Here is a 144,179-nt window from a genome sequence, read left to right on the forward strand (position 1 = left end):
TCTGGAAAGAATGGTAAAAACTGAGACATGACTTATAGGGAAAATAAGAGAAGAATTGTAGTTCCGCTGAGAACATTGTCTTGCTACCTCTGTTGCCTTCTGTCTTCCTAGATCTCCCGTATACAAATCAGATTTGGGTCACTTTTCGAAATTTCTCATGGCTTGTGGTCAGGCTAGCCCCTCTATTTTGTAATCCCAAATTGATTTTTAGATTGACCCTCTCTGGAGTCATTGATAATCCTGCTGCAATTTCAAATCTGAAATTTTTTCACTTACATCATCACTCACTCATACAAAATGCTGTAAAGTTTAAAGACAAATAAATGGTAACACTTGGAGCAAGTAGGGTAGAAAAGAAGTAAGATATACAGAAAAATTGGTCTTTATTGAAATTCCAACTATAACACTTCCTAGGTTTTTGAGTTGTCCTGTGACCAGCTTCTCGGAGCTCAGGTTTAATCACATGCAAAATGGGAAGGATGGTGTGTGTAAAGGGTGCATTTTTAGCTTAATAATGCCTCTTTCATGGTTAGGTTGCATGCTTGAGTTTAAATATTTCCACTGTTTTATTTCACTTGCCATTAAAAGTAGCCAAACATATCACGGCAGCTCCTCCCAGAAGAGGCCTGGTGGATGTCGTTTTTGCATTTCTATGACACATTACTTCCTTGGCCCACAGATTCAGAAGGTTCATTCTATAGCCACTTGACTCTATGCTTTTGAGACTATGAAAAGCAAAGTTTTACAATGGGAAAACATGTAGAGGATGAGGTTGGTCACAAGAAGCAGAAAACAGGAAATTGGGGAGCAGGTGTAAACCTTCAAAGTCAGCATTGGCTTGTCAGTGCCCTTTAGCTAGGCCACACCTCTTAAAGTACCTCACACAATAGGGAAACCAGCGCCCAGTACATGAGCCTGTCCAGAACTGTCCACAGTCTGTAACAATGTCATCTGAGGAGCCTGCTACCGTACCATAATGATAAAACATGCATTGTACATGAATTTCGTTAGAATAGCTTAATTTTCTTGGTTAATTAAGTGAATGGAGTAGGATTTTTTTCTTTGAATCTCTTAATGTTTTGTTCACAGGGAGGTACTGAATTTTTCACATGTAATTTGGACGCTAAATCAGCCACAAAAATGAAACGGGCACAGCCCCTATCAACCATTAATAAGAAATTGACAAGTGTTCCAGAATTACCTTATAAAAAAGGACTACTCAACTCATCGCCTAAGCCAAAAGAAAAACGTAATGCCAAGTCACAATATGATAAGATCGAACCAATGGTCCTAAGGTCTCCACCCACAGGAGAATCAGTTGTACGTTATGCCTTGCCAATACCATCAAGTAAGACAAAGGAATTAATAGCAGAAGATGAAATGGTCAGGAGGATTACCAAACACCTGAAGATGGTAAGATTTGTTGTGTGTCCTATTGAGGTAATTCCCAAGATGGTCACTAGTGGGGGGATTGCTGTTGTGTAAGAATAGAATCAGTTATGATGGACTCTGTATATCATTATATCAATGATAAGATTTATTACATTCAGCATGTGGGAGGGAGATTAGAAAGAACAGGGCCAGGGCTATGAGTGTTCTCTGTCTGAAGTCATGTGAGACATGCTTAGTTCCTCTGGAAATGAATCGTGATGAGTTTAGTAGATGGGGACCAGAAGATATCATCAGAAACAGTACGCAGAGGGTTGAGGATATCATTAGAAACACAGTACGCAGAGGGTTGAGGATATCATTAGAAACACAATACGCAGAGGGTTGAGGATATCATTAGAAACACAGTACGCAGAGAGTTGAGGATATCATTAGAAACACAGTACGCAGAGGGTTGAGGATATCATTAGAAACACAGTAGCAGAGGGTTGAGGATATCATTAGAAACACAGTACACAGAGGGTTGAGGACCTAAAGTATTCTCTATCGAGCATGTATCAGATTCAAGGAAAGCAGTTTAGCATGGAACACACTGTCTTCCTAAAAGCAAAATTCCTAGCTAACCTGCTAACACTCTTCACAAGCAGGGCTTTGTCGGCATAGGCATTTTGAGATCTCATGCCAGCTGCGGTCATTCTTGTCTGCACCTCAGAAATCATAGTACTTAATGTTTCTCTAAGTTCCTTTTTACATAATGATTGTCAGTCAGATTGTAAATCCTCTTTTAAATGAGAACAAGGAAGACACCAATGTAAAAATTAGAGTTCATCATGCTTCCAAGATACCTGGTCAGTGTGTCATCTTGGAGAATGTCTTTTAAAGTTTATTGCTTTCTGCTCTTTATATTTCTTTTTCTTTAAATGCAATATTCAAAAGATAATCAGACTTTGAGGAAAACTCTGCTTTCTTCAGCTATTCACAGGTATGTGAATAATTTTTTTTCTTTTTGCTACTTTTTCACATAGAGAAGGAAGAATTTTGAGTTGCCCCATGGCTAGGGAGTAGGATTAAGCACTGTTGAGCAGGCATCGTCTTAATGATACGTGATGAGTCAAAAGGTAGAAAGTGGAGCCTCCTGCCACTGGCTGTCAAGTGACATCTATACAATCATGGTGTGATGACTTTAGCATTTTTGACAACAACAAATTCAACTTGATTTGCATTTCTCTAAGGTTGTTACTGCTTTGGAAAATACATATGGAACTGTGGATGAAGATGGAGAAAAAACACTGACAAAACCTAAAGAGGAAGGCGTATCTTTATCTGTACGTGTTACATAAGCTAAGGAAATAAATTCAATGTTGAAAGGGTTAACCCTTGCCTTTGGAATAAACACACGCTGTCCGAATGGACTCCTATCCATGCAGAGATCCTCTTGCCACACTTGATAGACATGTGTTAGTGTTTCCAGCCTCTGCCAACTCCTGTCTTCACTGTCTGTCTATAGTCTGCTTTTTACAATCTTCCCTCTGTGGTGAGTTTTAAATATGAGCTTGGTTACTTTGCTTGTATTGAATATAAGACAGTATTCTTGCACCAGCCAAATGGGGCAGTGACTAAAGGTGCCTACCACCAAGCCTGACAAACTTGAGTTTAATCCTTGAGACCTATGTGGCTGAGGGGGAGGGCCAACTCTTGCTGAGGGGGAGGGCCAACTCCTGCAGGTTGTACTCTGACCTCCACAGGTTTTCTGTGGCAGGCAAACATGAGTCACTCCTAACCCCCTCCCCTCGCAGATAAATAATAAAATGAAATTAAAAATACCTTCTTTGCTAGTTTTTAAAGTGGAAAAAACCCCAAAGTTTTTGAGACCTAGAAAATATCTTTGTTGTACATTTTGTTATAATGTAGGTATTAACGTAACAGCATGGTTCTCATTTCAGTGGGTTGTTTTGTTTTGGTTTAGTTTCATTTTTTGCTTGTTTTAACTTTTTAAGGTCTCTTCTAAATTGTATTTATGTGCACGTGTGCCTATCTGTATGTGTGAATGAGCACATGCAGTGGTAGTGCCTCTGGAGTCGAGAAAAGTGGCAGGGCTTTGTGAGCCCTGAATTCTGCTCTTTTGCAAGAGCACCGGAAACTCTTTACTGCAGAGCTGTCTTGCCGGTCACATTTGTTTGACTCAACCATATGTTTGCACCTGCATTTTTTAATTGTTATTTATCAATTGTTATTCCGTGTGGGCTGTGCTGTGGATGTGTTTACTGGGGATGAGCACACCATGGTCAATTGTTTTTGCATTCTGGACAGTTGTGAGTTTCTATGGTGGTCTCCTATCAGCTACAAAAAGAAGCTTCCTTGATGTTGTCGTGGGATATTTGATCGCATTGTGAAACTATGTTAATGAAATTTACCTTGGATCAGAAGGTGGAGTCAATGACTAGTTGATAAGAATTAGCCATCGAAAGTACAGAGAACCCAGGAAGGGGGAGGGGGCACAGGAAGGAGTAGGGAGGGCCTTAGAGAGTCACAATCTTTTTGATTGGGATGAATGGAGAGACACTTCTCTTGCTGAGTCTCCAGCTAAGGAGGAAAGTCAGCTGGTTGGTTCTTGGCTTCTCTGATCTAGCAGGTTTTCACCCCAACATCTGACTCCCATGTCTTTTTTGGTAAATAGAACAATAAAAACTTAGTTAAAACCTAGGTTTGGCAGCCTCAACTGCAGCCCAGCAGGTGTTAACTGGGGCCAATGGGACCAGAAATCCCACGAGACCACGGTCTAAGCCGCCAATACTGACTGCTGTGAGTAGGGATGTGAATGGGGGCTGTTGCCCTCAGATGATAGTGAAAATATCAGTAGATTCAGGTGCAGCTACTAAGCCAACAGAAAAACAAGCGCTTGTTGTGTTTCATCACTCCCTAGGATGTACTTTCTTTCATGTTTTATTTCTAGGAGGGTTTTTCTGGGCTAACATTTGAAACATAGATTTTTGCCACCCATGTTTGAAGGGATGGAAATTAAAATGCTTTCAAAACACATTAAGAAGCAAGTGGGTATACAAGTGGTTTCTAAAACTGACAGTAACCCTCTTTTGTGGTTGTTTTTGGAAGGTTGGTGATGACATGAATGCATTCTTGCAGTACTGTTCACAGTTTGCAGCTCAGATGGAGGAAGCAGTTCAGGAAGAACGTAACGTATGTATTCCAAGTCGGTGTCCAGTGTAAACTATGGGAACTTGCTTTGGTGGTAGAAACTGTGATGTGATTTACAGTCAGCCATATTAGTCTGGAATCAATCTTTTGGAGGATGAAGAGGGTCATTAGAGAATCTTTTTTATATTTGTTTATTCTCAATGTAGGCCGTGTATATCTGTGCATTTTTCTTTAAATAAAGTAGCAATATGGTCATATGTGCTTTTAAATGTGATCTCTATATTTTATTCTCATTTAAAAAATAAGTTTGCATTATCAAAATCATGTTCTAATTAATGTTAATTTCAAACCAAAGACAGGTTTGAAAAGAACGAAAACCAAGTATCACCGTGGGGATTCTTTCCCCATATGTAAAGAATACTATGAAAAAAAATACTATTATCACAACTTTGCCTGACTCCCTGATTTTCTTTATATATTATTATTTCTCCTTATATATTATCTTTATTTCATATATATATATTATATTTCAAAAATGAAATAATGTGTGGCTAGATAGACATCTCAGTGGTGAAGAACACTTGTTGCTCTTGCGAATTACCTGTATTTGGTTCCTAATACTACCTGGTGGCTCACAACCCTGTGCAACTCTAGTTCCAGGAGACCCAACACCCACGGGTTCTGGCCTCTGCGGGTACAAGGCACACATGTAATGTTTATGAGTGAACTTGCAGACAAAACACCTACTGAAAATAAAAATATTGTTTTAAATCCTAAGTGAAATGATGTTTTGCTCACTGTGAGTTTTAAAACACACCATGATCATGATTACATTTGCAAGACACTGGGGCAGGCTAAAGCTGATTATTTTATGATGTTTTCTTCTGTTGCTTGAAAAATAGACTCAGTATTTATAGGTGAGGGTCAATATTTAGTTTTTTTCTATATACATTATATAGTTAATAATATATAATATCGTGTATTTTATATTCCTTACTATACTATATATGTATGTCCAACTTGATTTGTAATGTATAACTGAAACCATTTGTCTTTGCTGTTTATCCATCTTCCCTTTCCTCCCTCTCTGTCTGTCTGTTTATAATTCCTTACGACTATTTTATTTTGATGGTTAATTCTTCCACGTTGTGCTCCTCTTTTGCACGTTGCTTTATCTTGTACAAATGTTCTTACTACTTTTTGTTTGTGTTTTCCAATTAAATATTTCCCCTTTTAAATGTTTCTAGCATTATTTTTACATTCAGTTCTCATTTCAGAGAAGAATATTTCAAAATCTTTCTCAAAGTGTTCAGTAATCCAAACAATATTTTATTAGATGAAGGTGGACCTATAGACATGTAAAACAGTAGAGAACCCAGAGGGTAGAGAGACAGCTCCATTGGTAAAGCGCCTGCCTGATGTCCAAGCATGAGAACCTGAGATAGACCCCAGCATCCACATAAAAGCTGGCTGATATACATCTGTAACCCTTATACTGGCATGAGGGATAAAGATGGATGGATCCATGGAGCTCGCTGATCAGCCAGTTTAAACCATCACTAAGCTCCAGGTTCATCAAAATATAAATCATAATTAGAAGGAAATGCAAGTCATGTTAGGAATGACTGATAAACTCAACGATATTAAAATTAGACCCTGAATCTCTTATATTAAAAAAAAATCCACAAAGAGAAAAGGACAGGAAAAAGTCATACAAGCAAAACATTTGGATTATGTCCAGGTGACAAGAGACTATCATGATTATTATGAATATGGATCAAAAAGTGAAAGATAGGTCACTGACATACAAAGGTATTTCAAAGATGAAAAAAACACAAATAGCTCATAAATATATCAGAAAAACTCCCACATTGTATTCTTTTAGTAGTTTGTAGAAGCCAAGAAATGTGGCTGAACCATGTCACATTACTAGACAAGAATGAAATGTTGGTTGTCTTAAAGCCAACTTTTGTATTAAATCCCTCCATTGACGGCACATTTGCTTCAGGTGGTGCCCTATATCTCTCTGGCTCTGCAAGCATTGCTGTTGAAACACACAGTGTTTACAGTCACTGTGCTTGCCTAGATCATGACCTTCTGAAGGTCATTTTTGAAAATTCAGCTCTAAACATTGTGGATTTTTGAATGAAAGTTGTTCATATAGACCGTGGTTAAATACTTGGTTCCCAGTGAGTGGAACTGTTTGGGAAGTTGTGTAGCCTTGTTAGCGAAAGTGTGTCATGGGCTAAACTTTGGGGCTTCAAAAGGCCCCACCATGTCCAGTGTGCTTTCCCTGCCTTCTGCTTTTGGGTCAATATATGAGCCCCCAGCTTTCTTTTTTTTTAATTGATTTTATTGAGCTCTAAATTTTTCTCTGCTCTCCTCCTTGTCTCACCCCTCCCCTTCTGCCCTCTCCCATGGTCCCCATGCTCTCAATTTACTCCAGAGATCTTGTCTATTTCTACTTCCCATGTAGATTAGATTCATGTGTGTCTCTCTTAGGGTCCTCAGTGTTGTCTAGGCTCTCTGGGATTGTTATTTGTAGGCTGGTTTTCTTTGCTTTATGTTTAAAACCCACTTATTATTGAGTACATATGATCATTGTCTTTTGTGTCTGGGTTACCTCACTCAATATGATGTTTCTAGCTCCATCCATTTGCTAGCAAATTTCAAGATGCCGTTATCTTTTTCTGCTGTGTAGTGCTCCATTGTGTATTCAGTCAAGGGGCATTTAGGTTGTTTGCAAGTTCTGGTTATGACAAACAATGCTGCTATGATATAGTTGAGCACATGTTCCTGTGGTGTGATTGAGCATCCTTTGGATAGATACCCAAAAAATGGTATTGCTGGGTCTTGAGGAAGATTGTTTCCTAATTTTCTGAGAAATTGCCATACTGATATCCAAAGGGGCTGTAGCAGCTTATTTATTCATTAACCAATAAATACAGAAGGACTTCCCATACCACATGGGAGCCCTTACCCATTGGGAGGAATAGATGGGGGGTGGGTGGGCTGGAAGAGGTGAGGGGAGACAGAACGAGGGGTGGGAGGGTAAACTGTACTTGGAATGTAAAATGTAAATAAAATTTTCAAAAATTATGTTTCCTAAAATTAAAAAAAATAAAAGTAATTAAATTTTTTTCTTTGGTGAGAGAGATTTCAAGGCACCCTATAAATGACTTTGCCCCATAGTTACTAATAATCATTCTTATGCAGGTCTACAATGAAAAAGAGCAGAAAGCAATACAAATGTACAGTTTCAAGAGAAAAGATGCTTCAGAAAATTTAATGCTGGAACCAAAGTCTCTACTAAAAGTGATATGGACATTGAAGAAAGGCCTGAGGTGCAAACTTTCCTGCCTGAAGGCCTTGAGAGGGCAAAAGGCCCTGAGAGGCCTTGTGTGAAGCTGTGACAAGGAAGCCTGGGTTGTGTTGGGGCACAACCCCTCCATCAAGATGTTAGAGGTGCCATAGCCCTAGGATATTGGCCAAGGGGACTGTATTGGGGTGGTGGAACAGTCCAAGAGAGAAGATGTATCTTGCATGAAGCAGAGGTAGAATGCTGGAGCACAACAAACACAGAGCTTGGCTACGGGATTTGGACTTGGCCCAGCTATGTGTCTGCCTTGCTTTGGTCCAGTGACTGGGTTCCTTCCTTTTTGTAATAGTAATGTATGTTCTGTGCCATTGGGTGTTGAAAGTATGTCTTGTGCATCTTGATTTTAACAGTTAAATGAATGACTTGAGACTGACAACAGATTCTGAACGTTGGACTTTGAAACAGTGTGGAGACTGAAAAATGACAGAGCCTTTTGAAGTTGGACTCAGTATATTTTGCGTTATGATATGGTCACACATCTTTAGGGTAGCCATAGGGTAGAATGTGGGCATTTGAATGAGAGAGAGTAGCCTGCATAGATCATATTTGAAAAACTGGTCCCCAGTTGGTGGAACTGTTTGGGAGGTATGGCCTTGTTGGAGGAAGTGTGTCACAGGGGTGGCTTTGAAACTTTAAAAGCTCAGGCCATCCCCAGTGTGCTTTCTCTGCCTGATCCTTCAGATCAAGGTGTGAGCTCCAGCCTGTTCCTGCCACGGCGCCTTTGCTCCATCGTCATGGACTCTAACACTTTCTTTTATAAGTTACTTTGCCATTATGTTTTGCCACAGCAGTTTTAATAGTAATCAAGACAAGCATGCAATCCTCTCATCAGGAAGCATTTAATATACTTGCTTTACACTCCAGCTTCATTAATCACAATTTAGTTCACCTCAGACTTCAGCATGAAAAGTAGTCGTGTGCTGGGCGGTGGTGCATGCACCTTTAATCCCAGCACTCAGGAGACAGAGGCAGGTGGATGGATCTCTGTGAGTCCGAGACCAGCCTGGTCTACAAGAGCTAATTCCAGAACAGCTAGGGCTGTTACACAGAGAAACCCTGTCTCAAAACAACAACAACAACAACAAAAAGTTGTCACTTAAAGTCAGCAGCTGATTGCTGGCCCCACTAATTACCTGATTCAGTCACCTAGGGTGGAAAGGAAGAAGTCAAAATATCCTTATTTGCAGATGATATGATTCTCTATATAAAAGACCCTAACAATTCCACCAAACAAAAAACTCTACTCATAAATATATTCAGTAAAATAAGTGGACACAAAATTTAGGCACAAAACGCAGTAGCCTAGCTGTTGACAAATGACAAGCAAACAGAGAAAGAAAACAGGAAAGCAATATTAACAATCTCCTCAAAAAATAAACTGTCTTGGCATAAATTATGAGAACAAAAACAATTATAAATCAAGCATTTTTTTAAAATACTTTTTTAGGAACAGCAGGTAGGCAGGTTGTGCAACAGTCCTTGCTATGGGACTCGGTTGCCAGCTCGTGCATTCCTAGCCATTCAGCTGAGGGAACTTGTGGATCTGTCTGGACACTGGAAACTAATTGGTCTAGAAGTCACAAGAGTACTAGGTCATACACAGAGGTAGACAATAAATGGCTATTAGGAACTAAGATAGCCCAAGGTGATTTCCCTCTGAAGTTGCACATCTCCGTAACCATTTGTGTTAAAATAAGTTAATCACCCCTTGTAGAACATATAACACAGATATGACTCTCTTCTGGATACTCTATTTCACAAACAAAATATTAGATGTGAATAATTGACTCCAAAATTATATGGAGTAATAAAAGTAATAGTTATGTGTGCAATGGACTACACGCCATATCTACAAAATTATTATAGCTTTGAAACTGTAGATTTGTAGTTATTTTAGCAAATTTAAAATTTAAGATTTTAAGAGTTGCATGATACTTACTTTATCTTTAAATATACTAACAAAAACTTTGTTTTCCAGATTTTGGAGTCTCTTTTCAAGGTATGTGTTTCAATTCATTACAGCTTAAACTACAAAGAATGCATAGGAAGCAAAGACGATCTAGGTTTTGCAGTTGCAGGCTTCCATGGTTGGTGCTAGATATTTCTAAGTCTCTATTTGCATTTGTACGTTGCTCTAACCCCATTCTGAACCCTGTATGATGTGTGTGTGTGAGTGTCAACAATGGTGCTTGGCAGATTCAGGCTCATAGACACATGTATTAATTCTCTCCTTTTTATTCCTTTTTTATGAAGTGGTTTCAGCAACAAGTCAACCAAATAGAGGAGGTAAAATATAAAATTTCTTAACTATTGGTTACATTAGTAAGTATTTGAGCCATTTGAAAATCTGTCTAAAGTAACATATACATCAAATATTTCAATAACCATTAATTCTAAAGTAATATTTTAATTTATGCTGAAAAATAATGGCTAGTGAAGATGTTTGTCAGTAATTTGCATATGACTTTTCTGCATGAGTCCAGGACAGAACAGGATTTATTGGATCATTCTTTCTCCTAAAGAGCAATGAAAATTTCACTCTCTTTTCCTTTTTGATTTACATCAAAGTGATAGGAATTTATCAACTTAAAATCTCTCCTCTGCTTAAAAAATTATGCATAATATACACATGTTGACTTTTTAAATGTTTTAAAATGATATCCTTTGCATTTTAGATTTTCAAATACTTTAACCACTAGATTGAGAGCAACTGGTCTCTGTCTTCAAGGACTTTTAATTCTCTTTTGGAAGAGATTATGTGTATTCCCCTAGCATGAAAGAATTACTTCCCAGGTAGCTTCAGGGATTGTTCAGAATTTTTCTGCACCCATTTGCTATGCTTATCATCCTCTCTAGTTCAACACTCTTTTAAAGAGAGATGGAGGCTGGTTATTTGGGATATAAAATTAAAGGGTGAAGACAGAAAATGTCATCATCACCAGAAACGTCTCTTTGTTTTTATTTCTCACAAGCTTGAGACATCCAAAGGTTTCTAAATGTTTTCCCATGCAAAATGAAAGAACAGTGACATCTGGGATTTGGTAGTGGAGGGTCATGGCTTTATCATTGTCTATAATTTATTACAGCAGAGTATTCTTAGAAAAAATAGGTGTATTTTAAATATTCTTTTAAATTGTTCTTTTAAATATTCTTGAGTTGCATTTGTTATTGGATATATATATATATATATATATATATATATATATATATCCTGAGTGAGCTGTAGTTCTACTGATGGTGAAGGGCCCCTTCATTGCATTTGTAGCTACTCTACTAGTGTTTGGATATGGCCAACGATGAGATTAAATGCAAGTTATTCAGATTGATGAAGGAAATAACGAAATGCTTTTGAAATATGAGATTAAGCGGGTCTTTAGTAACTGGCCGATTTTGTTACTTCAGATAGGTAAAGACCAAAGCATTTTAGAAGGAGATCTCCCAGCAGATGAAAAAACGTTCAACTTGAACATCACACAAATAGTAAAACTGGCACATAGATTTGAAGATCTGAAAACTTGCTTGAAAGGGCGCAAGGGATCCCTGCTGTCTAAACTTGCGTAAGTGAAATATAAGGATTAATTGAATTAAACTCAGTCTCAGTAATTAGCATTGGATGTAGACTAACTCAATGTTCCTGCTTTAAAAAAAAAACCTTCTAAATGATATATGAATATTTAGTTACATTTTCTGATTTTGAAAGGTTTTATTTTGTTTTGTTTGTTTTTTCAAGACAGGGTTTCTCTGTGCAATTTTGGTGCTTGTCCTGGAACTAGCTCTTGTAGACCAGGCTAGCCTCGAACTCATAGAAATCCACCTGCCTCTGCCTCCCAAATGCTGGGATTAAAAATGTGTGCCACCACCACCCGGCATCTGACTTGGAATTTTAATAGTCTGAGATGGTGTTATTCAGTGCAGTAGACATTAGTCACATGTGGCTATTCAAATTTGATTTAGTATTGGCTTCTGGGTCATACGAAACATGCTTTAACTACTCAACAGCCATGTATAACTATTATTTAAAACTTCTTCTGGGTAGTAGTCTCTTTAAGACATCTGGATTGTAAACATGTTTCTGAATGCTTTTAAAATATATTCTAGTTGAGCCGGGCGGTGGTGGCGCACGCCTTTAATCCCAGCACTCGGGAGGCAGAGGCAGGCGGATCTCTGTGAGTTCGAGACCAGCCTGGTCTACAAGAGCTAGTTCCAGGACAGGCTCCAAAACCACAGAGAAACCCTGTCTCGAAAAACCAAAAAAAAAAAAAATGTATTCTAGTTGAACTAGAATCACATCATACCCCCCTTTCCTCCCTCCAGCCCTTCCCAGGTGCCCTCCCATGATCCCTCAAATTGATAACCCCTTTTCTTTATTATCATTGCATACACCTATGTATATATGCATTATAGGTATGCACAAATACATAATTACAACTTGCCGAGTTTGTTGCTTGTGTATGATGGTTTCAGGCCTGACCATTTTGCATTGGACAGCGCATAAAGAGGGATCATCTCGGAGACAGGCTTATTCCTTTCCCAGTAGTCAATAACTGTCTGTAATTCTTTGTCTAGGGGTGGGACTCTGCAAAAACTTTCACCTTCTACACTTGCATGTTCATCAACACTGCCAGTGTTCTCTTGTCTTGTTTGCACGGGCATTTCTAGGAGAGACTGTTTCACACCAGACTTCCTGGTCTTTTTGCTCTTACAACCTTTCCATCCCCTTTTCTGAAATGTTCTCTGAAAAGTCAATGCAGGTGCTATGATGTAGAAATATCTGTTGGGGCTAGGTTCCGCATGCTTTGTTGGCCTGTGTATTCTGTCCACTTGAGGATTTCTAGGACGGCCTGCATTTTCTATAAAGAGAGGCCTATTTGATGAGAAGCGTAGTTATACTTAACTATGAAATTAAGGATAAGACTTAGAGTATAGTTAGGTATTATGCAGGCTTAGCAAGTTGGTGATGGTAGATTCTTTTTTGAGGTCCATGATCTCACTAGCTATGTTTCCAGTACTAGACATGATTTCCTTCCTGTTGAGTGGGCCTTATGTTAAGTTAGACAGCGGCTGGTTACCAACAACATGGGAATGCCACTATTTCACCATACGGAGATCTTGCCACGTTGTTCATCGTCACAGTTCAACTGGGCCAGACTGTTTAATTTCTTCCCTTGTTTGGCAGCCTGCAAAGTATCTTTTGGCACTGTAGAAACTAGACTGCAGGAAGGAAGCTGTCAGGTCAGATACAGCTCAAATCATCTGACTGCATGTCCAAAGTATACAGTTTCTTCAGGGTTCTACCCTCAACTCCTAAGAAGCAACCAAGGTTTATAGATAGTCTGTAGTATTTTAGGAGCCACTCAAGATACCCTGATCAACCATTCAGTAGACAGTTTCTCACTCCTGGTACTGGTGTCTCTGTTAGTTTTGGGGTTTTGTGGGGATCATTGTCATCCAATTGGTGTAACTTCCTTGGTGTTAGGTAGATTGGTAGGTAGGTAAGAAGATAGATAGACAGGTAGATAGATAGATAGATAGATAGATAGATAGATAGATAGATAGATAGATAGATGATACGTAAATAAACAGACATACCAACAGAGAGATAGATATGTGTGTGTGTGTGTGTGTGTGTGTGTGTGTGTAGATAGGCACATGTATCTATGAGATACATAGATAGGTAGATAGATAGACACTAATATGTATTGTGTATAATTTAAGTAAATATAAGCAATGGGGTTTCTTGAGGCTTTATCCAGCAATCTTGGTGTTATTTGTTCCCCCTCTGTCTTTCTCTTTCTGTATTGACCTTCCAGCCCTCCTCTCTAGTTGAACCCCTCCATGCTTTTTTTTTATTTCCCATTTCATATCACCCATACACTGCTATCCTTTCTCATGCTCCTCCCCCATGCCTATAGTCCCTTTATACTTTGCTACTCTTAGTCATGACTCCATGTCATATGCTCACATCTGAGTATTTGGAGCCAGAAATTACAGGTGAGATCGAACATTGTGTTTCTGGGTCTCACATGTCTGAATTTGATTGAGTGAGTCCTAGTAGCAAACCCAACTTTTTTTTTTTATTATAAAACCAGGTTTAGAATTGTACTTTCACCCACTGGTTTTCAAGTATATACAAAGCAGTTTCATATTGCTAAAAGAAAAACTTCTCATAGTTGGAAGAGACCAATACTCCATATGCGGTCTCTCCATGTGCTTTCTGTGTGACCTGTTATTACCCTGGTATTGTAAGGAGGCTTCTGTACATTCCTGAGCTGTTTGCTGTCAGGAATGCTTCTGAATGTGTTTATGTTTGACCTTTAAATGTCTTCTGTGCACAAGGTGCTTTTCTAGTTTCTCCTGGAAGCCTCATAACTACTTTATGAGAAAGGAATTAGCATATGTAAGTTTTAACAGATAAAGAATCTAAGGAGAGAGGCAGAGCAACCGGCTCCAGGCCACATAGAGGCTTGGAGAAGATTGTCTCACTCTCAGCCTTGTGCTCTTAGCATGGCACCAAGTGAGCATTAGCAAAGAGAGAGCTCCAGTTTCTACAGACTGAGTTTTGTTACTTTAGTTCTAAATGTTACTAGTGTATATAACTATATCCTGGAATGCACAATTCACAGAATTTGGCCATTATAGCATAGGATGGCTTTATAATTTATTTATCTTAGTAACTATGAATGAAGGATAAATGATAGGTTAGCTTGACATCATATGTCTAATCTGTTAAATATAGTTCCTTGGGCGGTGTAACAACTCTTGATGTGTATAACAAGTTTTATTTATTGGTACTCTTGGCAGGGAAAAAGACACGCTACCAGGTTCAATGAGAAGTTACGAAGCTATAGAGAAGCAAATCGAAGGTAATATTTATGAATGCTTTAAATTTATTCAGTTTCCCAACTATATTAGCACTTTGATACTAGAAGCTTAATTTTTGCAATTAAAAAATTACACAATGGCAAACGGAATACACTGTTCAGTAGGGAGTTTTCTATTTCAATACAACTCTTATTACAGTTTGGATTTTGGAAATGTAAATGATTAATGCCAAGTTAAAAGATGGCTCATTAAGAGCACTGGCTGCTCTTGCAGAGAAACCAAGTTTGATTGACACCCACGTAGCAGCTCACACCTTTCTGTAACTCCAGTTCCAGTGAATTTGCTTGTCTCTTCTGGTGTCTGCGCGCATTGTACACACATGATGCAGATACACATTATGAGGCAAAACACTTGAAGCACATAAAGTAAAAATAAATATTCTTAAAAGATGAATGTTATGATTTTGCTGTTGTTCCCATGGAGTTGTTCAGTCTTCCCCTTGGGCAAATCATTAAAATTAAACATATAGACTGTCATCCCAATGGATGCATAGGATGGCTATATGAAATGAATAATGCCAGATACGTATATCTCTTTCAGAATTCATAAAATCTCACTCAGCTTACGAATCTCAAGTTGCTTCTGAAACTGAGCCAGGTAAGTGGCCGTTCATCTGAGCACCATCATGCTAACATCTCCAAAAGACTGCATAGCCTTCCCAGTTATCCTCACCTACTGGGACCAAGCGTTTTTGTGCATGAGCCTGTGGGGGACATTCTCATTCATACTATCATAGTAAGAAACCTCTGTATTATTGCTGCTTTCAAGATTTCATCAGATTTTGTTTGTTTGTTTGTTTAAGGAAGGGTCTGATGTATCCCAGGTTGGCTTCAAACAGCAGCTCAGAATCCTTGAAGCTCTTTCTGTTGTCTGTGCAAAAGTGACCAGCATAGGAGTCTTCATATACTATACACAAGCACCTTAACGGGCACCTGTGGAGAATTTTAGCATTAAAGACTGTTTAGGATTCTCGTGTGTGTGTGTGTGTGTGTGTGTGTGTGTGTGTGTGCTTATATGTGGAGAATTGTGTTGGAATTTTGATGGGGATTGCATTGAATCTGTAGATTGCTTTTGGTAAGATTGCCATTTTACTACGTTGATCCTACTTATCCAAGAGCATGGAGGATCTTTCCGTTCTCTGATATCTTCTTCAATTTCTTTCTTCAAAGACTTAAAGTTGTTGCTGTACAGACCTTTTACTTCTTTGGTTAGTGTTACCCCAACATATTTTATGTCATTTGTGGCTATTATAAATGGTGACATTTCTCTGATTTCTTTCTCAGCCCTTTCATCATTTGTATATAGGGGGCTACTGATTTTTTTGAGTTGATCTTATATCCAGCCACATTACTGAAGGTGTTTATCAACTGTAGGAGTTCCCTGGTAGAATTTTGGGAGTCAGTTATGTATACTATCATATTATCTGCAAACAGCAAAATATGACTTCTTCCTTTCCAATTTGTATCTCTTGATCTCCTTTTGTTGCCTTATTGCTCTAGTCAGAACTTGAAGCACTATATTGCACAGATATGGAGAGAGTGAACAGCCTTGTCCTGTTCCTAATTTTAGTGGAATCACTTTGAGTTTCTCTCCATTTAATTTATTGTTGGTTGTCAGATTGCTGTATAATGCTGTTATTATGTTTAGATATGTTCCTTGCATCCCTGATCTCTCCAAGACCTTTATCATGAATAGGTGTTGGATTTTGTCGAATGCTTTTTCAGCATCTAATGAGATGATCATATGGTTTTTTTTCTTTCAGTTTGTTTATTTATTTATTTATTTATTTTGGTTTTTCAAGACAGGGTTTCTCTGTGGCTTTGGAGCTTGTCCTGGAACTAGCTCTTGTAGACCAGGCTGGTCTCGAACTCACAGAGATCCGCCTGCCTCTGCCTCCCGAGTGCTGGAATTAAAGGCATGTGCCACCACCACCTGGCTTTCAGTTTATTTTTATGGCGGATTTCATGGTATGAAGCCTACTTCATGATGAATGATTTTTTTGATGTGTTCTTGGATTTGATTTGCCAGAATTATGTTGAGTATTTTTGCATCAATGTTCATGAGGGAGATCGAGCTATAATTCTCTTTCTTAGTTGTGTCCTTCTGTGGTTTGGGTATCAGGGTAAGTGTATCCTTGTAAAAAGAGCTTGGCAATGTTCTTTCTGTTTCTATTGTGTGGAACAATTGGAAGAGTACAGGTATTAGCACTTCTTTGAGCTAATTCTGGTAGAATTCTAAGCTGAAACCATATGGCCCTGTGCTATTTTTGGTTGGGAGACTTTTGATGACTGCTTCTATTTTCTTAGGGGTTATAGGTCTATTTAAATTTTTTATCTGGTCTTGATTTAATTTTGATATGTAGTACATTACCAGAGAAATGATCATTTCTTCTAGATTTTCCAATTTTGTAGAGTACAGGTTTTTGAAGTATGACCTAATGATTCTCTGGATTTCCTCAGTTTCTGTTGTTATGTCCCCCTTTTCATTTATGGTTTTTTAAATTTGGATATTCTATTTCTACCTTTTGGTTAGTTTGGATAAGGGTTTATCTATCTTGTTGATTTTTTCAAAGAACCAGCTCTTTGTTTCATAGATCCTTTGTTTGTTTTCTTTGTTTCCATTTTATTGATTTCAGCCCTCAATTTGATTATTTCCCTTCATCTACTCCTCCTGGATGAGTCTGCTACTTTTTGTTCTAGAGCTTTCAGGTGTGCTGTTAAATCACTAGTGAGATTTTTCTCCATTTTTTTTATGCAGGCACTTAGTGCTATGAACTTCCCCTTAGCACTGCTTTCATAGTGTCCCATAGGTTTGGATATGTTGTGTATTCATTTGTGTTGAATTCTAGGAAGTCTTTAATTGCTTTCTTATTTCTTCTTTGACTCAGGGATGATTCAGTTGAGCGTTGTTCAATTTTCATGAGTTTGTAGGCTTCCTACAATTAGTTGTTGTTGTTAAATTCTAACTTCAAGCCATGATGATTCAATAAGACACAGTGGGTTACTCCAATTTTTTGTGTCTGTTGAAGTTTGCTTTGTTATTGAATATGTCGTCAATTTCAGAAAAGGTTCCATGAGGTGCTGAGAAGGTATATTCTTTTGTGTTTGGTAAAAATGTTCAATAGATGTCTGTTAAGTCTGTTTGAGTCATGACATCTGTTAGTTCTCTTATTTCTGTTAAGTTTCTTTCTGGTAGACCTGTTTACTGTCAAGAGTGGGGTGTTGAAGTCTCTACTCTTAGTGTGTGGGGTTTGATATATGATTTAAGCTTTAGTAATGTTTCTATTACAAATGTGCGTGCTCTTGTACTTGGGGCATAGATGTTAAGAATTGAGTCTTCATCTTGATGAGTTTTTCCTGGTATGAGTTTAAAGTGTCCTTCTCCATATCTTTTGATTGATTTTAGTTTGAAGTTGATTTTGTTAGATATTAGGATAGTTTTCTTAGGTCTATTTGATTGGAAAAATTTCCACCCCTTTGAGATGTATTTCTTGTATGCAGCAGAAGGATGGATACTGTTTTCATATCAATTCTGTTAGCCTATGTCTTTTTATAAGTGGATTGAGTCCATTGATATTAAGAGATATTAATGACCAGTGATTGTTTATTCCTATATTTTTCGGTAGTAGTGTTTGTGTGTTTCCCTTCTCTGAGGTTTGCTGGTGTGAGCTTATCTGTTGCCTGTGTGTTTTTTTTTTTTTTTGAGTGCACTAGCTTCCTTTAATTGAAGTTTTCCTTCTAGGACTTTCTGTAAGGCTGGATTTGTGGATAGGTATGTTTAAATGTGCTTTTGTCATGAAATGTCTTGTTTTCTCCATCTATGCTGATTGAAAGCTATGCTGGGTATAATAATTGGGGCTTGCATCTGTGATCTCGTAGTGTCTGTAGTACATCTGCTCAGAACCTTCTGACTTTCAGTGTTTTCATTGAAAAGCTGGGTATAATTCTGATAGATCTGCCTTTAAATGTTACTTGGCCTTTTTCTTTTGCAGCTCTTAATATTCTTTCTTTGTTCTGTATGGTTAGTGGTTTGATTAATATGTGACAAGGGGACTTCTTTGGTCCAGTTTATTTACTGTTCTGTAAGCTTCTTTTACCTTCAGAGACATAACCTTCTGCAGGTTGGGAATGTTTTCTTGTATGATTTTGTTGATATATTTTCAGTGCCTTTGAGCTGGAGTTCTTCTCCTTCTTCTACCCTATTATTCTTAGGTTTGTCTCTTCATATTGTCCCAGATTTCCTGAATGTTTTGTATTAAGAACTTGTTGGATTTCACATTTTCTTTGACAGATGAATCTATTTCCTCTATTATATCTTTAACTCCCAAGATTCTCTCTTCCGTCTCTTATATTCTGTTATGCTTGCATCTGTAGTTCCTGTTTATTTACCTAGCTTTTCCATTTCCGGAATTCCTTCTGTTTGTGTTTTCTTTATTGCCTCTATTTTAATTTTCAAGCCTTGAACTGTTTGAATCATTTGCTTCACCTGTTTGATTGTTTTCTTTGCTTTCTTTAAGAGATTTATTGATTTCTTCCATTTTTTTTGGTTTGGCCTTTTCTCCATTTCTTTAAGGAGGTTTTTCATTTCCTCTTTAAGGGTCTCTATCGTCTTCATAAAGTTATATTTAAGGTCATTTTCTTCAGCTTCTTCTGGGTTCAGGTCTTCCTGTTGTAGGACCACTGGATTCAGGTGTTGCCATATTGCTCTTTAGTTTGTTAAATGTGTTCTTGCATTGGCACCTGCTCATTTCTTCCTCCAGTTGGTACAAGCAGTGTCTTTGCCTCTTGGTCCAATCCTTGCAGTCTCTGTCTGTGTCTCAGTGAGTCAGTTCTCAGGGGATGGGTGGGTTTGGTGGTGAGTAGGACTTGTAGATTACAGGATGCAGAAGATGAGGGGTGATGGAAGCTTGCCTGCTGACTTAGTCACTGAAGCTGAGGTGGGTGGGGGAGGAGCCTGTTGTTTTGCCCTGGGGCCTACAGCCTATAGACTGGGCTGTCCAGGTGGGAGGCTAGTCTCTCATCTCTTGGTCAGCTCTATGGCTGTTACAATCTGTGTCTCAGTTAGCTGTTGAGGTTGTGGAGATGGGGAAGGGAGCGTGGGACTTGAAGATTACAGATCTGGTGTGGGGTTGTGGAGCAGCCAACCTACAGGAGGCTTGCCTGCTAACCAGCTTGTACAGCTGAGGTGCGGGGGGGGGGGGGGAAACTCAGGATTTTTCCCTGGGTTCTAGGGCCTAGAGACTGGGTTGTGCAGCTGAAGAACTGGTCACTCACCTCTTGGTCAGGTCTGTGCAGTTGTAGTCTACGTCTTAGTGAGGCACTGAGACACAGGGAATGGGTGTAGTTGGTGGCAGAGTGGACCTTGTGGTTTACAGGGTCCACCCACTTGGCATATGTTAGTTAGAACAGCCTGCCTGTAAGAGGCTTGCCTGATGGTCAGCTAGTGATAGTGGGGGAAGGGCCCAGGGCCTAGAGACTGATCATCCAACTGAGGGGCTGGTCACTCACCTCTTGGTTCTCTCTGTGCAGTCACCATCTTGAAATCTCGCTAACTTTTCAAGAGAGTTGCTCTAGTGGTTTGCAAAACACCCTTAATAATTATCTAAAAATGTGAAGATTGTTTTCCAAAGTATTCCAAGTATTTAATCACTTTTTTTCCTGACAGTAGCCATATAGATTAGGCATATTTATTAGACAACAGTAGAATATTTCTTGGTTATTATCATGATTAAAGGAGCCCTCACAGATTAAAGGACATTGTAAGTGGAGACTGTTTTTTGTTGTTGTTGTGTGTTTTTGGCCACCCAGACCCGAATTATCACAAAAAAAAAACTATATTAATTATAACACTGTTTGGCCAATGTCTCAGACATATCCCTAGGTAGCTCTTACATCTTAAATTAACCCATTTCTATTAGTCTATGTAGCACCACGAGGCTGTGGCTTACCAGTAAGGTTCTGGTGTCTTTCTCCTTTGGCAGCTACATGGTGTCTCTTTGACTCTGCCTTCTTTCCTCCTCTATCTCTGATTGGATTTCCCACCTTGCTGTATTCTGTCCTGCCAAAGGCCAAAGCAGCTGCTTTATTAACCACTAGTAATGAAACATATTCACAGCATACAGAGGGAAATCCCACAACAACATTGGTGTGATTGGCACAATGCAAGTGCTCCTAGAAGAGTATCAGAGATTTTCCTGTGTTGTTTGTTTTTATTTACTGCCCGAATCAGTCACAAGGCACTCTTTGTTTCATTGTTGTAGAACTTGAAGACTTCTTTGTACTTATTAGAGTTTCTGCTTATATTGCCATCTGCTCTTGTATGTTGCCAATTTTTCCCTAGGTAATAAATACTGCTAATTAGTTGTTTGAAATTCTTGCCCTATAACTTAAAAATGCCCACTGTATCTGAATTCTGTGCTCATAATTGCTTATCTTCAGGTCGTGTGTGTGTGTTTTGCCTCTGAGTATGTCCTGTAATATAACTATTTCCCTTTGGAAGCCAGAGATGATGTGTAGGATGAAATAAGGTAAATGCAGCTGGAAGTATCATGTCACCTCCTTATGCTGGTTTAGTTTCCCATCTGTATCACTGAATTGGTTGATTGTATAACTTCAGCCGCTACAACACCTTTATGTTTTTTTGTAATAGAAGCTTCTTATTCAGTGACTAAACGGATGAACGTGATGATGAAAATATTTGAAAATCAGACAAATATGTTAGAGAGGTAAGTTTTGAGAATAATCTTTTTTCCTTATAAAATTGAGTTCATAGAATAGAAGCATTGGGAGCATAGATAAGAAATAAAGTCTTCATCAAAAGCTGCCTCTTAAATGTATGTATGTATCTATATATGTATATATATGTATACATGCATGCATATAGTTTTAATCATGCATATGTAGAATTTTATATTTTCAGATTACAAACACACAGGTTATAAAAATATGCTATGGAAAAAAACAATATGCTGAATCCTCAAAAAATGAAGAGTGAGTATAAATGAAACATTATCTAACAATTCCATTCCTGGGAATACATTAAAAAATGCCACTGAGGTCTTGAAGAGACACATATACATGTTTTTGCTTCAGCACTGTTAATAGCATCCAAACAAAAATTTCCAACAATGGGTGACTGGAAAAACAAAATGTGTCACAATGGATCATTGGTCTTTAAAGAAGTATGAACAGGTGTCACATGTGACTAAAACATGGGCACATTTTGCTGAATCAAACAAGCCAGCCACAAAGAGACAAAAAGCATATGGTTCCCCTACAGAAGCTACCTAGGGTGGTCACATTTATAGCGTGTGAAATAATGATTTTCAAGGAATGAGGAGCAGAGTAAGCAGCAATTACTCTTTAATACATACAGAGCTTCGTGGCTTTTCCCCAACCAGTTTGACCTGTTCATTGGTGTCCTCCTTGTTCACTTCATGTCTGGCTGTCCTGTTGGTGAGACTTCACAGGTGTAGCTTCTGATGTTATTGAGAAGTATGATCTCACAGAAAACTCCCTGACCCTCTGGCTCTTACGATCTTTCCACATCTTCCCAAATGGTCCCTGAGTCATAACTTTTAGAGTGCTATGTACATGAAGCCTTTGGGACAGGAACTCCACAACTCTGCATTTTGATTGGCTGTGGTTTTCTGTCATAGTCTCTGTTGGTTGCAAAGAGAAATTTCCTCGATGATGGGTGAAGAGTACACTTATCTGTGGTATAAATACAAATGTTTATAGCTTGTTGTTAGGGATAATGCTGGGTTAGTAAGTTAGTGATTGTAAATTCTCTTCCAATAACCATGATTTCACTAGAACTGAGTATTTTTGTTGTTGTTTTGTTTTTCAAGACAGGCTTTTTCTGTGGCTTTGGAGCCTGTCCTGGAACTAGCTCTTGTAGACCAGGTTGGCCTTGAACTCACAGAGATCAGCCTGCCTCTACCTCCCAAGTGCTGGGATTAAAGTCGTGCGCCACCACTGCCTCACTTAGCACTGAGTATTTAGTTTTCCAGTACCAGGCATGGTTTCTCTCATCCTGAGTGGGTCTTAAGTCCAGTTAGAAAACCATTGGTAACCAACTAGATACCTATGTGACCACTTCATCATGCTATGCTGGTCATTAATGTGGTTATTGGACATCATAACTGGGTGGAATTGTTGGTTGCTTCTCACCTTTGTAAGCACACGGTGCCTTTTGTTACCATGAAAGGTACTCCTCAGGGAGGGGTTATTCAGGTCAGTCCCATCTCAGGGGTCTCTGAGCCTTGTTTCTAAAGTACATGGTATCCTCAGCAACGGAAACTTACATTGTCCCTCTGAGAAGTGACAAGGGCAACAAGAGTAGGTCATATGCTTGGGGAGTCCCTTAGTCCTGGCCAACAACTCCAAAATAAGTCTTCTCATGTCTGGTATCGGGGTTAATTGTTAGATGGTCTTTGACTCTTGGAGGAAGTGCCATCTGCCCCATGAGAAAAGTTTATGGAAATGACATATGTATATTTATACACTGTGTTATATGCACTACGGTTTTTAAGGTAAGCAGTTAATAGTGTGTTTCCTTGTGGCTCTTTTCAACATCAGCATTGTTATTTTACATAACTACATTTATCCCCTATATTCGCCTGCCTCCCTCTTCCATAAAAGAGCCTGATCTTATTGCTTTTCTCTATCAGATCAACTATATCTGACCATTCACCCTTTACCTTCCTCCCATGTTCTTCTGTATTTACTTCCCTCTTCCTCCCTAAGGAACTCCCTTTTCCCATTTCCACGATCAGATCCCTTGTATCCTATATTCCCCTTTACCCCACCCCACCTTCTCCTGTATATACCATTCATCAGGTGTAGGACACTAAAGTTTTTTATTTCTCCTAGCTATTGTGAGTAGAGAAGCAATGACCACGGCTGAGCAAGTATCTGTGAAATATGACATAGCATCCTTTGACCACGGGCCAAGGGGTGCTGTAGCTGGGTCACACCGATTTCCATGGGGGCCGCACTAGTTTGCAGTCGTACTAACAGTGAATGAGGGTTGCCCCTTGCCCTTGGCATCCCCTCCAGCATTTGTGGTCTGTTGTTCCATTGATCTTTGTCATTCTGACTCAGGTAAAATAAAATATCAATGTTGTTTATTTGCATTCCCTTAATTGCTAGGGATTATGAGAATTTTTTGATGTGTTCGTAGCCGTTTTAGTAATTATGGCTTTGTTCTTCTTGTCATATGCTGCATTCACTCTTCTCTTCAGCCCAAAATAATGTTTCCTGTATTTTCCTTAGGATTGTTGGGTTGTTTATAATTATTGTAGATTGCTTATCTCCTGAAAATTTTTATTTATCCTTTAGTCATATCATATATTTTGGCTGGATGTATTATTTTAGGTTGGCTATCAGAGTCTTTTAGTACATGAAATACATTGCTCCAGGCTGTCCATGTTTTCAAAGTTTCCATTGAGAAATCAATTGTCATTCTGATAGTTTTCCTGATAGATATATGATTTGTGTTTTTCTCTTGTAGCTTTTGTTATGTTATCCTTAGTGTTTTTTTTAAAACTAGAGTTTATTTTAATGGTTCAGCAAATATATACACACATATGTACATGTACATACATGTCATATATACATACATGGAGATTAAGACACAAAGGAAACATCAAAACACTAAAATGTAGGAATTTAAGTGAAGTGTGGAAAAGTTCAGTGTAGCTCCTGGCTGCTTTTCTGTAGCCTTGGAGTTTTAAACACAATGACGCAGATTTCAGTAATCACATGACGCTAACCTACACTGTGTATAAGTAGAAACACTAGCAATAAGTATAAATCAGGACGATGGAATTCTGGGAAGAATAAGCTTTTGAGAAGACCCTCACAGAAGCTTCTGATACTGTAAGTCTCTCCACTCGAGTATAAATGTTGGATTTCCCTTCCTTGGTATTATATAGTGCACACATTTCTGTTCTGATTAAATTTTTCCAAACTAGGAAAAGGTAAAAACAGGGGGACAAAGTAAATAAAAACCTTTTTTGAGTGTAAATTACTAGCCATGGTTGTGTGTTTGTGTGCAGGTGTGTGTACAGATAAACATTTTTTTTTTTTGGTTTTTCGAAACAGGGTTTCTCTGTGGCTTTGGAGCCTGTCCTGGAACTCGCTCTGTAGACCAGGCTGGTCTCGAACTCACAGAGATCCGCCTGCCTCTGCCTCCCGAGTGCTGGGATTAAAGGCGTGCGCCACCATCGCCCGGCACAGATAAACATTTTGCATTGTATGATGCAAGGGGGCTTTTGAGAAAAAAAATCACACTCCCGGGGTCAGGGTGCAGAAATGGACTGGCTGAGTGAGTCATCTTAGTTACTGTGAGATAGTTCTGATACAATCACCAATTTTCAACATGGGTTAGTTTGACATTAGGTGATACGTTTTTCTAAACAATTTCCTTGGTTTATACAGCATGCCACAGTAAGTATTTTCAGAATATAATTAGTGTTTTAGCTATGATATGCCATTGGGATTTTCTTTTCTGGTCTGTTTGGTGTTCTGTGTGCTTCTTATATCTGTATGGGTGAGACATTCTTGAGTTGAGGGGAGTTTTCTGTGACTTTGGTTTCTATGTCACTGATTTGAAATTCTTTCCCCCTCTTGTATAACTATATTTTAGAGGCAGTTTTTTTCCATAGTGTTCAACATTTCCTGTGTGTTCATTTCCTATATTTTATTTTATTTTTGTTTAATTTTTCAGGTTCCTCTTTTGTGCACCAACCTCTGACTCTTTCATCCTCTGTACTTCACTCTTGGTCAAGACCCTCTATTTTGTCTCTGAAACCTGATATTCTGTCTTCCACTTGATCTGTTCTACTTGTACAGCTTTCCTCTCAGTTTCGTAGTTCCAAGGCTGGCCAGACTAGGCCAGAGCGCTGGGATCCATGTGAGGTCCGGTGGGATGGGGAAGATACTCATCAGTCTGACTCAGAAAGAGGATGTGGGATTTTGGGGTGTGGTGTGGTGACAGCTGCCCAAAGGGTTGTGTGTGTGGATGCGTGAAGGGAAGATCCTGGCAGGAGTCTAGATGTTGGCTACAGCACGAGAAGAGGTTGTGAGAAAGACAAGGGAGTCTGTTAAAAATCTACTGTGCTTCATAACTAAAACATTTGTACGTATTTATTATAGCATAGTTACTTTTGTTTTTCAGAGCTTTAAATGATCAGAGTATAGCTGAGACTGTAAGTATAACATTTTTAATTTAATATTGTACTTTGTCCTTGATTTTTGAAGAGACTCCACAAACAACCATTTTCTGTTGTAATTAGAGGTTAGCGCTCGCTCAGTTCCCCCAGCTTCTCTGAGCTCCTGAACTAGAAGGCATTGCATGCTCTTTTTAGTTGTTATTCATCATTGCCGCTCAGAAGCATTCCTGAAACACTAACCTGGAGTCTCCTGTTTCTCTAGGCAGATCAGTCACAAGGGCAACTTAGAAATTAATGCTAGTGGCTCCTTTTCTTTCTTGCTTCAATAAAGTTAGGATTACATTAATAACTAGGTATTGAAATAAGTCTTACTGAGATGCTTGATTTTAATTAGATCTATTTCATTTATCTTTAGAAATATAAACAGATGGAAACTGATTTTCAGATGCTATTGTTGGAGAAAAACCTACTGGAGAGTGAAGTACAGAGGATGAAAGAGTCAGAGGTTGGTGCACAAGTGATAAAAATGCCATGCCCAAGAAGACCTAGTCCCATAGAAATGGGACTCAAAGTGACATTTACTTGTTTTATGACGTGTTTCTAATAGTCATAATTTTTAGAAGCTGATTTAAAAACCTAAATTAATACTCTAAATTTCAGTATTAGCTATCAGATCCATAAGGATGCTACGAAAACAGAAACAGCTCAGTTATTGTGAAAGACATTTTTTTCATTTTAACCATTTTTTTCTTTTTAAATATTCTTCTCTAATACAATACATCCCCACTGCTGCCTCCTTTCCCTCTCCCCACTCCACTTCCCACCACTGCCTCTTCTCTCCCCCAGATCCAGTGCCCCTCCATTTCCCTCTAGAAAACAGCAGGCCTCCCAGGGATATCAACCAAGCATAGCTTAACAAGATGCAATAAGACTAGGCACAAGTCCTCATCTCAAGGTTGGATGAGGCAGCCTAGTGGGAGGAAAAGGTCCCGAGAACATGCAAACAGAGTCAGAACCCCCCCCCACAAGCACCCCAAACTACAAGTATATATTCAGAGGACCTAGTGCAGACTCATGCAGCTCCAAGATTGCTGCTTCAGTCTCTGTGATCACCTACTTCACGATTCTGTGAGCTGTTTTCTCATGGTGTCCTTGACCCCATAAGCTCCGAGAAGCCTTCCTATCCCTTTTCTGTGGGTTTCCCTGAGTTCTGCCTAATGTTAGGCTGTGGGACTCTGCATCTGCCCCTGTCAGCTACAGGAAGAAGCCTCTCTGATGACAATTGGGCTAGCTAGGCACCTACCTATGTGTATAGCAGAATATCATTAGGAATCATTTCATTGACTTTTTTTGGTTCTACCCTAGGAATCTGGGCTATCCTGCTTCTAGTTCCTGGCCATCCAGGCTGTCTGGCATGGGCTCCCAAATTAAACCAATCACTGATTGGTCACTCCTGCAAGCTCTGAGCCACCATTGTCCCAGCATGTCTTTCAGGCAGGTTGTAGGTCGTAAGTTTTGTGACTGCATTGGTGTTCCAGTCTCAACACTGGAAGCCTCGCCTGGTTGCAGATGACTGATCAGGCTCAATACCCTCCATTACTAGGACCCTTCATTAGGATCACCCTCATTGTTTGCAGGAAACTTCCACTGCCCGTAGTTTCCACGTTGTCCCCTAAATATCCTCCTATTCCCGTCTCTCATCATACTCCCTCCTTCAGTCCTTTCTTCTCCCACCTGATCCCCTCCTGTTCCAATCCCCACTCACTCCCAGTCTGCTCACAAAAGTATTCTATTTCCACTTACCAGGGAGATGCATGTATTCCTGCTAGAGCCCTCCTTGTTTCTTGGCCTCTCTGAATCTGTGGATTGTAGCATGATTATCCTTTATTTAACAGTTAATATCCACTTATGAGTGTGCACATCTCTTGTTTGTCTTTCTGGGTCTGGGTTGCCTTGTTCCAGATGATTTTCTTTTTAGTTGCATCCATTTGCCTGCAAATTTCATGATGTCGTTTCATTGAACGGCTGAGTAATACTCCGTTGTGTAAATGTACTACATTTTCTTTTTCCATTCTTTAGTTGAAGTACATCTAGGTTGTTTCCAGATTCTGGTTATGATGATAAAAGCTATTGTAAGCATAACTGAATGAGTGTCCTTGTGGTAGGATGGAGTATCTTTTGGGTACATACCCAAAAGTGGTATATCTGGATCTCGGGGTACCTAGATTTCCAATTTTCTGAGGAACCACCATATTGACTTCTGTAGTAGCTGGATGAGTCTACACTCCTACCAGCAGTGGAGGAGTGTTCCCCCTTGATCTACATCTTCTCCAGGATGAGCTCTCACTTATGTTACTGATCTTAGCCATTCTGACAGGTGTAAGATGAAATCTCAAAATAGTTTTGATTTGCATTTCACTGGTGGCTAAGGGTGTTGAACATTTCTTTAAGTGGTTCTCGGCCATCTGAGAGTCTTCTACTGAGAATTCTGTTTAGTTCTATATCCCATATTTAATTGGATTATTTGGTTTGTCAATGTCTAGTTTCTTCAGTTGTTTATAAAGTATGGAGTGTTAGCCCTCTCTCAAATGTGGAGTTGGTGAAATGTTTCCCATTCTGTGGGCTGTCATTTCATCCTATTGGCAGTGTCCATTGCCTTGCAAAAGCTGTTCAGTTTCATGAGTTCCTATTTACTAATTGTTGATCTTAGTGCCTGTACTATAAGTGTTGTTTAGGAAGTTGTCTGCTGTTCCAGTGAGTTCAAGGATATTCCCTACTCTCTTTTCTACCAGGTTCATTGTATTTGGTTGTATGTTGAGGTCTTTGATCTACTTGGACTTGAGTGTTGTGCAGCGTGTTAAATATGATTCTATTTGCATTCTTCTATACACAGACATCCAGTTAGATCAGTACTGTTTGTTGAAGATTATTTTTTCTTTTATGTATTTCTGGCTTCTTTATCAACAATCAAGTGTCCATAGGTGTGTGGGTTTAGTCTGGGAATTCAATCCAATTCCATTAATCAATGTGTCTGTTTTTATGCCAATATCATACAGTTTTTATTACTATAGCTCTGTAGTACAGCTTTCAATCAGGGATGATGATACCTGATAGTTTTAGCTATCTTGGGTTTTTTGTTTTTCCATATGAAGTCAAGTATTGTTCTTTCTAGGTCTGTAAAGAATTGTGTTGGAATTTTGAAGGGAATTGTGTTGTATCTGTAGACCGCTTTTGGTAGGATGGCCACTTTTACTATGTTAATTCTACCAATCCGTGAATGTGGGAGTTCTTTCTTTCTGATATCCTCTTCAATTTCATGAAGGACATGTCTATGGAAAATATTTAACTTCATAAATTTGTTAGTGATTTTCAGAATTTTTTGAGGCAAGGTTTCTCTGTGTAACCCTAGCTGGACTCGAACTCACAGCGATCTGCCTGCCTCTGATATTGAATAATGAAATTAAAGGTGTATACCACTACTTCCTGGCTGTAACTTTTTATTTATGAAGAATTATTTCACTTATGTTTATCTTATGACAAGTTTACCATGATAGTATATTTGTATACATTGGAATTTTTAATATAACCATATGCTGTTTTCATTTGTCTTTATTATATATAATTTTAATACTTGATAAAAATTCTTTCTCTACACCCATATATAAAGTAGTCTGGTCCTTCAGAGTAGTTCAAGAATATTTTGCCCAGGCATGCTGATGTTCACTTGCAATTTTATCATTTGAAAGCTGAGGCAGGAGGATCATGGGCCCATGTCCAGTCTAGAAAACTTAGATCCTGTCTCGGAAATGCTTTAACACATGTTCAGATATGATATACTGATGGTTTTAAGACACAAATTTGTACCAAGTATGTTGCACAATTTAGTATAATTTGAATTTCACTTCTGCGTGTGTGTCATTTCGTCAGACTAAACACCAGTTGAAGGCAGCTTTGCCAGCTCAATGATTCTAAAGATACAAAGTCTTACATAGACTATGCCTGGTTTTTCATGTTTCTTTGCAGTTTCAGATAACCTTGTTTCCCTTCAGGTTCAACTTCTAAATATTCAGGACATGGGACAGTGTCTTCTCAATAAACTTGTGTATTCTGAGTCATTTACCTTAGTTTTTAAATGTATCACTAATGGTCTTTTTGTATGATATCCTCCTAACGTTTCTCCATGTCCTGTTGGCTCTACTGCAAGTATGGCAGATGAGGTGACTTTCAGGAGCCGTAGGCCACACCATAGCAGAACTGGAAAACTCAAATGTATGGATCCAAAGGGTACTGGGATTGGTAGTGAGCTTACTGTGCAGGCATGATGAGCTGAATGTGGATCCCCAGCACCCACGTCAAAGACTGGGCGCAGTGGTGTGTATCTGTAGCCCCAGCACTGGGGCATAGAAATGGCCAGATTCCAGGAGCTTACTGTCCAGCCAGTCGAGCTGAAATGGTGAACTCCATGTTCAATGAGAGACTGCATCTCAAAAGCGAAGCTAGAGAGCAGTACCTGCACACGTGTGGGCATGCACAAATAGCCCCGCCTTATCTCTTCTGCTAAGTACAAATACGAACAGTAGGTATATCATTAACTTTGCTCTGTTTCTGTTCAGATGGTTTCACTCAGGGTGAAGGGGAAAGCTCAGCAGCATATACTCCCATGCACTATTTTAATTTTGACTTGTTCAAAACTGTGCAGAAAGCAAAGCCATCAGGTAAAGAAGATCGAACCAAGAGATCCACAAGGTCAGAAAAGAAAAAAGAGAAAGATTCAGAAAGGTGAGGCATCGAGATGTGTGATCGGTTCTTTCTTGGAACTTGTTCTCTTCCGTGGCAGGTTTTAATTATGTTCAGTTTCATAAAAAAAAATTAGCTATTTTTATGAGTGGATTATTGTAACATGGTTCTTCTAAGTGAATGTATTTCTAAATTGGTGATTGTAATTTAAATTTTCTTGGTATACCTTATTTGCAATAAAGATTTTTAATGAATTCAGTGTTTGCAGAGAGTGTTAGTTTCTGGAAAGAAACTATTAGACACAAAATTTGCCCTTGGAAGAATCGTGGTCAGGGAAGATAAATATTTAGTGCACTTTCTAAATCTTAGCCACGTCATGTTCTGATCGTATCATTGAAAAGTTGGCTTCAGGAGAGTTATTACTTTATTTACTACTTGAGTCTCATGGATTTAATGATTAGTTTAATGTGTGAGGGGTTGAGGAGATGGCTCAGCGGGTAAGAGCACTTGCTACATAGGCCCGACAACCTGAGTTTGATTCCTGGGGCCCACATAAAAAGCTGCATGGCTCATGTCTATAATCCCAGCGCTCTCATGGGGGAGATGGGAGACAGGAGCAGGTCGTATATGCGGTGCAAAGGAAGAAACAAGAGACCCTGACCCAAACACAAGGTAAAAGTGAAGAACTGACTCTTTAGAAATAAAAGAAACTCTTACTTTCTTTAAAAAAATGTTGATCCCCAAGCATACACTGTGATATGAACATGTGTATTCTCCCTCTCTCTGCGTGTGTGTGTATGTGTGTGTGTGTGTCTGTTAAAGGCATGTATTTCTTTTAAGATTTTAAATGGTCTAAAGTCCTAGGGAAAGCAAAGCAGTGGTGTGTTTTCAAATATCTTGATACATTTTTTTAAATATTTTTAATTACAGGAAGTCTCCAAGCAGAGAACTTGATCTGGTTCAAATCCAAGTAAGATACACCCTCTCTGAGTTTATATATTTAAGTCATATAAAATTATCTTCTGCCTGTCACTTCTGTTTTGCCTCTTAAGAACCCCACTTTGGAGGCTCACTTGCCTTTTTGGAGCTCTGGTCTCCTCTGAGGGTGTCTGAGTCACATTAAAAGCCTGACTTGATTTCTGGCCTCTTTGCCATACGTTTCTAGTCTCCATTTCCTTGTGATCCCTGATTGGTGGTGGGAGGTTTGTTTGCTCTGTGTCTCCATTGCTACATGGTTTTGTTTTAGTAGATGTTATTTCCGCTCAGATTTCAATAAGAATAATAATACAGATTTCAAACTTTTTATTAAAGCAATTGCTTTATTAAAGGAGATTTACAGGTATTTGTTTTACCCTTTTAAGATGTTTTTATTTATTTTTTTAAAGTTTATTTATTTTATGTGCATTTGTATTTTGTTGTGGGTGTCGAGCATGTGGGTGCTGTGAACTGAACCCAGGACCTCATGGAGAGCAGTCAGTGCTCTTAACCACTGAGCCATCTCTCCAGCCCCAGTCTTTTATTTTTATTTGATGTTAGTGTTTCTGTCAAAAGGCAGCCTTCACATTGTCTATTTCCTGCCTTGGGTTTGTTTGTGTTTTCCTTTCTTGTTGTCGCTGTTTTATTGTTTTCAGCAGCTTAGTTTTGTTGCATGGGGCCATGACTGTTATTATCACACTAAGTGGGAGTGTGCACACCATCTTGAGTATGTAACATTTGCCAAGGGTTCAAACCCATTTCTACCTCTTTCTGTCCCTGTACAAAGATACAGTTGGGTGACAGAAATCCGACATCACTCTATATGCTCCTCAAACATTTGTTAAAGGGTTATCTCTGTATTTACATATTTCACAGTGGTGTGTCTACACGGTTTCACTCTTTCAATGTCGTAGCCAACTTGCTGTTCTGTCCACACATTCAGTTTTTAAACCATGATTAATTGGGAATGCTACCATTGCTGCCATTTGGCCATTTATTGTGTTTGACGAGATCTCCGTCAATTCCTTCATAGACATATTGGGCACTGTCATGATGGCTGCTTTAAAAGTGTTCTGTAATAATCCTAAAGTCAGGACTGTCCTGGGGTCTCTTTTTGGTTTCTTTTCTCTTAATAGTGAGTCCACTATTGATTGTGAGTAATGTGTGTTGAAACTCTGAGATCTGCTATGTCCTTTTGATGAACATGATTCAGTGTGAGTAAAAATTATATGTCTATCCAGACATATAATTCTTTGGGTTTTTTTCAGGTTGTTTTGAGTCTTTTTTGTGTGTGTGTGGTTGAGAGGTTAGAAAAAGGGGTGGACAGATTGTATGCAAAATTATTGGACCCTTGTCTTCAGTTTTCTCCTTTGTATGACGTCCACTGAGTCTTTCACAGTTGGGATTGTCCCAAACTTTGCGCTTGTTTTTAAGCTGTAAAGACAAAGGCTTTCTCTAAGTCCTGGAGTACCTTATACAACTCAAGTAGGGCCTTACTCCCATACCAAAGGCCATGAAGGCATGAATCCTACCCAGGCCTCCTTTCCCTCCATGGACCACTTACTCTTGTTCACACATCGGTGTTGGTGATTCTCTTTTGTGCAGAGTGCACAGTGGTTAGATGCCGCCTAGATTGTCCTCAAGGAGCTTGACGTGACACACAAGAGGCACACACAGGGCTTTATTTAGATACAGTTCTCAACAATATCCACCGTAGGTTTTCTGAATGTGTGATGTACTTATTTCTGCTAAACCTGGACTATAATTTAAAACTGGAGATTCTTGGTCTAGTCACATTTCAAACATTTCCATTGAAATATGCCAGACCTGGAGAAAATGGGAAATGTTTCAACTGCAGTAGTTATAATCTACAGATTTGAGGTTAGCATGCATTTGAGAAATCAACAGGAAGATATGGCGTCAGGTGGTATCCACCACTGCATAGGAGAGCTTTCTAGCGAGATGTGTTCAAACCATCCTACTGGCAATCAGTGAACTTGAGACATGTCATAACCACAGAAAGTAAATCTGAAAAGCACCAGAGTAAATGTCGTTCTTTCTACTTCCTAGAAAGAAGCAGAAGAGCTGAAGATGGAGAAGAAAGCCCTTCAGGAGCAACTGAAATGGGCTTTGCAGGTGAGGGGAGTACCTCTGAGTGACAGTGAGCCCAGAGGATGCGCAGCAGGAGCTTTCTAAACGTGGGTCTTCAAAACCAAGTGTGCATCCTGTATACATGCATATGCATATATACGCATGCTGAGTTTATATTTACACACTACACACGCACATACACATATGCACAATACATCGGTGCACACAGTCATTTATGCATGCAATATATTTAGGGCACAATGTTCATTCTTATCTAAAGCAGCAATTCAGAAGGAAAATAAGCCCTTTCCCATGAAGAAAAAAGTCTCTTTCAAACTGCCAATACACAACTTACTTGTAAGTTCTTGTCAGAAGAGGAGAGAGGGCTCACAATTAAAAGTGTATGCTGCTCTTGCTGAGTACTGGAGGCTGGTTCCCAGCCCATGTCTGATGGCTCACAACAGCCTTTAGCCAGCCCCAGCAGATCTGATACCCTCTACTGGGCTGCATAGGAAATTGCACACAAACATGCACATACCCACACTCAGATGCCCATACACACGGACAAGAATGGAATGAAGAACTGACTCCTGGTTCCAATTAAAGCTAATGAGATGAGTATATTGTCTGTTTCTGCTCTTTCTCGATTCTAGCCAAGGGAAAATTGAAATTATGTATAAACAGCTATAAGTGGACATAGAAAGAATATAAATAGCTACACACATAACTATATTCTATATAACTTTTTAATCAAAATACAAAATTCATTTATTGTATAATTTTAATGGTAGCTAATAACAAAGAGACTAGGTTTTATAATGAAATAATAAAAAAATCAATAGATTTTTATCTAAAATATTTATTGAACTACATCATTCAGAAAATGTAATACAAAAAATTAGTATGATTTAGAACAACATTTAATAAAAGTACAGATAGTTGGTTTTTTTTTATGAAGGATCATAGATGAAGAGAGAAAAAACATAAGTTTCCCAGCTTGAAAGTTTCATGCTACCATTATTTCTGTGCATCATGTTTCTCACATTGATACATAAGCATAAAGAAATGTGCTGGTGTGTGCAGATGTGGTTATTGCTGAGCATAAGACAGCTACTGTAGGATGTAAAGTTAGGTGCTAATCATTGAATCTCACTTTACCAAGCGGCGCTACTCACCTGCAGTTCTGTTAGGAAGTAAGGAACAGATATACCTAATATTTGCCAAAAGAAATAATCTTTCCCGTGTTTCTGTTGTATCAGCATGAATTACTTCTTTTTTTTAATTTATTTATTTATTAAGGATTTCTGCCTCCTCCCTGCCACCGCCTCCCATTTCCCTCCCCCTCCCCCTACCAAGTTCCCCTCCCTCATCAGCTCGAAGAGCAATCAGGGTTCCCTGACCTGTGGGAAGTCCAAGGACCGCCCACCTCCATCCAGGTCTAGTAAGGTGAGCGTCCAAACTGCCTAGGCTCCCCCAAAGCCAGTATGTGCAGTAGGATCAAAAACCCATTGCCATTGTTCTTGAGTTCTCAGTAGTCCTCATTGTCCGCTATGTTCAGCAAGTCCGGTTTTATCCCATGCTTTTTCAGACCCAGGCCAGCTGGCCTTGGTGAGTTCCCGATAGAACATTCCCATTGTCTCAGTGTGTGGGTGCACCCCTCGCGGTCCTGAGTTCCTTGCTCGTGCTCGCTCTCCTTCTGCTCCTGATTTGGACCTTGGGATTTCAGTCCGGTGCCCCAATGTGGGTCTCTGTCTCTGTCTCCTTTCATCGCCTGATGAAGGTTAATATTCAGGAGGATGCCTATATGTTTGCCTTTGGATTCACCTTCTTATTTAGCTTCTCTAGGATCATGAATTATAGGCTCAATGTCCTTTATTTATGGCTAGAAACCAAATATGAGTGAGTACATCCCATGTTCCTCTTTTTGGGTCTGGCTTACCTCAATCAGGATAGTGTTTTCTATTTCCATCCATTTGTATGCAAAATTCAAGAAGTCCTTGTTTTTTACTGCTGAGTAATACTCTAATATGTATATATTCAATACTTTCTTCATCCATTCTTCCATTGAGGGGCATCTAGGTTGTTTCCAGGTTCTGGCTATTACAAACAATGCTGCTATGAACATAGTTGAGCATATACTTTTGTTGTATGTTAGGCCTCTCTTGGGTATATTCCCAAGAGTGGTATTGCTGGGTCCAGGGGTAGGTTGATCCCGAATTTCCTGAGAAACCGAAACACTGCTTTCCAGAGTGGTTGCACAAGTTTGCATTCCCACCAGCAATGGGTGAGTGTACCCCTTTCTCCACAACCTCTCCAGCAAAGGTTATCATTGGTGTTTTTTATTTTAGCCATTCTGACAGGTGTAAGATGGTATCTTAAAGTTGTCTTGATTTGCATTTCCCTGATCGCTAGGGAAGTTGAGCATGACCTTAAGTGTCTTTTGGCCATTTGAAGTTCTTCTGTTGAGAATTCTCTGTTCAGCTCAGTGCCCCCATTTTATAATTGGGTTGATTAGCCTTTTACGGTCTAGTTTCTTGAGTTCTTTATATATTTTGGAGATCAGACCTTTGTCTGTTGCGGGGTTGGTGAAGATCTTCTCCCAGTCAGTGGGTTGCTTTTTGTCTTAGTGACAGTGTCCTTTGCTTTACAGAAGCTTCTCAGTCTCAGGAGGTCCCATTTATTCAATGAGGCCCTTAATGTCTGTGCTGCTGGGGTTATACGTAGGAAGTGGTCTCCTGTGCCCATGTGTTGTAGAGTACTTCCCACTTTCTCTTCTATCAGGTTCAGTGTGTTCAGACTGATATTGAGGTCTTTAATCCTTTTGGACTTGAGTTTTGTGCATGGTGATAGATATGGATCTATTTTCATTCTTCTACAGATTGACATCCAGTTTTGCCAGCACAATTTGTTGAAGATGCTCTCTTTTTTCCATTGTATACTTTTAGCTCCTTTATCGAAAATCAGGTGTTCATAGGTTTGTGGGTTAAAGTCAGGGTCTTCTATTCGATTCCATTGGTCAACTTCTCTGTTTTTATGCCAATACCAAGCTGTTTTCAATACTGTAGCTCTGTAATAGAGTTTGAAGTCAGGGATGGTAATGCCTCCAGACAACCCTGTATTGTATAAGATTGTTTTGGCTATCCTGGGTTTTTTGTTTTTCCATATAAAGTTGATTATTGTCTTCTCCAGATCTGTGAAGAATTTTGATGGGATTTTGATGGGGATTGCATTGAATCTATAGATTGCTTTTGGTAGAAATGCCATTTTTACTATGTTGATCCTCCCAATCCAAGAACAAGGGAGGTCCTTCCATTTTCTGGTGTCCTCTTCAATTTCTTTCTTCAAAGACTTAAAGTTCTTGTCAAATAGATCTTTCACTTCCTTGGTCAGATTACCCCAAGATATTTTATGCTATTTGTGGCTATCGTGAAAGGTGATGCTTCTCTGATTTCCCTCTCTGCTTCCTTATCCTTAGTGTATAGGAAGGCAACTGATATTTTAGAGTTGATCTTGTATTCTGCCACATTACTAAAGGTGTTTATCAGCTGTAGGAGTTCTTTGGTAGAGTTTTTGGGGTCGCTTATGTATACTATCATATCATCTGCAAATAACGAAAGCTTAACTTCTTCCTTTCCAATACGAATCCCCTTGATCCCCTTATGTTGTCTTATTGCTATTGCTAGAACTTCAAGCACTATATTGAAGAGGTATGGAGAGAGTGGACATCCTTGTCGTGTTCCTGATTTTAGTGGGATGGCTTTGAGTTTTTCTCCATTTAATTTAATGTTAGCTGTCGGCTTGCTATAAATAGCTTTTATTATATTTAGGTATGACCCTTGTATCCCTAATCTCTCCAAGACCTTTATCATAAAGGGGTGTTGAATTTTGTCAAATGCTTTTTCAGCATCTAATGAAATGATCATATGTTTTTTTTCTTTCAGTTTATTTATATGATGGATTACATTGATAAATTTGCATATATTGAACCAGCCCTGCATCTCTGGGATGAAGCCTACTTGATCATAATGGATAATTTTTCTAATGTGTTCTTGGATTCGGTTTGCCAGTATTTTATTGAGAATTTTTGCGTTGATATTCATGAGTGAGATAGGCCTGTAATTCTCTTTCTTGGTTGGGTCTTTGTGTGGTTTTGGTATCAGGGTAACTGTAGCTTCATAAAAGGAATTTGGCGCCGGGCGGTGGTGGCGCACGCCTTTAATCCCAGCACTTGGGAGGCAGAGGCAGGCGGATCTCTGGGAGTTCGAGGCCAGCCTGGTCTACAAGAGCTAGTTCCAGGACAGGAACCAAAAGCTACGGAGAAACCCTGTCTTGAAAAATCCAAAAAAAAAAAAAAAGAAAAAAGGAATTTGGCAATGACTCTTCTGTTTCTATATTGTGAAATACATTAAGGAGCATAGGTATTAGTTCTTCTTGGAAATTCTGGTAGAATTCTGCATTGAAACCATCTGGTCCTGGGCTTTTTTTCGAAGGGAGATTTTTGATAACCATTTCTAATTCTTCGTGACTAACAGGTCTATTTAGATCATTCACCTGGTCTTGGTATAGCTTTGGTATATGGTACTTATTTTTTTTAAAAAAAAAAGTCCATTTCTTTTGTATTTTCCAGTTTTGTCGCATACAGGCTTTTGTAGTAAGATCTAATGATTCTCTGAATTTCCTCTGTGTCTGTAGTTATATCCCCCTTTTCATTTCTGATCTTATTTATTTGCGTGTTCTCTCTCTGTCGTTTAATTAGTTTGGATAGGGGTTTGTCGATCTTGTTGATTTTCTCCAAGAACCAACTTTTTGTTTCATTGATTCTTTGGACTGTTTTCTGTGTTTCTATTTTGTTGATTTCCGCCCTCAGTTTTATTATTTCCAGTCTTCTACTTCTCCTGGGCACGTCTGCTTCTTTTTTTTCTAGAGCTTTCAGGTGTGTTGTTAAGTCCCCAATGTATGCATTCTCCGTTTTCCTTAAGTGGGCACTTAGTGCTATGAACTTTCATCTTAGCACTGCTTTTATCATGTCCCATAGGTTTGAGTATGTTGTCTCTTTATTTCCATTAAATTCAAGGAAGACTTTAATTTCTTTCTTAATTTCTTCCTTGACCCAGGTGTGGTTCAGTAGTTGACTGTTCAGTTTCTATGAGTTTGTTGGCTTTCTGTGGGTAGCATTGTTGTTGCCTTCTAACTTTAATCCGTGGTGATCAGATAAGACACAGGTGGACACTGATATTTTTCTTGTATTTGTGGAGGTTTCCTTTGTTTCCAAGTATGTGGTCAATTTTCGAGAAGGTTCCATGAGCTGCAGAGAAGAAGGTATATTCTTTCCTATTTGGGTGGAATGTTCTATAGATGTCTGTTAAGTCCATTTGCTTCATTACCTCCAATAATTCTCTTAATTCTCTATTAGGTTTCTGTCTGATTGACCTGTCCCTTGGAGAGAGAGGTGTGTTGAAGTCTCCTACTACTAGTGTGTGTGGTTTGATGTCTGCCTTGAGTTCTAGTAATATTTCTTTTACATAAGTGGGTGCTTTTATATTAGGGGCATAGATATTCAGGATTGAGACATCATCCTGATGAATTGTTCCTGTTATGAGTATATAGTGTCCATCTTGATCTCTTCTGATTGATTTTAGTTTGAAGTCAGTTTTGTTAGAAATTAGTATGGCCACACCTGCTTTTTTCTTAGGACCATTTGCTTGAAACACCTTTTCCCAACCCTTTACTCTGAGTAGATGCCTGTCTTTGTGGTTGAGATGTGTTTCTTGCAAACAGCAGAATGTTGGATCCTGTTTTCGTATCCAATCTCTTAGCCTGTGCCTTTTTATAGGTGAATTGAGCCCATTAATATTAAGTGATATTAATGACCAGTGGTTGTTTACTCTGGTTATTCTTACTGTTTTTGGTAGTAGAGTTTGTGTGTCTCCCTTCTTTGAGATGTGCTAGTGAAGGGTCGCTAGATGCCTGAGTTATTGTAGGGAGTGTTGGCAATGTTGGATCCCTTGGGTTGTGATTTTCCTTCTATTACTTTCTGTAGGGTTGGATTTGTGGCTACGTATTGTTTAAATTTGTTCTTATCCTAGAATGTCTTGTTTTCTCCATTGATAGTGAATGATAGCTTGGCTGGGTATAGTAGTTTGGGTTTGCATCCGTGGTCTCTTAGCTTCTGCAGTACATCTATCCAGGACCTTCTGATTTTCATGGTTTCCATAGAGAAGTCAGGTGTAAGTCTGATCGGTTTACCTTTATAAGTTACTTGGCCTTTTTCCTTTGCAGCTCTTAATATTCTTTCTTTAACCTGTATATTTTGTGTTTTGATTATTATATGGCGAGGAGATGTTTTTCTTTGATCCAGTCTGTTTGGTGTTCTATATGCTTCTTGAATATTTAAATGAATATCTTTCTTTATGTTGGGAAAGTTTTCTTCCATAATTTTGTTAAAAATATTTTCTAGGCCTTTGAGCTGTGACTCTTCTCCTTCTTCTATTCCTATTATTCTTAGGTTTGGTCTTTTTATTGTGTCCCATATTTCCTGAATGTTTTGTGTTGAGAATTTGTTGGCTTTGCTATTTTCTTTGATCTGTGCATTTATTTTCTCTATGGTGTCCTCAGAATCCAAGATTCTTTCTTCTATCTCTTGTATTCTATTGATTATGCTTGTTTCTGTAGACTCTGCTCGTTGACCTAGATTTTCCATATCCAGCTGGTCCTCAGTTTGTGTTTTCTTTCTTGCCTTCATTTCAGTTTTCAATTCTTGAACTTTTCCCTTACCTGTTTGATCATTTTTTCTTGGTTTCCCAGGGTATCTTGTATGTATTTACTCATTTCTTCAAACTTTATGTTATACTTCTCATCCATTTCTATAAGGGCATTTTTTACATGTTGTTTAAGGGACTCTATTGCTTTCATAAAGTCAATTTTTCCCACTTCTCCATGTGAGGGTGTTCAAATACTTTTGTTGTAAGATCATTGGGTTCTGGTGTTTTCATGTTGTTTTTCAGATTATTGGGTGAATTCTTGCCTTGGTGCCTGCCCATCTCCTCCTATTGATCCTATCTAATGGGTCTTTTAAAACCGGATCAGGTTTCCCTGCTGGCCAAGGGCTCCGCTTACAAAATGCCCTTGCTCTGTTTCCTGGTTCCTGTGCAGGCCAAGAACCCTCTCAACCCTCCGAAGGGTCTTCAGGAACAGGACCAGGCTCCCCGTTTGCCAGTGACCTCGCCAACAAAAGGCCTACCTCTTTGATTTAATTGTAGTAGGGCGATCTGCTCTTGTTATTGCGCGCCCATCCCGCCACTTGCGTCTGCTGCAGCACCGGTCCCCCAAAGCCTATTCCTGATTGCCGAGCCTCTTCGCCGCGTCCTCCGAATTGTTACTTCTTTGAAAGAAACTAACGGTGAACATCTTGGGGGAAATGAAGCCATTTCATTTATTAAGTTCACTTCTAAAAGTTTATTCTAAAGAAAAAATGTACAGAAAATTCCAATTAAGGTATAAGGAATTTTAATAGAAAAAGGTTTGAATTGACCAAAGCACTGGTACAGTATTTACAAATTAAATAACAGCATGTTGCCAAATATATTCTATTATCTGTTCTGGTGAAAATATATTTTGTTGTAAAAAAATAACATTTTAATGAAAATACTATATGTGTATAGCATAATACAGTATACATAAAATCAAAATGTATATCCATAGACTTACCAGTGAGTCCATATAAATGTTGAGTGGCTTTTCTATGTGGGGAGGACTTTTCTTTTTCATCTTTTCCTTTGTAGAATAAATTCTGATCCTTGACACTGTAAGCACCCCCATGTTGAGGACTTTCTGGGGTGCCACTGTTCATCATGACCTTAAAAATCAAAACCTGGAAAAATGCCTGGGCTTTGTTTTAATAAAAGTGGAAGCTTTTTTAAATTACTGTTCTTTTTTCCCAGCCTCCTCATAGCTCTATTGATGCTAATTGTAAAGCTGCCACATTACCCCTGATTGTTTAACTCAGCTTCCTTGGGTCAACTAGAGAAAACATTGGTGGCAGTGAGCATAGATTCCTGAACGATGCCCTTTGGCGAGGAGATGTAACTGAAGCTGGACCAATGGCGAAACTGCTTTCTCACCAACAGGAAGCTGAAAAAAACAAGAACCAACTCGAATACGTCCTACAGCATGAGATGGAGATGCTTAAAGACGAGAGGAGTAAAACGAACGTGGAACGGGGTATTAGTAGATCGAAGGGTACGCGTGAGGATTCCAAATATTCCCAATCAATGGAGAAAGATGCCCAGCTGGATAGACAACAGCAGAACTATGACCAGGTGAGGGAGAAACTGAACTAGGCAGTCGGTATGTAGTCTACAAGAAATCTATTTTCATATCCTTTTGTACTTTACTTGCATAAATTGCTTTTATTTATTTGGATTTCTTACTTTTACTCTTTAGATATATGGATTCATTACCATCTGAAATACCAACTATAAGTTAACAATTTTGGATGATGATTTAAGCATTTATTTGAGAACAGGAAGAAATAGGGTTTTAAAGAAAAAAGATAACAAGCTTAAAATGGATAAGATTCAATATAAATGCAAAATCATAGAGGAAAATTCTAAAGATTATTTTGTTTCTGTTGCACTGTGGATTCAGAAACTCACCCCCCACACACAACCCTGACCCAGAAATGCTTTCTTGAACTTTGTTCTGGGTCTGTTGGACCCAATCCTTTCCTGGGAACTAAGCCTCTTCCTTGATCAGCCTGCAGGTCTTCGTGCGTGCTCTCATGACGACGCTCACATGTGCACACTGACATGCATCTTCCACTGTAGCCAACAAGTTCTCTCAAAGTCAGTGGGAAACACTTGGTGTTCTAATATGTTTAGGCTTTTCCCAGTTTGCCACTTCTGCTTGTTTCTCCCTTGTTTTCTAAAATCTTTCTGTTACAAAAAGAAGGGAAGATGACTGAGGGGTTAAGAGCAGAGGCTGCCCTTCCAGAGGACCCCAGTTTAATTCCCAGCAACCACATAGTGGCTCACAACCATCCATAGTGAGATCTGTGTGCCCTCTTCTGGCCAGCAGGCATACATTCAGGAGGAATACTTTATACATAATAAATAAATAAATAAATAAATAAATAAATAAATCTTTTTTAAAAAAACAAAAAGGTGAAGAATAAAAAGTAGCATTCCAATTAGTTATCTTTGGCTGTGTAATAAGTTCCCACAGGACTTCCTGGTCCAGACAGCACACACGATTCTCTCAGATTTGTGGGTCAAATGTGTGCCTTAGCTGGGCCTTCTAGATCTTGGTCTCTTTAGGGGTGGGGGCACTCACAGTATCAGCTTTGACTGCTCTGGCCTTAGGATCCACATAGAGTAGGATGTACTTGTTATCACTTCAGGCCTGGGTAGGCTGTGGTCTTAAGGATCAGTGCCTTGCCTTTAAAAAAAAAAATAACGGCAAGAATGCATCACGTACACTCTAGCTATATTTAAACATCATTTCGAAGTTCATACCTCAAAATAACTGAGTTTTCTTTCTGTGATGAGATTTTATGCTTTTTGTTTTATTCTTTCTAGTTAAAAGCCTTGAGTTTTCATTTAAGAAGAAATAAATTGATTTTCAACACTCCCTCCTTGACATTATGGTATTAATTTCCTTGCTCGTAGTATGCCATTCTAATATCATACACCCCTACAGGTTTTTATTTTTCTTACATAATTACATCCTACAACACCAACTTAGAGAAATGCATGGGAATTAAAGCTTGCCCTCAGAGGTGAATTTTTTTAAATAACTTTTAATTTTAATTATAAAGCTGTAAAGCTATTGTCTTTCCCAAATGGTATTAACTCTCCCAGTCTGCACACCCCGGAAGGCTGTGATGGGGTCAGGAAACCATCACAGAAGGCTATCCTGAAGCTAGGGAAACAGCCACACAGAGATGAGACACCAAGTCGTGCTTGATCTTGGAAATGACAAGTTCTCCACCTCACTACATCCCCTGCATCAGAAAGGCTTAGTTTCCTAGGGAACTTTTGGTTATGGCGAGACCATACACAAGAGAAGTCCTTCACTGGAATGAGCGTGTGGCCAGCGTTTGAGAGATTGTTTGCTAAAAGTAGATTGAGTGAGATTGTGACCATCCTGAACTGGGCACTAAATGGAGCAGTTTGGCTTTCGATACTCAAGACAGAAAGAACCATGGAAAGATTTTAGGCAAAGGAGTGATGTATAAATACCTGTATGTTTAAAGCAAACAAATGATAAGTTGCTAAGACACGTGGATAATTCTCCTTTATTAAGCCCATGGTTTTAAAGTCCTTTGCGTATATGGTAAGTAAGTTTACCCCTGTTTCTGTTATTGTCCCTCTCTTGGTATGCCAGCACTCCTGGCTGGCTGTGGCATGGTTACTGTCCAGAGTAAGTTCTGTGTCTGCTGTGGGAGACTGGGTATCAGTTCTGGGACCTGGATTTCACGTAAATACCTTGTCATCTCCTGTGTCAGGAGATAAAAATATAAAGCCAAGCAATAACAAAAGGAAAATATTGCACCTCTGCTACTGAGTGCTGTCTTCTGTCCTGTGATCTTAAATATGAGGGGAAAAAGAGTGGCTGGCTTGCAATATTGCTTAAATTAGTAAGAGGACAGAATTGCTATTATATCTGTCAGGAGCTGAGCACATCTGTCAGTCTTTAATTAAATGGATATGGTAGCACTTTAAAGAATTAGTATAAAATGACATAATGTTCACGAACTGCTTATGTATTTTCTGAGCACTGCTGCATGTGTTCCTGATGCTTTTTATCTCAGCCACCATTCTCTGCATGGCTGCACTAAAATCAATTATGATATATTAGCGTGCTGCTTGATTCTTGTGACAGACACAAAACATGAAATGGCTCTACCATACCAGTTCATCACTGAGGGCTGACCAGGGGCAGCATCTGTTGGAGAGCTCTCTGCGGGCATTCATGTGTCCTGGTGCATAGAATCTTCACCATCATGCAAGTGGCAGCTGGTACCACCCTCAGCCTCGCTGCACAGGGCTGGCCTGAGGAACTTTCCGCTCGCCACATTTAAGCTGTAGGAAGCTTAGAGATGCAGACTAGCAAAATGTCTAAGAAGACAAGGGAATCCGTTTGATGAACTTCCAGAAGTCTGCTGCAGGTGGGCAAAGATGTCCATATGAAAGAAGCAAAACTAGTTGATCTTCAGGCCTGGCATGGAACCCAGTGTCAACGTCTATGTGACAGAAAAATGCCCGTTACTTTGCCCAAAGGAATTCTTCTATTAATAAAATCACATTTGTTAGGCCACAGGTTACACTCTGATCAAACACCTCAATCAGTATTCTAGTAGGCATACTCAATGGCCACTTAAAATACAGAAATTCTAAAAGGACCATCGTGTTAGTGCATTACTACAATAAACAACGGCACATTCATTTAAAATAATATTGCAAAGGATACTTTTAAAAAATTTCATCTACTAATATTATTATTTAAAAACCACTATTGGCTCTTAATTAAGAAATGTAAGTTTCAGTGATAGTTTTTCCATAATCTCTTCTAATACCAAAATATAATTTCTCAGACTTTGTAGCATATGCCTTATATGATTGTCATATTAGAAAACTGTTTTGATGCATTGTGATGAGTGCCTTTAATCTCATAATTTGGGAGGCCAAGGCAGGCAGATCTTTATGAATTCAAGACCAGCCTGGGTTGCATAGTAAGCTCCCGGCTAGCCAAGACTACTTTGATCTGTGTCAATGACAGGGAGGGGCAGGAAAATTATTCTGAGTATTTTTTTCTAAGCAATTCATTGTAAATGTTGCCTACACATATTTTTACACATAAATTTAATTTTGTGTTTATTCCAGGTGCCACCTGAGAAAAGCAAAAGGTGAGTTGATGAAAGGTAAAACATTTCTTGTTTGTTCTGTCTTTTCACAATTTCATCAGTTTATATATGTAAGCATTAAAATAGCAAACCAAGTCTTTATACCATCACTTGCTCTGTGCCATTACTTTGGACAACTAACTTCACATACAAAATGTTTGAAACTTTAGATGTCAAAAAATGGAGGTTAGGAGCAACCAAAAACTCAAAATTTTAGGATAACTTTATATTAAGGACCTGGTTTAAAGCATGATTGGATTTCTAGAACAATGAACTGACTCTTACTTTGAATTTAGTTATCAACTACGTGACCTAGATCTATGAACAACTCAACCCAACTCTGTCTTTCGTTGTCCCAGCCATAAACGTTTTGGTGCCTGCTCGAATCACCCAAGGAAACCATACAGCTTTCCCCCTTGAGTCTCTTTGGTTAGCATGCTGTGATTACTACCAAACCTGCTCAGTCGGGGACAGTGTTCCTTAGGCAAGGGTACTTACCACACAGCACATTCTGTTGGGAGAGTTAGGTTTTTACTGAGTACAAATAAATTGCCAGTGTTTATTTATTTATTCCTTAATTATACAAAGCCTTGTACATAAAGTTTTTACTTTGATCACCTTGCAGAAAATAGAAGAGAATGCTTGGAAGTGTGTGCTTCTATGCTTTCTTACCATCTTTAGATTTCCTTGGTCACAGGCCCAAGCCAATTAGCAGGCATTGGGTCCCCTTTTTAATGTTTGTGGGTTTTTTTTATATATCTTCAAAGTATGTGCCTTTTTTCTATTTCAGCAAAAACTAGACATTGCTTTCCCTTTCCCTTTGCTACCTTACTATGGGAAGGACTTCTGATTTGTCTGTTTGGATTTTAAAATGCGTAGTCAGCATCATAAACATAGTGAGATCATAAGAAAAAGTACTAATAATTAGACTCCCGGTGGAAGCTTAACCATCTCAAGAACTGTCTGGAAAGAGAAACCAAGCAGGATGCTGTCATACTCAGGCTGGGGCGGTCGGGAGTACGGCATAGTTCTATGGCTTCTCTAAAATAACGCGATGACGAGTAGGCTTTGGAAGTTCTGTACTGTCTGAGAAGGAAGTGATGAGCATTGATTCAACTTGTTTTAATATTGCTGTTGACAAACCCAGTAAACTACGTTAGTAAACCACATCTCAGAAAACAGAGCCATGGACTTTAAAACCATATCTTATAGCAATCTCAATGGAAGCATTAAGAAAGCAGTCTCAGGCTGGCCTTAATGGTGCATGCCTTTAATCCCAGCTCTCAGAAAGGAGAAGCCAAAAGACCTTGTGAGGTCAAGGGTAGGCTGGTCAATAGAGGGATTTCCAAGCCATCAGTGCTACAGAGTGAGATCCTGCCTCAAATAAATAAATTTTAAAAGCAAATCTTATCACCTGCTGTACACCTTTAAATAATTCCTCAGGAGATGTTACACCCCATTTACATTTATCAGTGAGTCAGATTTGAGACTCACCATGGAGACTAGTGAATGAAACGGGAGATCACTGGACTGGCAGGTAATATGAAGCATATTACCAGGGAAGAGCCCATTGCACCCAGAAGATTACTTTATTCATTTCCATTCAGTTTATTGTTGCTGTAGGAACTCTCATGCCATGCAAAATCTTGGCTGGAGTGTAAGGGATGCAGAAGGGTGACAAACAATAACTATTGCCCTCACTGTCTGAGCAGTAGAACAGGTTAGATGTGACCCACGCAGAAGAAGCTGAATGTGCACACTAAAGACCTTTGACTAGGCCGAGAATTATACAGCATTTAATTTCAGAAGCAATGGGTTGGCCTTTACAGGGCAATATGATAAAAGATGTCCCCATATGGATAGATCGTGAGACCTACATGAGCCTGTTTAGACTCTGCTTAAGGTGCTCTGTAGGGATAAGTCCCGCCCCTTAGGGGGCGTGTTCGCCTCGGGCTAATGTTTGCCTATAAATTTGGCAAGCATGCTCCCAGCCGCTGCTTCTGCTTTCCTGGTCTCCGCAGGAACGGTGGTTCTGTAATATATATTTACAATCTGTCTGCATTCGTTTACGCCGTTACAGTGCTCAAGGAGAAACCCAGAGATTTGTATTGTTTGTAGTATAGGCTAAAGGCAATACTGAGAACTATGACATTTTGGCTTGGTATACCTTATAGAATTGCCTATTAACAGATGTATTTTAAGTATTGCTAAATATGTTTAAAATTCAAACTGCTAAGCACATGGCACACAGTATGATTCACCAGCCTTCATTTTGGGTTGCTCCTTAGATCCAAATAGAATTTGTGAAATACTTTGGAAGCCCCCCGACCTTCCGAGAGTGGATGGGAGCGAAAGGAGACCCCACCTTCGCAGACATATGGCATTGCTTACAATAAAGAACATTCTTCTGCATGTGGCATGATTAGCAGTTTATTTTGGCTTAGGCAATGAGCTAGTGATAAATATTTAATCAGACAACAGATTTTAATAGTTTATTGCCTCACGCATATGCATTGTTAGACTTTATAAAGTGTTTCACATTGAAACTTAACCTTCAAGGCATGAAAATGTAAACTATTTCTTGGTGTTTCATTTTTAAGAGTTATACATCCAACCTTCATTATTCAGAATATTTTCATGGAAAGTTTTTCTCCCCAATACTACAGAGGCCTATTATAAATCACAAGATGACAAAAATGAAAAAAGTGTTAATCTATGCTGGTTTTCTTCCATAAATTATTAGCTGCTAAGTTTATTTCATTCATTTATCACTTGCTCAACACATATTTTTGTCACTTCCAAATGCCAATCATTCTCTAGTTATGACATTCATATGCAGCAAAGGCAGATAGACCCCTTTTCTTATGTCTACATACAAACAGGAGAGGGTCTGGAAAACAAAATAAAACAAATGCACACAATGACTTTAGAATAGAATAGAAAAGACAGTGAAAACAATTTTTTAAAATCCCTATCTGTACTATTCTCATCGCTATTACCAAACACAAGAAGCAACCCAGAGGAGGAAGAGCCCGCCAGAGCCCACAGTGTCACAGCAGGAACTGTCATGTTGGCTGGGCCTATAAACTCAGCTTCAGTGACCCCCTGCCTTCAGTCAGACCTCATATCCCAAACCATCCACCATCTGAGCACCAACGGTCCAGACATGTGTCATGGGGAAGGATGATTTAGATCTAACTATGCAATAAACCAAAGTGATTTTATTTGGTTACAATTCTGCAAGTAAAAGTTTATATTCCCATTATGGACTCCAGAGGAGACTTCCTTATTCATTCAGTTAACTGTTGCCCTTTGTATTGGCCTTAGTCTATAACTAGTGACTTAGACATAAGAGAGGTTTTCTAGAAGAAATCTAGTAATATAAGAAACAGTGGAGGTAAAATATCCTCAAGGAAGACACCATTCTATGGAGATGTGTACATAAACTGGCACAGTTGGGTTCATCCCTGAAAATGTTCCAAAAAGGGAACCCCTCTTCACATACCCTCTTCACATATCATTACCAAATGATAGGGGAATTGGAAGATAATAGGGAATACCCAGTCAACCACATACATGGAAGAACTTTCTGGTCAGGGCAATGGCCTCGTTATAAAAATTCGCATGAAGGTGGAGCAGCACACACATGATCCCACCTAGAATTCCTGAGGAGTCATCTCTTCCGAGTCATGAAAGGGGAAGTAAGAGAGTCACCCATGCCACCCAGAGATGAAGAACTAACTGCCTCTGCTGTGTCTTGCCATTGTGCTTGGGTCTCATTACCATAATTCTCCCCATCACCTGGCTTTGAACAAACTGGTTTCTAAGTATTGGCCAATAGAAGAGAAGATATCAGTTAGCAGGTTCACCAGATGCAGTAGGTGAAGGTGGAAATCCAGTATCATGGGAGTTACATAGACTAGATCCCATATCCTTAACGAGTCACAGAGAGCTGCTCTGGGTGTCTGCTCCCTATCTGGAATAGAAACATATTTGCTGTCTCCCTTGACATACTCTCCAACCATTCCCCAGACTCAGAAATATGCATGCCTGACAAACACATCTGTTAATGCTCCGTAGATATATAATGTAGACACCCCATTTTATTGAATGGTTTATTTAGGAGAGCTATCCTAATGCAAGAATGATGTCTATGTTTTAAATAAATAATATGTTGTACTCACTTTGCAGTGTGGTTGAAGCAAGGGGAAAAGACAAATAAAACTCTTTATTCCTAATATAGTGATTTCCCCGCACACCCAAACCATGGTCACTCTGGAGTTCAACCTAGTGAAGGGTCTTTACATTATATAACAGCCTGTAACTTGGGAATTGACAATCAATTTGTGAATACATCTCTATCAAATCTTCTGCTCCAATGTTTTCAAGAAACCATTCTACCTCCATGGCCATTTTGTTATTCCCGGGTTATTCTGTCCCGTATATCTGTGGTTATGTAATTTTCGGTTCCACTTTGACCAAGTAATTTGTCCTTTGTGGAGCTTTTGAAACTATCTACAACACAGTCACTGAGATACAGGCCATAGCAACTCACTTGTCTGGTATAAGACTTCACATGAATCATTTCCCATCTTGAGAGTGGCATAAAACTTCTGTGTTCAAAAACAGTAATAACCAAATGAGTCCTATACCACATCTTTATATAATAAGCTTCATCGAGGACTTTATACAAAGTAGTAGCCAAACACATGGAGTACCCTAGGCTCTCATAGATCTCAACGGTATATGTTTCTACTAGGGGCCGCGGATGAATAATAGGAAGTATAGGAGGGGAAGGAGCTTGTCCACATAGTAATTTATATGTTCATAAAAAAAATAGGTACTTCTAGAACTCTTGAGCTGGGAAAGGTGCATGGGAAAAGCAGTCAAGTCCAATATTGTAGGCATTCACAGAAGACCATGTCTTGGCCAAGCTATAAAGTGGTGAAGAGAAACCACTGAAGAGAAACCCTGTTGATCATTTACACTAAAGAGTAATTTTCCCACTATTAGAATAGTTTGGATTTGTCTTATATAGTTTTCTTATAGCTCAAGTTCTATTTTTAATGATGTCTATCATTAAAATGGTGGAGCTAGGTACACAGTCAACACTTCCTGTGTGAACTATCACACACAGGCTTTTTTTAGTGATCCACCACTCATATTTTCTCCAGGAAAATTAATCCAAGTATCTTTAAACTATGGCTTTTGCAGTCTTATAATAATGTGGACTACTAAACCTTCTGAGCTTCTCTTTAATTGAATAATTAATTGTTGTAGAACACATTACTCTGAAGATTTTGACCAATGACATTTGTAATTTTTAAACTATTAATGTTTGTACTAGAACTAAGGAAATATTCAGTTAGTAACGTGCTTATCTTGCAAGTGGGAAAACCTGAATTTGGTCCTCAGAAGAGACAAAGACAGAATCAGGGCATGGTGGTATACATCTGAAATCTTAGCACTGGAGAGGCAAAAGAAACTGGCCTTTGGTCTCTCTTTCTAGCCAACCTAGCTTAATTGCTTAATTGGTGAGCTCTGGGCCCACAAAGACCCTGTTTCAAATGAGGTAGGAATCAATTATGAGTATGTCAACCATAGTTATCCTCTGGCCTCCACGCACATGCCCACATGTGTGTATATGTGCACACACACACACACACACACACACACGTGGACAACTCTAAATATTGAGTTTTATATTTTCAATATTTATATTTTCTATAAATTTCATTTTTAGAATACCTTCGGTTGTAATATATTATACACTTTGAAGCTTAGATTTTTCTTACATAAGATTGTATTATTATACATCTTGTATCACAATAGATAATATCAAATTTGCTCTTCTATATTTGAGTTGATAATTTAAAATTCAGTGTATACAGAAACACCTGTGAGGATTTTGTTTTCACCCTAAAGAGGAGGGTCATGGCTGGAGTGTGTCTTGTTGATAATTTAAAATTCAGTGTATACAGAAACACCTGTGAGGATTTTGTTTTCACCCTAAAGAGGAGGGTCATGGCTGGAGTGTGTCTTGAAAGTGTGAAAACAGTGTTAAGCAAGTTACCCTAAGAAGGATCTTTTTTTTTTCTTTTTTTAAAGAAGGATCTTGAGAAAAAAAAAGTAGGGAAGTTTTCTGTTTTGCCTGGTTGGCTCATGTAGTAGGAGCTTTTGTCCATGGCGTGCCTATGATGGTAAGCATCACTTGGTAACTCGGTATGAAGATGTTGCAATGTCCCAACATGGGGGAATAACACAGGTGTCAGCCAGGAAGTGATTTGTCCTTCCAGCACTAAATGAGCTATAGAAATGCTGTGCCTGTGCAACATGGACACTGTCAAAGCCTGTGCCTCAGTTTACACTGCAACCCTTACCTCAAAGGAAACTTACTCTGAACTTGGAGTTGGCTTGTTTGTTGTTGTTGTTGTTGTTGTTGTTGTTTTTAAAAAAGCAAAACCAAAAACTTTTATTGTCAGAACTTCTCTGGAGAGGTTACTATTCCATTCTGAAATGAAATTCTGAGGCTGTTTTTTTTTTCATGTAAATATGACTAATCAGAAGGCTCCAGACTCTCATACGTTCAATTTGCCTAGCCAGTGATGCTTGCTCTATGCCCTCTTATCATAATGAATGACTACTGCAGTATTTTAAATGCACGTCTCGTGTCTCCACTTCACATCTCTCAAGATGCATTACCATCTTCAACTCGTGGGCCATCAGTTTTGCATCCGAATCACCTTTGATCACTTGATGCATTATAATTGCTTACCTGATATCCTTGTCAATCAAATGTCTCTTCAGTTGCAAACCCAGTGTTTCCCACCTCATCTAACTCTAGACATTTTGTACCTCTAAAGCTTGGAGAAGACACAGCCTAGCGCTCCTGTTGTAGGCCCTTTAGCGGGTCACGATGATGTCCCAGGCGTGCCAGCATTCACACCAGAGCTCTTTAAGTCATTTACAGCATTGCCTCTTATTGAAGAGTACCTAGAATTAGACTTGACCGAGCCGGAGGAAACAGAGATGTGGTCCCTGGTGTCCTTTCCTAATCTCGCTGAAGAAATGGAGGTGTGGTACAGTATAACCTGAAAATTGTTTATTTAGTGTTTTGAATAGTTGCTGATTAAACCTTATCGATACTTTCTTATTTCCAGAAAATATCAAGTTTGTTTTTTAATAACAGCTGGCTTGTATTTAGTATGTTGGAAATAATATTTGGGAAATCTAAGAAAAATGTTGATGGATAAGACATGCTAGCTGGTACTGACAGAAAATTTGATTTAATGATGAATTAAAACGTTTAATTCATGGGATGAGGGAAATTTTCAGTTTTTATTCGAGATTCATCAATAATGATTTTTATAGTATAAAAATTTTGACTATGAATTCATAATCACTGTAACTTTATATACACTTAAAAACCTGAGAAACTGTAAGAGCCACTTTACTTAGAAAAGTATTTAGTTTGGCATTTTTTAGGGCCAAAAATGTGGAGGAAAAGAAAGGCTAAACAATCCATGTACACATGACATATCTCCACAGCTGATTCTGTCATGGGATGAAACAGTCCATGTACACGTGACGTATCTCCACAGTTGATTCTGTCATGGGATGAAACAGTCCATGTACACGTGACGTATCTCCACAGCTGATTCTCTCATGGGATGAAACAGTCCATGTACACATGACGTATCTCCACAGCTGATTCTCTCATGGGATGAAACAGTCCATGTACACGTGACGTATCTCCACAGCTGATTCTGTCATGGGATGAAACAGTCCATGTACACGTGACGTATCTCCACAGCTGATTCTGTCATGGGATGAAACAGTCCATGTACACGTGACGTATCTCCACAGCTGATTCTCTCATGGGATGAAACAGTCCATGTACACGTGACGTATCTCCACAGTTGATTCTGTCATGGGATGAAACAGTCCATGTACACGTGACGTATCTCCACAGCTGATTGTATCATGGGATGAAACAGTCCATGTACACGTGACGTATCTCCACAGCTGATTCTGTCATGGGATGAAACAGTCCATGTACATGTGACGTATCTCCACAGCTGATTGTATCATGGGATGAAACAGTCCATGTACACGTGACGTATCTCCACAGCTGATTGTATCATGGGATGAAACAGTCCATGTACACGTGACGTATCTCCACAGTTGATTCTGTCATGGGATGCTACTAAAGCTGGCCTATGGGGAAAAATCTGTGAGCCATTAGACTTTGTCTATAGAATTAAGTTAGCTAAAATGTAATTTTGTAATGGTGGTTTGACTGTCTGCCTATTTCAGTAGTCTTGGTGATCCCGGGTGTAGCTAAGATCTTCATATTGTTTACGACCTTTTATTTAATAAATTCGGGAAGTAATGAAAAATAAAATGTTGCTTAAATGAGAATGCACATTAGAGTGAAATGCTAGCTTCCTGATAAAAGAAAAATTAAATAGAGCTTTGGTGTGCATTATTTGTTTGTAATTATCCACTATAATTTTTGTCATTAGGCTGAAGCATCAGAACACGTCCTTTCTCACACAGAAGCAGAACAAGTTGAAGGTAAAAAGAGTTTCTGTTGTATATCCTGAGGTGTGAAGGTTTGGGTCTCCCCAGCAGTAAGAACCTTTTAAATATCAATGTAAGACATTACCAGATGATGCGTATGTTCACTGGAGCTTATGTAAGGATCAATTGGATGTAGTCTCACTCCATCACTCAGACTCCGTTTCCACTAAGACTTCTGCGGAAGGAAGTGACAGCTTTGCCTGAACCGAGAGCAGAGTTAGCTACATAAGCTCTTGGTGTATCAGAAATCCATCTGGACATATCAGAAGAGATGACGATTTCTTGTATTGAAAAACTGGGATTTTGCTAGGTTCTTTGAGAATTTGGCATACAATACACATAAAAATAAAGCTAGAGCTATTCCTTATGTATGAAAAGGAAATGTTCGCCCTGGCAGTGCTGAAGCATGCATGGGCAGTCTGTATATGGCGGTTCTGTCCGTATTGGGTTTTGTGGTCTAAGCTGATGAGGACGACTGACCAGGTCTGTATTCCTATCTTTAATACCCCACTTATATTGCATAGCCTTGGCCTGACCTTTTCAAATACAGTATAATGGTTGAGGTTTAGGGTGGGAAGCATCCCTGCTGTGCTTCTCAGAGGAAGTACCTCTGCATCCGCCCCGTGGCAGTGGGGTACTCAGACAGGGAGAGCTCGTGGTGAGGACTCCGTGTCTCTGCATCTGCCCTGTGGCAGTGGGTACTCAGACAGGAAGGGCTCATAGTGAGGACTCTGTGTATGTCGTTATTTTAAGTAAGAGTGGAATTGAACTAACTCAAATTTGAGGCCATTAAGTACACTCACAGTGCTGTATGACTGTCAGGATATCTATTTCCATATCTATTTCCTATATATCTTCATGGCTACAAAGTGACAGCACCCTTTTCCCTCCCCATGTCTGGTAGGATGGTCTCTCTGTGCTGTACCTCATATTGTATCTTTCCTTTCTTCTGTATGTGAGGCTTCCTTCCAACATTTGCTGGAGTGGTGTCATCCACACCCTTAGTCTCTTATCTAATTGTGTTATCCTTTCTATTTCTTTTTATATAACAAATATAAACACACGCATTTGTATATGTGCGTTTGTGTGTGTGGAATGTGTATGGGATGTATGGGTACATGTATGGATATTACTGTGGTTGCTGGAAGATAGTGGCAGATCTCCTGGTGTGTGTATGAGTGTGTGTGTGTGTGCGCGCGCGCGTGTGTGTGTGTGTGTGTGTGTGTGTGTGTGTGTGTGTAATGCATGGGTATTCCTGTGATTGAGAGTGGCAGGTCTCCTGGTGTGTGTATGAGTGTGTGTATGTGTGTGCGTGTGCGTGTGTGTAATGCATGGGTATTCCTGTGATTGAGAGTGGCAGATCTCCTGGTGTGTGTATGAGTGTGTGTATGTGTGTGCATGTGTGTGTGTGTAATGCATGGGTATTCCTGTGATTGAGAGTGGCAGATCTCCTGGTGTGTGTATGAGTGTGTGTATGTGTGTGTGCGTGTGTGTGTGTGTAATGCATGGGTATTCCTGTGATTGAGAGTGGCAGATCTCCTGGTGTGTGTGTGTGTGTGTGTGTGTATGAGTGTGTGTGAGTGTGTAATGCATGGGTATTCTTGTGGTTGGAAGAGAGTGACAGATCTCCTGGTGTGTGTGTGTGTGTGTGTGTGTGTGTGTGTGTGTGTGTGTGTGTCATGGGTACATGTATGGGTATTCCTGTGGCAGATCTCCTGGTGCTCAGGTTACAAGCAGTTGTGAGCTGCATGTTGTCACCGCTGGCAGCTGAGCTCTGCTTCTCTGCAAGAGCAGATAATAAGGTATGGGGTCCAACTTTTTCTTTAATATATGAAAATCAATTTGTCCCAGAACTTAGTTTTTAAATAAAAAAATGTTTTAACTCTTTTTGAAAGAAGTAAGGCTCAATAGAACCATACTTAACCACGGATCTGGTGATAAAGGACGTCTTTGGAGATCATACATCAGGAGGAATGGAGTTTTTAATAATGGGCAGAAAGCAACTAACTCGACAGCTGGTGTATATCTGCCCTGAGTGACACCAGCTTTCGAGTGTGAACATTCTAGCTGTTACACAGACCTCCACTACCCCATAAAAAGCTGCAGTTGTGAAAATGCACAAGATAGTCACAGGTGCATTCTTCTGTGTTCCAAAACCCAACAAAGGACTGTGTTCTCGGAGATCTGTAGTAATAAGGGCGACGGGGCTGCGTCCCCAACACCCCAGCTGCCTGCCCGGCTAGCTTATGCCCCGAAATAATTACACGGACACTGTATTCTTTTAAACACTGCTTGGCCCTTTAGCTCTAGCACTTACAGGCTAATTCTCACATCCCCATCAACCCATCTCTAATAATCTGTGAGAACCGGTCTTACCGGGAAGATTCTAGCCTATGTCCATCCTGGGTCGGAGCTTCTTAGCGTGCCTCTGCCCAGGAGCCAGGAGCATGGCTTCTCTCTCAGGCGTCTGCTCCCGAGAGGAAAGCGGTCGAGTCTCTGAGCCCACTTCCTCTTCCTCCCAGCATTTTGTTCTGTTTACTCCTCCCACCTATCCTCTAACCAATAAAATGGGCCAGGGCAGTGCCTTTATTAGCCAATGACCTTCCTCCATCATTTCCCCTTTGATGTGGGAGTGATTTCTTATTAATAAAGAAACTGCCTAGACCCATTTAATAGGCCAACCCTTAGGTAGGCGGAGTAAACAGAACGGAATGCTGGGAGAAAGAAGCTGAGTCAGGGAGTCGCCATGATTCTCCCACTCCAGACAGACGCAGGTTAAGATCATTCCTGGTAAGCCAGCTCGTGGGCTACACAGATTAATAGAAATGGGTTAGATCAATATGTAAAAGCTAGCCAATATGAAACTGAAACTAATGGGTCAGGCAGTGTTTAAAAGAATACAGTTTCCGTGTAATTATTTCGGGTAAAGCTAGCCGGGTGGCGGGACACAGCCTCGCCGATCCGTATTTCAACAGAATGGCGCCCGACGTGATGGGCTAAATCCACTTAAAAACCTGAGAAGGCTTAAAAATAAGGGAGAGAGACTTTAACACAGATTTTTGCTGTTTGTTGGTGGCGTGCTGTAGAGAGATTTCCTGATTCGGCAACAGCAGCAGAAAAAAAAGCTGCGTCATTTTAAAGTGCGGCTTCTTGGGACTGTGCCGCCAGTGCAAACTCTGGCTTTAAAGCATTTCAATGGATTTTATGGGACTGGATGTTTGTGTTCCCGCTTGGGATCGGAAGGAGAGTGCTCTCAGCGCTCCCCGCCTGCACCTGGGCAGATGGCAGAATCAGGCTTAGGCAGGCGGAAGAGCATGGTGGAAGAGACGTGTTTTCAGACTGCGCAGTGCTCTGCGTGTCAGATTTGGTTGTAACTTGGATAAAAAGAGTTTCTGTGCTGCATGCTCAGTCTCAAAATTAAACTACTGAGTGCAGCTCCAATGAGGACTTGCTGTGTGCCTGGAACTGTGCACAGCTCAGGGGCACCAAATGGATCTGAGGCAGGAGCTGCTGCTCCTTGCTGAACTGTGCTGGTTGGCAGGAACTACCGTAATTACCATAATAACAGCACAGTTAAGGTTTAGACTGGGCAGGACACAGGTGGTACCGTATTACCTGTACATGGTGCAACTTAAGTTTTTAAGAAGTGCTTAACATTTTAAGAAATGCTCCTGGATAGTAAAAATATTACAGATTCACAATAAAACAGATTCAGACATAACAGACCTCAGTGGATCACAGTGTTGGATGAATGTACATAGGCTTGAGAGAGAGAAGAATAAGAATATAGAGAATAAAGTAAATGTCTTAAAAAAAAAGGGTAAAGTCTTTAAAGAGACAGAGTACAGATAGTTAAGAGATTAAAATAAATAAAGAAAAATAAGCCACGTAAAAATGGAAAATTCACAGAGAGTCTGGATTATGTACATTGTGTTTTCTTTAAAATTTTTGACTGTAAAGGAGCTAAGTACAGACAGACATTTCATTACATGGGCTGCCAAGCTAAACCATAATGGATATAAAGGTATTACGATTTCAAAATTTGGGTCTAAGGATATGATACTTTGGAAAGGGTCTTCTTTTGTTTTCACAGAGGACCAGACCCTGTGGATTTCTTCTATCCCAATTTGGTATGATAGACCACGACCTCCCGAAAAGTTGCTGTGAACATCTTCACAAAATTACTTCACTCAACTGCCAACTGAGATGAACCTGACACACAGGTTACACCCTAAACGATCTGATTAACAGCGCCCCCATTCAGCAGGAAGCAGTTTGGAGAGAAAAAACTGCGCCCATGTTCCCAAAATATTGTTTATAAATGTTCTTTTACATTTAAAGGGGGAAATGATATAGGTATGAATAATTTGCATGGATTTAAAGGTCAATTTTGTTATATGTATATGTATTTCTGATATTGATTAAGGTATTGTGATTGTGTAGTTCATTAAAAAATGTAATGTATAATTAAAAAATATAGATTAATGGATAATCATCAGTAATCGTCAAGCTTGTAGTCATGTTAGTTAGATTTTCTAGATATATAGAGATACATTTCAGTTAGATAGACATTCTTCATATCTTTCAAAGACTACAGAATATGTCATTTAATGTTTTAATAACTTAGGACTTTTCATGACAATGAGACACTCTGCTCCTGGCAGCACCAATCTACTTCAAGAAGAAGATAGGCATCGAAGAGGATCCTTATGGAGTTTGATAGCCATTTGGGCAAGAAACTGTTCTTGACTGGACTGTTGCATAAACTGGACAAAGAGAACCCACAGAGAGAGGACTACTGAACTTGCCTAAAGGTGAGACGGTCTTTTGGGGTTCATGACTCATGAAAGAGTCTGTGAGACATTCTACAGGACACAGCAGATAGTGACTGAACTGTCTTTAAAATTTCCTACTTCATGGAAATGTCTGCTGGATATTATGGGCCTGAAGGCTAAAGATGGATGCCCCAACCGTACAAAGGAACTTTGGGCGACTGTCCAGGCAGTGAGATGTCTCTGTCATTTCTAGAGTTTTCTTATTTCTTGTTTACTTAGGTAGTATTATATCCTTCTGGAGTCTTTGATGGAGTTGAAGAATGAATAGATAGTTATTGTTTTCCTTAGTTATGATAAAAGATAAAATAGATATAAATATTGTAACTGTAATTCTTGCTTGATAACTGTTTTGCTATATGTAATTTTACTATGTTAAAGTTAAAGCCTTTCTTTTTTGTTTAAACAGAAAAAGGGGAAATGATGTGGGAGTGATTTCTTATTAATAAAGAAACTGCCTAGACCCATTTAATAGGCCAACCCTTAGGTAGGCGGAGTAAACAGAACGGAATGCTGGGAGAAAGAAGCTGAGTCAGGGAGTCGCCATGATTCTCCCACTCCAGACAGACGCAGGTTAAGATCATTCCTGGTAAGCCAGCTCGTGGGCTACACAGATTAATAGAAATGGGTTAGATCAATATGTAAAAGCTAGCCAATATGAAACTGAAACTAATGGGTCAGGCAGTGTTTAAAAGAATACAGTTTCCGTGTAATTATTTCGGGTAAAGCTAGCCGGGTGGCGGGACACAGCCTCGCCGATCCGTATTTCAACACCCCTTTTTCGGTTTAAACAAAAAAAAGGCTTTAACATAGCAAAATTACATATACCAAAACAGTTATCAAGTAAAAGTTACAATAATCTTTATCATAACTAAGGAAAACTATAACTAACTATTCTTAACTCCATCAAAGACTCCAGAAAGATATATTACCTAAGTAAACAAGAACTAAGAAACTTCAAACTCTAGAAATGACAAAGACATCTCGCTGCCTGGACAGTCACCCAAAGTTCTTTTGTACCGTTGGGGCATCCATCTTCAGCCTTCAGGCCCATGGTATCCAGCAGACATTTCCATAAAGCAGGAAAACTCAAAGTCAGTTCAGTCACTATCTGTTGTGTCCTGCAGAATGTCTCGCAGACTCTTTCAAAATGAATCAGGAACCCCGAAAGATCATCTCACCTTAGGCAAGTTCAGTAGTCCTCTCTCTGCGGGTTCTCTGTGTCCAGTTTATGCAATAGTCCAGGCAAGAGCAGTTTCTTGCCCAAATGGCTATCAAAACTCCATAACGAGCCTCTTCGATGCCCATCTTCCTCTTGAAGTAGATTGGTGCTGCCAGGAGCAGAGTGTCTCATTGTCATGAAAAGTCCTCAGTTATTAAAACATTAAATGTCCTATTCTGTAATCTTTGAAAGACATGAAGAATGTCTATCTAACTGAAATACATCTCTATATATCTAGAAAATCTAACTAACATGACTACAAGCTTTACTATTATCGATGATTATCCATTAACAACCTATATTTCTTAATTATACAGTACATATTTAAATGAACTACACAATCACAATACCTTAATCAAAATCAGAAACACTTATACATATAACAAAATTGACCTTAAATCTCTATCAATAAAGCAAAATCTATACTAATGTAAATTATTCATATCTATATCATATTCCCCTTTAAATGTAAAAGAACGTTTATAAACCATATTTGGGAACATGGGCGCAGTTTTTTCTCTCCAAACTGCTTCCTGCTGAATGGGGGTGTCGTTAATTAGGTCTTTCACGGTATAACCTGTGTGTTAGCTTCATCTCAGTTGGCAGTTGAGCGAAGCAATTTTTTGAAGGCGTTCACACCAACCCTTCAGGAGGGCGTGGTCCATCATACCAAATTGGAATAGAAGAAATGAACAGCATCTCATCCTCTGTGAAAACAAAATAAGAAACTCCTTTCCAAAGTATCATATCCTTAGATCCATATTCAAAATATCTATGTTGGATTAGTTCAGCAGCATTTATAAACAAATATCTTTTAGCAGCTGTTGCTCCTTCCTCAGCATTCAAACAATTCAAAGAGAGCATAATAGCATACAGTATCAAAATTCTCTGTGTATTTTCCATCTTTGTGCAGCTTTGTTTTAACCTCTAGTTTATTTTTACTTTTAACTCTTTGCTTTTTGAGACAGGTTCTCTGTATCTTTGACCTGAAGTAACTCTGTAGACCAGGCTGTCTTTGAACTCTCAGAGATCCGCCTGTCTCTGCCTCCCAGGCATTGGGATTAAAGGTGTAAGCTACTACACCTTGAACTCACAGAGATCTGTTTGTCTCTGCCTTCTAGGCACTGGGATTAAAGGCGTGTGCTACCACACACAACAACTCTCTTCCTTTTTTTGTTTTTTACTTTAAGAACTTCAACTTTTAGTCTGCATATATTTTTAACACACTTTAAACCATTCAGAAATTTTCTCTGTCTTTGAATCTCTCTTTACTGTATATCTCTCTTTTTCTGACCACATGAATCTTTAATTTACCAAGCAATCTCAGTAGGACTAAAGGCGTGGCTTTGCCGGCTAGATCCAGTCCATTCCTTAGCTTTCCAGCCTCATGGCTGAGGTACTGGCTGTAGCCAGCAAGCGAGCTTCAGCAGCCTGTGCTTGCAAACTGCACAAACCGCCTGCGTAAAAGAGTCAGAGTTTGCTGTGGCAGGACAGCCCAGAAAGCTGGCATTTTTAAACGGTGCAGCTTTTTTCCTGCTACGGCTGAAAACCGAAATGCATGCGTTCAGCTTTTTGTCAACACCATTTAAGTGTTTCGTGGCAGGACCTCTTAATGAGCTGCAGGGTTTTGCAGCTAAAGCTGAGTCAGGAAGCCTCTCTCAGATGAGGCGCTTGCTTGCCTCTAGCAAGCAGAGTAGATCCGAGAAATTGTCACTATCAAGAAAACATGCTTTACTCTTTCCCAAGCTTTTTCAGGCTTTCTGTGGATTCAGTTGCCCCACTTTGGGTGCCATATGAAGTAATAGGAGTGGCAGGGCTGCGTTCCCAGCACCCCGGCCGCCTGCTCGGCTAGCTTATGCCCCGAAATAATTACACAGACACTGTATTCTTTTAAGCACTGCTTGGCCCTTTAGCTCTAGCACTTACAGGCTAATTCTCACATCCAGATCAACCCATCTCTAAGAATCTGTGAGAACCGGTCTTACCAGGAAGATTCTAGCCTAGTCCATCCTGGGTCGGAGCTTCATGCCGGGAGTGGGGCATGGCGTCTGCTCCGGAGAGCAGAGCTGTGGAGTCTCTGAGCCCACTTCCTCTGATGTGGAATGATGGAGGAAGGTCATTGGCTAATAAAGGCACTGCCCTGGCCCATTTTATTGGTTAGAGGATAGGTGGGAGGAGTAAACAGAACAGAACGCTGGGAGGAAGAGGAAGTGAGCTCAGAGACTCCACAGCTCTGCTCTCCGGAGCAGACGCCATGCCCCACTCCCGGCATGAAGCTCCGACCCAGGATGGACTAGGCTAGAATCTTCCTGGTAAGACCGGTTCTCACAGATTCTTAGAGATGGGTTGATCTGGATGTGAGAATTAGCCTGTAAGTGCTAGAGCTAAAGGGCCAAGCAGTGCTTAAAAGAATACAGTGTCTGTGTAATTATTTCGGGGCATAAGCTAGCCGAGCAGGCGGCCGGGGTGCTGGGAACGCAGCCCCGCCGCTCCTATTACTTCAGAGATCCACAGGGCTTGAGGCAGAACTAGTCTTGCTGAAGGGCTGACGAAAATTAACCTCCTTTGGGTATATGCCCCAAAGCAGTATTGCTGGGTCTTGAGGTAGACTGATTCCTAATTTGCTAAGAAACCACCATAATGGTTTCTAAAGTGACTGTACACGTTTGCACCCCCGCCAGCAATGGAGGAGTGTTTCCCTGGCTTCACATCCCTTCAGCCATCAGTGTTTTTGATCTTAGCCATTCTGAACGGTAGAAGGTGGAATCTCAGAGTTGTTTTGATTTTCCTTTCTCTGGTGGCTAAAAAGGTTGAGCATTTCCTTAAGTGTCTTTCAGCCATTAGAGATTCTTCTGTTGAGAATTCTCTATTCAGATCTATACCCTATTTTTTTAATTGGATGATTTGGTACTTCAATGTCTAGTTTCTTGAATTCTTTGTATATTTTGGAGATCAGCCCTTTGTCAGATGTGGGGTTGGTGGATGTAGGTGACAGTCTGTGGAGTCACTGGCAGTGCAGTCAGATTCCAACCCTAATGTATGAACTGACTTTGTAGATACCTTGTTCAACCTAGGAAGGCATCCAGAGAGGCCTTGGTCCTGTCTCAGTGAGGTGATGGAGCAGATGGGGATGGGGAGGGGGGAGTAGTGGAGTGAGGGGAAGGTGGGGGTAGCAGAAACTGAGATTTGTATCAATCAATCAATCAATAAGTAGAGAAAAAATTAACATGTTTGCCTCATTTTCCAGAACTTGACTAGTTTATTAAGGATGTGTTCTTTCTCACTGAATTGTATTGACACTGTGGTTTTAAAAAAGGAATCTTATCTTCTGTGTGCTTGATTCTGTTCTGTTGGTACACATGTCTGTATTTCTTCCAATCCCATCTTATGTTCATTGTGTGGTTGAGGGTGGATTTTGAAATGGAAGTTGTGAATCCTCAATCCTCATCCTTCATTTAATATTGTTTTTGTCTGTCTATGTTCTCTTATAATCCCACACATATTTTTAGATTCAACATTTATTTATTTATTGTAAAACGGCCTACAAAGTTTGATATTTATTTCAATCAATCTGTTAATCAACATGACAAATATTAATCTCTTATAAATTTTAAATATTACTATTTATGAGACACATTTTTATTTTTGTATTCTTTGGTTGCTCTTAGCAATGTCTGATAGTCTTCAATGTGTTCTTTAGACTCTTTGCTTACTGTTATTACTATGTGTTTCTTACTTTATTTTACGTATTTTGTTGCACAGATTTTTTTTTTAGCTTCCCTGTCTTTAATCTGAAGTGAATGGAATCAGACTGGATGTGTTTTTACTCAACATTTCATTTTAATAGTCATTAAAACTGATATATTTAACCACACGCAATTAACCGTTGTTTATTTTCCACACACACGTGACCTCTGTTTTGTCTCTACTATAATGTTTGGTAGTGTGTGTGTGTGTGTGTGTGTGTGTGTGAGAGAGAGAGAGAGAGAGAGAGAGAGAGAGAGAGAGAGAGAGAGAGATATGTGGTCTTTTTGTTAAACTTTGCTGGCGTGATGCCATCTATATTATTATAAGTGATGGAATTTACCTGTTTCCTTTTTTTCTCTTTTTGTATTTTCGGAATCTCTTATAATTCCATACAGATTCTTGAGCTTTTCTCCATTTAGGATGATGTTGACTGTGTGATTACTATAAATTGACTTTATTATGTTGAGCTATGTTCCTTATCTCCAAACTTTTTATCATGAGATGTTGGGTTTTGATTTTTTTTATTGTTTTTCTTATTTTTTCTTTTTTCTTTTTCCTCCTCCTCCTTCTCCTCCTCCTCCTCCTCCTCCTCTTCTTCTTCTTCTTCTTGTTTTTTTTTGTTGTTGTTGTTGTTGTTTTTCGAGACAGGGTTTCTCTGTAGCTTTGGTGCCTGTCCTGGAACTAGCTCTTGTAGACCAGGCTGGCCTAGAACTCACAGAGATCCGCCTGCCTCTGCCTCCTGAGTGCTGGGGTGAAAGGCATGCGCCACCACTGCCTAGAAACGTTGTGTTTTGTTAAAGACCCTTTCTACAACTAATGAGATTTTTTTTTCAGTTTCTTTCTCTGGTAGATCACATTTATTGACATATATATGTTGAACTATTCCTGCTTCTCAAGGATAAAGCCAATTTATTCATGGTTGATCATCATTTTTTATGTGTTTTTGAATTCAACTGACATATATTTTGTTGAGAATTTTTGCACTATATTAATAAAGGATATTGGCCCAATTTTGTTATGGTGGTGTGGGTCTTCCCCCTCTTTTGATTATTTATTCCTTGTTTCCTTCTGAGTGTAGCTCTTGACTGTGACATTTTCCTTCACTGCCTTCTATAATAATTGGGCCAGTGGACAGAAAATGTTGGAATTTATTTTTTATTTTTGTTTAATTTATTTATTTATTAAGGATTTCTGCCTCCTCCCCGCTACCGCCTCCCATTTCCCTCCCCCTCCCCTGATCATGTCCCCCTCCCTCATCTGCTCGAAGAGCAATCAGGGTTCCCTGACCTGTGGAAAGCCCAAGGACCGGCCACCTCTATCCAGGTCTAGTAAGGTGAGCATCCAAACTGCCTAGGCTCCCCCAAAGCCAGTACGTGCAGTAGGATCAAAAACCCACTGTGATTGTTCTTGAGTTCTCATGGAATTTATTTTTTATCATGGAATGTTTTTCTTTCTCCATCAATGTGACTGATATTTTTCTGGGTATAGTAGTTTGGGCTGATATCTATGTTCTCTCAGAGCTTGTAGAACATCTTTCCAGCTTTTCTGGCTTTCAGAGTATCCTTTGAAAACCCAAATGTTATTCTAATGTCCCTTCTTTTATGTGTGACTTGGCCTTTTCACCTTGAAGCTTTCAGTATCATATCTTTGTTCTGAGCAGTTACTCTTTTGATTGTTCTGTGCTGTGGGGAATTTCCTTTCTGGCTCTATTTTCCGTTCTTTCTACCTCCTTTCCTTGATAGGTATCTCTTTCTTTAGATTGGGAATATTTTCCTCTGCAATTTTGTTAAAAGTATTTTAAATTCCTTTTTTTCTTTATTTCTCATATTTAATTCCTTGTTTTATAAATTTTTGTTATTTTATTTTCTTATATTAACAAATAAGAAAAACTTATTTGCTGATAAATTATCCTGTTTTTAAAATTTTTTGAGATTTTTGTATATAAATACTGTATTTACACCATTTCCACTCCTCCTTCTCTCTTCTGCAACTCCTCCTGTGTTTTCCCCTTCCTCCAAATTCATGACCACTTCCTCTTTAAATATGTAAGTACATGCACATACACAAATACATACACACACAAACACATAGATGTATTTACACACAAACAACACACACACACACACACACAAACGTGATTCTTTCTCTCTTAGCTATTAATTGCTTGCAGCTTTTTTTCTAGAGGTGAAGCCTTGGAAATATCTTCCATCCACTCTAGCATGTCAGCTGAGGTGGCCATTGTGGCACTGCTGTTTATGCTCAATTTTGTTGACATTTCATATGTCATAAACATGACAACCACCCCTGTCATGTTTAAAAGTCAGTTTTCCACAGCCGGCCTTCTAGTCTCCTAGCCTTACAAGACTTTCTTCCTCCCTTCTGAGATGCTTTCTGCGCCTTGGGTGGACAGGTATAATAGTATCTCTTCTGAAATGCTGAGTCTTGGGTGGACAGGTATAATAGTATCTCTTCTGAGATCCTGAGCCTTGGGTGGACAGGTATAATAGTATCTCTTCTGAGATGCTTTCTGAGACTTGGGTGGACAGGTATAATAGTATCCCTTATCTTGTGGCTAAGAGACCAATAGCTACCTGACTTCTCACAGTGTAGACTGAAAGTCTCTGGGAAGTCCAACATCTAGGTTATTTACATCTAAAAGTGAGAGAAAAGGTTATTGCCATCTTCTTTCCATGTGGGAGGTGATGTATGCTGTGAGTATGTTTTATTGCCATTGGTTAATAAAGAAGCTGCTTTCCACCAATGGCTTAACAAAGTAAAGCCAAGCTGAAAGAGATTTAAAGAGAGAATGGGCAGAGTCAGGGAGAAGCCATGTAGCCGCTGCAGGAGACAGATGCACTGGAACCTTGCTGGTAGGCCACAAACCTCATGGTAAAATATAAAATAATAAAAATGGGTTAATTTAAGATAATTTAAGATTCAAGTGCTAAATAGCAATACACTTAAGTGATTGGCCAAGCAGTGGTTTAAATAATATAGTTTCTGTGAGTTTATTACGGGACTGGGTGGGATAGAAACCTCCAACAACCTTCATTTACATTTGAATTCTAGCTAGCTCATAATAGGATTTTCTGTTTAGTATACTGAACAATTGTTTTTTGCAGTTTCTTCTAAAATGCCAAATGAAATTATTGCACCAGAAGATTTGCTACCAGAAGCCCCAGTAACTACAGTGAGGCAACTCTACAGCCAAGGGAGACGCAAATGTGAGCATGGCCACATAGAATATTGACATTATTATCATAAGCAAAACACCACTGCCATGCATTTTTCATTCAATCAAGATTATTTATATGAACAATTATTTTTAGCATAATTATGATAATTTAAAATGTTTATTCTTCAGCAATTTCATATACATGAACAGATAGATAGATAGATAGATAGATAGATAGATAGATAGAGAGATAGATGATAGTATTCTGATTACTACTCCCTCCTCTCTCCTCTGTCCCTTCCATTGCTATCACACATACTCACATCCCTGCCATTCCTTTTCCCATATTCATACTTAGAACTTTCTCATCTAAATATGCATACTTTAAGATACCTGGAGAACTAAGATGCAAGCTTTAGCACCTTCTAGCTGTCATTTGTATGGGCAGTGGCCACTCTGCTGCTTGCTGTCCACACAGGGAAGCTCCTCACACTTTCCTTCATCAACTCGACTGTCCCTTTTTGCTGCATAGTTGGTGAAATCACTCTGCATCCTCTTCATGTTGCCTTGCACAACTGGCTGGGATGTTGCCTGCTTGGAAGTCTCATCGTAACTCTGTCTCTTTTCAGCACTTTTTATCACCACAAAACCACCTGAACACTTGAGTTTAACTTCAAGAAAGCAATCTGAAATTGAGAATCTTGAAGCCACCAGATATGAGAATGTGATCAGTAAGTAGTTATTAAAACACTGTTAAGCTGGTTTCAGTTGAATTCAGGATAACTGTGTCCCTCACCTCATAGCTACATGGATGGTTCTGTTAGCTTTTTAGTTTGTAAAGAATTTATTCCTAGTTGCTGTTCTACTAGTTGCTGTTGACTACTTCCATCCTGATTTGGTCATCAGTTCGTTCATGACATGACATTTTTATATCCTTTCTTTTTTTCTTTTTTTTTTTTTTTTTTTGGTTTTTCGAGACAGGGTTTCTCTGTGGTTTTGGTTCCTGTCCTGGAACTAGCTCTTGTAGACCAGGCTGGTCTCGAACTCACAGAGATCCGCCTGCCTCTGCCTCCCGAGTGCTGGGATTAAAGGCTTGTGCCACCACCGCCCGGCATATCCTTTCTTTTGAGGCAAGCAGTTTACAGCTAGATTGTATTTAAATATAGTATTTCCACCATGTACACACAAATACATACATGTGCATGCACACACAAATACATACACGTGCATGCACACACAGTCTTAAACTTTTCAAAGAGGGAACACCCATAGAAATAAAAAGTTTTCCATGTCGATGTGCAGTAGCAGATTGACCCTGTATTCTCTCGGTAATATCACTGTTATAATTTTAATATCTTGATTTATTTATTTTTGATTTATTCAAAAATATACACACAACACTGTAAGAACAAAATTTTAATATTATTGCTATGGTAAAGTCAGATATTCTAATACCTTCTCTTTATTTTCTTCATTTTTGTGTTATATCATCATCACATAATAGTTTTTGATGGATTGATCTCTATCAAACTTTCTTCTACCCTTGTCCCCTAGCACTGACTCCTCCCCAGCCCACAGAAACCCCTCTTCTACTTTTAAGTCACTTCTTTCTTAGTTTCCACCCACGAAATAAGACGCACCATTTGTGATACTTGTCTTTCTGTGCTTAGCTTATTCCCAGCAACAGCACGCAAGGGTTCTTTTCCTTCACATCCTCAGCAATATCTGTTTCATCATAACCGTTCTGACTTGGTCTGGATTGTCTCATCAATTTGAATTTCCCTGATAGCTAGTGTTACAGAGTATATTCATGTATTGACTATTTGCATTCCTTTGAAAGTATGTCTACGGTGGCCATTTTTAATTGCATTCCTTAATTTCTGTTGTTGGGGCCTTTTACATTTTGACGTATCTTCACTATTAGCTGACAGCTGGCAAGGGTTTTCTCCGTTTGTGTAGGCTGCCTGTTCACTCAGTGGTTGTTGTCTTTCCTAGAAGGTTAGTGAGTTTGCTAGGACCCTCACACCTCAGCTTTGCTTTCTTACTGTGATCTTGGAGTCTTAATGAGAAAAACCATTGCTTCTATCAATATCCAGAAGGTGTTGCCTGTTTTTCTCAAGCACTTTCTGTTTCAAGTCTCATGTCCAAGTTTTTGGTGCATTCTGAGTTGATTTTTTGTTTTTACATTTACAAACCAATTTATTTTTTTGTACTTTTTTCTCTTCAGAGCCTTCCATACCTTGCGCTTCCTTTCCGCATCCCATTCCATGATTTCTGAGAGCTGAATCCTGGCCAGGAACTGATTGTCCTTTCGGATCTCCCAGACAGCGCCTTTAAATTCCCGCTTTTGTTTGCGGATTTCTTTTCCTTTCCTGCGCTTTCTTAGTGCTGTCTTGTTTCTGTCCAAAGTCAAGCACTTTGACTAGACAGGGGGTGACCAGCTTTAGTGGGACTGGCTTGCTCTGCTCGCTTATCAGTGGCCGACAGTGCTGCTTTCGGCTTTCCATTTCCGACAGTATGCTTTGAGACAGCTTCTCAAGGTCTTGGGGAAGGCTACAGTCCACAGGATGCTCTGTCAGGAGGGCTCAGTGGGGCCTGATGATGGCATGGAAGACCGGCGATACATTGTACATGAGCACATAGTGCTTCAGCAGAGTTAGACAGGAGGCCAGGCAGGATAGTCTTCCATGATTGGCTTCAGTTGCTGTCATAGTACTCAATCTTCTTGCCCAATGCAAGGAAAGGCTTCCCCTCTGCCACGAGACCATATCTGCTTTGTCAGAGACACAAGCAATTCCGAGTTCTTCCCAAGTGCTCTGGGTGCACCAGAGCAGAACCTTGGATCTTAATGTTTGGAGTTGCTATGTAAAGAATCCCAAGAAAAAAATTCAGAAGCTTAGAGACAACCCTCTGAGACAGGAACACATACTCTAGTATCGCAGCATACAAACAGGCCTTTAATCACATCTTGTAGAGAGAGGACCGGACACTTAATAAGCATCTGGCTTATGCATATCAGGGCAGGGGTCACATCTGGATGCCAGAAATCAGAGGTTGGAAATAAAAGCTCAGTGGTTTTCAAATATATGAGCACAACCCACCCTGGAAACAATGCCCAGCCTTTGGTCTCAGTCATTTCTTCCATCTCATGCATGGTATCTCGGAGAAAAAAAATTTGATGGAGTCACTTTCAGATTCGGGAAACATCTGGCAAAGATTATATAGCTGCACAACCAACCTATTGTTGGTCTTGAGGTTTGGTGCACTCTCTGTAGCCAAATCTCCTACGTATTGCCAAAGGAAGCAATAGTTTTCTTTGTTCATCATTTTCTGAGAATTGATGTTGCTTATTTGAATCCAGAGAGATTTTTGATTTGCTTATGTTCTGTCCCTCTCTTTTCCCCAATATATTGGCTGGCTATTTGGGCCATTTCCCACCCTCCCTCTCAGGAGACCCACTTTCTCCTGTGTTCCATTGCATCTTTTCTTTTTATGTTATACTTGATGGTTTTATTCAATTTCTGGAACATGTGGGAAATCAACCTGTTTGTAAAAGAAACTGTAGAAAGTCTTATTTACCTAAAAGAACATCCAGACTTTTGTCTCCTCCACCACTTCTTAAGCTGCATTGATTTTGATACCTTTACTGTATTTTCTTTTATAAAGATGAGTCTCCTTGCTTCTTCTTCTTCTTCCCTATGCCCTATCCTTCTTTCTTATTATGGAGGTAGCACATAAGCGATGCTTTTCCTTCTTTTTCCCCACTTAACATTACCTTCAAGGAATTCCTATACATTGTTTTACAGAGATGTTTAGTTTACAATATTGTATGTGCCCTAGTTTTTTTTAACCTATTCCCCATCATTGAGCTTCTACTATATTGTAATTGCTATAAGAATTGTGTGCATTGTGTACAGATACATTGTCACTGCCCTATTATTTATGTGCATTAGCATAAAAACAATAGAAGAACATGACTAGAAACTAAGATAGAAGCTTAATACATGTTTATAAATTAAGGGCACAAATTTGATACTATCCATTAGATCTCTTTAATTTTTTCCTCGCATTATAGTAATCTGGTTAATTGGGAAAATGCTGTTGCACTCATTTTATGAATTTGAAATGTAGATATCTGTCTTCTTATTTACTATACTAAATGTATTTTTATGTAGCTGAATATGAAGAACAAGATAAAAAGTTTGGCAGAGAAGACTCAATAACAGACATAAAGCCAAAGGAACAGAAAGGTTCTAAGACTGGGAGATTATATTTATATAGTAAGTGTGAGAATTATCTGTGATGTTATGTTAACTTGAATGAAACTCATTATCCTATTTTCTATTCATGAAAATTTGAGATCTATTTTATGGAATCTTTATTTGGTCCTAAAATACCTTAAGATAACTGGAGAACAACGACAAAGAGTTTGTACCCTTTGTCTGTAATTTCTGATTCTGTATTTATTTCATGGATAAAGCTCCTATGGACTAAGGCCCGGGAAACAGGCCAGTAATTGACTTTTTAAGTGTGTGTTCTACCTTTCAACTCCATCCTACAGATTATATATTTTACAAAAATCTACAGAAAGTGTCTCTTCCTTGTACTACTAACCCTTGCCACAACCTCAAATAAGCAGGCAGAGATGTGCCTTAACTCAATCCTTAACTCAAACAGTAGGTGTCAGCGTTCCCTATTAGGACAGCATGTGAGCTGTTGGAAAGCCCCCAGCTCTTTCTTGACTGTAGCCCTGGGCAAAGGGAACAATGTCACGGTGATGCAGAGATGGGTGGTTCTTAAGGATTTCACCTGGGGAAATGAGAGGGCAGGGTGCTGAGGTACCTCATGGTAGCAGGGTCCCTTTTTTAATTGTTGGAGCAAAGAAGGCCAATTGTTGGCCATGTCCAGGTTGAGATATCACACCCCTTCCAAAACATGTCCAGACTCTCACCAGGCTTCATGGTAGTGGCACCTTGTGGGCAATAATTGTCCACCTGGTTGCCATATGTGGATCCTTAGGGCAGAATTTGCCGTTCAGATAAGATCATCAATGAAACGCTGGTCCAGTGCTTCCTCTGAGGGTGGGACTTTCCCTTTGATGGCAGTTATCCTTGGAATTTTCTATGGCCCCGTGGAATATTGGGTAGCGTATAACAAGCTATTTCATGAACAGGTCACACTGACCATCTTCAGCCTGACCACAGGGTTCTGTGATGTCAATCTCCATGTATCTATCCAGTCTCTTAGTTTAAGCCATCTCAAGAACTGAGTAATGAAGCTTCCATTTGGCGTAGGGACTGGAACTATGTAGTCCCTCACTGTGTCACCTTTGGGGCATCATTTGACTTACTTCTGGGCCTTGAGATCCCTGGTAGAGAGTCCATCAGTATGCTGCCTTAAGACTTCATTGTACCCCCAAACATTATGTCCAGAAGGACTTTGCATGTATTGTCCAAGTATAAGCACCAATTATCATTTATTACATTACATTGTATTCATTACTAACCAATCACTGCCTATTGGCTTTAGTTTGGGTCATGTGCAATGACCTGACTTTACAAAGTGTTTTGTGACTTTCCTGGGGGTGACATTAAAAAAAAAGTGTCTCCTTATGTTTGTGATTTTATTTTAGTTTTGAAATGTGGGAAACATACACATGATTCCTAAGCTAAGACATGAAAGAAAAGTTTAGTTAGGGAAATACAGTTTCTTCCTAAGGAACTGTGTATACTGCTTTCTGACACTTCTTATATGTCATTTGTTAAAGATAACTGTGTGTGATTTTTCTCTTATCTTCATTGCTTACCTTTCTTCCTGTTTAAAACAAAAGACAGTATTCAAGCCCATTCCTCTAGGCATATTCTCCCAATATTGAGACCCTTTTCAATCCGTTTTCAGCTCTAAGTGCTTTTTTTTTATTATAATGTACATTGACCATAGCACATAACATGTACTAGCCTTACAATGGAATATAATATGCTTATTCAAACTCATTTTTCATGATTGAACACTTATCTTTTTATGTTCAATTACAGACAATGAAATAATGAATAAACCCACACATGCATTTTTGTTGTTTTGCCTTTGAAACCTATGTGATCTGTAAAATACAAGCAACTTAAGAAAGTAGAGGAGCTGGAGAGATGATTCTGCAGTTAAGAGTGCTTCTAGCTCTTCTGCAGGACCTGAAACCATTTCCCAGCTCCCCTGTCTAGTGGATCTTGAGATCCAGAGTATACAATGCTTCTGGCAATGGAGGCACCAACACACACCGATATGCATAAAAATTATATCTAAAAGTAAGAAGAGTAAATATTACCTATATTATCCCCATAAAATATAAAATGACAAAGTTTAGGAGACAGTCCCTGGAACTCTCCACCAGTGTCTTGTCAGATCTACCGCTGTGCTCATTTATTTATGACCCTGTGAAAACAGCACAAAATAACACTGGGAATTTGTTTGATATATGAACTAGAGGTTTTAAAATAGTTGTATTTTTCTGGTGGGTGCACTAACTATATCTCTCTGTATATAGCTCATGAGGAGGAATCAGAAAGGATGGTCTATGAAGAATCAGCAAAAGCCAAAGTTCCAGCAAAGAAACTAGATGCTTCTAAAGGAAAAGGACTTGCTCGTGAGTATCAAAACTACAGATTACTTTACTCTTTTTTTTTTGTTTTTTTTTTTTTTTTAGAATGGGACCAGCTGAGACTGGTTCTCCTGCCTCAGCTTCCAGGATGCTGGAATTACATATGTACATCATTGTGCCACTGTATACTAAAATTATCTTAATCAGATCCAAAAATCTTGTCTTTGGTTCAAGAATCTGCATTTTAAACTGGGCAGTGGTGGTGCATGCCTTTAATCCCAGCACTCGGGAGGCAGAGGCAGGCAGATCTCTGTGAGTTCGAGGCCAGCCTGGTCTACAAGAGCTAGTTCCAGGACTGGAACCAAAAGCTACAGAGAAACTCTGTCTCGAAAAATCCAAAAATAAAAATAAAATAAGAATCTGCATTTTTCTGTATGTGTTATGGGAATGTTGCATTTACCCATGCAATAACTGCCAAACAAAAGCCAAGGTACGAATTGTTTTTCTTCAGTCGTTGTGGATGTAGTCATTTCAAAGGCATGATTACAGGCTGCCTAGCAATGTGTGTTCCCGTTCTCCAACTCCAGGAAGCTGGTAAAAGCCAGTTCACTCCACTAACCTGTGCAGTGAGCTCATTCCCTACGCTTACACTGTGGAGCAGAACTGTTGCTGGAATTGTAAGTTAGATGTAGTTTAGAGGGGCAGGTGAGGATAGAGGCCAGCGGCCATGGGGCCTCTCAGATGGCTCCCACGGCTATATGTAGGTCAGACTCACTCAGAAGATGAGGTCTGCTCGGGAGACTCATCAATTGCTTCTGGTGGCATCCCACTGATGGGAACGAGAGGCTCATCAGCAGAAGAGACCCACAAATAACACTACTTATTTACTTCCTATTGGGACCCAGACAGACCAAAGTTTAGCAGTTAGCAAAACAAGAATGAGACTCTATTTTCCTCCCAACTTTTTCAAAGAATTTTATTTAAATATATGGTCATACACACCTTATCTGTATTAATGGACCAGTAATGGTGTGTAAGAGTCAGCAGAGTATGACTTCCTTGTTAGGCAGTACCCTTCCCTAGGCCTGCCATGGGCTATCCCAGTCCTCTAGCAGAAGCAGCCACTTTCATACACTTAGTTAACAAGACTCCTTCCTCTATGGCAGAAGAAAGTATTCAGGTCTCTGCATCTCTGCAGACCAACAGTGACTGAACTGCAGAGACTTGCGTTCTTTCTTTATTTATTTATTTTAAAAAAGAAGCAATGAATACAAGAGACAGTGTTGCAGCAAACTTGTCAGAAATTTGAACTTAGGAATTTCAAACTTAAGTATTTTTGGAGACAAAGTCTCATCTATCCCAGGCTGGTCTTCAACTGGCGATGTAGCCAAAGGTAACCTTGAATCCCCCAGTACCCACCTCCTGAGTACTAAGATCCTAGGCACATGCCATCAGACACAGTTTCAAGCATGCTTGTCTTCATGCAGTGAACTAAATGTACCTGTTTTATGCACCTCCTGAAGGAGATGAAGGAGCACTCAGCCCTGAGATTCAAAGTTCGCTATCAAAAGCAGACATGCAAACAAAGAAACAGAAAATGTACAAAAGAGAAAATTTCCCTGGTGAGTATGCAACACACACACACACACACACACACACACACACTCACACACTCACACGGTGGTAGCTTCTTTCCATTCGTCTCTCTGGTTGGTCTTTCAGTTTCCTTCATGAATATCCATATAAGCACACAGTCACTGAAACCTTTCCCCTTCACTAAAATGTTAACTTCTTAACTTAAGAAAAATTAATAATAGAATTACATAGCTCAGGGTGGCCCCCAACTTAAGTTTCTCTCCCTCGTCCTCCCAAATAGAAGTTCTAGCTCTAATATTACTTAATGGCCACAGAATATGCTACCACTGAGCCCCAACTACTTGAGTTTCATAAGTTCCCAAAGCAGTGTCCTCTTCCGAGTTCTGGTGTGTCTTTGGAGTCCCATGTTAGCCCCAAATGGTGTGCCTATAGCAGAGTTTGACCGGGGTTGTTCTTTCCTGGTGGCCTCAGAAGCAGAACATGAGAACATCATCTCACCGCCTGGTTACACTGCAACACACACACACACACACACACACACACACACACACACTCACAGTTCCTAGAGGTTGTGGTGTCTCTGACCTGGAGAGTATTGGCCCCTGCCATAGACTCCAGTCACAAATACAAATGTGGAGCCAAAGAGCCTAAGGAGTCACGTAGGAGGCCTCGTTAGGACGTCCAGGCATCCTCACAGGTGGATCTCAAGAAACACACCCATCTGGAGGAGATGCCTGCAGACACCTGAGGAACCCCAGCCACAGCTGGACCTCTTTTATGGCGGGTTCCCTGAGAACAGTGGTTCTCAACCTGTGGGACGTGTGGCAAATTGCTCTCTCTAAAGAATTTTTACACTGTAATTTATAACAGCAAAATTACAGTTATAAAGCAGCAACAAAATTGATTTCACAGTTGTGGGGACGGTGCTCCCTACAACATGAGGAGCTGTATTAAAGGGCTGCAACTTTAGGAAAGTTGAGAACCACTGCTTGAGAGCCTGAGACTGAAGGCAAGTGAGGACTTGAAATAAAAGTATCTCCAGTAAGATTGTCAAGGAACTAGGGCCAGAGATTCTTGTTGCAGGGACCCTTACTTGGTCATTAAGGAATGGTGTCTACTTACCACTGTTGACTTAGTTTTCTGTCCTGCCCAGTTCCCGCAGTTGTTAAGTCCCAAAGAAATCACACAGAGGTCTACATTAGTTATAAACTGATTGGCCCATTAGCTCAGGCTTCTTATTAACTCTTATAACTTTTATTACCCTATTATTCTTGTCTGTGCTAGCCATGTGGCTTGGTACCTTATTCTGCAAGGCAGTCACATCTTGCTTCTTCTGTGGCTGGGTCAGGAGTGCAGACTAGGACTTCCTTCTTCCCAGAATTACCTGTTCTCATTGATCCGCCTCTACTTTTTGTCTGATTGTCCTGCCTATATTTCCTGCCTGGCTACTGGCCAATCAGCATTTATTTAAAATATAATTGGCAGAATACAGACCATTGTCCCACACCATACCACTGTTAGGCCCCTTTTCCTCCACTCAAACAATGGTAACTGCTTTCCCAGTCTGTCGTTAAAAGACTTTTATATTCTTGTCTGTCAGTTGGCTTCGTCTTACAGAGGGATTTGTTTTAGCTACATAAACACTGGCAAGATGCTTCAGTGAACAAAGGCAGTTACTACACAAGCCTGACGATCTTAGTGTGGTCACAAATCCCATGGAAATGAAAGTGCCACTAAGCTGTTGTCTGACCTCCATATGCAATAAAAATAATCAAAGTTAGTTTACCTAGATAACCAGGGAAGATGGCAGGAATAAAACTAGAAATCTGATTTTGAGTATTGATCTTGATATTTTTGTCCTCTCTCTGCGGCATGACCTGTAAAAAGTGTAGAGTATCTCTGCAAAGGATAGACTTATTTTTTCCCAGTACATATGCCATCGTGTAAAACCAAAATGGTACCCAACAAGGAAGTAACAAGTCTCAGATGCTCCTCCCCTCCTTGGGCAGTGTAGCTGCCAAGGCTCTGAGGAAAGGTGTGTAGTGAAAGGCCCACACTGTGCCACTCCTCTACTAAGGCAAGCAGAATTCCTTCCCTTATTGTGGAGGCAATTATCCAGGTCCCAATGTTCTCTGAATGGCTAGGTAACATGATCCTAGGGACTTTCTCACAAAAGTGAAAGTCTTAGAAACTCACTATATCATAGACATGCTTACAGCCAGTGACAACAACTGGTGAAGCCCTGTGTGCAATGCTCTCATCACCTTAAGATCATAAACTATAAACAAAACCTGGGCCCATGCCATCCCTTTCAGAGTCCCTGGATTGGAGCTCTTGTTTAGTACCTGGACATCTTGGTCAGCAAATCTGAAGTTAAAAACAACTATGGTTCCAGTCAAAGTTGAAAATCTTGGAAACGTGATTCATAGCCATCAAGCACGCTCTGCCAGCACATTTTGAGACCTGTGGTGTAGCCAACCGAGTGTTGACTGGGATGGTGGGACCCTGTCTTACAACTGCAGCACCCTACCTTCTGAGAGTACCTTGCAATGACCAGCATGCAAACGCTGTTTCTTCTGGAACGGTGTTGTACATCTACTACTGTAAATATCACAAACTATTTATTTCTTCTGATCTAGAGGTGTGGTTGTCATAGGTACAGCATATAGAACACTGTGGCACAAGACCCAGGAATGGAGGGGTGTAGGTAAGTCAGCCAGTGCAGACCAGACAGCAGGCAAAGGTAGAACTTCTGAACTTATGTCCAGCGAGTTCTTTCTTGGAGGAGTTCACAAGCAAGTGCTTGAGCAGCTGGCCAGGAGCTGTTTCCTCTAGGAAATCTGTACCTGTTTGGGTCAATGATGAGTGAAAGTCACAAGGTAGCAAGCACGGTGAAAGCATCAGGTGACTTGTCTGGGTTCCTGTTTATGCCAGGTGACCTCAGAAGGGTTAGAGCCTGATTCATGGGGCTTTCTTAGTGTTCCCAGGAGACAGAGCAAGAGGGCATCTATGGTAGGAGCTTGGGAATCACACACTATGACTCAGAATGGCTACTCTGTGTTCAGTATTTCAGCTGGGCTTTTAAAACAACAAACCTAGCTCAAGGTAACAGTTTACCATGACTTACTGCATCATTAAAAAAACTGCTTAGATTTCCTTTACCCCACCACTTCCCTATCTCTGGACAAGGGAGAGACATATTAGCACAGAAAGCAGCCGATGGGCATGCGCGCATGGTGGGTGTCTCGGCCCCAGTAGACTAAACCAAAGGCCCTTTTGGTTTTGTAGTTTCTGAGGCCAAGACAGATAGAACCCCAAGAAGCCCCACCCCCATAACCAGACAGTTTGGAATTGCTGAGCACATGCCTCTGGAACAATAATACAGCCGAGCCAGGAGGTGGTGGTGCACGCCTTTAATTCCAGCACTCAGGAGGCAGAGGCAGAGGATCTCTGTGAGTTCGAAGACAGCCTGGAATACAAAAGCTAGTTCCAGGACAGGCTCCAAAGTTACAGAGAAACCCTGTCTCAAAAAACTAATATGTTTATATATCCTAAAGTCCTTCAGGTTTATTTCATAACTGCCAACCCCACTCCACAGTGCAGGTTTGTGTCCAATATTATATCACTGAGTCATTGTTTTTGTTTTTCTTTAATACCTTAATTTCATTTTCTGTTTTCATTCTGCCTTATGTACTTATTGATAAAATTTTCTCCCCCAAATATATAGAACCTGAAATTTTCCCCCAAAGTAAAGATCCATAGAAAAATACACTTAAAGGGGTTTCCTTTCTTCCCTAGTCCTGACCTCTCTCTTTGTAGGTAACCACCACCATCGCTTCTCCTCTCTGTCCTGGGCTGGTTTTTAAAAAAGACAGCCATCTCAGCCAGGCAGGCAAGCAGCAAGAGGAAGACTTCAAGGCCACCCTAGGCAACCCAGACCCTGTCTCAAAGTAAAAAGCAAAAAGAAGGCTAGGAATTATAGCTTCATCGTCCAGTGCTTGCCTCACAGACAATAAGGCTCCAGGTTTAACCCCAATACCACAAGTGTAAACAAATAACCATTGCTCTTTCTCCATTTTCTAGTTACTCCTCTTCCTAAACACATAGAGAGTATGCAAGTTTTCTCCTTGGCAGGGTTTTTTTTTCTTTCTGGATATTGAACATGTGCATCTTCCTGTTTCTACAAATATACTTTCGCCTAAAGGACACATCACCCGAGGCAGTTGGAGACAAACAGAGAGTAGACACCTAGACATGTAAAGTGGCTTCAGCACACAACCACTAAGAGTGACTTCACAATTTTCTTGTTGCTTTGGATCCTGTGGTAACAAGAGAAAACCGCGCTGCACTGTTACCACAGCCTTGAAATGTAGAGACCTGAAAGTGGATCTGCGTCCTAACGAGAGGTAAAATGTGTTTCTTCATGCAGCCTCTCACGAAATGCCAGACAGAAGTTTTGAACATCAAGACTCCAACTTGATATTTGAGATCCAGGCAAAGAAGCTAAGAATTTTCAAACCAGAAAGTGGTAAGTGTAAAATTATAGTTAACTTCAAATTTAAAGCATTAATCTCATCATATCCTTCCCTCTGTTCATCAATATGCACACGAACATAGAATTTATAGAAATTTTGTATCTTGACCTAAAATATGAGTCATTAAAAAATTATTAGACCAAAGTGTTGTGGATTTATTGGACATTTCTGGTCTTAAGGCTCGCCCTGCTCCAGCAGACATATGGGTTCAGTGTTCACCAAGCCCCAGTGATTTCTCAGCAGTTGCTCCTAGGTGTTCCTTTTCTGCAATTATAGGAGATTGTGGATCCAAAACCCAGTGGGTGCTGTTCCATGATCCTTTTCACAGATTTCATCTGTCAACCAAAGAGTCTGCTGAGACAGAAAAGTCCATCAGAGGCTCAGGAGAAGGGCTGCCTGAGTTGCCTACTGGAGGATGTGATGGCTGATTTTATGTCAACATTAGCTAGAGTTGTCTGAAATGGGGGAACCTCAACCGAGAAAATGTGTCTATAAGTTCAGGCTGTAAGGCATTGTCTTAACTAATGATTAATGGGGAGGGCCATGTCTATTGTGGGTGGTACCGTCCCTGGGCACCCTGTGATCCTGGGTTTTATAAGAAAGCATGCAAAGCAAGCCAGTGAACAGCATCCTTCAATTCCTGCCTCCTGATCATACTCTGTTTGAGTTCCTGTCCTGACTTCATTCAGTAATGGACTAAAATGTGAAAGTGTAAGCCACATAAACCCTTTCCTCCCCAACTTGCTTTTGGTCGTGCTGTTTTGTCATAGTAATAGTAACCACAACTAAGTCAAAAGGCCTCCATGGCTTCCTGTCTGTCAGCCAGATGGGTGAACCCTCACGTAGCTAATGGAGGCCATGCAAGGGCTCCAGAAACCATAACCCTGGTGGCTGTCATTTGCTAAGATGGCAAGGTCATAACACTTGGCAACTGTCTTCCTTGCTGTGGAATTACCTATTTATTCCTAGGTTTCCCACAGAATTTCACATGAGTGTTAGGTCTCTATCTCTGGCCTGCATTAATGGTCCAGCTGGGTTATAACGAGGTTCTAGTCTTTCCTAGCATTGCCTTTGTCTAGTCCCAGGGAAGGATGTGGTCAGGACCATGGGAGTTTGCTATTTCTCAAGAGTGCTACTTTTCCTGGGCCATCCCCTTTGGAAAGATGTAATTCTTTCCACATCAGACAAACTGACCCTGGTTGTCTGTATGGACAGGAATGCTGACGAGGGTGCTTACAAGGTCATTCACTTCATATCCACTGCCCTCAGCTTGAGTGGCAGCCACTGTTGGCAGCACAGTGTCAGGCAATGCCAGGGCCAGCAACCACACTGCAAGGTCAAGTTTCCAATGAGCAATTGTTACCAAACTCCCAAGACCAGCCGGTAAACACATCTTCCTTAAGCAGGCGATGAGAGCAGCCATGTCTTATCCTGGAGACAGCCTATACTATTTCTGAGCTGCAAAAGTACCCAGCAGGCTCATGACATAATCCTAATGGCAACAGTTCTTGGGGGCCAGGATGACTGCAGTCAGGGCATTTCAGCCACTTTGTGTCTGACAAGGACTCATTCAATACTGGCTGCTATGGCAGTGGAGAATGTAGGGCTTGCAGAGACCCTCTCAGCAGAACCCAGATGCTGTCATGCTTCTCCAGCATTTACATGTAGTGGCTCAGCATGCCAGTGGTTCAGCATGCCAGGGGCTCAGCATGCCAGTGGCTCAGCATGTCAGTGACTCAGCATGTCAGTGGCTCAGCATGCCAGGGGCTCAGCATGTCAGTGACTCAGCATGCCAGGGTCTCAGCATGCCAGTGGCTCAGCATGCCAGGGGCTCAGCATGTCAGTTGTTCAGCATGCCAGGGTCTCAGCATGTCAGGGGCTCAGCATGTCAGTTGTTCAGCATGCCAGGGTCTCAGCATGTCAGGGGCTCAGCATGTCAGTTGTTCAGCATGCCAGGGTCTCAGCATGTCAGGGTCTCAGCATGCCAGGGGCTCAGCATGTCAGTTGTTCAGCATGCCAGGGTCTCAGCATGCCAGGGGCTCAGCATGTCAGTTGTTCAGCATGCCAGGGGCTCAGCATGCCAGGGTCTCAGCATGTCAGTTGTTCAGCATGCCAGGGTCTCAGCATGCCAGGGGCTCAGCATGTCAGTTGTTCAGCATGCCAGGGTCTCAGCATGCCAGGGTCTCAGCATGTCAGTGACTCAGCATGCCAGTGGCTCAGCATGCCAGGGGCTCAGCATGTCATTTGTTCAGCATGCCAGGGTCTCAGCATGCCAGGGTCTCAGCATGTCAGGGGCTCGGCATGCTAGTGGCTTAGCATGCCAGGGGCTCAGCATGCCAGTGGCTCAGGGACTGGGCATCACCTGTATATCACCACCCAACAAACATGAGCGAAAGGCGTCCCTTTGCCCTCCTCCCCCAAACTTTAGCTCTGAGCCAGGTTCAGCGTTTCCCCAAGCAGGCCTTATAGTCTTATTTTTATTTGTTGTTTATTAGGCTGGAGTCAAGAGTTTGGGTAAAATTTGTCAGGGTTGATGGATTTGTTTCAGAATTCACCAGGAGGGGAAGAAACTGCACTTGTATTAGTCAGGACCGTATCCACTAGGAAGACTCTAGGGGACTTCTTTGACCACCGAGGGGGAATGGCTCAGAAGCAAGTAGTCATCCACACCATGTTTATCTCATGCGTATTTACAGGCACACATCCTTTTCATTCAGTGTCTACTGAGCATATGAGTCCTTCAACCAACATCCTGTGCTGGAAAAAAAAATACTTATCAGTGGTAAATAATGCCTGGGAAATGTGTGTTTTCATCAGTAGGTCTACGACTAGATCTTAGTATAAAGTACAAAGAACCCGAGGGAGTCAGAGGCTAATATAAGGCATTAAATACCCAGATATACAGAGCAATGGAACCTTAATGTACATTACAGGGACTTAGCAGTCTTTAGCATGTCTTAGCATCCTGGTCATTCTATGTTTACAAGATGACAAAATATGACTATGCCTGTATCAATTTGAAATCTGGATGCTTTGCAAATCTGTTTTTTCTAGTAAGTGGTGAAATTTCTCTCTTAATATAGTTCACAGTGAAGTATCAGATAAGAACATCAGACTGGAAGATCAAAAAACACAGTCAAGCTCCCAAGTCCAGTTAAAGAAGCAAAAATCACTGGGAGGGGAAATATTTACTAGTAAGTACAATGACTGCAACTATCTTAGATTATTTTAAATTTAACGCAGGACTATCAGCCAAACAAGGCACAACAAGAAGCAGTAAGAACAGGCGCACAGACCCTCATATGGAGGCTGGAAAAGGCAGCGCAGTAGGAGGAAAAGGGTCCCAAAAGCAAGCGAAAAGTCAGAGACAGCCTCCCACTCCCACTGTCAGGAGTCCCACAAAACCCTCAAGCTGAACAACCATAACATACATGTGCACAGGACCTAGCAAAACATGCAGGCTCCATGATTGCCCTATGAGCCCTGCTTAGTTGATTCTGTGGGCCTTGTTCTCGAGGTATCCTCTACTCCTCTGGCTCCTGCAGTACTTTCTCTTAATCTTCCACAGGGTTCCCCAAGCTGTGCCTAATATTTGGCTGTGTATTTCTGCATCGGCTTCCATCAGCTGCTGGAGAAAGCCCCTCTGTCAACTATGGGGCTGGGCACCTATCTATGAGTGTAGCAAAATATCATTAGAAATCACTTCATTGACTTTTTTTCTTTTTTCTTTTTCTCTTTTTATTTTCTTTTTTCTTTCTTTCTTTCTTTTTGTGTGTGTGTGTGTCAGTCATGCTTGGCTCTACTCTAGACCTCTGGGCCATCCAGTACCTGGTTCCTGGCTATCCAGGTAGTATTGGGCATGGGCTTCCTCATGGTTTGGGCCATATGTTAAATGAGTATTAGCTGGCCACTCCCATAAACTCTGAGTCAGAATTTTGGTTTTGTTTTTTGTTGTTGCTGTTTTTTGTTTGTTTGTTTTTGTTTTTACTTAACATTCTTTTAACAAATCTTCCCAAGTGCATTATATAAATGCTTCTGTGCTGTTCTTGCACAGCCGTGCTCAGCATCTTGTCCCCCTCGTATCCTGCAGTTTCTATACCACACCAGTTACTGGTACATGTGTTGGTTTATTTAGCCCCTCTCCCATGCTTGATTTATGTGACTTTGGACATTTCACAGTGGCAAATAATGCTGTGGTGGTGAGTAGCCTTGTGGACATTGGTTTCCTTTGGCCTGTCTAGGAATAAATCTTAACGTAAGGCATGAGTACTCCGTGAAGCTAGGAGACAGACTGTGACACGATTGGTACCACAGAACATTTATGAAGTAGTTTGGCAAACTCCATAATCAGTTGATAAAAACTCTCCTCATACTCATGCCAGATATAACATGGCAATTTGGGACTTTATGAAAATCAGAGGAATTGCTATTATATACTTGTCATCTTGTTAGAAATTTGAACCCTGATGTTCCATAGATTTTTCCTTTATGTTGAAGAGACTGAATGTATCTCTTTATGTAGTTCATTTTGCAGCGCCGGATGATGTCTCTACTCATTTGCATCAAGAGTCCTCATTAGAATTCCAGGCCCAAGCAGAGAGAGGAACAACTTCTGAGGATGCGCGATTCGGCCGTGAGTAGCCCAAGCAGAAAGAGCTTGTCGCCAAACCCAACAGGAGGCCTGCATCTCCTTGTCCTGGATTCCTTGGGAGGAGAAGAAAACAATCAGTGGAGTCTGGGAGCTGTTTGGACAGGCAGGAGCTGCTAAGACAGGCTGTCACGTACTCATGGATCTTGGACGTGGCTTTCCACACTCCCCATGGGTGAGAAGTTTGAGTGCTCAGAAACTCTCTGACACATATGTTTTCTTTCTCCTTAGCCGTTCCTGTAGAATACCAGAAAAAGGATGGATCAGCGGACAATCTAGTTCCTGAGAAGAAACTTATTATAACCAGAAGCTCAACTCAGAACAAGAAATATGCCTCTCCTCAGGAGGAAAGTGCAGAGAGTATGTACATCTCTTTTACATTGTTTCTAAGTACACTCGAAAACCCTTCCTGTTGGGTTTGTGAATAGGTCTGTAGCCATATGTTTCTTTGGACTAATCCATGCACCCCACTTCTGAATCTTCTGATAATCTAGGTGTCTTTCATAATTAACTGCTGATTTGCCTGTGCTCAGAGCCCATTTTCTAGATTTCTACTTCTTATTGTAGTGTTGGGTTCTGCTTTAAGCTGATAAAGTTATAGTCTTTATGTAAATACAGACTTGAAAGTCGTGTCTTCAAGGTCAGAGCATATTATCCTTCTAAAGGGACACTCATGGCTCAATAATTTTCTTCATTGCCCTTAATAACTACCTTATCTGCTGTTACGTGGTGCAGCACACCTTCTTCTGACTAGTTTCTCAATGACTTTCTGTCTCCGTTGCTTTAATTTTCTTCTGTTTTTGATCCCAGTGTTTCTCTTATAGGAAACATGGTACTGCAGGTGCTTTTGTGCTTATTCTGATACTTATTTTTCAATAAGCTTTTAAGGGCATATGCAATCAAAGTATGAATATTCATTTTCAATTTCTTTTAGATTTGCTTTTTATGTGTATGAATGTTTTGCTTGCACATATGCACACTCCATGTGCATGACTGGTGCCCACTGACGTCAGAAGAGGGTGTCAGATCCATGTCATGGGAGTTACAGATAGTTATGAGCCACCATGTCGATCCTGGGAACTGAACATATGTCCTCTAGGAGAGCGACTAGTGCTCTTAACCACTGAGAACCATCTCTTCAATCCCAAATTATAGATATTCTAAGCCGTAATAACTCCCTTTACCTTTGATTTTCCTATTTTACTACCTGCTATGTTGCTTTTCCTCTGCCGTACTTTTTGTGATTGTGTCTGATGTCATGTTGCATGCTAAATTTTGAACTTCAAAGTTCAGTAAGAACTTTGGATTCAGGAAGAAAAGTAAATAATAATTTAAAATACATGAGTATAATGATGTTTATAGTAATGAATAAAATAACCTATAATATTGGTGAACCAAAACTACTTAAATAAAAAGTAGCAAGCGTGCTTTTACACATGAGTAGTTACGTATACATTTACAGTATATCTATGTTTCTACTTGAAAATAATTGCCCTGCATCATTCAAAAGTGAAAAAAGATTTCAGACCAGCCCCAGGCCGATGTGAGTGAGGTCAGAGGTCCTACACTCAGACTCCAGCCCAAACCTAGGATCCCACCTTACTATGCTATACCTTGGACTAGCTCTATGTAGGGTCAGAGATTCATGCCTAGAGCCCCATCTCAGACTTGGTCCCTTATGAGGTCAGAAGCCTATTCCTAGAGTCCTAGAATACCAGATAGGCTGGACTAGAAAAGAAATTGCAGTGTACTGAAATCTCTGAATGAGAAACACCAAGTCACATGTAAAGGCAGGCCCATTACAGCAGACTTTCAATGGAAACCTTTAAAGCAAGAAGGGTTTGGAATGATATACTTTCAAGTTCTAAAGATCACAGCTGTGAACACAGATTAATATACCCAGCCATAGTGTCTGCCATGATTGAGGAAGAAATAAAAACTTGGCACGGAAACATGAGCTAAAGGAAGCTATAAACTCCAAACCAGCCCTACAGAGAATTCTAGAAGGGATCCTTGGACTAAGGAGAGTGATTCAAGACACCCAGGAGCCTACCTGGGAAAATTAAAAGCTGCCAAAACAGTCGTTATACAACAGAGAAAGAATTAAGAAAGAACCAAACACTACAAAACCAACCCGACAAGAAGACATTACAATTCTATACATACACACACCAAACGGGGGTATACCAAGGTTGATAAAACACGTCATGAGATATAAAAATTTGGATTTCCCCAAGAGCAAATACCCTGCTCTCATCATGAAATTCATCTTAGCACGAAATATCTACACTAACTGCCACCGTAGGTCAAATGCACTTAACAGACATCTATCTGTAGAACATTCCATCCTACCTCTTTAGAATGCACGTTCTTCTCAGGTCCTGTGGCCCTTTCTCTAAAATAGGCCACATATGGAGATAGAAAGCAAACCTTAGAAAAGTTAGGAAAGAAAAAAAGAAATTCCTGTATTCTTGTGATCACAGTGGAGTACAACTATAAATTGACAGGAAGTATAGATGCATTTTGTTGTTGTTTCTATATCACTTATTTCTGCCCTGATTTTTGGTATTTCTCCCCATCTGTTGCTTTTGGAATTTGTTTGTTTGTTGGTCTTCTAAAGGTTTAAGTTGTATCATCAGCTTATTTATTTGAGATCTCTCTGATTTCTTTTTATTTTTAATTTTATCATCGTGTGTGTGTGTGTGTGTGTGTGTGTGTGTGTGTATTTTGTCTAAGTGTTCCTGCACCATGTGCATGCAGTACCTGGGGAGGCCAGCAGAGGGCATTGGAACTGGAGTTGCAGATGGTTGTGATCCACTCTGTAGGTGCCATGAATCAAACCTGGATAGGAGTAGCAGCTAGAGCTCTTCACTGCCAGCCTTCTACCACCACCACCCCTGATTATTTTAATGTAGGCACTTAGAGCTATAAACTTCCCTGTTAGGACTACACGCATTGTTTCTCATGTGCTTTGCTATATTGTATTTTCATCTTCCTCCCACTCAGGGCACAATCATGCCTTCTTCATTTCTTCACTGGCCCATTCATCGCTCAGCCATCATTCATCTCCAGAGCTGGCTTATTTTCTCTAGTTTCTCTTGCTCTTGTTGCAAGCTTTCTCCCATTGTGTTCAGGCAGAATACAGACATTACTTCACTTTTGCTCTATTGGTTAGACTTGCTTCATGTCCTAATATGCAACCTATTTAAGAGAATGTCCCTTGGAAGGCTAAGAAGAATGCATACTGTGTTCAAGTGGAATGTTTTGTAGACATCTGCTAAGTCCATCAGATATATGATGTCACTTAATTCCATCCAGAATATCTTCGTTCATTTTATTTTTGTCCACTTGGCCTAATGGTGAGCGTGATATATTAGAAGTTACCCACTATTATTACATTGGGGTTTATCAGTGACTCTGATTCTATATAAATATATATAGTATTTATTTTAGGTAATTGGATGAGTCTGTGTTTGATGTGTATATATATATAAGGTTATAATTTCCTCCCGCTGGATTGTTCTCTTGATCCCTATGAAGTAGCCCTCACTAGCTCTTCTGACTAGATTTGGTTTGAAACTGATTTTTTTTTTGTCAGATACTAAATAAGAACACCTGCTTGTTTCCTGGTTCAATTTGCTTGGAACTCTTTTTTCCATTCTTTCACCCTAAATTAGTGTTTATCTTTGGGGTGGGTTATGTTTTTTGGAATTGACAAAAAGAACCATCCTGTTTTCTAATGAAATCGTCTAGATGCTCTTTTCTTAGGGGAATTGAGAACATTGCTCTTCAGAGTTACTATTAAAAGATGTGTATTGAGCTAAGGCTCATTGTGTTGGTTTAATTAGTGCTTCATGATTTTTCAGTCTCTTCTTGCTTGAAGAGTATCTTGCTGTTATTTATCTTTTACTACTGTATGTAGCCTCTTATGTGCTTATCTTTGTCTTCAGTCTGATGGATTCCATCCAGTATCTTCTGTAGGGCTGGCTTGGCAGTAGTATATTCCTTAGCCTGTTTCTATCATGGAATTTTTTCTATTGCTTTCAGTTATTGTAGTTCTGCTGGGTATATTAGTCTAGGTTGTAATCTTTCAGCATTTAAATACATCATTTCAAGTCCTTCTAATGTGAGCATCAGCTATCCTGATGGGTATCTCTTCATATGGGACTTTGCCCTTCACTTTGGCAGATTTCAGAATGCTTTTTTTGTTCTGTACATTCATATATGACATGAGGGATTTCTTTACTGGTCCTACTTGTTTAGTGAACTGCGTGCCTCTTATATTGTATATATGGATGGGCTTCTCTTTCTCCAGATTTTCTTCTATGGCTTCATTAAAAACATTTTTTGTGTCTCTTGTTTAGAATTATTTTACCTATTTTATGCACATAATTATCAATTTTGCCTTTTCATGGTGTTCCAAAGTTCTTGCCTGGTCCATTCATACATACGTTTTTTATTATCTTGACTGAATGACCAGTTCTTCTACTTTGTCTTCCAATGATGATCTTTTGTCTTCCACATGATCCATTGTGTTCATGAAGTTTTCTATTAAACTTGTTTGATCTATTATGTTTTCATTTCCATTATCATTTTAGTTTGGGTTTTCTTCAGTATTTCTATCTGTTTAATTCTATTTCTGTGTCACGAATAGACTATTTTATTTTGCTGTTTGAATTCTCTTGGAAAATATTTATTTTTGGTTTGTCTAAACTTAGCTTTAACCATTCTTTTTGAGCCTTTCATGGGGACTGTTACATAAGTGGTTTTCATCAGGGAGCATGGCAGTGGGATTGATAATTTCTGAAGGAGGTGTGTTGTCTTGGTTTTTCTATGTTATTTGTGGTTTTGCTCTGGGATCTGCCCATCCGGATTTAGATCATTGGTTAAGATTTGTGTTGTTATTTTTGCTCTTTTAATTCACAGCCTCTCTTTTTCAGTTGAGGAATTCTCAGGGTTCAATTCACTAGGGTCATGTGTCTTCACTAATTACATGTAAACTAAAAGGTTTTTCTCCTGTGACGAGATGCTAGACTCTACTACAGTAGTCTAACTGTGAGCATTCAGTTTGGTGCTGGTAGGGATATTTATGCTTTTGTTTGTTTTGGCTCTTTTGATGCTTTATTTTTATTTTATTGTTTTAATACTTAGTGTCTTAAAACCTTGGTGTACCCTTCCACACCCATGTTACCTCTTTTTTAGTCATAAATTCTTGCACACTCCTTCAGAAACAGTTCATACAGAGGTTCCCAGATTATCATAAACCACAGGAAAAGCCCAGCACTGTCCTTGTAATTTAGTTATGTCTAACATCTTGGAACTTCCTGGGTGCTATACACAGTTGTGGAGACACAAATAAATACCAAGGGCATTGGTTGCTGGATCCTATGCTTAGAGCATAGCTGACTGTGCGCCCTCAAACTGTCTTACAGTGGCTGTAGTGTGTCCTAGTCCAACCAGCTATGGTTGCACGCTCCTGTATGGCACATCTTTGCCAGCATTTAGTGTCTGAGCTGCTTCAGGCTTCAGCCTTTGAGCAGGGCTGTGCTGAGGACTCGGCACAGACTTCATTTGCAGAACCATCGTGATCAATATGTTGAGCATCTGTCTGTTGTCTTGTTTGCCACCAGTCTTGTCGAAGCATCTTTTCAACTCTTCAGCCCACGTCCGCACGCTGTAATGGGGCCATGGGTCCAGGTGCTTTCTCCCTGCCCATGCCTTGGGCTTTCATTCTCTAACAGTGTCTTTCACAGAACAAAAGTCTTTTATTTTAAGACAACATAACATGGATTTTTTTTTTGTTAATGATTGTGGTACCTATATATTCTCCTGTGTTAATTTCATAGAGAGTACAGATCTGAATTTTATATTTATGTTCACGACCCATTTTGAGTTAGTTTTTTATATATAATGTATCAGGTCTGTGTCTGGGTGTAGTTTTTTGCAGGTGGATAGTTATCCATCACTATTGGTTCAAAAGATTCCTTTGGTTCTTTGTTGAGGGTCACTGAATATGTTTGTGGGTTTGCTAATTTCACTGTAGTCTAGTTGATTCACCAGTCTTCCACCAGCCTTGCTGATTTCTATCACTGTAACTAAATATCTGAGATCGTCAACTTATAAGAAGAAAAGGGTCGTTTTGTGATAGTGCAGGTCTAATCTGTGATGAAGAAGCCCCATTGCTCGGGGTGTAGGGAAGCAAAGCAGCATTGCCCTCTGTCCTAAATGAATAACTCAGAGTCCAGGTCTTGCCTTTAAAATCGGTGCCAAGGAAGGGCTCGTTGTGGTTCCTCACAGGATTAGGAGGCTGTCGTCTGAATAGCATCTGAGATCTCTGTTGTTAAATTCTAACTCCCAATGTCTTGCTTTTTGAAATGGTTGCTCTTCATAGTCATCATGCTACACTGTCTGAACATCTCCTTGAAGAGGTAACTTGTCCTCTACACATAATCCAGTAGAGAAGAGAGAGCACACTGGACACAACTTGTGTAGCTGTGGGTGCCAGCAACCTGTGGACTGCAGCGCACCACGCCTGTTCCCGAGCCTCGGGTAAGGGGCTGGAGATGGAAACCCACAATGACACACAGACAGAGAGAGACACGAGTCATCCTTGAAGTCAGAATGCCCAAGCATGCCCCCTTTATTGTGTTCTGGGGCAGCCTATATAGAAATAGCCAAACCCAGCAGAAGCCACTCTCCTGCCATCAGGAACTCCTGAGGGTCTCATGCTCAGAGCAGCTGTAGGCACTCAGATCAGGGGAAAACAAGTTGTTTACAAGAAATTCAGGATCTGGGGGCTCACTGCTCCCAACAGTGTACAAAATGATTGTTTCAAGCTTATATTATCCAGAGAATAAGTCACTATTTAATGAGACTGTGTTTTTATAAAGAAACCTTTCACTTCAGAACATTCTTGGCACTCAGAAATAAACTACCGTCCTGGGAAAGAGCACACCAATTAGTTGTCCAGTGATGGAGGAAGGTCATTGGTTAAAAAAATAAACTGCTTGGCTGGCCCTCATAGGTTAAAACATAGGTGGGAGGAGTAAACAGAACAGAATGCTGGGAGGAAGAGGAAGTGAGCTCAGACTCCACAGTTTTCCTCTCGGGAGCAGACGCCTCAGAGAGACGCCATGCTCCTGGCTCCCAGGCAGACAGACGCGATTCAGCTCCCACCCAGGATGGACATAGGCTAGAATCTTCCCGGTAAAACCAGTGCTCACTAAGACCGGTGCTCACAGATTATTAGAGATGGGTTGATCGGGATATCAGAATTAGCCAGTAAGGGCTAGAGCTAAAGGGCCAAGCAGTGTTTAAAAGAATACAGTGTCCATGCAGTTATTTCAGGTAAAGCTAGCCGTGCGGGCGGCCGGGTGCCGGAATATTGCCCGCCGCTCCTATTACTACAGTCTAGTGCCAAACGGTCAGTCCAGAAAAATACATATAAGTAATATTATATATGCATACAATAACAATTAATAAAAAATACCATTAATTTAAAGGAAAGCAAGAAGGTTTCTGGATGGAGGAAAGGTATGACAGAAACTTTGTGATTAAATTACAATCTCTAATAAACAATGTAAAAAGAAATCAGGATATGGAGGAGGATGTTAATATGGCAAGACCCGAGGAGGTGTGCTCTCCAAGATCTTCTTGGCTGCTCTATGGCCTGCCAGGATTATACATTTGGCCACAGACTCATGAGCTTCTGAGGGCTGCTTGAAGATAAGGTCATAATTATTCCTTTTGTCACCCAGCTGGACTCAAGCCTCCATGTCTTCCAGTTGCAGGGCACTCCAGCAGTCTATTGTTGCTTGAATGTGGCAAGCTTTATCACTCAGTTTTCCAGTTGGCCACACCAAAGTCTTCCACCTTGATCTGTCTTATCTCCCTCTCTGAGTCTTTCACTTCTGGATGATCATCACGAATGTTGAAGTTTCTATACAGTAACCCCGGGAAGCATCATAAACACTTTGTAAGCCGATTGGATAATGGGTCTCTCATGTCCCCTTCTTAATTTCATAAGAAGTTTTATCCAATTCCCATATGGCACCTCATGTCAACCAGTGCCTCTCTGGAGGGACCATGGATCCTCGCTGAGAGTAAAGACAGCATGGTATAGCACCCATCTGCTAAGGAGCAGCACCCTTGTGCTAGCTCTGGCATCAGTTTGACAACCTAGGAGCTACCTGCAAGACGGACCCCCAAGCTCCAAAAGGCCATTATTTACAATTCTGAATGTAAGGGACTGGTCCTGAGCAAGAAATAGATAGCAATCACATGTGGCTGCAGGCAACTGCCTGCCAGGCCCACCCTTGAAAGTGGCAGCAGTACCCTTTCCTTCTTTGATGATGTGCTAACCGAACTCCACCCAGGTGGCCACCCAAAGAGTTGGAGGCACAAGGTCAGGCTTGACCTTGGGGCCACCCCTCAGCCTCATCCAACAGATGGAGCCTCTTTTGGAGTCTTCCTGCATTAGTTAGCATTTCTAGTACAATGATGGAGAGAAGAAATGACAGGGATGCCCTCCTTCTGTTCTGGTCTTAGAGGAAATGCTCTTTAAACGGGCTCAGAAGGCTCAGCTTCCCACTGTTACCCTCGGCAGCCTAAGGGGTTTGCTAGACGTTCAGGGGCCTTTATAAAAGCAGTCCAAAGCAGAATTAAGAGCTCCAGCACAGAAAAGAATCTCGGGACTAATGCAGAGCTGGGGGTTAATAAAGCTGTGTTATTACGGATGAAAGCCGTGAGAGCCATATTCTGTAGGAAGTAAGACACAGCCCAGAGCCTGGCTGTGGGCTTCTCAGAATCACTGCCCATGTTTCTGACAACAGCCAAGTGGGAGATTTGGGTGAGGGTTGAAGTTACTAAATTCAAAGTGTTCCTAAAGAATTAAATGACCTTATCAGATGCTTCCTGAGGGGCCCCTGACAGGATGACAGTGGAGAATGTAAAAGTCTAGCTCACAAAAGGTAGGATATCTCTATTGCAGACAAAGTTAGCAGTTTTGCTAAAGGTTCTCACATGATGGCTGGTGAAATGAAAGGGGTCCTATAGAAGGCCAGGCATTCAGCCTATAAGCTGGTCCATTGTTCATGTTAACATAGAACATGCAGAAGAATAAATAAAATCTCTGTATGTCAATTGTGTTGGATCTTCCCATATGAAGAGAGGTTTCAGCTAGGCTCTGCTTAAGGGCTCTTTTGGTCCCTTCCATGTATGCAGTTTCCCTGTCTTTCTATCCTGCCTCATGTTGATGACATGGACTATGCTTTATTTTTATATTGAATATTGCTCACATGAGAGAAATTTCTCTGGACTTTGGTAAATAATTTTTTCCAACATTACTGATTTCCATTTGCCAGAATTTTTTTTTTTACTGTTTCTTTGATCCCAAGAGATATCAAACTGTAGTTTTTCTTTCTTATAATGTCCATCTGGGTTTTGGTATAAGGTAAAATATTGTAAATTCATTGGATCGGTGTAAAGAACTGAGGAAGCCCTGAGTAAATGAAGTTCTGAATGAATGTATGCTGAGGACAGGAACACAGCTATGTCGAGGACTCCTGGCTCAGTCCCATGGGTGACAAAGCCTCCCCGCAGCCAGGGTGAGCCTCAAGGATGGCAAAGCCTCTCGTGATTTTAATAGTTCGTGCAAGAAACATTCACCAGAGTCTTCTCCCCACCTCCACTACGTAGACTGCCCCTACCAAGATTAGTTAAACCTACCTCCTGATTCAGTTGTGTGCCAGAAATCCACATCTGTCCAACTGTATGTCATAAATATGATGGGATTCCAGGGTACCACAGCTTCTCTACTTCATGCCAGGTTTTCTATGTGTCTGCCCTACCTGTCCTTTCTTCTTTCCCTTAATTCCACCACCCCAGTGAAATCAAATCCCTGGAACCATACTAAAGTGAGCAAGGTGGCATCTGAACAAAGAATGGATCCTGACTAGAAGGAACTCTCATTGGTCAGACAAGGGAATGCTCCCAGGTGAAGCAGGATAATACATGGAAAAGAGAAAAAAAAAGTAAAGAAATAAGGATAAAGGAGCAGAAGGAAACCCATTTCAGTTCCTTGTGTGTAGCACATTGAGACAAGCAGACTCTAGAGACTGTCAGTTATGTTTAAGTAGAATTTAGAGACAGGCAGTTAGTTATACGCTGCCAGGAAGAATCTAGAAATAGGCAGTTAGACATTGGTGCTTGGGGGAGATTTCCTGAAGTGATGCAGTTTCATTGGTTCCTGAACTGGTGTTCAGAGAGACATGCCCTTGACTTCCAGAAGGAAGAAACGGGAGATTGAGGAACAGGTGCATTGCAGAAGGACCCGAGTATGCTGCTATGTTACCTGGAGATTGAGGAACAGGTGCATTGCAGAGGGACCCGAGTATGCTGCTATGTTACCTGGAGATTGAGGAACAGGTGCATTGCAGAGGGACCCGAGTATGCTGCTATGTTACCTGGAGATTGAGGAACAGATGCATTGCAGAGGGACCCGAGTATGCTGCTATGCTACCTTTCAGTTTAGCTGATGGTGCAGGGAGGCAGAGTTCTGGGCGGGCAGGAAGCCTACCTGACTAGTCAGCAGGGTGGGCTCTAAGCAGGTTTTGGCTTAGTTGATCCTTTACAGATGTCTGCATCGGTATAGCCAATCCAGCCCAGCCAGGTGAGAAAGTGAGACCCTGGAGTCAACAGTGAGCACACGGAGGAGACTTGTAACCCAAAGGAAAAATCTTGGTGTCTTTAAATGCTACCTGGTTTTGTTTTTTGTTTGTTTTTGTCTTTAAACAACCCTATTCAAATAGCCAAGAAGCTGTATTTCTGACATGTCTGATAACTGTATCCATACAGGTAAGACTGGTCAAGGGAGAGCCTAGTAGGCCTACCTTCTCTATCTAGTGGTCTAGTCCACTAGCTTCCTTTACTTGTTTCTGCTAATGACTACTTCTCTCTTTTTTTTTGGGGGGGGGGGGCGCAGGGATAGGGAACTTGTCTCTAACAACTTGGAGTCCCAGTGGGCTCTGTTTAACTGTAGTTCTGCAATTAAGACAGGATAATTGGGACCTACCTCATAGGTGTTTGGACCCACAGTAATGATAACACGGATGAGGCCAATATCTCTGGCACATTCCAGAGAAGCAAAAGGCTTAAGATAAGACTGTTTCTCTGGCTGACATTGTGAAATTGGCCCTTGACAACCTTTGAGGCTTCAACCCTTCTACCTGTTATACTATTCCCTTTGTGTTTGTTGGCTAGAGTAGATGTTATGACCTTCCTTCTTATCCTTATGGTCTGGTGTGAAGCATTGCTGTGAACTGCCCCTGGACTAAGCATTAAGATCCTTCCTGAACACCTAAGAATAAAAGCAGGGAGGGACACATGTGGAGTGAAGGGATTTCTGAGGGAACGAAGTCCTAAATGAATGTGCGCTGTGGAGATTAGCTTAGCCTTATCAAGAATCCCGTATTTCAACCCGATGGCAGCGGCAACGTCTTCCTCCACCCAGAGTGAGGCTCAGATGGATGGCAAAACCTGCCTCGGCCATTCAAGGAAGCGTTGATATTGCGTGCAGAAAATGTCCACCATAGCTTTCTTTCCCTATACAGGCTAAAGACCGCTCTCCTACAGAGACTGCCCCTACCAAGACTGGCTTAACCTGCCTCATTGATTCAGCTGTATGCAACAACCCCATATCCCTGTTCAACTGTATATAGCAATCATACTGAGCTTGAAGGATGCTTTAACTTCTCCGCCAGAGAGTCCAGGGCATCAGATGCCAGATTTGCTCTGTTTCTGTGAGTTCATCTCTTCTTTCCAGTCAGACCTCCATCATCTCTAGAGCAATACTGCTTGAGGCAGATCAGAAATTGCACCTTATATAACTTTTTAAACATATTAAACACGATCCAGAACTCTTAATGTGTGAGTGAGTGGTACATGGAGTAGGATTGTTAAAATGATACGCTATTCTTGCTCAGTGTCCTAACTGGTGAAGCCCATTATGTCTAATTGATTGTTGGTGGTTTTCATTCCTATCAATGATAAATGAGGCTTTTTATTGCTACATCTCTGCCGCCTTTGGGTGCTACAAGCATTATACAGTAATTGCTCAGCCATCTTTTTACGAGTGATTCATCAGAGCCAAGAGCCTTGGTAAATGTTAAACCAAAATTCAAGGAAATTTTGGCATTATTGCTTTATGAAAAAAAAGAGGCTGGCCTTTGCTGTAGATTTTCACTGCAGCTGACTTCCCTCCTGTTAACATATTGGGGAATTAATTCCCACAGCTCAGAACCGTCTCCTTTGCCTTTGGGGCTTGCTAATCACATTCTGCTAGTTACACGTGAAAACAGTTTCCCACCGACAGGCCTTCCTTCCTCTCTCCTAGGTAAACACAGAAATCTGCTTTCCTGCAGTTATCTTTATCAGCAGGCATTTGATGAGTGTTTAGGGCCCAGGCAAAAGTATCCCATTTAAGATACTCACAGACATGCAGGACGTAGAATTACTACCTACCCAAAGCTACCGATTCATAGCTGCTCAGACAGAAGAATAAGCACGCCCTGGTTTTACCTCACTTAAAAGACTCCTAACTTTGAGGGTGCAGGGTTAAACCAGGCCGTTGTAATGGTGAAATGTTTTAATTTATTATTATTATTTATTATTCAGTGCTGTTTTAATTTATACTTATGGGCTGCAGCAATGAGTCAGTGGTTAGGAGCACTTGCCCCTCTTGCAGAGGACTTGGATTCTGTTCCAGTACCCACGTGGTGCTCACAACCTTCCTTAATTCCAGTTCCAGGGCATTTGATGTCTGCTTCTGGTCTTCTACACACGTACACTTAATTTTTAAAAATTAATTCGCACTTATGTAGTACATACATAGCATCTGGTAAAAACAACAGTAATAAAACACCACTGTGACTCTTTATTCTACACAGAAAAAACAATCTTTGTACACGAATGGATTATTTTTCCTTTCCCATGTGTAAGCTTCTTATTAACTTATTATACTGCTGGATTAATCAAAAATCTTTTTTGGATGCTGAGAAGCAATGATGGCCTGAGCATCCCTGCCTTGCTCTTGACCTTTGTGGAACAGCTTCTAGCTGATTACTGTTAAGTGCTATAATAACTTTGAGTTCCCACACATGTGGTTTAGCAAAGTGGAGGAAATCCCTCCTGTTCTACTTTTGCGAATGAGTGTTTAGTTTAGCTAAGACCTTTCTGCATCTATGGAGATGATATTGTGATCTTTTTTTCTTAGCCTATTACTAACGATAGATAGCCACCTTTCAGATATTATGCTTTCATGTTAGGCTGAGTTAAGTCCCAATGGCTTCCAATTCTGTGTATGTGTTTTTGAGTCTGCTTATTCATATTTTCTTTGAGGGTCTATGCTTTAGTGCTATTGCTGTGTCATTTTCTCTTCTTGTATTAGGGTAATGCTGGCCTCAGAGAAGTAGAAATGAGTCCATCTTATTCTCTTCTAGAAAAGGCGGTAGCAATTTGGTATTTGACTTGTCTTAAATGTTTGTTCAAATCATCCAGAGAGTCTCTTTGACTCTGTTATTTTCTATTATGAATAGTTATTAATTACATATTTAGTTTATTTAATGGATTCATTTTAACTACATTTTTTTTTAAGTTTTTCGAGACAGGGTTTCTCTGTGGTTTTGGAGCCTGTCCTGGAACTAGCTCTTGTAGACCAGGCTGGTCTCGAACTCACAAAGATCCGCCTGCCTCTGCATTCCAAGTGCTGGGATTAAAGGCGTGCGCCACCACCACCCGGCTAACTACATTTTTCTTATGTGAAACTTGAGAGATAGTGTCTGCCTCCTTTTTTTTAAAGATTTATTCTTTTTTATGTATAAGTGTTCTATCTGCATGTACAACTTTAGCCAGCAGAGGTCAGCAGACCCCACTATAGATGGTTGTGAGCCAACAAGTAATGGCTTGGAACCTCTGGGAGAGCTGAGTAGTCTCTCCAGCCAGAGGTTGTGTCTCTCAAAGCATTGGCCCATTTCATTTAGAGTAATAGTTTTAAGCATAGAGTTATTTACAGTTTATTGTCATTTGGGTCCACAGGATTTTTATCTGATTTTAACAGTTTATACCCTCTTTGTACTTAGCTTGCTTAAAGAGTTGGGGGTTTTATTTATCTTCTCAAAGAGCTAGCTTTTGTTTTCTTGATTTTTTTTCTGTTAATTTTATTTTCAATCTTACAGATTCCTACTTTAGCTACTTTATTCTTTAACTTTAGATTTCATTTGGTCGCCCTTTGCTAGTTTCCTACAGTAGAGATGAGTTACTGGTTTGTGACCTTCTTTTCTAATATATGCATTTGGTGCTATCAATTTTCTTATAAACACTGCTTTTGCTGCAACAGAACTGACTCATGACTCACAAAGAAAGAAGTGGAACTACTAACGTAAAAGTGTAATGTTGGAGGCGTGGCCAGTAGTGTTGAAAGCTGCATGACTGCATGAAGGTGATTATACAGAACGGCTTGTTTCTATCGTGGGCGAAGTACCCTCGTATTAAAGGAAGATGCTATCCAGGTCTCTAACTGCAGGAAGTCAATACCCGACTTTGAGAATTCAGAGGACAGACTGATTTTGTTATGAGCAGATTGGTGACTTCACATTGAAACCTGCGTTCATCATCTCAATAATCCTAGGACACCTCAGGATTGGATCGAATCTACTCTGCCTGTGCTCTTTAAGTACAGCAACATTGCCTGGATGACAGCTCATGTCTTTATAACAGTTAGCTGAAGAAGCCCCTTGGGAGACCTACTGCTCACAAGCAAAGACTGCTTTCAATATGCTCATGTCGGGATGTGTGATGAAGATGTGTGGTTAAAGGAAAGCACATGCATGCTGGATTACACGAAAGGCCCAGCAGTCAAGTCTTAAGAAATGGTCTCCAAAGGCTCCTGCTGTCCCTCCTGACGAATCTGCACAAAGGAAATGGAAACCACTGGGAAGAGCTCCCCAGTCTGGATGTCATCAGGAACATTCATGATTCCCAGGAAGACTTTAAACTGTTGACATTGACAAGAATATGGAAGAAGCTGATTCCGACCTTGGTGGCTTTGAGGCGTTCAGGAATTGGGTAGAGGAAGAACCTGTGAGTGTGGAAAGAGGAAGAGAAGAAGAACCAGAAGGGGAGCCTGTGGACACATCTTCGTGGCCACACTCTCATGGTTCAGTTTAAACGAGCAAGGAGCCACTTGTGCAAAGAATATAACTTAACTCATGGTAGAGTTCCTTGAAAATTAGTCAGCCTTCCAGGTGCCACCAGCTACACGTTTGTGATAGTCTAAGCTTTTGGCTATCATATCAGCAGCATCTTCACCATGAGTAAAGCTGTGTCAACCCTCCCTCCACGCTCTCATTTGTCTTCAGCTCCATCTTGATACCCAATGAGGTAACCCAAACCTTTATTATCATGGTACCTTGGTAATTTTATCATTGTAAATGGCTAGTTTTCTGTCTGTCATGACTTTGGAGCAAGAGAGTTATTATAAGGTGACCCAGGAAATTCCTCGGACCTCAGTTAAAAACATCTCATTTCCCCCAGTCATTAAAGTTAATCCTGTAGCCAGCATGGAAACCACTTTCTCTGCCTACTGCTTTAATGGCACAACAACCCCAGAGACAAAAGGACATTTTACCTTGTAGTGTATAGGAAACATGACTGTTTGTTTTGATGAGAGCTTTTCTCAACTACAGTCATTTGGAGTATTAAGTAAAAAGCATACATTTTGTGGGGCAGCTAGTACTGGATATTGACAGCTGGTCTCAGGCACGTACCACACCCTGCACTGTGGTCTCCCAGAGCATTCTCCGTAAGGTGCCACAGCAACTGAGGCATTGGCCCTGCTCTTCACAGCACACCAAAATGTGCCTTGTGGGCGGTGGAGCTTGTACTCATTCCAGTGAATTTTGTGGGTGTGAACTCCTTATAGTATTCCATTTTTTCCCTCAGTCTTATTCCCAAGACACTGGTCACCTGGCTGATTCCACTAGTTTTTGTCCATGATCAAAAGTTTGAATCCTAGACCTTCTCCAGGCCACACAGCATGGAGCCTTTGTGCTGCCCAAGTTTTACCTACAACTTATTGCTCTTTATTGCTGTGTTTCATAGTCTCCAGTTAAAGTAACTACAAAATATTGCCAAATAAAGGGTTAATGCACAAAACAAACTTCAGTATTAACCAATCTGAGAAATGGAATGGGCAAAAGACAGAAATGGGTTGAGAAAATCAGACTTGTCTGATGTAGTGAAAACGTATAATGATAAAGAAAAGAAAGTATTTCAAAAATATACTCTAGTAAGGTTCAGATTCTGTGCCCATCCAGCCTCCAGAGTTTCAATATCTAGGTTTTCCATCGAGAACAAAAACTATTGAGCCTATCTAGTCTCATTCCCTTGACCTAAAGCTACCATATTTGTTCCCCTCTCCCTTGGTATTTTTTAATTTCATGAGAAAGATTCCAACTCATGACTTCCTCAACCATGTTAATATTTCTAAAATTTGTAAAAACTTAGACGATGATTATTTAGCTATGCAATGTAATATTGGAAATCACCACCTTAATAAAATGAAGAAAGAAATATGCCATTGTGCTTCATCATGTTTTTTGGTTTATAACTGTCTTCAATGAATTTCACACATCTGCTTTGTAGGTCAGAACATCGAGCTAAGGTCTGATGAAAATTGCATGTCAGTACACCCAACATCAAAAGATCATCCTCAATTTAAGAAACTGAAAACTACCCACATAGAAAACACCTGGTATGTATAATGACAGCAAATAACCTCGAGTCCTGTAACCATGCATATGAAAAGAACAGATGTGAAATCTGGTCAGAGACTGCGCAGATGGCTCAGTGGATAAAGGTCTTGTCACGCAAGCATAAAGACCAAAGTCTAGATCCCTGGAATTCACAAAAGTTAGCCTGGGATAGAAGTCCATCTTTAATCCTAGTGCTCAGGAGATAGAAACAGAAACCTTAGGGCAAGGTGGCTGGCTAGACTAGCCACTTTGGCAAGTTTGGAGTTCAGTAAAAGACCCTGCCTCAGTACATCAAATGGAGAGTGGTCAAGTAAGGCATTTGACATCAACCTCTGGCCTCCACATTTGGGCACAGGCATGTGTGCACACACCTGTATCCACACACATATGCAAAATCAACACACAAAAATCAGTGCCTTTTCTAAGTACTAATAATAAAGCTGATGAAAAAGAAGTTAGGAAAAAATTCATTCACAGTAGATTAAAAAAAATACCTAGAGGGAAGGTAGTGAACACAAAGTATAATGAAATATACTGTAACGAGACCTACTAATTTGTATGCTAATGTAAAAAACTATCAAAGAATAACCCTAACCAAGGATATAAAAGATTGCTGGTGGGAATATAAACTATGTCACCACTATAGAAATCATTATGGAGGTTCTATAAAGACCTAGAAAAATACAAATGGAACCACCATATGATCAAGCTATACCACCACCCCTGGCTACACACCCAAATCTATATCATCAATAGTACAGAGGCACTTGGTCATTGTTCACAACAGCCAGTGCATAGAATCAGCTCAATGTCCATCAACACATTAATGAATATAGAAACTATGATGTATGCAATGGAATTTTATTTAACCATTGAAAAGAAATCCTGAAAAATGTCATTTGTAGTAAAATTGGTAAAATAAAATGGTCATCATGTCCATGAAATAAACCAGATTCAGAGAGACAAATACACAGAATTTTCCTCATACGCAGAATCTATATCTTCTGGGGGGGGAGGGGAGTAAAAGAAGGCAACAGGGGGAACAAAGATAAAAGGCTGCATGCTTCTCCTATAAAGAATTTATAACAACACACACACACTAGTTTCTGTGGTTAAATAAAACCCTGATATGTACATCACAAGGTAAAGGTTTCATTACATTGTTGGTATTTGGAAGAGCTGTGTGTTTTGTGTATTGATTTGGTATCCTAATTCTTTGTTAATCTGAGACTTCCCTGGTACTCTTCAGTGTCCTTTCAAGTAAAGGATCATGCTATTCACCAGCAGGGATAATTTAGCTTCTTCCTTTCTTATTTGTGTCCGTTTTATTTCTTGCTCTTGCTTTATGGTGTATCTAAAACTTCAAGCACGTTATTGAGTAAAAGCAGAGAGGGAGGCCAACCCTTGCTTGTTCCTCATTCTAGAGCTCATGTTTTCAATATCCCTCCGTTTATTATGTCGCTGTCTACAGATGTAGTGTATAATAGCTTCTGTCACGAAGGGAAGTTGCACTTTGCCAAAGACCTTTCCTGCATCTACTGAGATGATTATGCAATTACTTTATTATATGCTTGTGTACTTTTTTATAACTTAAATGAATTATAAACTATTCTTTTTTATTGTTTTTATTTTATCTTTTTATTTTACATACCAATTCCAGTTCCCACTCCCTCCACTCCTCCAGCTCCCTCTACCTTCCCCCCTCCGTACCCCCCATGCACTCCTCGCAGAGGGTAAGGCACTTTGCTTTGAGGCTGGACCAAGTCCCTCTGCCCTATCTATATCTAGGCTGAGCAAGGTATCCCTACAAAGAAAATTCCAAGAAGCTAGTACAAGCAATAGGAAAAAATCCTGGTCTCAGTGCCAGTGGGCCCATGGTCTGCCCCAGCCATATTAATGTCACCTACATTCAGAGAGCCTAGTTTGGTCCAGTGCTGGTTCCCCTGTTGTCAGCCGGAGTTGGTGAGCTCCCATTAGCTCAGGTAAACTGTTTTAGTGGGTTATCTCCATCATGGTCTTGACCCCTTTGTTCACATTATAGGTCTTCCCTGTCTTCTACTGGTCTTTGGGAGCTCACCCAGTGTTCTGCTGTGAATTTCTGCCTCTGCTTCCATCAGTTTCTGGAAGAAGGTTCTATGGTGACATTTAAGATAGTCATCAATCTGACTACAGGGCAAGGCCAGTTTGGGCACCCTCTCCACTATTGCTTAGGATCTTAGCTGGGGTCATTGCCATGGATTCCTGAAAATTTCTCTAGTGCCAGGTTTCTTTCTAGCCCCATAATGGCTCGCTCAATCAAGATATCTCTTTTCTTGCTCTATGTCTCTGTCCTTCCCCAATGTCGACTATCCCATTCCCACTTGCCTTCTCCCCTCCTTTTCCCCTTCTGCCCTCCTGTCTTCTCACAGCCCCATGCTCCTAATCTTCTCAGGAGATCTTGTCTATTTCCCCTTTCCAGGGGGATCTATATATGTTTCTTTTAGGGTTCTTCTTAATTTTAGTTTCTCTGGGGTTGTGGGCTATAGGCTTGTTTTCCTTGCTTTACAGCTAGTATCTACTTATGAGTGACTATATACTATGCTCATCATTCTGGGGCTGGGTTACCTCACTCAGGATGGCTTTTTCTAGTTCTATCTATTTGCCTGAAAATTTTAAGATGGCATTCATTGTTTTCTTCTTTTTAACCACTAAGTAGTACTCCATTGTGTAAATGTACCACATTTTCTTTACCCATTCTTCAGTTTAGGGGCATCTAGGTTGTTTCCAGGTCTGATTATGACAAAAGAATGTTGCTATGAATGTAGTTGAACAAATGTCCTCGTAGTATGATTGAGCATCCTTTGAGTATATGTACAGGGGTAGTATTGTTGGTTCTTGAAGTTGGTTGATTCCCAATTTGCTGAGAAAATATCATACTAATTTCTGGAGTGGTTATACAAGTTTGCACTCCCACCAGCAATGGATGAGTGTTCCCCTTACTCCACATCCTCTCCAGCATAAGCTACCACAGTTGGTTTTTATCTTAGCCAATCTGACTGGTGTAAGATGGTATCTCACAGTCATTTTGATTTGCATTTCCGTGGTGATTAAGAATGTTGAACATTTTCTTAAGTATCTTTTGGCCATTTGAGATTCTAATGTTAAGAATTATCTGTTTGGAACTGGAGCCCTTTTTTAAATTGGATTATTCGGTATTTTGAAGTCTAATTTCTTGAGTTATTTATATATTTTGGAGATCAGGTCTCTGTCTGATATTAGGTTGGTGAGGATCTTTTCCTATTCTATAGGCTGCCTTTTTGTCTTATTGACTGTGTCCTTTGTTTTACAGAAGCTTCTCAGTTTCAGGAGGTCACATTTATTTTATTGTTGCTCTCAGTATCTGTGCTACTGGTTTCCTGTGCCCACGCATTGAAGACTACTTCCCACTTTCTCTTCTATCGGGTTCAGTGTAGTCAGATTTATTTTTAAGACCTTAATACATTTGAACTTGAGTTTTGTGCTTGGGAATAGATATGGATCTCTTTGCAAACATCCAGTTATGCCAGTATCATTTATTGAAGGTGTTTTCTTTTTTCCATTGTATAATTTTAGTTTCTTTGTCAAAAATTATGTGTTCATAGGTGTGTTGATTAATATCCAGGTCTGCATTTTGATTCCGTTGATCAACCTGTCTATTCTCATGCCGATAGCAAGCTGTTTTCATTACTGTAGTTCAATAATAGACCTTGATGTCAGGGATGATGCTGCCTTCTTAAGTTCCTTTAATGCACAGGATTGGTTTGGATATCCTGGGTTTTTTATTTTTCCATATGAAATTGAGTATTGTTCTTTCAAGGTCTGTGAAGAACTGTGTTAGGATTTCGATGGGGACTGCATTGAGTCTATAAATTACTTTTGGTAGGATTGTCATTTTTATTATGTTTATCCTACATATCCAAGAGCATGGGAGATCTTTCCATTTTCTGGTATCTTCTGTTACCCCAAGATATGTTATTATATTTCTGGCTATTGTGAAGGGTGATGTTTCTCTGATTTCTTTCTCAGATTCTTTATCATTTTTATATAGGAGCGCTACTTATTTTTTCATTTGATCTTGTATGCTGACACATTATTGAAGGTATTTTATCAGCTGTAAGAGTTCCCTGGTAGAGTTTTTTGGGTCACTTATGTATACTATCATGTCACCTGAAAATAGTGAAGGCATGACTTCTTCCTTTCCAATTTGTATACCCTTGATCTTTTTCTGTTGCCTTATTGTTGTAGATAAAACTTCAAGAACTATGTTGAATAGATATGGAGGGAGTGGACAGCCTTGACTTGTTTCTAATTTTAGTGGAATTGCTTTGAGTTTCTCCCCATTCAGTTTGATGTTGGCTGTCAGGCTGCTGTGTATTTGCCTTATTATGTTTACATTATACATTATATATACAAGGTATATTCTTTGTATCCCTGATCTCTGCAGGATGTTTATTATAAAGGAATGTTGGATTTTGTCGAATGTTTTTCAGCATCTAATGAAATGATCATATTGTTTTTTTCTTTCAATTTATTTATATGGTGGATTACATTGACAGATTTTCATATGTTGAACCATCCCTGCATCTCTGGGATGAAGCCGACTTGATCATGATGGATGATTTTTTTTTTGATGTGTTCTTGGATTTGGCTTGCAGTAATTTGATGAATATTTTTGCAACAATGTTTATGAGAGAGATTGGTCTGTAATTATGTTTCTTGGTTGAGACATTGTTTGGTTTTAGTAGTAGGGTAACTATAACCACATAAAAAAAGATTGGTAATATTATAGAAGACAGAAGAAGACACCTACCAAGAAGAAGATCTCAGAGCTGGGCATATGTACTGGGTTGTGATTAAACATCTGGGGGGTGACTTATGAAAATGCTTTTTAATTTTATTTTTAAAATCTACCTTTAAATATCAGTGATACTTAAAATGTGCCATCTCGTTTGTCTGTGAATATTATCTTAAGTCTATTTTTTGTCATAAAAGAAAACCTTTGTGAGAGGATTGGGAAGGTAACTTAACCAGTAAAGGGCCTTACACAAAAATATTAGGACCCAATTCAGTCTCCAGAATTCATATAAAAAGTGTAATAGTATATTCCTATAATACCAGTGCTGGAGAATCATAGGCAAGAAGACCCTTGAGGTTCTTGTTCCCAGGTCTAGTGGGATCAGTGAGCTCCTGGTTCAGTGCAAAAAATAAGTTGAACAGTAATTGAGGAAGACACCCAGCACATGCACACACCCTTCCATATATGTACAGGCACACACACACACGTGTACACACACATACACACATAAAGTCTATCTTTACTGGCAAACTATGTAGTCATATAAATATTATTAGCATTACTACCATCCACTTTGTTCTTCAACATATTTCCTCCTCGTGCTACTCACTGTTCCAGAAATAGGTATTTGTAGGAAAATTATTGTTTAAATTCTTGTGTATTCACAACTTGCAGAAGAATGGCTTATGGAAATCAAGGTGTCAGCTATTGCAATATAACAGAAACGATACCATCTTATGGGAATAAATGTCTAGGAGTGAACTTACAATCCTAACTGTTCAGTCTGAGCATAAAGATTCCAGATCTGTGACATTAATTGCCGACATTAAATGAGATAACATTCTTTTTCTTGATGAGTAAAAAAGTCCCTAACTTTCAGACATTTGCGTAATTTTAGGACTAGGCTATAATTCATAAGCCTCAATGATATTATGTTTAATTCTATAAAATGTTGTGTGTTTTCTTTTCATTTTGGGTAGATGAGAATGTCAACAGATTTCTTACAAATAAAGACCAAGAATTACAAAGCATGGACCAAAGAAGACAGAAAGGTTTGTGGCATATTTTAAATGCATTTCAAATAAGAGTCATGTTTAATGATTTAGAAACTGTTTTAAAGTGAGTCACCTTTATTTGTGGCTTTATAGTTAAATCTTTCTCAGAGTGAATACTTTAGAGCTTAACTGACCAAGATTTAAGTTGACGGCGCTGCTGAGTGTTAAAGCGCTACCGGTCCTTTGCGCCCTGCAGTTCTTGATGTCCCCGATCTACACGGCACTTAAAAGTTTTAGTTGGAGTTTGAGAAATAGCTCAATGGAAAAGCTCTTGCCCTAAAGCACAAGGACCATAGAGCCCATGTAAAGCCAGATGGTGTAGCGTCTGTACTTGCAGGGAGAGAGAGGAGAATGCCCAGGAGTTTGCAATCCAGCTAGCCAGAAGCACACAGGGATGAACAAGAGAGCCCCCGCCCTGCCTCAGACAAGGTGGAAGGTGAGGACAACACCCAGGGCTGCCCTCTGACCTTCAAACACACCATGGCATGCACATGTATCCATAAACATGAACACACATAACATATATGAAGTGTTTATAAACACTCCCATTTGAATAAAAGGCTCTTCTTTTTCATTATTTGTATTAATATTTCATGAACTATCACTCTAAGAAATACTTTTCTAAGGACTGTGTAACTATCTCACGTTTATTTCCACTTTTTAAAGTACATTCATCTCATATTCATATTTCAATTTCATCAGGCAACATTGTCTGCTAAATTGTATTAGCTATTGTCCAGGCAAATCATTCTATTTTTGTATAATTTTGAAATCTCTAAATACAAATGGCCACTTCCCTTTCACTTTATTTGTTGGATAGTAACACTCACTCTGAAGTGACTGAGCCAGAAAAAAAAAACCTACTCTTGTGAGTGGGATAAGTCTCTTGCAAAACGGTGTCAGGGAATACCTCGTTACTTTTCTCTTGTGCCATGTTAAGCTACAGGAGGCAGCACCCATAGGCTGCAGTACCGCACTATCTAGTGTCCCTAGTGGCAGATGCTGAACCACACAGAGCTGTTTCAGTGAGCCTCGGGTGACTAGAGACATAGAGAGAGAGCACATTGCAAGGCTTCATCTTCTTGGAGATCATCCAAGTGTCCATGACTAGACTAGAACATTACAGGCAGATGGGGAGTAAGGTCATTCTGACAAGAGTGAAACAGCTCTTCCACACATCCCATCCCCCTCTTCATGCTACCAATCGCTACCAAATCCATGTCCCGCACATTACATGCTCAGTCCGCTACACATTTGAGCTGTGACCTGCAGAACAGATTATGAAATATAAGAGAATCAGTCCATCCCAAGTTTCTACATTCCCTAACGAAGAACCTTTTTACAACATGTATAATCTTTCTAAGCTCCACTGTCTTGGTCTGGTCGGGGCTTAAATGCTATCCATGGGCTGTGAGGATCAAGGGAGATCATCTCTGGGACTGCCGAAATACCCCAGCGAGTAAAGTGCTTGCTGCCCAAATATGAGGACTTGAGTTCAGATCCCTAGAACCCTCCTAAAAAGTTGGCTATGGAATCCAGCAAGATGGCTCAGATGGTAAAGGTACTTACTGCCAAGCCTGATGATCTGAGTTCAAACCCCAGAACCCAAACTGAGGTAGAATAAACTGACTCCCCTGTACACTCCCACTGTGATATACATGTGTGTGCCTTCCTGCATACGTACAAACACCCACGCACACATAAATGAATGGATAGATAGATGATAGATAGATAGATGGATAGATAGATGATAGATAGATGGATAGAAAGATGATAGATAGAGATGGATGGATAGACAGACAGACAGACAGACAGACAGATAAAATTTAAAAATATTTCAGTTGAGCATGGCAACTCATGTCTGTTCCCCAGGGCTGGAGGGAGTGCAGACAGGCAGGTCTCTGGGTCCCAAGGGGCAGCCATTCAAGATGAATCAGCAAGCCTCTGGTTCAGTGACAAAATCTCTTCTCAACAAATAGGGAGTGATAGAAGAGGCCACCTGACACCTACATGCACACACGCACATGAGTGTGTACCGATGTACATACCTCACACACACAAAACACTGATAGTAGCTGCAAGTGTCAGCAGGATAATTGTTATATAGTATGTATTTTATAAGCTTTTATAAATTGATGACTTAGGGCTAGAGAGTCGGCTCCATGCCTAAGAGCACTTTCTGTTTCTCAGAATTGAGTTCCCAGTCCTTTTGCTCACAGCAGCCTTTAACTCCAGTTCCTGGGGCTCCAAAGAACACGTCTCACCTCTGTGGGCACCAGCACTCACATGACCCTCACACATACAGATGCACACACTTAACGCACATAACATACACACACATCAATAAAAGTAAATCTTGAAATACTGACGCATTTTTCTTTAGCTAATGTCAGATTGTGAAGAAATAAAGTTGAGCGATTGTAACGTGTGCTGTCTCTAAGGAGTCCCATTGTAGACGGTAGCTCTATTCGGGAAATAACTAGGCTAGCTACAAGATAAAGCAATTATTTAGTATAAGGGAAAAACTCACGAAACAGGAGCAAGAAGTCCAAGCTCAGCTGTGCTGCATGGGAACCACAGTGAAAGGGCACCTGGGTCATATGCCCATTTTTTTTTTCCCTATGGGTCCCAGAAAGCCCCACCCTAACTCAGCCCCACCTCTTCAAGATAATTGGTTAACAAGTCCTCCCCATCATCCTGTCAAGTGATTCAACTTTGCCTCAAAATGTTGATGGGCAATGAACTGATCTGGAGTCTGTCGTCATTACAGCTGAGACCAAGTCTGTCACAGACGTCCAGGAGTCATCCGAACCACCAACAACACTAAACCCAATGATTAGTGAGATCATATTTCGCCTGGATATGGACAGAGTGATTGGTAAGTACACGTTTATGATTTGACACTACGGAACACAGTCCAATCGGTACGGTGTTTCAACTTTGCATTTTGTGACTTTCTAGTTAAAAAAAAGAAAGAAAGTTTAAACAAGAGCTACCCTTTCTCAATAATAAACTAGCTCTAATAACCCTACATATTAGTATTTTTACATTATGTATCATTTGTTCTGTCAAATAACCAATCATGTGATGTATAGTGTATTCACCCTTGCCTGCTCAGGAAGTGATAGGTAGTGTTTTCTGCCCATTGCAAGCTTCTGGAATATTAATCACATGCTGTATGGCAGGTTCTTTTAGAACATAGTTATCAAATTCTATATAACCAAATGAGTGCAAGCAATATGATGAGGTTAGAGTGTGCTTGCCACTCAAGTGGGAAATTTAGATAGTAGAAAAGATTGTCAAGATACATCAGAATTTAGGATGTTGCTGATAATGGCATCCTTCAAACCGCAATCCCAAAAGAAACCAGCAAACTTCAACAAAATGGCAGGCCAACAACATCCAAGCTGTCTTTCCCAAACAGAGGGGGAAAGCCACATTCAATAGGGAAAGGAAGTTTTATGGAATTCAAGGCCTTATCAGCAGACACACCCTTTATTAAGTGCTAAAGGGTGCCCTCTTTAGTTAAATCAAAGAGCTGCCAGGCAGTAACTGAACCACAGGAAAAAGAAAGATCTCCAGGGCTGTTGTAATTTTTAATTGTAGTATGTGTTTTTATATCTAATGTTTAAAAGGCCCCCAAACAATGGGATTTTAGTAATTGCATGAAAAAATAATTCAAAATAGTAGCAAAGAAGTTTGAACACATATACCTAGACAATTCAAAGGACTTGGGAAAACAATTCATGTTCTAACTGAGAAAAGCAACACAGACAGGTAATCATAAAGTAGAATTAGACATCTTAGAGATGGAGAATTCAGTGAATAAAAAATATAATTTAGAGTACAGAATATAGTAAGCATTAACTCTGCAAATAACCTATTACAACAGTCTCTATATATGGATAATAGTTGCACAGAAAACTACAAAATATTAATAAAAGTAGTCTTAATTTCTTTAAAATTTATCTATGGACTGAATGCAAATTACAACTAAGATTTTAAGCACATTTTTACTGAAAATTAATACATTAACTATAAAGCTTATGTAGAAGACCATAGGCTGAAGAGACCACCCTGATAAAGAAAAACAAAAACAAATTCACAGGATATACAATACCATATGTGGTGTCTTTGTAACCAGATTTCTAGGATAAAATCCTCAGCCTCAGCAGCCCCAACAGGCTAGGCTGGTTAAAGAGTTAAGTAGTAGTGGAAAAAACAAACAGAAAAGGGAGATCTAATCAACACACTGGGGAAGGGGATGAACAAACGTCCTTTGGTTTAAATAGAGAGCCTCTGGCGGGGGTAGCACACAGCTTTAATCCCATCACTTGGGGGGGGGGGGCAGAGGCGGGGGATCTCATCTCTGTGAATTCCAGTCCAGTCTGGTCTACACGAGCTTGTTGCTGGAGGTCCTCCCACTCCTCCAGCCTATCACCGCTGAGGTACCAGCCCATTGGGGCGTGGTTTCTCTCCCTTTAAAAAAGCGGCCTCTTCCCTCTCCTCTCTCTCTTCACTTCCTGCTCCACCGGTGACTAGACTCCTTTCCTGGTTGCTTAGAGGGCTGTTGCCTGGGACAGTGATCTGTAAGTTTTTTCCCCTTTAAATAAATACCACCCTAATAATCATAACCCCGAATTGGTGTGGCATTGTTTGTGACTTACGCCTTCATTTTGGCACCCAACGTTTGGTTTCAGAACCTCTCCTTTCCCTGCTCGCAGCTGCGAGTTAGGCTTGGCGGCCGCGAGTTTGGCTTGGCGGCAGCGAGTTTGGCTTGGCGGCCGCGAGTTCGGCTTGGCGGCAGCGAGTCCGGCTTGGCAGCCGCGAGTTTCGCTAGGCGGGAGCCCTCCCTTCCTCAGCCGCCGCCTGTGCCTTGCAGCGGAGGCCTTGGACTCCCCACGTGGATTTAAACTCCACAGGCCCGCATAGTCTGCCCGCGTGGTTTGCTCTTTTCTGAGTCATTTTTAAATCTCCCTTGTAAGTACAGCTCTTAAGTGGCACGAACCAGAGCACGCGGTTGCTGAAAGCTGCTACCCCTCAGGGTGACTCTGTCACGTGGAGGCATAAGCGGCTTCCAGATTGCTCTTCTCTACCCCTGGATTCTGGGTTTCTGGTTCCGTCTCAGGAATTGATTTAATTACATTTACTTTGTTGAGAAACTTGCATTTTCCAGTTTTTAACATCTACTAAGGCACTGAAATAGGACCATGTTTTCACCACGACTCTGCAATAGCGCCACCTGCTGGATAATAGGTAATATGGCAGTTATCGTTTCTAACGCAAATTTTACTGCTTTGTTTTCACTAATACAATGGATTAGTAAACTTATATTTACTAATACAATGAATTACATCATACAAGGTTTATATGATTATGGGGATACCTTAATTTGCTTGTTACTAGGCCTCAGTTTTCTTTTCCATATTCTATCATTAAGGAAGAATATGGCACTCCTAAGAACGATTGAATCTTTACGTACTAATAATGAACAGAAGAATATGGTACTCCTAAGAACGATTGAATCTTTACATACTAATAATGAACAGAAGAATATGGCACTCCTAAAAATGATAGAATCTTTACAAACTAATAATGAACAGAAGAATATGGCACTCCTAAAAACGATAGAATCTTTACGAACTAATAATGAACAACTAATTGACAGGATTAAAATTATTGAAAATCAGAGGTTATCTGAACAAGTGGATACTATGACAGACAAAATTGATTCCATATCCAAGGGTATTAGAAAGTTACCTGAAAGGGTTCAGGCTGTTGAATTTGACCTTCAGACTTTATCACAAAGTTTTGATAAGGTAACAGACAGAATGTACCTCCAAGATGGGAATCTACATGATATACAAGAAAAGTTTAAGGAGGACATGTTATCTTTGAAGGAAAAAATTAAAGCTTTGGAATCACAGGTGCAGAATGGGGACCAAAAAATTGATACCTCAGTGAAATCACTGGAAATATATACAGGTCAGGAGATTCAGGATTTAAGAGAGACAATGATAAAAAGATTTGAAAAGATTGGGGAAATTATTGCAGCTGGTGAACAGAGTAAGGAGGCACAAGGACAGGATACAATGCCTCCACCAGCTATTAGAACTGGCTTACCCAGGGTTCTAGCGACATACCCTATACTTAATTCTGAAAAAGCATCAACTTCTAAAGGCTCAAAGGGAGTCAGAGAAGCTAGATGGACGCCAATAGCAATGAATGATCTGAAAGAAATTAAGCAAGCTGTTGTTAATTTTGGCTTGCACAATGCATATGTAAAGGAAATGATAAGGACTTGGGCTTCTAATGCTAGAGCTACTCCCCATGATTTCCATCGGTTAGTGTCTGCAGTTTTAGATAATGGACCTTCCTTGATGTTTGGAATTTATTTCAGAGAAGAATCCAAACATATGGAACAGCAAGGAAGAGCAAAAGGTATTGAGGTTTCCCAAGATCAAATTCTTGGTGCAGGAGAATATGCTGATCCACAGGTCCAAGCTCTTTATGACGATGAAGTACTGTGTCTATGTCACCAAGCAGCTTTAAATGCTTGGAATAGGATACGAGATCCAGCAAAAAGGGTTGAATCATATACCAGAATTAGGCAGGGACAGAGAGAACCCTTTATTGACTTTTTGCAAAGATTAATTAAGGCTCTGGACATAGGGGTAACAGACCCAGAAGCTAGACGAATACTTCTTGAATCTCTAGCTTTAGAGAATGCAAACATAGAATGTAAAAAGATAATTGGGCCTTTAAAGTCTAGATCAGCACCTATGGATGAATGGATTCAGCATACGATGAATGTTGAGACGTTTAGCTATAATGATGAATCTTGGGTAGGAGAAGCGATTTCCAAAGCAATGAGAAGACATCAAACTGCCAGGTGTTTTAATTGTGGTAAATTAGGACATTTGCAAAGGGATTGCAGGCAAAGAATTTCTAGGAATAATATCTCTTCTGGGAATGACAAAAATAGGAGACCTCGGCCTTCAGGTATATGTAGGAGATGCGGTAAAGGCAGGCATTGGTCCAACGAATGTAGGTCAACAACAGACAGACGGGGCAATCCGATATCATCGGGAAACTCCTTGGGGGGGCCTCTCGCAGGCCCCCAAGCCAACAGTGGCCCAGTCATTCCCAGTCACAGTGGAGAACGTGCCTCACCAAGAAAATTAAAAGCTCCAATTTCTGCTGTAAAAAGTAATACTGGTCTAAACGAAGACTTACGTGTGGAGGATGAGTCAAAAAACCCAATAGGACAGAGTAAATGTATATTTTGGCAGACTTCTATTAATGATCAAAGACCAAAGCTAAGAGTCTGTATAAATGGCACTTTTATTGAAGGCTAATTAGACACAGGTGCGGATGTAAGTATCATTACCCCAGAATCTTGGCATCCGAATTGGCCTCTTCAAGAGGTAGATGTTCAGTTCCTGGGAATTGGAACCCTATCTCGTGTAAAACAAAGCACAAGATGGGTTGAATGCATAGGGCCCGAAGGGCAAATAGGAAGACTAAGGCCATATATAGCCAATATCGCCATAAATTTATGGGGCCATGACCTGCTACAGCAATGGGATACCCAGATTAACATTCCTGTATTTCCAGGAACTCATAATTCTGGGAAGGATATGATGAGGTATTATGGAAAAAGGTCACCAGCCATTCAGGCTGTACAAGAACATACAGCAAATACCAAACCTTTAGAGGTACCAACAGCCCTACCTTTAAAATGGCTAACTGAGAAGCCAATATGGATCAAACAGTGGCCTCTAGCTGAAGATAAACTACAGGCATTGGAACAGCTGGTGCAAGAGCAACTAGATGCTCACCTTATTGAAGAATCAACCAGCCCTTGGAATTCTCCTGTGTTTGTTGTAAAAAAAAGAAATCTGGTAAATGGAGAATGGTGACAGATCTATGAGCTGTCAATAAAGTAATTCAACCTATGGGCCCACTACAATCTGGAATTCCTTTGCCTTCTCTGTTACCAAAAGGATGGCCTCTTATAGTTATTGATTTGAAAGATTGTTTTTTCACTATACAGTTACAAGAAAAGGATAGAGAAAAATTTGCCTTCACAGTGCCTACTTATAATAATTCTCAGCCTAATAGGAGATATCAATGGACTGTCCTCCCACAGGGTATGCTCAATAGTCCTACACTGTGCCAATATTTTGTAAGTAAGCCATTGGAAATAATTCGTAAACAATTCCCCAAGTCCATCATTTATCATTACATGGATGACATCTTGTTATCTGATTCAAATAAAGATACTTTAGAAAGGATGTTTGAAGAAGTAAAGAAAGTCTTGCCTAGGTGGGGATTACAAATTGCCCCTGAAAAGATTCAAAGAGGAAATTCTATTAATTACCTAGGTTACAGAATAGGGTTAGAGAAAATTAAAACGCAAAAGGCACAAATTAGGAGAGACCGGTTAAAGACTCTTAATGACTTCCAAAGATTGTTAGGAGACATTTCCAGTCTACGACCAGCTGTTGGGATAACACCTGATCTAATAGTTCATTTAAACAAAACCTTAGATGGTGATAAAGATTTGAATAGTCCAAGAGAACTGACAGCTGAAGCAGAAAAGGAATTGACAATGATTGAGGAAAAATTACAGGAGGCACATGTGGATAGGGTGGACCCAAATCTTAGCTGCATCCTAGTCATATTGCCTTCCAGAATTTCTCCTACAGGGATTCTAATGCAGAGGGAAGATATTATTTTAGAGTGGATATTTATACCTAATAAACCAAGTAAAAAATTAAAAACTTATGTGGAAAAAGTCTCTGAATTAATTATAAAAGGTAAGCTGAGACTTCGTCAACTAGCAGGTATAGACCCAGCAGAAATTATAGTGCCTTTTACTACTGAAGAAATAAAAAAGTTATGGGAAGACAATGAACCGTGGCAAAGAGCTTGTGCTAACTTTTTGGGAGAAATTAATAGCAACTATCCCAAAAGTGATAGACGTAATCTCATAAAAAGAACTTCTTGGATTCTTCCTAGAATTGTACGTGATGCTCCAATAACTGGAGCCCATACGTTCTATACTGATGCAAATAAATCAGGGAAAGCAGGTTACAAGTCAGATGAATTGAGTAAGGTGGAACAAAGCCCTTATAATTCTGTCCAAAAGGCAGAATTATATGCCATTCTTATGGTGCTAAGGGATTTTAAATAACCTCTTAATATAGTTACAGATTCACAATATGCAGAAAGAGTTATCTTGCATATTGAAACCGCTGAATTTATACCAGATGACACAGAGTTGACTTCATTGTTTATCCAGGTACAAGACATAATCAGGAACAGGCTTTGTCCGATGTACATAACACACATCCGGTCCCATACAGGTCTGCCTGGTCCTCTAGCCCAAGGCAATGCTGAGATTGATCAATTATTGATTGGAAGTGTGTTGCAGGCCTCGGAATTTCATAAAAAGCATCATGTCAATAGTAAAGGCCTAAAGAAAGAATTTTCCATTACTTGGCAACAAGCTAAGGACATTATAAAGAGATGTCCTACTTGTTCTTTCTATAATCAAACACCGTTGCCTGCAGGGAGTAACCCAAAGGGTACTAAGAGAAATGAAATCTGGCAGATGGATGTGTTCCACTTTATGGAATTTGGTAAATTAAAATATGTACGCCACACCATAGACACGTATTCAGGTTTTCAATGGGCTACTGCCCTGAGCTCAGAAAAGGCTGATTCAGTAATCACACATTTATTGGAAGTTATGGCCATCATGGGTATACCTGCGCAAATAAAGACAGATAATGGTCCAGCATATGTATCTAAGAAAATGAAACGCTTTTTTGATTATTATAATATAAAACACATTACAGGTATACCAAATAATCCTACAGGTCAGGCAGTTATAGAAAGATCAAATCGTACTATAAAGGATATGCTGAACAAACAGAAAGGGACTGAAAATACCCCCAGAAATAGATTACATAATGCTTTATTAACCTTGAATTTTCTTAACGCTAATGAGAAAGGAACGACAGCAGCAGAAAGACATTGGATAATGGAAAAGTCTGCTGAACTAAATCAACCGATTTATTTCAAAGATGTGCTGACCTCTCAGTGGAAGCCAGGAGATGTGCTACGTTGGGGAAGGGGTTTTGCTCTTGTTTCCACAGGAGAAGAAAAATTGTGGATACCATCAAAATTAATAAAGTTTCGATTTGAAGAGGAGAAACCTCTTGGAAAGGAGAAATGACAACTCATCCACAACGATGATATTCATACAGGTGGTAAGAAAAACATATAGAATGGGGGCAGGGTTCTGTTCTTATCTCCACAGGAAAACACTCATCTTTGAGAAATTCAAGGGACCCTGGATGTTTGGATACTGACAGATGGAAAAATACCTGCCCAATAGGAAATATCAAGACAACTGAATGGGTTGTGTAAGTAATATTAAACCATATTTCTAAATTTATAAAGCTGGTTTTGAAGTTGGACTCTGGCTCAGTCCCTCTCCAATTCCAAGCCTGTTAGTAAGAGAAAAACCCAGAGTTTCTGGAGTTTCTGTCTCATGTCAAGAGCCATGATATGGGACAGAAAGAAATATGAGTTTAGAAAACATCTTTGCTTTTCTTCATATCTATCATACTTTTCATTGAATATATCTATCATGTCTTTCATTGAATATATATATATGTCTATATATGTCTATATGATTAATGTTTAAGTTTTTCATAATGAACAACGAGTTTTTCCTGAAGTGACATTTGAAGTTTCCAGGAAGAAGATGGGGCCCCATAACAACAACTCCACCTGGTTGATATGACGTCATGATACTGATAGCGCTACTACAAGACCTGCTTTGGGTACCAGCTGCACAAGACAGTTCCAACTTGGTTAGCTGAAATGGTGCACATCTTATACAACATTTTGGCCAGACCTGCACGAAAATACTCAGAGACTATTTGCAATTTTAAAAGACATTATCTTGAAATTTAACCATCATTTCACTTTCACAGGATCCCCCAGAAAGAGCGTCGCCCCTGTGACAGCTGGAAGTAATTCTAGAGAACGACGTCCCCTCTCCCAGTAAAGTTTGCCCTTGGGTTTAGGGACATCATTTAGGGGTTGATTATAATTAGTATACGATTGAGGGTTGGGGGAGGAATTTTATACGCTCAGGGATCATTTTGAAAAAAAAAGAGGGATGATGGGATAATAGATTTGTAATTGTGAGTTACTGTTTTTAGACAAATACATTGGTATAGATTCTTGTATATTGATACAAAGTTAAATTATATTGACTATTGTACGCATGCATGTTTCTACCTCTGTTTAAAACATTTTTTATGTATTGACATATATTGTGTTGATATATATATATATATATATTGTATATATTTACCATATTGCAGTGTACATTTCTACCTCTGATTAAGATATTATATAATGATTGTGTATTGATATATATTTACCTACTGCAATGTATATTTGTACATTGTTTATATTTGGAGGTCATTGTCCTCATTTGTTTCACAGTCGTTTATTGTCTTAGTCTTTAAGTTAGATAGATATTGAGAATTATATAGACTAATAGTCATCTAAGTTTGTCATTTATAATAGACTAATCAGGTTCTTTAGATATATAGAGATTATACTCAGTATAGATAGATAATCTTCAACTTCTTCAAAGAGCTGTAGAAAATGGCCTTTAATCTAACTCAGAGTTTTGTGGTAGTGAGACACAATTGCTCCTGGCAACACCACTCTATTCCCGAGAGAATGTTGAGCACCAAAGACACTCCACCTGGAGCCTTCTTTTTGGCAGAACTGGCCTTGGGGCAAAGAAATGCCCATACCTCAACGACTGACAAAGATACAGAGCGTGCATCAATGGATAAAACAGGGCTGTCATATCCTGCCAAGACAGGGTAAGATAGTTTTGAAAAGTTGCTTGCCTTTGAAAATGGTATGTCAGTTATGTTAGGCCTTATCCAAAGTTGGTTGCTTCAACGCTGCTAACGTGATTTTGGGTGATTGCCCAGGTAGCCAGTTGTCTCTGTGATTTGTTGCATGTTTTGGAAGTTGTTTTACTAAACTTCCTAATTACCCAGGTAACATTGTTTCCCTTCTCAGATCTTTGATGGGGTTGAAGACTATATAAATGTAGTTACTTTCTCTCATGACTTGGCCAAGTTATTTATTATACAAGACCTAAGCTAGTTAGAATAGGATATTTGTACTTATTGTATATAATTTCATAGTAGGTTTAGAACTCTCTTATTTAAACAAAAGGGGGAGGTGTTGCGGGAGGTCCTCCCACTCCTCCAGCCTATCACCGCTGAGGTACCAGCCCATTGGGGCGTGGTTTCTCTCCCTTTAAAAAAGCGGCCACTTCCCTCTCCTCTCTCTCTTCACTTCCTGCTCTGCAGGCGACTAGACTCCTTTTCTGGTTGCGTAGAGGGCTGTTGCCTGGGACAGTGATCTGTAAGTTTTTTCCCCTTTAAATAAATACCACCCTAATAATCATAACCCTGAATTGGTGTGGCATTGTTTGTGACTTACGCCTTCACGAGCTAGGTTCAGGACAATCTCGATAGCTACAGCAAAACCCTATCTCAAAAAAAAAAAAATACCAAAAAAGAATTTAAAAATGTCAAAAACAAAGGCTCTTGCAGAACACAAATGTTGTGTATTGTATGTTTTCATGAGTCATTTCCTTTAAAAGGGAGAAGCTTCATAAAGAAATATAATAGTACACAGGAGATGGAAGTAGGAGAAAGGGGAGAAAGAGAGGGGAGCGGAGAAAAATATATAGTTCAATAAAAACAATAAAAATGAAGAAAAAAAAAAGCAACCAGAATGAGAAAGGTCATCAGGGCACAGGGCAGCAGAACAGGCCTTTGTGTGCATGGCTGCTGGTGTTGGAAGAGTTGGAAAGATCTTAGCAGTGTGTGTCAGAAACATTACCACAATCAGGTTTTTGCCTCAATTAAAAGGGAAAACACTTTCTGCACAAGGATCCAATTGTACTCACTGTGAACTTCCAGAGCCACCCATGTGTAGTTATATACAACTGCTGCCTGAAATAGTTACAACGTCACCGACGTAGAAAATTGCATGATGACGTTTGTCTGTTTTCAGTTGACGCATAATTGAACATGCTCTTGGGGTATCCTGTGACATTTCCGTTTGTGTAGATGCTCTGTAATGACCAGAGTAGCTGTCAGACCTGGTGCCTCACAGTTATCCTTTCTCTATGGCACAAATGCTCAGGGTTTCCTTTTAGATATCAACTGTATAATATATTATTGTCATCACTGCTGTGCCCTGGAATGCTAGGCTTCCTTCTCCCAACCACAGGTTTAGTATCTGTGACCTAGGATTCATTTGTGAGCTAAAATATTCTTATAAGAAAGTAGTTTACATGTTGTATTTACAGTGTGATTAAAAATTAATTTAAGCAGTTCAGACTTGCTCACTACTGACAGGAGTGAAACAGGAAATGAGCGAAGCTCTTTCAACTTGAGACGATGTCTTTCAGTTTGGTGAATGAAGGCTCAGTGTTGTGTGGGAAGCGGGAGGTGTTGGCCAGTGTTTCCTGATGGACTGCATGCCATTCTGGGCATAATGTTGACATGATCTAAGCCAGCCAGGAGGAAGTAGGGTGATTAGAAGTTTGAGATTCTTGGTTAAACTGAAGACTTGGTTAAACTGGGCACCAGGAACCTTAAAAAGTAATCTCACACTAAAGTAGGCTCCCCCACCCCCACTCTGTTTGGGGTTAAGATTTGAGAAGTGAACGGAGACAGATGTGAAGAGGTTTGTTGAATGACACACTGTACTGGAACACTGAAGACCTGATGCAGATGTAAATTCCAAGTCTTGTTATACTTTTTTTAAGATTGTGAAATTATCAAAACCACATGAATCAAGTTTTAATACACTGTCTGGGTGGATGAGGCCCATTGCACCACTTCTTTCTTTGAGTTCTCAGGCATGGTTAAACAGAGTAAGAAGTCTGTAACTTTAACATTGAATAAAAAGTTTAAAAAAAAACTAATTTAAACAAGACTCATTTTAAAAACACTGGAAGAAAGCATACTATACTTTAATGAGTTTTGTCTGTGTGTAACTAAGGTATAATGTTTCCACTAAATTTTTATTAGTTAAAGAAGAAATGGCGTTTTGTGACCCAAAGATTTGTTTTCAGAATAATTTCATCATTGGCACTCCGAATAAAATGGGAGTTATGGAAAAAAATATGATAGTGTAGAATATTTATATGTGTGAAGTGTAAAAATGTGCATAAAATAGGAAAGAGGGAGGGAGCCATAGCTGAACATTCACATTGCCTCCTGGGTGTGAGGAGGCACCAGTCTGAGGTGGCTTCTAAAGTTGCCTGTGGGTTTAACACTTACTTGTGGATTCAGTTGACTCCGTGGCCAATCTAGATCATCACCGTTCACCTACAAATCTCCTTTCCAGCAAGCTCCGTAGTAAACTTTGAGAGGAGATATCTCTGTGGCAAATGTTAGTTAAAGAACTCTGAGGCACCGGTTCGTTACATTATTACCTGGATGTGTGTTTTGGGAACAAAGATCTTGAACTTCAATGCATGGAGGCTTATATGTGTGCACATAGGTCTTCCTGTTCCAAAGTTACATGATGTGACAGTCCAGAGCTCATCATTATCAAAGTCTAATAAAGTTAATATCACACATACACAGAAATTTTACAGTTCTATCTTGAAATTGCCTTACCAAATGTCTTTGAAATCCATCATTTCTACAGAGAATGACGTACAAAACATAAAGGAGACCTTTGAACAACATTTATTAAAAAGTGAATTCAAGGAACGCTCCAAGACTAGACTTGGTAAGAAAACTTAAGTTTAATACTTTTCATCATTGTTTTCATTAATGTGCACCTTTAATGACAAAACTTTTATTATTGTGACATGGATAACAGTCTGCACACTCTCTTATTTCTTTGTAGACCAGGTATTTATTAAAAATTGAAAGTTAGCTAGATAGCATTTCATTTAGAACTGCTCTCCATTTATGAAATGTTCCATCAAAATCAATCACAGTTTTAGCAAGTATGGAAGATTACAGAAACAGGTGTGTAGTGTTATTCCTATCACATTCTACATCCAGTTCAGGTGGTAAGGTGCTTTTACTCTGTGAGGGACAACACTGACTCACAGATTGATAAAAATAAAAAAAAAGATAAGCTTAGCAGTTATTTACACTAGGTGACAATCTCTTCTCTGGGAAAAGGAAGAGGGCAGGGGAAAGGAAGTAGAAGAAAAGTGATGGGTGAATATAACCTACATACATTAGTACTTGGACAAAAATTCCATTATGAATCCCTTCACTCTTTACAATAAATGCATAACAATAAAGATGTCTAAGTTGCAGCCAGTTCTCCATTCTGCGTCAGGATCAGGAAACATTCTTCAGCTTTCCGTACATGTCCTGCTTCAATCAGCTTTTACACAAAACGTTTGGGTGTGATAGGCCTCCCAGTTAATGTTTAACTACCACACTCAAAGTTGAAGTTTTCAAACATGCTTCATTTTAGAGTCTGTTTGTTTGTTTGCTTTTGGTGATGCATCTAGACATTCATTTCTAAATACAAGAAAAAAGCATATTTAATCCCAGCACTCAGGAGGCAGAGGCAGGCGGATCTCCGTGAGTTCGAGGCCAGCCTGGTCTACAAGAGCTAGTTCCAGGACAGGAACCAAAAAAAGCTACGGAGAAAAATCAAAAAAAAAAAAAAAAGAAAGAAAGAAAAAGCATAAATCACAAAACATTGAATGGAAAAAAACCTACAATCTTAATCCCAAAGCTTCTTTAAATTCTTGTCTTTTTCTCTCACTGAGGTACTTAATCTCCCTCGTAAGATGATGTAGAAAGGCTTTTGTTCCTTGACGTTGCTGGTTATTGCTTTCCATCACTAGCACCTATTAGATTTAGAGTTATATAACAGGAAAACCATGGAAACACCTCTGGATGAACTGAAGAATGACTGCTGAGTGTGTGTATGTGTGTGTGTTAATGATCACTGTGGTCGGCAACAAGAAGAATATTATCGATTATTGTTTTATTGGCTACTCATACCCCTCTTTTTTCCGAGAGAACACTTTCTCTTGTGGGCATTGTTGTTGCTTGGTGCAGTTACATAACCTAAGGAGAGCTAAAATATTTTTCTACCAGGAATCTTCCATGACTCTTAATATTAGAGACTGGATGTTTTTTTCTCATATGTGGAATCTCAGGGTGGGAAAATCGTGAAACTAATGCAGAGAAGACAAAGAAAGGACACGGTGGAATTTAGAAAGGGTCATTAGAGAATATGATGAAAATATTGGGTGCATGGATAAGAAATTCATAGCCAAGCCCATTGTTTTATATAACTAGTATATGCTATACATTTATTTGTATTTGTTTTATTTTAAATACTATGAATTTGAATTTTTAAGAGGGAGTCCAATGCCCTGGAGCTACAGTTACAGGCAGTTGTGAGCTGCACAGCATGGGTGATTGAGAACCAGACAGCAGTCCTACATAAAAAACATCAAGGTCTTTTAACAATGGAACAGTCTTTCCACCTTCTGATTATTATTATTTCATAATAAATATTAAATAATTTTTACTATACATGTATGCAAACAACAGAGAGAAAGAGAAGAGAGCTGGATGCTACAGTTTGTCTTTCAAAGTATCTTACAAATCAGTTTCATTTTACAGAGATGAAAAGCATACCTTCAAGACCCAAACCAAAGGAGCCAGTGAAAACGGGATGGCGTAAGCAGGGTAAGAAGAGCTATTTTTCTTTTCAAGTCAATGGGTATGTTTATTAGCTCCCCTAGACTTAAATGCTCTACCCTTAAGTTACCAACTGGCCACATCACATCCCAGTGGGAGGAAGAAATCAACAATAGATGCATGCATGCTAGTCCTTAGCTGGCTGTTTCTGCTCTTAGACAGTCCTGGGTCTCCTGGACTCAGGAGCGGTATGACCCATCATGGTCAGGTCTTCCCACTTGAGTTAACTCAGTCTCGATAAGCAGCAGAGGCATTCCCAGAAGAGGATCTCCCGGGTGACTCTAGAGTATGTCAAGCTGACAGTGAGCACCTGCTGTCCCCTTAATCCATATCCACAAAGTCTCTCCTGTAACTGGCACTCTTGTGTCTACCATTAATGGAGCGTTAGCTAATGCTACTAGCTTGAAACTGATCCAAAGTCTAGTGGGAGAGGAGCGCCAGTGCACAAGCAGAGAGCTCCCGCTGAAGCCAGCCTCCTCGAGTCCCTCCCTTTTCCTTGAATGTCACCACCAGTACCAGAAAGGACTCGCCCTGTGAACTCGTGGAGCCTTAGCGATCTTCTCAGAGACCTTGGCTCCAGACATACCTCATGTGAATCACAGGGACATATTGCAGTTCATAGCAATGTCTCATCCTATAGAGGGTGTCAATGATAGCAAAAGGACTGGGGAAGGGCGTAACGCTGAGGAAAAACTGATCAGAGCACTGGCTCTGAAATGTAAGCAGGAGTGAAAACAGGTGCAAGTGGACAACATGAAAAGGGACAGGAACAGACAAGGAGCAGGAAGGCAGTCAAAGAAATCACAGTTCATTTTTTAAAGTATTTGATGGCTATGAATGTCCACACCCAAATTAAGAGACTGTAATGAAATAAGCACCACGAAATCCATAGCCATATCCACTGTATTTACACTGTGAAAAGCAGGCCGGGCGGTGGCGGCCCACGCCTTTATTCCCAGCAGAGGCAGGCGGAGCTCTGTGAGTTTGAGGCCAGCCTGGTCTACAAGAGCTAGTTCCAGGACAGGCTCCAAAGCCACAGAGAAACCCTGTCTCAAAAAAGCCAAAAAAAAAAATGGTGAAAAGCAAATCCTAGTGGGAAAAGATATAACTCTTCATTAAAAAGAAAGACCCTGAGATTATCAGAAATTACAAATCTCGAAAGCACTGGGCATATACATTCAAAATACTAGGAGAAGAAATTCACCCAGGAATCTCACAGTGAGCAAAACTATCTTTTTAAAATGAAGATGGGATATCAACAAAGCAAAATTTTAGACAGTTTGTGTTGGTAAACACCTGCTTTAAAAAAGCTCTTCTGGGTGAGACTTGGAGGTCTCACACAGTAATTAATATCACCCAAAAGGAACATAACTAGAAATAATTTTATAATTAAAAGACAGTGGGTACATTCATTGCATCCCTTTTGTGTTACTAATTTGACACATTATCAATCTGTCTTTGGGCCTATATGATGGTGGAACTGTAGCACAAATATTGTAGTGAAACACACTATTCTGCAAAAATAGCACATACTAATCAAACACTAAAAGAGAAATAGAGTAATTTTCTAGTGCAGCACAGAGGAGAAGGGTGAGAACGATGCTGTATTCACATAAGAAAATGATACCGGCTGTTAACGCAGGTTCACAGGAACAAATGCAAAGAACCAAGTCATTCAACCAAAATGTTGCTGTAAGAAACACTATAAATACATAGCTACTCCTTTCTTTTTTTCATAGGCATAGCATGACTTAAATATTATGACGTTGGCACAGTCTCTGTAATATGGAGCTGTATTTCATGTAGCAGTAGGTGCAGTGTTGAGAGACATGGGATACACAGACGAGTCTCGTTTTCATATGTGGGCTAGTGTTACCCACCCTTCATTCTCCGTTAATCTTCTCTGGAAACATGCACACAGACATATTCAGAGGTGTGTCTCTTAAGGGATTCTAGATCAAATTTTCATTTGATGTTCAAAATTAACCATCACCCTAATGTCCATGAAGCATGGTATCAGCAGAATTGGGAATGTACATTCATTTTTTTCTGTTGCACAGTATTCTGAAATGTGTTTTGTGTCTTTAGATGACAACCTAAATATTATTAAAGGAACAAAACTACTGGGGATACCGAGTGACCAACACAATAAGAATAATTTTTCAAGCCGTATGTTTATGATTTACGTTCTAACCTATACTAACAGTAACTGCGTCATTGCATAAGCAACACTTTTTGTGGATTCTCTCTTACAAAGAAATTCTAGTGCTCATTATCAGTAGGCATAAGATAAATAATATGAATATTGAAAATAGCCTATCCAAACCCAGTGCCCATCAATCTTGGAGCATCTCAGGGTGGCGGGGGGAATCACTCTGATGCTGTTTCTCTCACTTTCCATTTCTGGCTTAGAGTTAAAACATCATATTGCCCTTGAAAGAGCAGGAAGTCCTTCTGGTGAGTGTGCCCAGAAGAGGACTATGATGCACAGGCCCCTCGCTGCACCTCCTTTCACCAGACTAAGTTGGTGAGAGGGGATGGTGCAGCCCTGCAGTGGATTTTTTTCCCACTAGGCTGTATGGGTCACAGATCATTGGTCTTGAATGGTGTTAGAGACACTTCTCCTTTATCCAAGAAAGGCTTCAGCTATGAACAGTTTTTCAGAGTTGGTTCTGATCAGTGACCTCAGGGACCTTCCATGCGTGCCTCCTTGTAAGGACATGAGGAGAAGGGGTCTTCAACACCAATCTCCCTGCTGAATCCGACATTTGCCGTACAATCTTCCCATCCCAGTACAGACTTATATGCTAGGAGGTGGCTTTACTGGCAAGGCATGGTGTCTGTAACTTTAAGTGTGAATGTTGTACTTCCATGTATTATTAAATATGAATTGAATGTATACTGTTAAACAATCAAGTAAGGCCTCTTCACCCAAAAGCTTACAACTGAGGGAAAGCTAGGATTGAAAATTGACATTATTTGGAATACATGTTCAAACTTGTTTTTTGTTTTACCAAAAACACTGGAATTAATGAGCTATTTTCTCAGTGTTTTCATTTAGATATGGTTGCTTTGGGTGATTCTTACTAATTAGATCCTTCCCACGTTAGAATGACAACCTTAGCCAAACCATAAAATGCTCCAATTAAGTCTAGACAATTTCAACTATGTATCTTTTCTATCAGTTCTTTGTCTGATATCTGCCAAAAACACCATACAGAAGTAACTTGCAAAAGGGGGTTTACTTAGGTTACAGTTCAAGGAGAAATATTACATCATGGCAAAGAAGGAATAACACCAAAGGAGGGGCATTGATCACATGACAAGAAAGGTATAACATCAAAGGTGAGAGGCCACTGATCACATGACAAGGAAGGCATAGCACCAAAGATGAGGGGCCACTGATCGCATGACAAGGAAGGCATAGCACCAAAGGTGAGGGGCCACTGATCACATTGAATCTGCATTCAATAAGCAGAGAGTAAAGAGAAAAATAGGTCTAGGCCATGCATCCTCAAGACCCATCCTCAGGGACTCATTTAACCCAGTGAGTCTCTACTTCCTGAATATTCCACAGATCCCAAAAGAGCACCACCAGCTAGGGACCAAGTGTTCAAATACATGAGCCTGTGGGAACACTGCACCTTCAAATCACATTTGTTAAGACCATATTTATGATCAATTTATAGGCACGTGTTAGTGGTTAGAGTATAATAAAATCAATCCAAATTAAAAATTTTAAAAGTAAAGGCCGGGCGGTGGTGGCGCACGCCTTTAATCCCAGCACTTGGGAGGCAGAGACAGGCGGATCTCTGGGAGTTCGAGGCCAGCCTGGCCCACAAGAGCTAGTTCCAGGACAGGCTCCAAAGCTACAGAGAAACCCTGTCTCAAAGAAACAAAAAAAAATTTTAAAGTTGGAAATTAGGAAAAGAAACGTTTGGAAAGAGACTACTGACAGATATCAAAATTAATAATCTTACTCAGAGTAAAACAGAATTTGGATGAGGGCTAAGGGCAGGGAACCCTGACTGCTCTTTGGACTGGAGAGGGAGGGGGAGGGAAATGGGAGGAGGTGAGGAGGTGAAAATTTTTAATAATAATAATAAAAATGAAAGAAAAAAAAGAAAAGTGTAATTTGAAAAAAAAGATTAACGAAGATGCCACTGTAGGATACAGAGTCCAGGCAAAGATGATAATATGACAAGATACTTCATAGAAATTGGAATAAAAAGTGAAAGATTTATATAATCTGAAGAGGAACCAGAGTATGACCCAGCAGTGGTGGCCCACGCCTTTAATCCTAGTACTCGGGAGGCGGAGGCAGGCAGGTCTCTGACTCTGTGAATTCAAGGCCAGCCTGGTCTACAAAGACAGAGAAACTCTGTCTCAAAAAACAAAAAAGAAAAAATGAAAAGAAGGGAGGGAGGGAGGGAGGGAGGGAGGGAGGGAGAGAGAGAGAGAGAGAGAAATTGGAGTAACAGACAAGAGACCACTCATATGAAAAAGTCTTACAGTAAAGATCAGCACAGAGAGCTTAATGTGTGTCTACAATTCCGTAGTATCATTGGGTGACTTTTTGATATTTGTTTTAGATATGAGTTTATCTCCAAGGAAAGATATTACTCCAGGTAAGTTCCCCCGTGGACAATCAAGGTAAAGAGAATATATTAACATGTAAGGTAAGTGGTTGCTTCCAAGAATTTTCATACTTGCGGTTTTTATTTACTCCAATGAAATACTTTAAAATTAGAGAGAGAAAGAGAGAGAGACAGAGAGAGAGAGAAAGAGAGAGAAAGAGAGAGAGAGAGAGAGAGAGAGAGAGAGAGAGAGAGATTGTTCGATCTTAGGCTGGATGGTCTATATACAATAGAAACAGATTTCTCATGGGGGTACTACTTCTTTGTTCAGAAATTCTACTCTTTCTGTATCCTCAAGGGCTAGAAGGAGCAAGCAGAGCTCAGGGGCCTCACGATAACACTAACAGCGATCATGACTTGACAAAGACTGTATCCGGTACCATCACAAGATGATTCTGTGTCAGGGTGCAGATAGCGGACCCAAACATTCAGAGCACAGCAAAGATGCATGTTAACAATACACAGATGGTGTCCATTTTACACCGTCACCGTCTCACAGCTCTGGTTTCTTAGATGTTGTCATATGCAGTGGTAGGATTTATATCATGATGTTTTATACAAGTATTTTCTAGAAATTTCACCACCGCTTTTTGTTTTCTTTCCCATTAATTGGTGAATTTCTTAGATCCTCTTTTTATGAAATCATATGTAACTTTTAAAACATGCCCTACCCACACGAATCTTTCTTAAAATACTTTCTTAAAACACTTTCTCAACTAAAAGTTTCTTCCTTTGAGTTTGGTCTTCAGCATTCATTATTTACTCTTTTATATATCTTAGCAATATTTGGGGAAATATATTTAAATGTCATCTATTGAGATTAAATCAATTGGGGTAGACGTCTAAGCCAACTTTGCCCACAAGTGCATCCAATTTACAGTATTAAACTATATTAAAGACTCTCCGCACAAATAATTACATGTGCGTGATTTCAAGAAAATAATTTACATAATAAGAATAAATTTGCAGTGCTGGGCATCAGCCTACTGTGCATTAAGGTTTTTATTTTTATTGACTTACACCTTTTCCTAAGCTTTCTCCTTTTCTAACAAATGATGACAGTCTAAGTCATGGCTTCTGTACTTTTCAACAGTAATAATGCATTCTTTCCATGGTCTATCATTGTGGCCTTACAAAGTCTCTTACCATCCAGGTTTAGTTCAATATCTAGCCAATAATTAAAGATTAAAGTATATGAATCTGTAATCTCTGTGCTTGTCTCTCTCTCTCTCTCTCTCTCTCTCTCTCTCTCTCTCTCTCTGTGTGTGTGTGTGTGTGTGTGTGTGTGTGTGTGTGTGTGTGTGTGTGTGTATTTGACACAGGGTCTTGCTAAGTTGTCCAGGCTGTCATTAACTTATCCTGAAGGCTTGGCTGGACTTGAATTTGTGGTCCTCCTGCCTCAACCTTCTAACTTTCCGATGTTACTAGCCCACACCACAGGGCTGGCTCTGTTTAGGTTTTCTGTTCTATAGTCACATATGCTACTCTTATGATAGTGTGACTTGTGACGACTGGATCTAGCAACCGTTAGTCGTGTTTGGGCTGGAAACTCAGCAGCTTATGCGCAGAGCTTCTTCTCTAAGGCCAGCCTTCAAGCTGTGCCCGCCTATAGCTCAAATGTATATATGCTCAGAAATGAGCATGCTGGGCTCAAATTAAGAAAGATGCTAGCACAGGACATGATATAAAGACAAGAAAGAGAAAATGATGGAAGTCATTCTAGAAATTGAAATAATAGACCAGTAAGCATTTGATAAAGCATGAGAAAGAAAAGGTGAGTGAAAAATACAAGTGAGTATACAGAGTTTGGTACATAATTTGTGAGTAATCAGAATTGTCATGCAAATTTCCTTTTCCAATTTTGCTTCAGGTTTGAGTTCAATGAAAACCAAACCTCAGGAAAATGTTAATGCCAAGTACCGCCCAACAAAGACATTTCCAACAAGAGTGATCAATTTGTTACCCTTCACCAGTGAAGGTAAGGGAGTATACACAAAGACAAATCACAAGATTTAATTTCCTAAAATAGCTCAGAAGTATCGCTTTCATCTTTTTGCACCGTATGTTTTTAATTTAACAGTATTACAGAGAGCTCTCCTGGTATCTGAAGATGAAATAGCTTTTATTTGTCCTTTCTGTTGGCAGCGTAACGTTTCAGAGTTAGAGAATGCTTTATTCCACTACTAAAGGGCATTGAATTTTAAAGGCTATTGCCACCAGTAAATGTATCCATGCATGCATACGTACATAAATACAGACAGAAACACACACACAGTGGATCATTCCTTGGAAGAAAAAAAGGCCCAGATTTGAGATCTCCTTTTAAGATATATGTGGATTTCTAATATTAAGGGACATTTGTAGTCTGGTTTCCTAAAGGGCTATTAAAATTAATATTGACCGCAGCAACCATCTTAGAAGGGGAATGTTTTTGTCTGCATAACTATCTGTAATGTCTCATAAGAGTGTGCAGCCAGCACGTCCTACGATGGGGCTATCAAGTGTTGGTGGTCCTGAGGTTCTTGTGTAGACTAGACAAGCGCTCAGCACCAAGCTATTCCCTAACCTCTTTTGGTATTCTAGTGTCCAGAAGCATAATCTTTTATGTTTTCTTCAAGTTTCATAATTGCAGGCCTTACGCTTAAGTGAGTTGATTGCTGTAACTGAGGGAAAGTAAGGTATTTGGTTCCACTCTTCACTCTACAGTGTCTGTCTTTAGTTCTGCTTTGTTGACACCTAGTTTACCGTGATTATTAAAGGCAGCTGTAAATGTGAGGCATCTTACTAACAATCTAAATCTCTCTAGAGGCAAACGTGGAAAGCTCTACACCGTACGAGAATGTAATTCCAAAGCCATTCTATAGGACATCTAGGGGAAGTTCCGGCATACCCACAACCTTGCAGCAATTACTAAACAGGAAGATCTCAGGTAACACTTAATAATGTCTGTGTGCAGCGTGATTATTTAACTGAAAACTTCTGTTACATAGGAATAGAATTTAGAAAAAAAATATGCAAGTGGGCACGTACCAAACTCCATTTAGCTCGAACACGTTCATCTGAAGGGGAGCTACATCTCCGTCACCCTCCTTGTCCTTCCCCATAATGACAAAGTTGAAGCTCCATTTCCTTCCCAGAGGTTTTTTTTTCCCTTCTTTCATCCTCAGTAGTTCCTGAGGATGGGTAAGAGAAACCCATAATCCTCTTCCTTTCATATACGCATCCCTCTCTTTTGCAGCCCCAGCAAGGTGTGCTGTGGGAAAGTGAAGCAGAGGAGGTGGGAAGACAAACAACCACACGTTCATCTTTCCTTCCTGTTTCACCGCCATCTCCTCCGCAGTCCGATTCCACTAATATCTGAGACTATGTTAGCAACTGTAGAGGCATTTGTAACATGAATGGTTTTTCTTTGGTGTACTATGCGCCCTAATGCCAAAGAGAAATAAATACACCATAAAATTTCCTGAAAAAAAAAAATGACAGAAACAATGAAAAAGATGACTGGGATCTTTCTGTTACAAGCACATGCAGAGGATATTTAGTGATAAAAGATTTGGGGCCTGCTTTCTGGGAAAGGAAAGGAGAATATGAGTAAAGGAAATGAGGCCATTTTCTTCCTCTGTGGACTAGAAAGAAATGATCAGAAATTATGTCTGATAGCTGAGGACAATTAAAAGCAATGAGCCTAGTCCTAGGACTCAGAAGACAGAAAAAAAATTAAGAAGGTGGACAGGAGTTTTCTCAGTGGCATGCCCTCCCTTTTCAAACCTTCTCAAGCTGGTATCAGTTGTCTGCCTATGTCTGTGGACAAACGTAACCGATCCTGGGTTGAGCCATTACGTCATCTCAATAGGTCTCCTGCTCTCAGCCAAAGTTTCTGGGGGCCAAGCTGGCACGTTCTGGGCTAGACGTGAAGTGTCAGACTGTCACTCACATTTTGAAGTCTTCCTCAGTTGGCAGTGCTGTTTCCTGAAGCTGTGAGACCCTCAAGAAGTAAACTATATTACGGCACATATCAAAGAACAAAGGTATTCAGTGTCAGTGATAGCACCACTCAAAGAAACAGACAAAAAGACAAGAAAATCGCCATGCAGTTTGAGTATCACTGACTTTCCCGTGGCTGGAGCCAAACTGCTTGGAAACAACTGATGTAGGGTAGGAAAGGTTTGCTTTGACTGGTGTTTCAGTCCACCGTGGCAGGAAGACATGGCCAAGAAGCCCCAGCACCGGACAGGAGTAGATAACCGAACTCCTCTGATTGGAGCAGACAGAAAGCAGAGAACAGCACCAGAACAAAAACTGAGTTTTTACCTTCAAAGGCCTGCCCAAGAGGTCAACTTCTGCCAGCTAGGTCCCACATCAAAGGCTCAATAGTCTCTGAAATTAGTACCGTTACCCAGGTAACAGCTATTCAAGCCATGAACCAATGGGCGGGGTGCGTTTTAGACTCAACCTTACCATTCTGTTCTGGGCCTTCCAGAGGCTTCTGGCCATCCTGGAATGTAAAAGGCATTTAATCCCACTTGAAGTATCTCCATACACTAACAGTCAGCAATACGTTTACGCAGAAATTCAAAGTATCTTCTGAGATGCAGGCCGAACCTCTAAAGCAAACACCTGTAGAACCAAAGAGCAAGTTACAGCCTTTCGACGTAAAATGGAGCGGAACAAACATTGCTGTCACCGAAGAAGAGAGGAAAGCCAGACCAAAACCCAGCTAGCCAGACACAAAATTCTGCAGCCACACGTCCCGTATTCTAGCAAATAGTGCCATCACCTGAGCCACAGCAGGCTGGAGCAGCCAAGCCCAAGGGCCTTGTCACTTCCAACACCGTTGAGTTCTCTGTCAGAATATACAGCATCTACTAAGAATGCACACACCCACCCACTCAGAACATGTACAACCTACCAATATGCACCGCATATTCGGAATACACTCCATCCGCTCAGAATATGTACAACCTACCAATATGTGCCACATATTCGGAATACACTCCATCTGCTCAGAATATGCACCAGCTGCCCAGAATATCATCCACTCAGAACACACACCGTGTCTTTCTGGTTAGAAAGAAGTCATGTTCTCTTGCTCCATCTGGAATGGAAATGATGAGAAGATAAATCATTTTCTACCAGAGTGTTAGACTTTCAATCTAAAAACCGATGACAGCAGGACATTTTGCATGCAGATGGTTGCTGTAATGAATGGAAGAGTTGACTGTGGAAACTCGATATTTTCATATAATTGTCGCCCGTTAATATTGACAAACTGCTCTCTACCCACAAATATTCTGCTTCCTTATTTCAAGATTTGCCCTCCAAGTCAAACATTTTCATGACATTTGTTTTGTTACAATGTTAAATATATGTTTTTCTTAACAGTATTCATTGCCCCTCTCTGCATTTCTCTCTGTGGTTTTCACTGCACAAATGCCACCCTCTTTATAAAAATTATTCTGCCTAGGGGTAAAATTCCATTTGTAATAAATAATTAATTGACTCATGGGATTGCACATTATGCTATGTTTTTAAAAATGTTCTTCTAGTAGTTTTATATAGCATCTCTATTTTTTTACAGTGTGTATATAGTAAGGCTTGCATCACATTCACTATTTAGGCCAGATTTTCCACTCCAGCATCTCAATGCCAAGGTGCCCCCCTCCCCTTCAAAAGAGATGTGCACTCTCACAATGCAATTGTTTTGTGTTTATCTAAATTTATTAGAAAAAGAAGACGTTGTGCGTTATCAGGGGTTTATTTTCTGTTTTTAAAGTTAAAGTTAGTTTACTTCTTGTATAATTGTATGATATCATTTTCCAGGGGCTCTGAAACCAAACGATGTAAACAAGCAAAACATTGAACTTGAAAACCAGCTGCGTATTTCGGTCATGTCTCCAAAGAAATACGTGCATAAAGGTAAAAAGAAAAAAAGTAAGACAGATACATACAGTAGAAATAACATTCTAGTCTAGTCGTCAGACTTCTCAGTCCCGTGACCCCATCCAACAAAGAGCTGCACGAGCCCGGCGTATGCTCCCCTGCCTTTCCGTGAACAGATACATGCATGCAAAGCTCAGGGTTCTGTCCAATCACAGAATACTGTGCGTAGATATGCCTTACCCCTAAACCAGGTTAAATGATGTATTTAACCTCTTGATGTTCTAAAATGTCAATATGGCAGTCACGTACATTCAGTGCTTTACTTTTTAGTGATTTTGTTTATCAGGGCTATAATCAATATTGCAATCAATATCATTTCATACATTTTTACTGGGCTGCTTATACTGATGTTTCTGTAAATCTGAGTGAGTATGCCCACGTGTATGGCTCACAGGGTAGTGTTCACTGCACAAGTATGAGGACCTGATTTCAGATCTCCCTAACACACATAAAAAAGTAGGTTGTAAGTTGACTGGTGGTAGTGTACACATTTAATCCCAGCACTTGGGAGGTAGAGGCAGGAGGATCTCTGTGAGTTTGAGGCCAGCCTGGTCTACAAGAGCTAGTTCCAGGACAGGCCCCAAAACTTCAGAGAAACCCTGTCACAGATAGATAGGTAGGTAGGTAGGTAGGTAGGTAGATAGATAGATAGATAGATAGATAGATGATAGATAGAGAGATAGATAGAGAGATAGATAGATAGATAGATACTAGATAGATGATAGATAAATGAGTTTTAAAAAAGAAAGAAAAGAAAAAGTAGGTTGTAACTGTGCACATCTGTAACCCCCAGAGCTAGTATAGATTGGGGTCTCAGCTGACCTGAGCTCTTGGGAGTTCACAGACTCTACACCAGCAGCTGGGGAGCCTAATATAATACAAATATAATACGTATTGACTCATAAGTGGCTTTTAAACATAATGCAAAGAAAATCCAACCTACGGACCACAACCCCAGAGAAAACAACAACAAAGAGGACCCTAAGAGAGTCATACATGGATATACATAGAAAGGTGGAAAAGACAAGAGCTCCTGAGTAAATTGGGAGTGTAGGGGTCACAGGAGAGGGGAGGAAGAAAGGGGAGTAGAGAAAAACGTATAGCTCAATAAAAAAAATTAAGAAAAAAAATAAATTGTAGATATAAAACATTCCTGCTGTTCAGATTATGCTTTTTAATTTCAGCATTTGTTTTCAAGTGAGTAAACATTGAAACTATATTCATTATATATATTTTGGTTTTTTTTTTTGTTTGGGGTTCTATATAGGGGAAGAGGTTTGAAAGCAGTCTCATGTGCCTTGAGCAGGCCTTAAACTCCTTATGTAGCCGACAGTTACCTTAAGCTTCTGATCCCCCTGCATCCACCTCCTGAGTACTGGGATTATAGATGTGTACTGTCTTTTCTGGCAGGCATCGTGCTGGGGACTGAAATCAGGGACTTGTGGGCAACCGAACAATGTCTTCAGCCCTCCAGTGTTATGATTTATTATTTGACACAAGATTTTGCTATGTACAGCAAGACTGGCATTAAGTTCACTCTTTGCCAACCTGGCCCCAAGTCTCTCTTTACCTGCATCAGCACCCCCTGTGGCAAAACACGAGCAGACATGTTCCAACATACTTAACTCTGCTCACCAATTTTCCTTGCATACAGCTTTACGACTACCAGGCAAGAAAAATTCATATATGTGTGCTGCTTCAGCGGTCTCATCAAAATCACTGTGCTTCAGAAAAGACACAAAACTTGTCCTTTCAAAGGACGAAGTTAGTTTAGTTTTCATAAAACGTAATGACGTTTTTCTCATCTTTCAGGGCTGTCTAAAACGCGAAAGTTAAGAAAAAAAGGAGTTGAGTCTCGGAGAAACCTTCACACTTCGATATCGTCCATCAAGAAGCGGAAGCTTAAAGGTAAAGGAGTCACTGTAACCCAGGTGTGTAACATACCAGTGATTTCCTTCCTGCCACTCCTGCTCACCTGTGCCCAGCCTTTGGGCCCTCGGACAGAGAGCCAGGGTTAAGAGCCTGGCAGGTGTTGGCCCTGTTTCCTGTGTGGAGGGCGCTGTGGCGCTATCCAGAAACAGCACCCTATGCGAAGATTCACCTTACCCCAAGCCAACGGGCAGGTTTCCTTCAAGTATTCAGTATGATGTTCTGATAAGGATGTGTCGTGAAGCAATCAAGGGTTGTTACAAAGACCTTTATCTTTAGTGTTTTTCGCAGTTCCATCAGGAATGCACTGAATGTTGCTGCACACATTTCTATTAGGATGCTTACATTTCTGCAAAAGACTGGAAGTAGGATTTGTGGGTTAAAGATATATTTTAAACTTTAATAGATATTCCCAAATACTTTTTTTAAAATTTTTATTTATATTATGCATACAATATTCTGTCTGTGTGTATGTCTGCAGGCCAGAAGAGGGCACCAGACCTCATTACAGATGGTTGTGAGCCACCATGTGGTTGCCGGGAATTGAACTCAGGACCTCTGGAAGAGCAGGCAATGCTCTTAACCACTGAGCCATCTCTTCAGCACCCCAAATACTTTTGAGAAAAATTACAGTTAACCATTTTGCCTACAAATGCCTAAAATCTCCAGATATGTTAACTAGCACTGGACTACTTGTAAGTTTTAAGAATAGACAATTATGCTGTTCAGATGACAATACCACAGGGCTGTGCTCTAGAGACTCTGGGGAAAGTTCCTGGAATTGCAAACCTCTTCTAATAGAAAAGTCCATGGAACTTTAGACACTATCCTACTCTAAAGAGCCTTGGGAAAGAATAAACTGGGAAGAGTAACACTTAAAATTGTCAAAAATGCTACCAAGCTACAGACATTACATCAAACCCTTCCCTCAGAGCTCAGGGAACTCCTTGAAAGAGGAGGTGGAAAGAGACACCAGAACAATGTCCTCCGAATCAACTAAGCAAGGTACATATGAGCTCAAGGAGAAAGAAACAGCAAGTCCAGGGCTGACATGGGTCTACAACATGTCTGCATATCTATTACAGCCTTTAACTTGATTTTTTATGGAAGTCCTGAGAGTGCGAACAAGTGGGTCTCTGACTCTTGTGCCTACTCTTGGGACTCTTTTCCACCTGTCCCATTGCCGTGTCCAACCTCCAATGGTAGGGTTTTTTTTTTCATAGTATTTTATTTTATCATGTTTGATTGTTGCCTCTTAGAAGATGTTCTTTTCTAATGAGAAACAGAAAAGGAATAGATCTGGAGGGGAGGTGGGGAGGACCTGGAGGAAGTGGAGGGAGGGGAAACTATAATCTGGATATATTGTATAAGAAAATAATCTATTTTCAATAGAAGGAAAAACATTCAGCATGCCACCAGGGGATACAGAAAAGTATTCATAGAGAATTTAAAAGTTAGTATTAAGTGTAGATCCAGGAGCATCTTTGTGACCTGTACCAAATACTGCCCCCTCCGCAAAAAAAGTCTGGCATACAGACAGATGACATGTAGACCAATGAAATAGCAAAGAAATCCCAGAAGTGACCTCCCCTCAACACATGGGCAAGGTCACTGGGGCCACTCAGTGAGAAAAAGCATCCAACAGCAGATGGTTCAGGGGAAGCTGAATCCCCTGTCGGGAAGATGAAACATGGACCTAAGTGTAAACTATATTCAAAAATAGCTTACCACAAACCAAAGACCTATAAGTAAGACCTAAACTGTGGAAATTTTACAAGAAAACTTGGAAAACCCTGCATGACAGGTTTCTAAAAGAGAAAGGATATAAAGTCAGGGTTGCTGTTGCTTAATGATAGAGCACTTGTCTAGTGTACAGAAACACAGACATTCAATTCTCGGGATTTCAAAGAAGCAAAACAAAGGTATATGAATAAATAAATACAGCAAATGTTATGATTAGCAAGGATGGAAGCATCACCTGAGCTCCAGCAGGCTACTCACAGCACAAGTGACCACTCAGTCTCAGTAACCCACATCTGCATGTTCACTCTCTGATTATAGAGAAATGATGATAGTCTCTGTAAGCAGGGACTGCGTGTTTGTTTCCCAGCTGCCAGACACGAATCACACAGAAACTATATAATTTCAACACTGTTTGGCCAATGGTTCAGGCGTATTCCTAACTAGCTCTCACATCTTAAATTAACCCATTTCTATTAATCTGTGTATCACCACGAGGCTGTGGCTTACTGGTAAGGGTTCAGCATCCTTCTCCTTCAGCAGCCATATGGCATCTCCCTGACTCCACCTACTATATTCTGTATTCTGCCCTCTGTAGTCCAAAACAACTTCTTTATTAACCAATGTTGACAAAATATATTCACAGCATACAAAGGGAAAGGTCTGCTTTTGTGTGTTGAATGGAAATGATTCCAGGATAAAAACATTTTTCTCAGAACATCAAAACTTTGGATCTAAAAGGCAATGGCAAGTGTGTATTCTTTGAGCTGATATGTACAGTCATAAGTAGAAGAACATTTGCTAAAATTGTTCAGGACTGCTTTCTGTTGTTTTGTTTCCTGTGTGGGTTTTGAATTAGGCTCTTGTGTTTCCTAGACTGGCTGACAACTGGCTTTGTAACTGAAGATGACCTTGAACATCTGATGTACTTGACTTTATGTCGTAGAATTACAAGCATTAAACACAATGCCGAGTTTATACAGAGCAGTACTAAGCCTGGGTCTTCATGTATGCTGGACAAGCATTCTACCCACTGAGTAACATTCCCACCAGGCATTCTGCTTTTGTATTAAAGCGTTTGCCTCTAAATGCTTACTGAACATTTTTATGTGTGTATCTTGTTTCTTAACACGGTTCAAGTGTGCTCAGAATAGTATTTATTAGTATCTCTCCCTCTGTCCCTGCCCTGTATCACTTCTTGAGGGAATGTCAACTTCATACAGAGTACAGCAGTATGTGGAGATAAATCGATATTTGAAATTCATTATTTACTTTCTCACGGTTTCTTTTACTTTCCTAAGTGTTTTTTTTTAAAGTATTCTCTTTGACATTTGCCTATGACAATTATTTTGTTGTGTGCCTGTTGGAGACAGAGGCTTTCTATACATAGAAAAACTGGCACCAAGCCATTATTACATAGGTCAGAGTGGCCCTCAAATCTTCATCCTCCTGCCTCAGCCTCCAAACTCCTAGGACTAGAGCTATGGTTGCACAGAGAGAGAGAGACAGAGAACGAGGAAGAGAGACAGCAATTTTGTAACTTCCCTGACTTGCAGTCTTGTAGAAAGGAAAGGGAAACTCAGACTAGACCAGCTCTGTGTCAGACCTTTTTCCCAAACCACTGAAAATGGTGAAAGGAAGCTGTGGTTTGCAGAGAGATTGAGATTTATTTGAACTTTTTTCAAAGTTAAAACAGTTTCTCATTATAATTGAATGATATTGTTCCTGGGCTTCAGAGCAAAAGAAAACTAAAACTTGACAAAAGTTTTCAGTTTCTAAATAGTCCGCACACTCCGTTCTCCCTTGCAAACACCCATGGCCATAGAGGTAAAAATAAAACAGTGTAACACAAACATGTGAAATAAAACTTTGTTGCAGGCCCCACATGTGTCCCCACGCTTCCCCTGCAAATAGATGCATGTGCAGAGGGCTTTGTGGTTCCGTAGAGGATAAGATGCAGTGTGTGAACTCTCCTGCATATGTCCTTTCTGCGTGATATTCTAGCACAAGAGTGTACCACACATATCAGTGGTTCCTTTACTGAATTGCCCCTGTATTTCTATTGTGACCATAATCGATGGAGTTATAAATATTTTGCACACTTTTTTATTGTGCTACTTATGTTTCAATGAAATGGGTTTTAAAAGGAATTGCTGAACTAAAGGCACATATATGCTTTTAATTTTAATAGGCGTTACCTAATAATTTCTTGAAAAGTGTAATAAATAGGTGTGCTCATATGCCAAAGAATATTATATCTCATTAATGTATCCAGCACTAGGCTTTTTATGGGCTGAAACTATGACAGACATTAAATCATGCTGGTAAATATAAAAACAGCAGAGAGTGGTGGGAAGAGTAAGGAAAATCCTTGTCAGAATTTGAAAGACGTTTTGTGGAGTCCATTTTCAACTTTGTATGAACTCTCGAAAAGCAGTAATAATCAAAATGGTGTAAAAAGAACAATTTAGGAAGAGTCACACTTCCTAAATTCCAAACATGTGACCAAGCCATAGGCACCACGGTTCTGGCGTACAGACAGATGCCAGGTAGGCCATGACATCAAGAAGGGAATGGGAGGTGAACTGCCTGGTGAAGGGTACCAGCTCCACTCAGTGAGAACCGCAGTTTGCCACACATCATGCAGGGAAAAACGACATCCCTAGGCGGAAGCATAAAACTGAGACCTGGGCTTGGACTGTTTTCAAAAATAGCTCAGCTTGAATCAAGGAAACACAAGCGAGAACTGGATTATAAAAACATTAAAAGAAAACATAGTATAAAACATACATGATAGTAAATTTGATATTGTGGTTTTGAACTGGCCACAGAGACACAGTCAGAAAAGAAAATAATATGGAAAATTTGATGTCACAAGCGTTTAAAGCTTTTCACATCACTTGGTGCAATTAATAAATGCTTATAAAAAATGAATTGAATTGGCGCTAGCCAGTTGGCTTAATGTGTCAAGGTGCTTGTTTGCCCAAGCCTGATACCCTCAGTCAAACCTTGGAACATACATACATACGTACATACAGAACATACATACAAGAGAAGAAGAAAACTAATTCTCAAAAGTTGTGCTCCGATTTCCGTGTGTGCACACACGGACACATCCAAATAAATACATACTTTTAACAATTGATCTTATATGTATAAGTGTTTTACCTCCATGTATTTATGTGCACTGTGGTGCCTGGAGAGGCCAGAAGGGTGCTTTGATTCCTTCTGACTGGAGTTATGGATGGTCATGAGCCGTCATGTAGGTACAGAGACTCGAACCCCAGGTTCGAGTTTATTTATTTGCAAGAACAGCAAGTGCATTAACCTAACCTGAGAATCTCTTTCCAGCCACTAAATAAATTTTTGGGGTTCTTTAATGAACTAACTTTAAACTAAAGAGAATCCTCAGAGTAGATCCAAATTAGATACTATTAACAGGTTAACATATCCAAAGATATGCCAATAGATATCCAAATCTCAACAATGACAAAACTCAAGGAAACCCCTTGAAAAACATGCTAATAGCAAACACAGGCATTCCTGGTAAACATCACTAACGACTGGGAAACTCAACCCAAAACTACAAGGAAAAAAAAAACACTTACAACCTTGACTGGGTATTATCAGGAAGGGAAAGAGAGAAAGGAAAGACCAAGGTGAAAGGAAAAAAATAAAAGGTGCACCAGGCACTAGTGGTGCAAGCCTTTAACCCCAGCGCTCGGAAGGCAGAACCAGCCTGGACTACAGAGAGAGTTCTAGTACAGTCAGGGCTACACAGAGAAAACCTGTCTTGAGAAATCAGCAATAAAAAATAAATATAAAAGATAGCATTATGAGTAATCCTTCCTACTAACAGGAAGGCTGAGACAGGAGGATCACAGGTTCTAGCACCCAGGGTGCTTAGTGAGGTCAAGGCCACTGCATTTCTCTGTTGAGTAGAAGGAAGTTGGAGGTCCTTGCCTAGCACACACAAAGCCTTAGTTTCTCCTTTAGTGTATGAAACAAATGAACCCAAAGCAAGGACAAATGTTGCTAAAGGTGTCAAGGAAGTAAAAGAAGGAGAATAAACTGTCCCGAGAGCTCCAGCCGGCTTGAGAGGCCTTCATCTACAGCCCTATCATTGGCGGTAAAGGTGCAGGCTCAGCCCCTCAAGTACGTCGTGTTGATTTCTGATTAGAGAAAATGGATAATGGTCTCCTTCCACGTGCTGGGTGGAAGCAATGTGAGGACATAGAAGTTTCCCACCAGGGCATCCAACTTGGAATTAGATAGAGAACCCCAGCCGCACGTGTTCACACACACACAGCAGATTGTATTTCTATATTTGTGCATATATAAGTGATGATGATGATCAAAGAAAAGGAAGCTATTAATTTAAGAGTGAGGGCATCTGGGAGAGAGGGGGAAAGAACATGGGAAGACCTGGAGGGAAGGGGGAAGTAATGTGGTTTGTTTCAATTTATGTATGTTTAGATAAAAACATATATGTAATGAGTTGGTTTTTGTAACTGTAAACTTTGAAGTTAGGGCTTTTTTACTGTGTCAGTTAATAATCTTATTCCCTTTTTCAGAACAGCATAACCCTGTAACGTCAATTGAAAGAAGTGATGAACTTCCAAACAATATGAAGACGCTTGCCTCTGCTCCAAAAATCAAAGTCCTTAAAGGTAAATGAAGCACTGTAATACGTGTTTGAAATGAAATCCTGTATTATGTTCACACCGTCTCTATGTACCAGTATCCTTCAGTGTGGGCTCTTCCAACAAACAGGCTTTTCCTGTAAACAGACACATGTGGAGAGTCATGTGATTCTGATCAGAAATAGAACCCTGTGCAGAGACCCCCTTACCTCTACCCCAGATAAATTGACCGATTTCGCTTAGGTCTTATACTTTACATTTTCTTTGTAACATTCTGAAATGAGAATATATTACTTATCAGTAGTCCCTTTTAAAATAAACATCTCTGTGGTTGCAGCTACAATCAATAGTGCAATCAAATCATTCACTTTTTTATTGAGACAAGGACTTAACTATGCAGCCACAGCAGGTCCAGAACTCACTATATAGGCAGGCTGGACTAGAACTCATAGAGATGGACTGCCTCTGCTTCCCAAGTGTAAGGATGAGAGGTGTGTGTCAACATACGGTGCCAATCACATTTTATTTATTTTTTTTTCCTCTGAGCCATCTCTCCAGCCCCCTTCACATTTTATAATGCTAGTTTGTCTCTGTAGAGTAGAGTGTATGAGTGAGATTATTGTATTTAGAAAATGCATGTTTTTATTGTCCATAGATATCTTACTGGAGTAGAAAAGTAGAAATTCATACGGAATCATCAGAAACTGTAACAGTCTAAATAATAAGGAAAAACAGTAAGAGAAACACTGGAGAATTTAGTAACTAAGTACCTTACAAATTAATGCAAACCTGAAAAATATTTAGAAAAAAGTATGCAAAGATATACAAGATGTTCACCTTAGAATGTATTTTTAATTAGCATTGAGGACATGGTCAAGAAATATAAATATAGGCAAATTCGGATTGATCTTAGATAAAATTTGTGCACATTAAGAAAAATTCAATTTTGTACAATTGGTACAAATGTTAGTCCAAAAGAAAGCAAACAAAATGGAAAGGTACCAGTGGAGTCAAAAGGCTGTGCACAGAAAGAGGTCATGACTTCCTGTCTACATCTGAGAAAGAATTATAAAGATAAAGAAGGTCTGAAGTTAAACCACAAGAAGACACATAAAAACAATGGGAAATATTCTGAAAGACACTCCTGAGACAGTACTACATACCCACAGGAACA

At 40.0% G+C, this 144,179-nt stretch overlaps 1 protein-coding gene and 1 pseudogene across 1 annotated transcript; one reads left to right on the plus strand and one right to left on the minus strand.

The window, feature by feature from the left end:
• Positions 1-1,140: 1,140 nt before the first annotated feature.
• Ccdc7 (coiled-coil domain containing 7) lies at positions 1,141-48,091 on the plus strand. Its single transcript, XM_041650829.1, has 17 exons — positions 1,141-1,413; positions 2,622-2,714; positions 4,501-4,584; positions 9,900-9,920; positions 10,175-10,207; positions 11,324-11,478; positions 14,723-14,784; positions 15,344-15,400; positions 21,455-21,527; positions 25,985-26,015; positions 26,395-26,484; positions 30,679-30,758; positions 31,647-31,686; positions 33,762-33,827; positions 41,909-42,100; positions 45,665-45,687; positions 47,973-48,091. Exons 1-17 carry the CDS (start codon positions 1,141-1,143, stop codon positions 47,980-47,982), a joined length of 1,383 nt encoding a protein of 460 aa, XP_041506763.1. The 3' UTR covers positions 47,983-48,091.
• Positions 48,092-67,675: 19,584 nt separating this feature from the next.
• Positions 67,676-70,570, minus strand: LOC121446951 (annotated as a pseudogene).
• Positions 70,571-144,179: the final 73,609 nt, after the last annotated feature.

The sequence above is a fragment of the Microtus oregoni genome, unplaced genomic scaffold (genome assembly GCF_018167655.1).
Source record: "Microtus oregoni isolate MIOR12 unplaced genomic scaffold, Mior012 000004F_ref0000308, whole genome shotgun sequence".
In the NCBI taxonomy this organism is placed as follows: Eukaryota; Metazoa; Chordata; class Mammalia; order Rodentia; family Cricetidae; genus Microtus; species Microtus oregoni.

Coding starts and splice junctions, on each gene's coding strand:
- Ccdc7 (XM_041650829.1), top strand. CDS start 1,141: ATGAAACGGGCACAGCCCCTATCAACCATTAATAAGAAATTGACAAGT. Junction 9,921..10,174: donor TTTTGGAGTCTCTTTTCAAG/GTATGTGTTTCA, acceptor TTTTTTATGAAG/TGGTTTCAGCAACAAGTCAA. Junction 26,485..30,678: donor AGAGGATGAAAGAGTCAGAG/GTTGGTGCACAA, acceptor AAAACTGTGCAG/AAAGCAAAGCCATCAGGTAA.